Genomic DNA, 130,764 nt, shown 5'->3' with positions numbered 1-130,764 from the left:
TATATATATATGATTGATTGATTGATTGATTCAAGTCAACAACAAAGGAGAAGGGAGGAGCATGCCATCCCAACCCCCAGGCAGTACAGAGTGTGATTATACAACTAAGGATACATGTGGAAGTAGCACCAGGAAACTAAAAAGATACAATGGTAGGGGACAAGTGCTAAAAAAAATAAAGGCCTTGATTTAGTCAAGGGAGCAGACATAAGGGACTGTACATATGGATTACAATCTAGGGGCAAATGCAGGATACTCACTAAGCACAGCTGAAAGAACATTATTGTTAATGAACCAGCCCATCAGCCCAGGCAGGTCCCAGTGGCCCTGTGGGCGATAGGCACTAATAGAAGAACATTGCAGGACATAGTGTTTGAGCGTGTGACCCCCTGGCCTGGCACACAAGCGGCAAGGTACAGGGTCAGCCCCACTGACCTCCCAGTAATATCTGTAGCCCAGCCTCAGCCACATCACCACCAGATCATAGGAGCCTTACCTACACTGCCTGCAGAATTGTATTCATTAAGAATAAATTGTTACACTTTACCCTGATTTTAAAGAAGGCATATCATAATTGAAAACCAAGGGCCAATATTAAATATATGGTTGAAAAATTTTATACAGGTAACTCGATTTACGCAAGTTTTGTTTACGCATTTTTTAAATAACGTGGGGTCCAAAATCCAAACAAATGTTTACTTTACATGTTTTTTTCACTTATTCGCGATATTTTATGGAGTGGCCACCAGATGTCTCACGCAACTGAACTCACACGGCGCCGTGGCCACACAGCTGAGCTCAGTTCTTCCCGCGCACCACTTGAACAACAATACGGTACTCACGCTGCCACGCTACTCAACATTAGGGGTGGGCAGGTACTGGTACTAATGGTACCAACTATAAGGCACGGTACTGGTACCAGACTGCTCGGTACCGATACCAATACTATCCAGTCGCTCATGGTGTCCCTCATTTCTTCCTCACACGAGTGAGGCTGAGACTGAGTGCCTGAGTGGATATCTTGGCGATATGGATCTCTCTCCGCTGAATGAAGTGAATATTTATTTTTCGATAGAAACCTACCTCTTGTTTGATTTACGCGACCTCATCAAGGACACAATACTTGCGTAATCGAGAGTTACCTGTATCAGTCATCTCTTTCCAAAACTGTTGACCAAACTCACTTGTTTACCATTTTCTACATTAGCCTGAAATTCTGTGACACATCCAAAGTTTAAAAAGTAAAGAACAAGAAAATTTAAAATAAATAAATAAATAAATAAAATAAGAAAATTAAAGCATGCATGTTCTTTCTTTCTTTCTTTATTTATTTATTTATTTATTTATCTTTTTTGTATTCTTTACATTCTAAACTATGGATGCATCACAGAATTCTGGCCTTATGTAAGTACTTCCATTATTGCCTAACTATGGATGTCTTACAGTGTTAGAGAAATGAGTTGGTCAAGTTTTGGAAAGGGATGGCTGATATTCTTATATCTACTGTTCCTTATTGCTGCAGACATATATCCTTCATCAAAACCCACTAATTCATAAGCTCATTAGGGAAAATACAGATGTTAGCCTTTGGGAAAGCACATTTAAAGTGAAAACATTTTGGAAAAGAGCATCTCTCCCCCGACAACCCTCCCTACACAGACACACACAAAAAAATAAAAAATAAAATGTCAATCATAGTGTTTCATTTCATCTGTCCACCAACATTCAGATTTATCACTGAAAATAAAAAGTTGATCTTCACGCTGTCATGAACTAACAATTTATGTGCAGGTGCCACATCCACATTCAGGAGTGGACAGATGGAATGAAACCGACTACAGTACATGATGAAGAAAGCATTGCCTGTAGGCCTCTAGCAGATGGTAGCAGTGAAGAAATATAGAAATAAAATTAATATCAAGAAGAGGATCAATTGCATTTCCATGGGAGCAAACAAATCAAGCAGGTGGGAAAAGATGGTGGAAAGATAGGGATATGGTGCTGTGGAGGTGGAGCTGGGAGGAGGAGGGTCTCATACCGTAGGGTTCTCCTTGGGCACTGTACACCATGGTGTCTGCCCTTGTTTCAACTGAGGCAAGTCAATGGAATCTGATGACTCGTGTACAAAACACTCACGTTTCTTAGGCTCGGGTTCCTGCGGGAAGAAACATATCATGAAGTTAGGTTGAGAAGGTAGACATTTTAGGGATAGAGAGCATCAATAAACTGAAGGGAATCAACAGTTATATAAGCATTGCAAGGGTTATGACATAGAGGAATGTGTCCATGGAGGTTAAGAGATTTCTAAGAAATGGTGGTCACCTGCCAATGATATTGTACGGCTCTAAAACATGGACTTGGAATAGGGAACAGCAGTGACGAGTGTGTGAAGTGGAAATGAGTTACCTGAGAGAAGCGTGAGTGATGGAAGACAGTAGGGCAAGACCAACGAAAGTGTGGATAAGGTGGAGTATAGGTGTGTGCACAAGTGGAGTGAAAAGATGCACGTTGAGATGATGTAGTACCACCAAATGCATATTCTCTATTACTTTTTTTTTTTTTTTTTTTTTTATTGCTGCCTATTTCCGGTGGGCATTCAAAACTTTCCAGTGGGGCCTGATGGTGGTATGAGCTTCTTCCCGGTGGGGCCTGATGGTCAGCCCAAGGCTTCTTCCAGGTGGGGCCTGATGGTCGGCCCAGCCCGTTCTGGCGCAGGCGAGTATTTTATAGTGGCGCCATCTTGCATTACTTAAAATAGTCTTATTACAAAATTGAGGGAATATCAAAACAGAGTAAATGGGGTTCAGTGCTCACCTTGTATTTTGGGCCACCTTTCCTTTTAGGACCATGCTTTAGGGCCTCACTAATTTCATCCTCCACCGCAGATGTTTTTGCTTCAGCGTAGTTTCTCAGGCTTGCTCCTTTGAGTAAAGAAGCCAAAGCGTATGAATGTCAGCAAAATTAGTTTTAGTTTTAGTGTCAACCGTAGAGCAGAATATCTTCATAATATTACCAATATTACTACATACTGCTTTGAGTCAATATTGTATAATAACAATGCTGCACACTTACTGAGGATAACTTTGCAGATGGGAAACTCAGTAAATGCTAGCTCCTCCTTCTTTCCCTTCAGGCTGTATGATGACCACACACCACTGGTGCCCAACTTTTTAAAAATCCTGCAAACAGCGTCTCCAAGGCTGTGCCCTCCTGAAGATAACAAAAAGTGGTTGCAATGAATAATAGAAGCACCATAAATACCTTAAAATAAATGTTTCTTCGGCACAAAAATAATCTTATATCCATATATGATATATCCAAAATATCCAAAAACCTTCTCAAGTTCAAAATGATACAGTTTATTCTTACCAAGTTTCTTTTGAAAGTTTGATCAGCCACTTTAGTGCACAGGTCATCCAGCTCCTCCAAGCTGCTTACTGGAGGTGGCACCACACCCTCCTGACCCTGTGGCAGAAGCTACAGACTGGAGGAGGTTTAACATCAGCCGCTGGTTTTGCTCCAGTGTCTTGAGGCGCACCAACACGGTGGTCCTGTACACTTATCATACCTGCAAATGAAAAAATTCTGATCTCATATAAATTCTGTTTTTCTGTATGAGGGATTTCTTCCCTCTTAGCCTTGGCTGAAGCATCTGCCCCTGGAGGCCAGTAACACTACATACTCTGGTAATTTGAGATCAGCAGACTGTCAGTGTCGACTATGCACATACAAAAACACGCATACTATTTAAAAATACTTATTACTTATTTTACTTAACTGTCAGAGCATTTTAAGGTCATCCAATAAAGTCTTCAGCAACCAAATCTATTCTCCGACTAACCAAAAATTCTTTCATTAATAGAAAATGTCAAAACCTTGCTTTCTCTAACTCTTCCCGTGACTTCTGGCATCTAGCCAAAAACATCTCCTCCAACTTCACTTCTTCATCTTTCCCTCCACTCCTCAGTCCTGACGGCAACACTGCCGTCTCATCTATCTCTAAGGCTGAACTCTTCTCAAACTTTTTTCTAAAAACTCCACTCTGGACGATTCTGGGCATAGTCCTCCTACTCATCCCCCCTCTGACTCCTTTATGCCTGTTATAAAGATTCTTCAAAATGATGTTTTCTATGCCCTCTCTGGCCTCAATCCTCAGAAGGCTTATGGACCTGATGGAGTGCCTCCTATTGTCCTTAAAAACTGTGCCTCCGTGCTGTCACCCTGCCTGGTCAAACTCTTTCGCCTCTGCCTGTCAACATCTACCTTTCCTTCTTGCTGGAAGTATGCCTTCACAGCCTGTACTAAGAAGGGTGACCGCTCCAATCCCTCAAACTACCGTCCTATTGCTTTACTTTCTTGTCTATCTAAAGCTTTTGAATCAATCCTTAACCGGAAGATTCAAAAGCACCTTTCCACTTCTGACCTTCTATCTGATCGCCAGTATGGGTTCCGCAAGGGGCGTTCTACTGGTGATCTCCTAGCCTTCTTAACTGACTCTTGGTCATCCTCTCTTAGCCGTTTCGGTGAAACTTTGCTATTGCGCTGGACATATCAAAAGCTTTTGATAGGGTCTGCACAAATCTTTGCTTTCTAAACTACCCTCCCACGGTTTCTATCCTCTCTGTACCTTTATCTCCAGTTTCCTTTCTGACCGTTCTATTTCTGCCGTGGTAGACGGTCACTGTTCTTCCCCTAAATCTATCAACAGTGGTGTCCCACAGGGTTCTGTCCTATCTCCCACTCTTTTTCTGTTGTTCATTGATGATCTTCTTTCCAAAACGAACTGTCCTATCCATTCCTACGCTGATGATTCCACTCTGCATTATTCAACTTCTTTTAATAGAAGACCCACCCTTCAGGAACTTAACGACTCAAGGCTGGAGGCTGCAGAACGCTTAGCCTCAGACCTTACTATTATTTCCGATTGGGGCAAGAAGAACCTGGTGTCCTTCAACGCCTCAAAAACACAGTTTCTCCACCTATCCACTCGACACAATCTTCCAAACAACTATCCCCTATTCTTTGACAACACCCAGCTATCACCTTCCTCAACACTAAACATCCTCGGTCTATCCTTAACTCAAAATCTCAACTGGAAACTTCATATCTCATCTCTTACTAAATCAGCTTCCTCGAGGCTGGGCGTTCTGTACCGCCTCCGCCAGTTCTTCTACCCTGCACAGTTGCAGTCCATAGACAGTGGCGTTGTCCGCACTCGTATGGAGTATGCATCTCATGTGTGGTCGGGCTCCACACACGCATCTCGTCTGGACAGAGGAGGCAAAGGCTTCGTCTCATCAGCTCTCCTCCTCATACTGATAGTCTTCTACCTCTTAAATTCCGCCGCAATGTTGCCTCTCTTTCTATCTTCTATCGATATTTCCACGCTGACTGCTCTTCTGAACTTGCTAACTGCATGCCTCCCTCCCTGGCCCCGCTGCACTCGACTTACTACTCATGCTCATCCTTATACTGTCCAAACCCCTTATGCAAGAGTTAACCAGCATCTTCACTCATTCATCCCTCACGCTGGTAAACTCTGGAACAATCTTCCTTCATCTGTATTTCCTCCTGCCTACGACTTGAACTCTTTCAAGAGGAGGGTATCAGGACACCTCTCCTCCCGAAACTGACCTATCTTTCGGCCACCTCTTTGGATTCTTTTTAGGAGCAGCGAGTAGCGGGCTTTTTTTTTATTAATGTTTACTTTTTTGTGCCCTTGAGCTGTCTCCTTTGCTGTTTAAAAAAAAAAAAAAAAAAAAAAAAAAAACCTCTGGCAAGACCCTCTTGACTAAATACGTGGAATTCCAGTCTCTCATGTTTTCTACTCATTAAAACAAAAATGAGTGGGACTCTTTTCATTTGTTGCTCTCCTTTTACAAGCAAATGTATTGAGTAGAGCTGAATATAAGAAGCCTTTACAAAATGGAAAAGTTCCATCACAATACCAAGTTCTGGCTTCCTTCAGTAAGTCTTTGTCTTGAGCTTGAAAAGATTAAGTGGCAGGCATCATTAACAAAAAAGTCAGCTAACAGGGTCATCTGGTGTGTGTGTGTGTGTGTGTGTGTGTGTGTGTGTATATATGTATGTATATATATATATATATATATATATATATATATATATATATATATATATATATATATATATATATATATATATATATATATATATATATATATATATATATATGGTCTTTGTCAAGTCTGAAATTATTGACGTTCTTTCCACGGTTCGGACTCAACCTAACCTACCCTAACAAGTATCTTTCAACGGGTAAGTGTTATGAGAGTACTGTATATGCATATAATATTTTATATATCACAATGGTGTCATTCGCTGTGGGATGAATGCACTTCTTTATAAACAGCTGTATTTTGGTAAAGTGCATCCCACTTTAAGTAACAGTCTTGTAACCTCCCCTGATATGATTTACATAAACTTAATTTACTGGGCCTGCTCCTAACCAAGATGGTAAATTAGTAATAAAGTGCAATATTGTGTCAAAAAAACTATACAGCTGTAGCCAAGTAAAGCTGTATGGGCAACCCATGGTTAGGGTGAAAAGTACCACAGTAAGATGGGCAACTCCCTGAACATATACCGAAATGTCAACACATGTGGATATCACGCTTTCCCTCCCACGCCTGGGGCCAACAACACCGTGGCCCGCAAGAAACCCACTAACTTTTTAAAAATCAGTAGCAGCGTTTCTATCAGTTTGCGATGCATATATATGGGTTCAAAATGCATAGAATAACGAGATCTAACCCATGGTTATGGTGGGAAGTACCACAAAGAGACGGGCAACTTTACTAATTGCGTAGCCTCCCAGTTGACTATATCTACCATTAAATATGTGACATTTAACTTAATAGCAGACAAACAATACTTACCCTGAAGAGATGGGTTGTGTGGAGGTGGCGGTGGTCATCTACGTTGGTCCGGCGCCGTGTGCGGAGGCGTTCGCCCTCCACCAGTGCAGCCATGTACCTCCCAGCCCTACACACCTCCACCAACTGGAAACTCCAACCCCACACCACCATCCTGAGGGGCAGAGCTCTTTGCCATCCATGAAGGCCTCACAACAGCAACAACACTTCCCTCACACCAGCCTGTCTCCCTCACTTCTCTCCAACTCCTCTCAACTCACAGACCTCACACACACCACACACTATGCTTTGCCATCCATTCCCTCCTGGCACAGCTGACCTCCGGGGGCAGATGGGTCCACCTTCAGTGGGTCCCTTCCCATATAGGCATCATGGGCAACACCGTGGTGGACCAAGCGGCCAACCTGGCACACTCACACCACCAGCCAATACATAGACCACCAGACCACAGTGACCTACTGACCCACCTCCGACAGTCCTCCAACAGACACTGGACCACCAGACTAACGGCTGACCTTAGACAGCTCACCCTCAGACGATATAGACACTCCCCCGCCCAGCACTGGCAGACCTACTCCCCCAGTCATCCCCTCGACTCAGCCATCACCCGCCTGAAGATTGGCCACACCCGCCTCAGCGCTCACCTGCACAGACTGAACATAGTCCAGGACCCACACTGCCCATGGTGCCTCACACAACCTGACACACCAGAACACCTCCTCCTCCACTGCCCAAGATTCCACTCCCTCCGCACCAACCTCAAGGCATCCCTAACCAGACCCCGCATTCACAGGCCAACCCTAGAGGACCTGCTGGGCAGTGACACCCTCAGCCCCAACACGCCCTTCCAAGCCCTCAAGTGCACGCAAACCTTCCTGCTGAAGTCAGGGCAACTCGACAGGATCTAACCTCACCCTGGTGACAGAACGACAAACAAAAAACCTGATACCAACTACCATTGACGGGGCTCTAGAGGCTGTGGGCCCACAGCCAAACTAGCCCCATAAAACACCCAAGAAGAAGAAGAAGAAGAAGAAGGCTGGAGGGACAGGGCGCAATGTGAAGGGGGGTTATGAAAGAGGCGGAGTGGGAGGTGAGAATCAGCTGACTGAGAGCAAACTTGGTAAACAGCAGCTTTGAACCAGATAAAATGAAAAGTACTTAATTTAAGATCAAGGAAAATATCAATCATTTGATTCACATTTACTTTAAACATTTTTAGCTTCCATCCTTTCTGTGGTAGATAACCAGTGGTGATCAGTTGTCACAACAATCATCTCATGAGCTCATAATCATGGCTACATCATCCACCAGACACCCTCTACACCCTCGTAACATACATCCCCCTCATAGACATGCATGCAGCTACCCAGGCCCCTGCCCACTGATGTTGTCACATGCAATTCTGGTTCTTCTTTAACCCGTCCGCTGCGATTGGCACAGATTTGGCTTTCACTGGTAGCCTGGTAACATATACTCCCAGGTCTTTCTCTGCCTCTGTGGTGGATAGTGGAGTGTTTCCCATGTGGTATTGGTGTGCTGGATATTCCCTCCCAAGGTGCAGGACTTTACATTTTTCTTCATTGAATTGTAGCAGCCACTTTTTGTTCCATTCCTGGAGCTTGGTGATGTCTGACTGTAGGAAATCCGCAGTCAGGGGGTTAATTCCATACTTTATTAAACCTTCTGTAGATGTGTTATATGTGAAAAAAAGGCCTCTCCACAAAACTAAAGTTCCTCCTGAGCTTCCAAGCCTTCCTTACAACCTGCCCATCTCCCTCTGCACTGTAGCATGGGGCCGAAGAAACTGATAGGCCCAAAAACCTGAGTCATCCTAAGATGGGGTTGGACACCTCAGATCTAGTCAGTGGTGGGAATTAAATGTGTAGAAATTACACACATGACACTACACTGACCAGCATGAAAATGTGTAAATTTTGCACATTTTGTGTGGGTTAGGATTGCCAACTAGGAAAAATTTGTCAAAGTGAATATTACCGTTCATTATGGGAAGCAGGGTCGTGGAACTTAACCCCTTCACTACGGCCGGGCCAAAACAGCGCCCCACGCCGTATCCGAGATCGCCACGTGCGCCAAATTTCAAATGTCGCTATTGAATAAAACAAGTTTTCAGCCATAAACTCAACATAATCATCATCTATTATATATGAAAACATGTAGAATTAAATTGTGCACATAAAGAAACATAAATTAATTGATAGGTTTGAGATGTAAGCATGAATGTAGAGATAAAATAACTTGTATATTGGCTAAAGCGCGCCAGGACGCAGTATGCGCGTCCTTGGATATGGTACGGAGCACGCATGTGAATGTATGTTCAGCGAGGTGTGCCTGTGTCAGAACTGTATTTCTTAATATTCAATCACAGAGAAGCAAAAGAAGAATCTACTGGTTTCCTAAACAAAGCTTTCATATTTCATGCATTGTGTAGTTCAAATCTTATTATATTGCACCAAGTTACAAATTGTGTAAAGAATTCCACTAAAATCTTGCTTATTACTTTATTTTACAATATAAGATATACATGGTTTCGTGCGCAATTTTGTGAAATATGATTAGTGAATTATGGTCATGTTAGGAATGACTAAATTACCCCAATGGGAGCAGAAGCTAACTGGAATGGATATTTTGAGGGTGAGGCACACATTAGCATAAGTAAACTATCACAGAGTATCTGGGTCCTGCATGGGATGGGTCACTTCTGCTTGGGTTGTGGTGGAGCTATTCCTGCCAACTCACATATACGGTTGCGTTGCTTTCGAGCTTCTTCCAGGTTGTTCATCCACTCTGTCTCTTCCAGAATGTTGGTGACCTCCTCCAGGTGTTCAGGCGGCACAATGTCCTGGTCACAGTAGTCTTGCAGCGCCGTTAGCAGGCTGGTGGCTGTCACTGCTCGTACTTTGGGGAACTGCGGAGGAATTGCATAAAGGTAAGGAACAAGAAAAAAGTGTTTCATACAAGTAATTATGATGCTATGGACATAATGGTAAAAGTGATGGTGGTCTTTACAGTGGACAAGTACAGTAACAAGACATGGCAATGGCAATCAAGTACTACGGTGCTCTGTAGTCATCGGTGCGCCCTTCGGAACAGAGTGAAGGAGTATTGTGTGGCCTGCCAGGTGAGGACTCATTATGATGATGAACTGAGAGAATGTATTCAAAATGGCTGGTTGATCCCTTATGATGAAGTTAAGTATGGACCACTAGCAAAGGGCCTAGTCCAGTGGTTCTTAACCTGGGTTCGACCGAGCCACAGGGGTTCAGTGAGCCAGTCTCAGGGGTTCGGCGGAGGCCCTTCGAAACATGAAACACATTTGCTTTGATTATGAGGGAATGAATCCAGGACCACTCTCTCATACACTCCATCTTTGACAGGTTGGGTGAATCACACGCCGCAGTGCCTCCGCATTACCCAGGATCAGGATGTCAAGTAAAAAAAGGATATGGTCGGAGGACTACATGCAGTACGGGTTCACTTGTTGCACAGAGTAGGACAGAACTCAGCATCCTCAATGCATGCTTTGCTATATGAAGTTGTCAAATTTCAACCTTGTTCAAGTGAAACTGCAGAAACGCTTCAGAAAACTGCATGGCGGTGGAGTTAATATCATCGAAGCTGAAGAAAAACTGACCATTTTTCAAAAGAAGTCACTGTTGTGGAGGCGGCGAACAGGGAAGGACAACTTCTCAAACTTTCCGCTACTGGACGAGCTCGTGAGCAGAAATGCAGATGAGTCTGACTTTGGAGGCACTGTTATGAGTTTACCAAGGAACTGAAGTTAGCAATTGCCACACACTTGGATGAGCTGGGAAAATTATTCGATGGATATTTATTTGACCAAGCACATTATCCAGCTTGGGTGAGACAGCCTATTGCGCTGGTAGGCTTCTTCCCGGTGGATCCCGATGGTTGGCCCAAGGCTTCTCCCCAGTGGGGCCTGATGGTTGGCCCAGTCTGTTCTGGCGCAGGCAAGTGTTTATAGTGGCGCCATCTTGCACTGGCTCATGCTGCCCTCCTGGAGCTCATTTTTAATCCTAGAATCTGGACCTGGGGGGGGACCACAAATTCCCCCAGGGAGGACTCCCCTTCTGGCTGCCAGCCTGAGAAGTGTCTTGAAAACTCCTCGAGCCTTTTCTTCTCAATTTCTGCAACATTCGTGGCCTTCGTTCTAATTTTCATTCTGTGGAACACCATCTCTCCTCCTCTAAACCTCACCTTCTCTTCCTCACTGAAACACAGGTTTCTGAGGTTACTGACAGCAATCTCTACACCACTATAAACATTTGCCTACGTCATGACGGGCTGGGTCCGACTACCATCCAGGCCCCCTCAAGAGAGCCTACCGGTGCTATAGGCATATGAGTAAAAAAAAAAAAAAAAAAAGGCTATACATACTTTCCTCCTCAAGGTTGTACTGTACAAGGCTGGTACTTAACATATTATGAAAGTATTGCCTCTGATGATGATCTTAGAGTAATGAATGTGGCAATAGCAATTGTTTCTTGCTTATAATTAGCTACCGTGTATCCAAGGAAGAGAGCGAGCTGAGTGAGGGTTGTCTTGGTGGTGGAGGAGGACAGGCGCAGCAGCTCACACAACACTGTGATCACCGCAGCAAGTTTGTGGTACTCGCTGCAACGCTGACACTCCTTCTTCATAAGACTTAACAGGCGGGAGATGTAGCTGTCATCTTGCTCCAAGACCTGATGTCACGAGTAAGCATATTAGTAATAATATATGAAGGATGACAGTTTGAATAGTTTGCTACTTGATGAGCTCAGAACAAAGGAAGAACATTATTGGCGTACATTTAAGAAGTTGAACATTTCGGTTTGCTTTGCTTGCTTTCATGCCTTATGGTGTGGCCATATAGGACGCGGGTAACAGATTCCCTCCAAGCTTACCCGCTACCCGTGTCCTGTATGGCCACTCCTATTAGATAACATGTGTTTGTTCTTGCCTCTGACCCGCTAGGCGTCCCGCTACCCTCTACCCTCCCAGCAAACCACGTGCAGTGTGGCCGCACCCTTACTATATTCATCAAGAGATTTATTACAAGCTTGGTGTACTTTGGTCAAGAGCAAAGTATATACTTACACTGTCCAGCACTGCCGAGGAGCTAAGCAAGTTTCCAACTGTCCGGATCAAAGGTAGGGTGACACGGTCTACCTTCTGGTATGTAGCAAACTGTTGGAGGAGTGTTTCCAGGAAGGCTGCTAACAGCTCTCCCTTCTCGGCTCGAGCACTCAGATAGCCATGCAATGCTTCACTGGTATACCGGGACTGTTTGACACAAGATAAAGGAGAAATATCAGAGCTGTGTTCTTAGAAACTCACAATTTGAGCTTTTTACAACAGTTATGTGAAGATAACTATAATTAACCATTCAATCAATGGAGTAATTGAGGGAGAAGCTAATTCTGATTTAACCTGGTAGCAGTGGGGATCATGTTTCTTAATGGTCCCTCCAAGTGAGAAAAATCACCCCTCACACAAACCATTCCATAATATATATCAAAGCATTTGTGATCAGATTATGTATCATCTATTTTGGGGGGTTTATATCATGGCACAAATTTGGCCCATCGCTGCTACACGGTAAAGCCACAAATTTGGCCCATCGCTGCTACACATTAAAGCCACAAATTTGGCCCGTCGCTGCTACACGGTAAAGCCACAAATTTGGTCTGTCATTAAAAAACATCGCCACAAATTTGGCCCGTCGCTGCTACACGGTAAAGCCACAAATTTGGCGCATCGCTGCTACACGATAAAGCCACAAATTTGGCCCGTCGCTGCTACACAATAAAGCCACAAATTTGGCCCATCGCTGCTACACAGTAAAGCCACAAATTTGGCGAGAAAAATGAGAAAAAATCACCCCTCACACAAACCATTTCATGATATATATCAGAGCATTTGTGATCAGTTTATGCATCATCTATTTTGGGGGGTTTATATCATGGCACAAATTTGGCCCGTCGCTGCTACCAGGTTAACATCTCTACTACCCTACTTATCTTTCCTCCCCAAGTGTGAGCCTTTATATATGGACATCAATCCCACTGTCAAAAATACCACAACTTTTTCTCATTCAATTTCTTCATTCTTTAGTTGCTCAAAGCATATCTCATAAGGCTTCACTTTCCTTTAACCCAGTAGCAGCAGGGATCATGTTTCTTAATGGTCCCTCCAAGCGAGAAAAATGAGAAAAAATCACCCCTCACACAAACCATTTCATAACATATATCAAAGCATTTGTGACCAGATTATGCATCATCTATTTTGGGGGGTTTATATCATGGCACAAATTTGGCCCGTCGCTGCCACACGGTAAAGCCACAAATTTGGCCCGTCGCTGCCACACGGTAAAGCCACAAATTTGGCCCATCGTTGCTACCGGTGTGGTGTCATGAGGCATCCCAAGATCATGAGACATCCCATCCTGAATACATACATGAATTTCGACACAGTACCATGTCTTTTGTCGACTGCTTGTCAGGATCTGTCCACCCAAGTTTATTTATATTATTATGAAAGCAAATGATGACGTTTGTGTATATATAACTAGGAGATCAACAATCACTCTTCTTTTTCTTCTTGTGACCTGTTCTGCTTTGCATCACTTTTTAGGACCTCCTTGGTACTTGTTTACACTCAGATGCTTCACTTAGTTACTCTGTGATAGTAAAGATTGGGTTCCGCGATGCGAAATTAAGGATGGGATGTCTTAGGAAACCGGATGACAGATGACACCACACCGGGTTATAAATAAAATATCAAAACTCTCATGCTTCCAATACCAGTGTGTTTGGTTCTTTTCTTCTATACTAATCCTCATAATACCCTACTTTGTGATTTCCAGAGATTTATTTTGTTTAACCCGGTAGCAGCGACGGGCCAAATTTGTGCCATGATATAAACCCCCAAAATAGATGATACATAATCTGATCACAAATGCTTTGATATATATTATGGAATGGCTTGTGTGAGGGGTGATTTTTTTCTCATTTTTCTCGCTTGGAGGGACCATTAAGAAACATGATCCCCGCTGCTACTGGGTCAAAGGAAAGTGAAGCCTTATGAGATATGCTTTGAGCAACTAAAGAATGAAGAAATTGAAGGAGAAAAAGTTGTGCTATTTCTGACAGTGGGATCGATGTCCATATATAAAGGCTCACATTTAGGGAGGAAAGATAAGTAGGGTAGTAGAGATGTTAACCCGGTAGCAGCGACGGGCCAAATTTGTGCCATGATATAAACCCCCCAAAATAGATGATACATAATCTGATCACAAATGCTTTGATATATATTATGGAATGGTTTGTGTGAGGGGTGATTTTTTTCTCATTTTTCTCGCTTGGAGGGACCATTAAGAAACATGATCCCCGCTGCTACCGGGTTAATGCAGAAAAAAAAATTCCTTATTCATTATCATTTATTACTAATTTTCAAGGCAACTAATTCCTTGGACTGACCAAATTTGCAGAGATTCCTCCAGCAGCATATGTAACGCCCAACAGCACTCTTGACCTGTAGGAAGGAAAGTCCACCAGCTGCATGAAGAGGTTGAAGGTGGACTTTTCTGAGGCCCAGTTCATGCCTTCACACATTTCTTTAGGAAAGATTGATTCCACTTCTTGCAGGTTGGGGATGTGGGGCAGCTTTGGGGTGCTGTAATGAAATGTAACTTTTAAGCTAGAAAATATCAATGCAAGTTAATATAAAAATGGTTAACCCCTTGACTGAGAATTTCCTATTTGAAGACCTCACCGAGCAACAGAAATGGAACAAAAAGTGGCTGCTACAATTCAATGATGAAAAATGTAAAGTCATGCATCTTGGGAGGGGATATCCAGCACACCAATACCACAGAGGCAGAGAAAGACATGGGACTATATGTTACCAGGCTACCAGTGAAAGCCAAATTCGTTCCAATCGCAGCAAGATATATAAAAATAGTTAACTCCATCAAACCTGTACATCCTGGATTTCATCATTATCAATTAACCCGTAAACTGCTAATGGGCTGTGGCGAGCTATCCTTGTGGTGTGGCACTATTAAAAAAAGGTCGCGATTACAGTACCGGTAGAGAAAGCACCACTAGGCCCTCACCTCCCTCATGCTCAAGCTTTTCCATGCCTGTTTAGGGATCGGATACACTCACACTTGTAGGACGCTCAGAAGCCATCACCACTCCAACACAATGATTACACGCGTATTTTTCAATGGTTAATTATATAAAGCGTGGACCCCAAAGACCTTTTCATTTTAGAACCCTGATCAACTCTAGAGCACCAGAGTGGTCAGGATCTGAACCTGACCAAGATTTGCTATGTGAAAACAGAAAGCCATGAGGCAGATTGGCAGATCCTATCCCTTTGGTGGCAGCTGTTTTGATACAGATTTATAATATTTATCATATCATATTTATAATCAAGGTGCCTTGCTGGTGTCAGAGGACCTCAAATGGTAGGTATTGGTGGATGGTTACTATAGAAACATTGGTATGTGCTGAAAACTGCAAAAATAGGTTAAAAGGTAGTGTTAGTAAGTGAAGAGGAAGAAGAATGTCGAACACTTGACAATGCAGTGTGCAGTCCTTTGTGTTGATCTTCATGTTTACAGCTACATACAAATACAGAGGCAGCCATCTTTGCTGCACTGCCAGGACTAGAGGAGCATAGTTACAAGCACCAACACAAATTAAGCCAAGGGTCAGCCGTGTTGCAGCTGGACTGTGGTTGTTGTTGGCTACAACCCACCCCCAGAAGCAGATCAGGCAGATCATGATCAGATCACATCAGATCATGAGAATTCAGATCTCACTGGTAAAATGAACACAAGTTTTACAATCGGATCAGTATTCTAAAATAGGGATGTACCGATGTATCGGTGGTATCGGCACATTTTAAGAGTATCGGTATCGGTATCGATATCGGATGATTTTCTGCAGATACTACCGATACTTGAAGGAGTTTTGTACGTCGCATGTCACTAGTTGCAAATAATTTTGTTCAACAGAAATTGGGTTTTTTAAATTGCTGAAAAAATATTAGAAAAGTGTAATTATCCAGTGTCATGATACTACGTAATTTGGAATTTCCCGTGATTTAATTTTCATCACTTTAAACAATAAGATTCATATTACTTTGAATACAAATATATAATACTTGGTATACAGTATAGCCTTTGGTACCGCGGACGCGTACAATACAGGTTTAGTAGCTTCGGCGCGGGATTGGCAGAGCCCCTCCACTCGCCTCATTTGTCTGCCTCAGTCAGACAACGGGGCACGCTGCCAGGGCTGCCTAAATGTACGGCAATTAAGGTAAAGCTAACCCTGCTGAGTCAACTAGACCTCATGAGGCGCCTCTTCCCTCGCCCCTTGTCCAAACTCATGGTGTTAACACTTGGGTTAGCCATGCACTGCTGCCTCGCCGCGCCGTATAGGGTTAATATGCGCTTCCGTGGTGCAGTGGTCAGCAGGTCTGGCTACGGACCTATGGACACCTTTTTTCAGGCCACCACTGCTTACTTTTTTTTCTTTTTTTCTTCCCTTCTATGGTGGAAAAACGAGCAGTGTTTTTTTTTTTCTTAACATTTGGTATTGCCTTTCAGCTGCTGGAATTGTTGTATAAGAAAAATTAATTAAAGCCACAAATTTGGCCCGTCGCTGCTACCGGGTTAAAAGACACAACCATATCAATCTACTCCTTAGAAAACTCTAACTATGATACAAATTAAATATAGTAGCTATGTGATCAGAAGCAGACTGCTATCAAACGTGCCTGTGGAGTAGTGATGCAAAGGCCGTCCCCGCCACTTTCCGTGTCCTGTCGATCCTTTCCACAGCTTGCTGACACACTCGGGCCATCATCTCTCCAACTACTTCCTCAGACAACAGGCTTGGGTCCTCAGCCACTACCATCTTGGTGAGAGTCTGCAAATCAAGGTTCAGTTAAAGTCTGATAATCCAGCGTACGTTGATTTTTAGCTGTGATGAATAGTTTTTGAGATGCAGAGGTTAAAAGAGTGAGCACTAGCATAGTGGTGCTAAAAGTTCGCTGCGAGCGCCAGTCGCACTCACAGCAACACCCCCTGAACGTGCCTGTACACTTGCAGGAGAGGTTTACATAACCGAATCTTATAGATCTTGGCCTCGTCTTTACAATGGTGTTTTTGTTTTGTCGCTGCGATGAATAGTTTTTGAGATACAGCAGTTAAAAGAGACCCCCCCCTCCCCCCGCTGGGCTGCCCGAGAGCGCCTGGGGGGACAGTCTCACTGCGAGCGATTAGCAATGAAAGGGTTAACTTTGCATCATCTGCAAAAAGGCTCATATAACTTTTTATACCCCTCGGCATATCATTTATATATATTATGAACATTATTAGTGCCAGAACTGAGCCTTGAGGAACTCCACTCTCTACTCTCCTCTAATTTGATTTCTCCTCCCTAATCACCGTCCCCTGGCTACCTGGATACTAACACTTCCTCTTCCTGCGGTGTGTCAAAATTCATCAGTGTTCTTGTTTTTAGTTTCACCCACAAGTGAGGCAGCTAGAGGTGATAGTACACACAACAAGCTGCATACAGTTCTGTGATCATAGTGATCTGCCTTTTTGTTTGTAAACAGAGGGAGGACAGCCAGGAATAGAGGGCAACCAGGAACACAACACCAGCCCCTGACAACCCTGCCTTGTTTGGTGAAGCTATAGCCATAATTTATATCAAGAAAGTGGCATTAGCTGAAAACGCTTTGTGCACTTACCATGAAACAAGGCTGACTGCACGCAACCAGAACTGCACAGTGAGTGAATCAACCAACCAACCTTTTTGTTTACCATATTAAAGTTACATCTGCTCAGGGTAAGAGCACTGCAACTCTCAAACCAACAGTCGAACACTTTGAACACAAGGAAGGGCAAAAAGCAACATAAGGCATGAGGCGGTGGCTGAGTGGATAGCGTGACGGCGCCGCGTTCAGGACGACGCGAGTTCAATCCCCGCCCGGTGCCACCAAGCTGGGATTTTTCAGCTGCCACCGAGTGGCTTAAAACTACCCACATGCTGTCCAGAAGACCACCTATCAACCCAGACTCTAGATTCTAGGATTGAAGATGAGCTCCGGCAGGGCAGCATGAGCCAATGCAAGATGGCGCCACTATAAACATTGGCCTGCACCACAACGGGCTGGGCCATACCATCAGGCCCTTCCATAAACAAGCCTACCAGCACCACAGGCGAAGATAAAAAAAAAAAAAAAAAAAAAAAAAAAAAATGATTGTTCAATGACTTATGATCACTGATAAACAGAGATGATACTTCCTGCTCTTCTCTCTGTGTTTGAGATGCCACTGGCAGCTCAAACAGAGATTTTTTTTCTAAATATATCTTGCCAAATTATAGGTGCATCATATAATCCAGTGCATCTTATATGGCGGGAAATACAGCACTTCATCATCATTTCATCGACGCCTGCTCCTAGGAGCTCCCACCAGGGGATGGCCACGGCAGAAGAGCTTCCAACTTTCTCTATCCAGACACTCCCTCCTTGCCTGCTCAAAGTTTCTCAAAGATCTTTCCCCCCTCTCCCTAACGTACTCTTGCACCCTATCCCTCCATTTCACTGGAGGTCGTCCTCACAAACCATCACTTTACTTTTGTTGACATTTACTTTCAGCTTTCTCCTGTTACAGACACTATCAAAAACACTGACCAAATTTTGTGTCACTTTCATTTTCTGCAATGAGCACCGTGTCATCAGCAAACAATATCGAATTCAGTACCCACTTCCTTCCCTCATCGAACAGTCTTACTCCAACTTCTCCAACTTTGCCCTTAATTTCTCTAATGACACCATCCATATAAATATTGAATAACCATGGTGACATGACGCACCCTTGTCTTAAGCCCACTTTTATCTCAAAATGTTCACTTGTTTCTCCAGTAATTTTGACACGTGCAGACACACTTAATCCTTGAAAATCAATAATACATAAAAGAAAATGTCACATTAAAGTCTCATAAGTCCTAGACACACACACACCTGCAGGGCGGTGATGGCAGCCTCCCTCACCCAGGCCCCAATGTCCCCTCGCCGGTCCATGGTGTAGTCATCCAGGCTCCTCAGCAATGTTTGGTAGATGGACCCAAGGTTGGCCTCACAGACTTGTTCACATTCTACACAAGAAACAACATAAAATGAATCTATTACCAAAGTACATCATTGAGGCAAATAATTACCCTTGTATAGTACATTCATTGTCTGTACATCTGCACACACTTTTTTTACAGGAAGGGAGACAGCTTAACCCGGTATCAGCGGGGATCGTGTTTCTTAATGTTCCCTCTAAGCAAGAAAAATGAGAAAAAATCACCCCTCACACAAACCATTTCATAATATATATCAAAGCATTTGTGATCAGATTATGTATCATCTATTTTGGGGGTTAAAATCATGGCACAAATTTGGCCCGTCGCTGCTACATGACAAGGCCACAAATTTGTCCCGTCGCTGCTACACGGTAAAGCCACAAATTTGGCCCATCGCTGCTACACGGTAAAGCCACAAATTTGGCCCGTCGCTGCTACAAGGTAAAGCCACAAATTTGGCCCGTCACTGCTACAAGGTAAAGCCACAAATTTGGCCCGTCGCTGCTACACAGTACAGCCACAAATTTGGCCCATCGCTGCTACACGGTAAAGCCACAAATTTGCCCCGTCGTTGCTACACGGAAAAGCCACAAATTTGGCCCGTCGCTGCTACCAGGTTAAGGCCAATGAGATAAAAAAGCAACAAAAGTCTGCCAGGCACTGCTTCAGTAAAGTGGAAGAGAATAAGAGGCCAAAATAGAGGTCAGTTTCAGGAAAAGAGGTGTCCCAATACTCTTCTCTTGAAAGAGGTCAGGTCGCAGGCAGGAGGAAATACAGACAAAGGAAGGCTGTACCAAAGTTTACCAGCAGAAAGGATAAAAGAGTTCTTGTTGGTATATATGAAAAAAAAGTCAAACTGCTTTCCAGGGCGACTGTGGTGATGCTGATTAACTCTTGCATGCAGGATTTGGACAGTACACCAGGTATTCGATATATGTGAGTTCGAAATATGCGAATTCGCTCATATGCGACTAACCTAAATGAGCCAAGTATTCATTTTATGCGAGAAAAATTTGCTATAATGCGAGTAGCAGCGCTGGTGAGACGGGTTGGTGAGGTATGGTGGCCGACTCGCACTAGAGGGCGGTGGGTGCTAATGTTTCCCGCACTTTCCTCGCCTATAATTAACCTTTTCCTTCCTCTGATCCTAAAGTTAATCCTCAGGTAGCTAATTATCAGCTTTATTGTTGCTTTAGTGCTTTATTATTGTGAAACGGTGCCACAATAAATAGTTAGAGGGTTCGAAAACGGGTCGTGGAACATAACCCCCTATGATTAATGGGATGATAGGTTCAATATATGCAAATTCACATTATGCGAACTTTTTGCAGAACGTAACCCTCGCATATAACGAATACCTAGTGTATTGGCAACTCAGTTCAATAGCTACCGATTCTCAATTGGTGACCATATTCTCCCACTTGGTGATTTACCACCCCCATGTAAACACTACGGCATATTTGGCAACCATAGTCTTGTATTTAACAAATGTATCCTATAGCGCCATTAGGCTCTCTTGAGGGGCCAGGATGGTAGTCGGCCCCAGCCTGTCATGGCGCAGGCAAGTGTTTATAGTGGCGCCATCTTCTCTTGGTTCATGCTGCCCCCCGGAACTCCTTTTTGATTCACCTGGACGGTTTCCTCTAGAGTCCAAGTTGATGGGTGGTCTTCAGGACAGCATGTGGGTAGTTTTAAGCCACTCGGCGGTGACTGAAAAATCCGAGGTGGTAGCGTGGGGGATTCGAGCTCGCGTCGTCCATCATGCGGTGAATGTGGGCCCAGCACGCTACCACTCAGCCACCACCTTTCTAGCGAGCTTATGTAACATAAATTTTACAGAGTCAGGAATTTTTCCCATTGCATAGTGTGAAGTGTGTCATGTACAAACCATGGCGCCCTGCATATTATCAAATGAAATCAGACTTAAATCAGTGTGTCTGTGTGTGTATTTATCTAGTTGTAGTTTTACAGGGCCTGGGCTTAGGCTCGTGTGGTCCCGTCTCCATATCTGTATTTGTCCAGTTTTTCCTTAAATTTGTGCACACTCATTGCCGATACTACATCCTCACTTAGTCTGTTCCAAACCTCTATGCTTCTTTGCGGGAAGTTATATTGTCCATCTTCCTGTTGTTGGTGGTGTTGCTGTTCTCTTCAAGTTGTTTTCCTGGCTTACCCATGCATTGTAGACATGACATTGTATAATAACATTTGTTAGCCCTGATGAACCCTACAACATGGCATTATAAATAAGTCAGCCAAATTTGTGGCTTTACCGTGTACCAGCAACGGGCCAAATTTTTCCCATGATATAAACCCCCCAAAATAGATGAAGCATAAACTGATCACAAATGCACTGATATATATGAAATGGATTGCATGAGTGATGATTTTTTCTCATTTTTCTTGCTTAGAGGGGCCCGTAACCCCTTCAACACAAGGACATGTATACTGCGTCCAACCATATCAGAGGATGCATATACAGCATCCTGGCTCGCTTTAGCCAGCACATGAGTTATTTCATCCTGGATGTCTTATGTTATTATTGTGTAATAACATAAGAGTGTCTTGCACGCATTTATACTTGACAGTAACAATCAATTCCAACTGAAAATAACAAAAATAATGAGAAAGAAATGATACAGGTGTGTGTGTGTGGAGTTCCTCTTCCCTCAAGTTGTCGGGTGGCTGGCTATATAGTGCATTGTCTCACGTACCACCCCCTCGGCTCAAGGACACGGTAGCTCCAGTCTCCCCCTTCCTGCCTCCACCTCACATTCATCCTACTGTCTCTGTTCTCATTCTTTCTTCCTTCCTTCCTTCCTTATACCTACTCCCTGCAATGTTTGTGTGTGTGTGTGTGTGTGTGTGTGTGTGTGTGTGTGTGTGTATGTATTTACCTAGTTGTGAAATACAGGTAACTCTCGATTTACACGAGTATTGTGTCCTTGAAGAGGTCGCGTAAATCAAAAACAATGTAAATCAAACAAGAGGTAGGTTTCTATAGAAAAATAAATATTCACTTCATTCAGTGGAGAGAGAGAGAGAGAGAGAGAATATCCATATCACCGAGATATCCACTCAGGCACTCAGTCTCAGCCTCACTCGTGTGAGGAAGAAATGAGGGACACCATGAGCGGCTGTCTAATATTGGTACTGGTACCGGTACCGTACCGTATAACTGGTACTGTTAGTACCGGTACTGGTACCGGTACCTGCCCGCCCCTATTGTTGAGTAGCGTGGCAGCGTGGGTACTGTATTGTTGTTCAAGTGGCGCGCGGGAAGAACTGAGCTCAGCTGTGTGGCCACGACGCCGTGTGAGTCCAGTTGCGTGAGACATCTGGTGGCCACTCCATAAAATATCGCATATAAGTGAAAAAACGTGTAAATTAAACATTTATTTGGATTTTGGTCCCCGTGTTATTTCAAAAACGCGTAAACCAAACTCACATAAATCGAGAGTTACCTGTACAGCAAAAGAGCCGTACTAGGCTTGTGCTGTTCCGTCTCCACAACACTTATTATCCAGTTTGGCTTTAAATTCTTGAATCGTTTTTGCACACACAGTCTCCTTGTCAAGTCCGTTCCATGTTGTTATGCTTCTGTATGGAAAACTGTATTTCTTGATGTCTCTCCTACAGTCACTCTTCTTCAATTTCTTACCATTGCCTCTTGTCACACTTCTGTCACGTTCCACTAGGTCTTCCCTGTCCAATTTCTCCAATCCCTCTTGTATCCTGTACAATGCTATTAGGTCCCCTCTCTCTCTTCTGCTCTCCAGTGTTGTTAGTCCCAATTTCTCCAGTCTTCCTTCATAAGTATGTTCTCTCAGTTTCCGGTAATTTAGTCGCTGCTCTTTGTATTCTTTCCAACTTTCTAATTTCTTTCTTCAATCTAGGTGACCACACTAATGCTGCATGTGTGTGTGTTTCTAAGAAGATTGTATGTTTCCCCAGTTATCCGGTCTATATGTTTTCCAAAGGATAACTTGTCTGTAGTGAAGGGGTTAAGAAACATGATCTCCGCAGCTACCGGGTTAAAATAGGTGCTTTACATACATGGTGTTGTAGTACTATAAAAAGTTGGTCAACAAAGGGTAAAGCCTCCCCGTTGAAAACTGAAAGTCTATACCCAGGAAGACTTGTAGAATGCTGTCTTTGTGCATCTGCAATCTATAAAGGATTTGTATGGATAGAGCATAACTCAAATAATAAATATAATGGTTTTGGAGTGTTGGTTTACTCTCATGGATTCATAGTACTTGCATGAGGGTTCAGGTACATCATCCTCACAATTATTCGGGTCCACTCTCTAATATTGTATTCAAATTGCTTTCCTAAAACCAGGATGCTTTTCATGGTGCAAAGTAGGAAAGGAAAGTTTTGTTTAGTCGGCGCAACATCTGTGGTCATATGCCGGAGAGAGACAGAAGGGGAAGGAATTATAGGAAAAGGGAACAGATCCCAGGAGACGGGACACAACCCCCGATTAATACCTGGTACCCATTCACTGCTGGGTGGACAGGGGTGTAGGGTATCGGAAAAGCCACCCAAATTTTCCCACTCCGCCCGGGAATCGAACCCGGGCTCTCTCGGTTGTGAGCCAAGTGTGCTAACTTTTCATGGTGCAACTGTTTTGACACCACATATAATACATAACTCATATGTAAAAAATTTATCAGCATGGAGAAAATGCAAACCTTTTCCATCCCTCTTGATGCCCACAGTTTCAACAAGCCTGATGATGGAGGCAATGGCCTGCCGACGAGTCTGGGCCCAAGCATTGGTGTCTGGAGTGATTTCCGTGACTTTCATCAGTGACAGCAACACCACATCAAACTTTCCTTGCACCAGGGGAAGTGTTAGACAGCCTGCAAGTGTGTTAAGGTTATTACTGTGAAAGAAAGGATAAACAAGAACCAAAACATCATCACTGTCACGATCAAACCTTACAGATCAGGAACGAAAAATATCACATAAGTAAAAAGACAGCAACTGATTGAATTGTACTATGCTATTACAGGAAAGTAATAATCCCCTGACCACCCAATACAAGGATAACTGAGAGCATTACACTGCATCTACAGTACCTACCTAAAGCAGCTGAAAAGCCTTGACTTTGTATCTCCTTTTCAGTGTTGAGAGCCTTCGTGTAGCGCTCCACCAGCCTGTCCCGCCAAATAAGACCATCCTGTGAGGTGGGCCTGAAGTAGTTGGCCCAGAGAGGTGCCAGTGCCTGTAGAGCAGTGAGGCGGATGTTCTCCTCAGTGCACACCACACAGCCCTCCAGCAGCTGATGCCATACCTCTGTGGAAGATTTTGGATTTCTACATAAGGTTTAACCCGGTAGCAGCGGGGATCGTGTTTCTTAATGGTCCCTCCAAGCGAGAAAAATGAGAAAAGAATCACCCCTCACACAAACCATTTCATAATATATATCAAAGCATTTGTGATCAGATTATGTATCATCTATTTTGGGGGGTTTATATCATGGCACAAATTTGGCCCGTCACTGCTACACGGTAAAGCCACAAATTTGGCCCGTCGCTGCTACACGGTAAAGTCACAAATTTGGCCCGTCGCTGCTACACGGTAAAGCCACAAATTTGGCCCGTCGCTGTTACATGGTAAAGCCACAAATTTGGCCCGTCACTGCTACATGGTAAAGCCACAAATTTGGCCCATCGCTGCTACACGGTAAAGTCACAAATTTGGCCCATCGCAGCTACACGGTAAAGCCACAAATTTGGCCCGTCGCTGCTACCGGGTTAAGAATCTATGAGGCTACTATAACATGATATGTACTTCCAATGTTGAAACAAAATACCACCTGCACAAACCTTGGGCAAGTTACCTGTAGACATCCCGGACAGGTTATTTATTCTATTATTTTTCACAACGACATACATTCGAAGACCAAACAAAAGTTCTAATAAAGGCACATAATGATGCTGTTTATATAAATAACAAATGAAGCCAAGAAGACAGGGTCAATTTAGTTTGAGGTTAATTTTACAGAACTACATATCGTCACCTTCGTAAACAAACCGCCTAAGTCATTATTTTCTACTTTACAGGAAATCAGAAAAGAAGTCATTATCTTATTTGATTTAAGATTTAGGCAGAAATGAAAAGGTCAATTCCAGACCACTTAAACCCTGAATGGCGAAGGCAACTACAGTCATCCCTCAAATAGTACGGTTTCCAATAGTTTGGTTTCGGTTTTATACGGATTGTCATGGAAGATCTTTTAGGATTTTTGAATTTCCTGCTCATGGGGAAATTTAAAAATCCTAAAAAATCTTCTTAGAAAATCCACATAAAACCAAAACCGAACTATTGGAAACCGTACTATTTGACGGACAACTGCATACAAAAATGGGCGTCACATGATGAAAAATTGATGTACACAAAAACCTGGAAATCACTGAAAAATGAATTAGGCGATTATTTTATGAGGGTGACGATATGCTCACTGCCTCTAAATCATAAAGCAAAACTCATCAAAAGAAGGAGCCAGGCCCTTACCCAGGATTTTATGGTCCTGCAGAGGAAGGGAAGCTAAGGAACACTTCTCAATCAGGACAGCAGCAGCTTGCTTCATGTACTCCCCATCCAGGCCTCGGAGCAGCTTCCTCTCCTCCAGGGTGGGAACGATTTTCACGATGTCATTTAAGACGTTTTGGCCTACAAGGAAATACATTGATGTGACTACAGTGTACTAGAATGAATCTGTAGAATATATATTTGCTTCTATGCTTTTTTACAATAATGGCAGTCATTCTGGTCTCTTATTCTAAGGAGGCGGTGGCTGAATGGATAGCATGACGGCGCCGCGTTCTGGACGACTCGAGTTCAATCCCCACCTGGTGCCACCAAGCTGGGATTTTTCAGTCACTGCCGAGTGGCTTAAAACTACCCACATGCTGTCCAGAAGACCACCTATCAACCCAGACTCTAGAGGAAACCGTCCAAGTGAATCAAGAAGGAGTTCCGGGGGGCAGCATGAGCCAAGAGAAGATGGCACCACTATAAACACTTGCCTGTGCCGAACACCATCCAGGCCCCTCAAGAGAGCTTACCGACGCCACAGGTGTACACGAAAAAAAAAAAAAAAAAAAATGAGGTGGGGCTTACCAGCAGGCCCTATCTAGAAAACTGGTCAACATCATCAACAAAGCCTTCTGCTGCAATAGGTGAAAAAAAAGTAAATGCTACAGCTGTCTATAATCTGGAATGTGGGGCTCACCTATAAGTTCATGGAGGCAGGTACCTTCCTTGGCGGTCACCAGGGACAAGGCGTGTATGATGTATGCCACGGCCAGGATGGAGCCGTGTCGGGCTACAAGCTTGAGGCTCATGGTCAGCTCCAGGAGCGTGGGCAGCACTGTCTTGGCCATGTACTCAGAAGCCAGTGGGGTGAGGTTATGGAGGGCCTGCACACACACATACACATGAGCTACTTAGATCAAGCCAAACAAGTAAATATTGATCCTATTCACAATTATTTATAAGTTAGATTGTGTAAGGCCAAACATACATACATACAATACCCTTAACCCGGTAGCAGCGGGGATCGTGTTTCTTAATGGTCCCTCCAAGCGAGAAAAATGAGAAAAAATCACCCCTCACACAAACCATTTCATAATATATATCAAAGCATTTGTGATCAGATTATGTATCATCTATTTTTGGGGGTTTATATCATGGCACAAATTTTGGTCGGTTTATATCAGTAAAGCCACAAATTTGGCCCTTAGCTGCTACACAGTAAAGCCACAAATTTGGCCCATCGCTGCTACATAGTAAAGCCACAAATTTGGCCCATCACTGCTACATAGTAAAGCCACAAATTTGGCCCGTCGGTGCTACACAGTAAAGCCACAAATTTGGCCCGTCGCTGCTACACAGTAAAGCCACAAATTTGTTATTAGTAAAGCCACAAATTTGGCCCGTCGCTGCTACACAGTAAAGCCACAAATTTGGCCCGTCGCTGCTACACAGTAAAGCCACAAATTTGGCCCGTCGCTGCTACACAGTAAAGCCAATAATTTGGCCCGTCACTGCTACCGGGTTAAGAGTCAGAAAATATATAATAAACCTCCATGCTCAAGGTAGACACCCAGTCCTGTCACTTGCCTGAGAACCTTGTCAAAAGCTTTTTTCAAATCGAGATATACACAATCAGCCCATCCTTCTCTCTCTAGCACCACGTCTATTGCTCTTGAGTAGAAACACTAAGTTAGTGACACACGATTTCCCTTTTCTAAATCCAAACTGTCCTTCATTTATCATGTTTTCCTTTTCTAAATGTTCAACCCAGTGTTTTTTATTATACTTTCACAAATCTTGCACTAGTCAAAGAGACTGGTCTATAATCTAGTGGTTCAGTTTTATCTCCACTTTATAAAATGGTACAATGTTAGCTCTCTTCCACTCTAAGGGCATTCTATTGTGTATTTACCTAGTTGTAGTTTTACAGGGCCTGGGCTTTACGCTCGTGTGGTCCCGTCTGTATCTGCATTTATCCAACTTTTCCTTAAAGCTTTGCACACTTCTCGCCGATACTACATCCTCACTTAATCTGTTCCAAACCTCTATATTTCTGTGTGTGTGTGTGTGTGTGTGTGTAAATAGGAACTCCACTTCCATCCTTCCTTTCTCCCTTGGAAGAGGAAAACCAATCAGCTTGAGAAATATTGCCCAGACGGTGTGGACTGCAAGTATGAAACCCACCCAACCAGCACGGGTCAATATCCCTGGAGTATTGAATTGTAGATAAAAAACAGAACTGAATGCTTTATAATTGTTTAAGACTGCAGATGTAGAAAGTTGGAAAGTTTGGTTTAGTCGGCGCAACATCTGTGGTCATATGCCGGAGAGAGACAGAAGGGGAAGGAATTATAGGAGAAGGAAACAGATCCCAGGAGACGGGACACAACCCCCATTAATACCTGGTACCCATTCACTGCTGGGTGGACTGGGGCGTAGGGTATCGGAAAAGCCGCCCAAATTTCTCCACTCCGCCCGGGAATCAGAGTTTCAATATATAGAGGTGTCATGATACTCTCTCGGTTGTGAGCCGAGTGTGCTAACCACTGCACCATGAAGCCCCCGACTGCAGATGTATATGTACATATTAATCACTTCCTATAAGAGGTATGTATAAGTATGTATTAAACACTGCATAGGGGAGCTCAAAATCTCAACTGAAACTTTTGTCCCATTTCTTGATAAACCAGCGTCCTTGAGGTTAGTCATTCTGTATCATCACAATTTTCTTTCCCTCTCACAGATGCTTTCCGTATACAGGGGGCATCTCATGTGTGGGGGGGTTCCACACGGCCCTTTTGAACAGAGTAGAATCAAAGGCATTTCATCTCATCAATTCCCTTCATCTTACTGACAGTCTGAATCTCACGGCACTGTAAGCCATTTTTTTCTATTTTCTAATGTTGTTTTCTTTATGATTGCTGTTCTAAACTTGTTATCTGCTTGCCTCCACCCTCCTGCACCACAATTTTCTACTTTCACACATAATTATACAAGTCAAATCCCTTATACAAGAGTTAACTATCATCTTCATTCTTTCATCCCTTTCTCTGGTAACCTCTAGAACAGCATTCCTCTATCTGTATTGCCTCCTGCCTATGACTTAACCCGGTAGCAGCGGGGATCCTGTTTCTTAATGGTCCCTCTAAGCGAGAAAAATGAGAAAAAATCATCCCTCACACAAACCACTTCATAATACATATCAAAGCATTTGTGATCAGTTTATGCATAATCTATTTTGGGGGGTTTATATCATGGCACAAATTTGGCCTATCGTTGCTACACGGTAAAGCCACAAATTTGGCCCGTCGCTGCTACACGGTAAAGCCACAAATTTGGCCCGTCGCTGCTACACGGTAAAGCCACAAATTTGGCCCGTCGCTGCTACACGGTAAAGCCACAAATTTGGCCCGTCGCTGCTACACGGTAAAGCCACAAATTTGGCCCATTGCTACTACACAGTAAAGCCACAAATTTGGCCCGTCGCTACTACACGGTAAAGCCACAAATTTGGCCCATCGCTACTACCAGGTTAACTATCATCTTCATTCTTTCATCCCTTTCTCTGGTAAACTCTAGAACAGCATTCCTCTATCTGTATTGCCTCCTGCCTATTACTTAAACACATTTCAGAGGCGAGTATCATGACACCTCTATATATTGAAACTCTAATATACACTCATTGCAGGAGGAGTGCCATGCAAGCTTTTTGTTTTCTTTCATTTTTAACTGTTACCTTTGAAAGTTTGGAAAGTTTCGTTTAGTCGGCGCAACATCTGTGGTCATATGCCGGAGAGAGACAGAAGGGGAAGGAATTATAGGAGAAGGGAACAGATCCCAGGAGGCGGGACACAACCCCCGATTAATACCTGGTACCCATTCACTGCTGGGTGGACAGGGGCATAGGGTATCGGAAAAGCCACCCAAATTTTTCCACCCCGCCCGAGAATCGAACCCAGGCTCTCTCGGTTGTGAGCTGAGTGTGCTAACCACTACACCACGAAGCCCCTTTGTTACCTTTGAGCTGACACCTTCCCTGTAAAAAGAAAAGTGAAAATCAAGCAGTGTTTGGTACCTTGGCTGTCAGCTCCCTGATAGCTGAGTCCCAGTGGATGACCTTCAGTTGCACAAGGTGGTCTATCAGTGCTTGTGTATACTCGGGGTACCTGAAAAAATTGACCTTTCAAAATTAACTCTAAAACATTATGGTTGGTATCATAAGACACTTTCGTTTCTCACATCAGCTATTTCTAAAGGTCAAAGAGGGGGTCAGTCGGGTTCTAATGAGTGTTTCTTGAGGTTCACGGTACAGAGGAAGGGTCAAACTACCACCAGGGTCATAAAACTATTCCTGGAAATTACCACAACTCCTACCAAAGCCTTGTCAAATATGTGTTCTTGGGCGGGGAAATGTCTTGCAATATGACCCCTTCGAAGGCCTCTCTCCCTCCTTCCTTCCCTTCCTCTATTGCTTTTCTTCCTCCTTCTGTTCCTCCTCCTCCTCTTCTTCCAGTCTTTCATGTTTACCTCCCTTCTCTCCCGTGTCCTCCTTCCTCCTTCCTTCCCTTCTTTTTATGACTTTTTATAACTTTTCTTTCCTCCTTTCCTCCTCCTCTTCTTCCAGTCTTTCATGTTTACCTCCCTTCTCTCCCGTGTCCTCCTTCCTCCTTCCTTCCCTTCTTTTTATGACTTTTATGACTTCTTGGGCAGGGAAATGTCTTGCAATATGACCCTATTTGTCTTTAAAAAAATTCACTCTTTAGTTTTACATTATGAGGCATGATAATCATCTATGTTCCAAAACATATGAACATACTCTAGAGCAGTTTTTTACCATAACATGCATGCATAGATACGGGAAGCCAAGCACCCCTTAGGTCAGGCTATGTCAAATTGAAAAGATGTTAACCCGGTAGCAGAGGGGATCATGTTTCTTAATGGTCCCTCTAAGCGAGAAAAATGAGAAAAAATCATCACTCACACAAACTATTTCATAATATATATCAAAGCATTTGTGATCAGTTTATGCATCATCTATTTTGGGGGGTTTATATCATGGCACAAATTTGGCCCGTCGCTGCTACACGGTAAAGCCACAAATTTGGCCCATCGCTGCTACCGGGTTAATACAGAAATTTATTCTTAACCTGGTAGCAGCGACGGGCCAAATTTGTGACTTTACCGTGTAGCAGCGACAGGCCAAATTTGTGACTTTAACGTGTAACAGTGACGGGACAAATTTGTGCCATGATATAAACACCCCTATAAAGATGATACATAAACTGATCACAAATGCTTTGATATATATTATGAAATGGTTTGTGTGAGGGGTGATTTTTTCTCATTTTTCTCGCTTAGAGGGACCATTGAGAAACATGATCCCCGCTGCTACCGGGTTAATAAAGTAATACCAGATGGGAAGCATTGCTGTATGAACATATTGCATAGTACTTGACTGAAGGCCAGTCTAAAAATCCTTAAAATCAATAAAGGACCCCAGGTTAAGAAATGCTGTCCTGGAGGGTTACTCAGCTGGGTATACTCACTTTGCCACTTCTACACTCAATTTGAGGAAGGCATTGGAGCGATTCCCAACAGCAAAGTAGTCAACAGTTGTGAGAATCTCAATGCCATGTGGGAAGGCCCCCTGACGACCGACGTGCTCCTGGAAGGCAGCCGATCCTGCCCGCCTACAGGGAATCTATAGGAAGATGACACACATGTGACTATGTATAAAAGTAGGAAAGAGTAATCAAACATACAACATCCATATTCTTCAATTGACCCCTTCACTCCGACGGCATCATCGTATGGAAAGGGTTAGTCCTCTTCTAAACCTGTTAATCCTCTTCCATTTCCTCTTAATCCTCTTCTAAATCTCTTAAGAGGAAATGGAAGAGGATGAAGAGGAATTTAGAGGAGGATTGAGAGGTTTAGAAGAGGATTAATCCACTTCCATTTCCTCTTGAGCCTTTCCATCTTGGCCGACCATCAGGCCCCACCGGGAAGATGCCTACCGGCGCAATAGGCAACAACGTAAAAAAAAAAAATAAATAAATAAATAAATAAATAAATAAATAAATAAATAAAAAATACTGTGACACCGACGTCTGCGTCACGGATGGAAAGGGTTAATTTATTTATAGATTTTGCTTTTTGTGTCTGTGTGTACATTCGACCCTTGATTTAACAAACTAAATGAAGAGCCAACTACATTCAATCCTTAATATCCCAGACAAATGGGGGACAGCAGTTGCCCGGAAACCAAAAAAGCCCGGAAATTGGGAATCATTCCAGTCCGGGGGTCAAGGCCCATTCCCAGACATTTACAACACTTCTTACTTTCTTTTATTGCTCGTTTTGATTACATTTTGCATTCTCTATATTTCTTTTTCCTTTCCCTTTTTACTTGTTCAGACACATTTCTTTCTTGAGTTTTGTTAAAAAGTTCCCTCTTCTCTTTTGCTATCCTCCTTATCTCTTCTGTCCACCTTGAATTTCCTTTTCTTTTTCCATCTCTCACCACTTTCATCCCTAACACTTTTTTTGTTGTAGTTACCATTATTTCTTTAAATGTTCCAAAAGCTTTTTCAATATTTGTATTATCTTTTACACTTTCACATTTTTCACTTAAGGCCTCTGCCATTTCATGTTATACTCATCTTTTATTTCTTTTTCCTGTAACTTTTCTATCTTCAGTGTTTCCTTTTTTACTTCACCTTTCTTTTCAAACAGCCACTTTTCTTTCATCTTTAACTTTGCCAGCACTGCAAGATGGTCAGATCCATTGAACGTTCCTCTTACTACCTTCGTGTCACAAATTTCTTTTCTAAGCCTTTCATCTACTGCCACATAATCAATCAATCCTTTTTGCTCATCATCATCTCCCCTCCTCCATGTGTATCGGTGGATATTCTTGTGCTGAAAGAAGGTGTTCACTAGGAACATTCCCCTCTCAGCACAGACACCCACCAGGCACTCTCCATTTTCATTCTTCCCAGGTATCCCCCATTTTCGCACCACATCCATCACACGCCACATGCATATTTATTTTGGTAGTTCCACCAGGGCCACCAGATGGCGAGTAGATCTCAGTGAAGGACCCAATAGGCAGTTGACAAAAGACACGGTAGTGTGTCGAAATTCATCAACCCTTTGTTTGTAAACAAAGCCCGCGCATGCGCAGATTGGATGGGATGTCTTAGGATACGTGGATTTCAGATGACACCACACCGGCTCTAAGCTAGTAACAGGCCTCAATTAACTTACAACAAATAGTCACTGATTCAACACAGAGTCATTAGAGCAACACTCCATGATCCTGTGACTGCACTTGGTATCAAAAGAATTGACACGCTTCTCTGTTCATTATACAGGTAACTCTTGATTTATGCGAGTTTGGTTTACGCATTTATTAAATAAAGAGGGGTCCAAAATCCAAATAAATGTTTAATTTACACGTTTTTTTCACTTATACGCGATATTTTATGGAGTGGCCACCAGATGTCTCACGCAACTGGACTCACACGGCGCCGCGGCCACACAGCTGAGCTCAGTTCTTCCTGCGCGCCACTTGAACAACAATACAGCACCCACGCTGCCACGCTACTCAACAACAACAACACCCTCGCTGCTGTGCTACCACGAGGGAAAGGGCAGCCAGAGGAGGAACCACAAGAGGGAGAGGAGTCAGAGTGATACAGTAGGGAATAAGGGTACAAACCAACCTCTTGTTTGATTTACATTGTTTTTGATTTACGCGACCTCTTCAAGGACACAATACTCGCGTAAATCGAGAGTTACCTGTACTTCATTCACTATACTTCCTTACCACTTGCAAAGCTTACTAAGAGAGGCTTAGCAATGTTTATGAGTCTCACTGGTTATGTTGGATGTTGCTTCTTATTGTTACAAAAGAAAAAATGTTGGAGGCATTTAGAGACTTCACATTTTCCTCACGTGCAGAAGTACCTTATATAACAAAAAATATTTACTAATGTGTTTTAGGTGTCAATACTCACCTCCCTGTCAAAGAGAGAAACTATTAGGAGTCCCCTGGCCAGCTGTTTGACATATGGGGCCATCTGTTCAGGGTGGTAGGCTCTTGCAAAGGCCCAGCACAGGTAGCAAGCAGCATCTCTGAGGGGAAGGGAATAAAACTCCATCTAAATATATATGATATTAAATTTTAAAAAATCCTTTTTAGTTTCAATGAGATAAAATGAATTAGTAGTTAAAAATACCTCAAAAACAAGGTTGATATCATCACTAGAGGAAAAGTTGGAAAGTTTGGTTTAGTCGGCGCAACATCTGCAGTCATATGCCGGAGAGAGACAGAAGGGGAAGGAATTATAGGAGAAGGGAGCAGACCCCACGAGACGGGACACAACCCCCGATTAATACCTGGTACCCATTCACTGCTGGGTGGACAGGAGCGTAGGGTACCAGAAAAGCCCCCCAAAATTTTTCAACTCCACCCGGGAATCGAACCCGGGCTCTCTCGGCTGTGAGCCAAGTGTGCTAACCACTGCACCACGAAGCCCCCTAACGTCTTTGGAATCTTGTGGACCAAACTCAGCCGTTCTACTACCAACTGGATTCTACCGATACCTCTACATCATTCTCCCGGACCTCCAGAATCCACAGCTAAGTAAAAGACTAGAGTTGGCCAATTCTATTTGCCTTAGCTTGAGAGAGGAGTACAGGAGCATCCAAGGTAAGCTCACTTCCTTTGACTATAAGTTGGTAGCTAATATTAATTCAAAATGCTGACATATTCCCACAAAAGATTTAATTATGGTTTTCAAACTCAAAAAGAAAAAAGTAGAAAGTTTCGTTTAGTCAGCGCAACATCTGTGGTCATATGCCGGAGAGAGACAGGAAGGGAAGGAATTATAGAAGGGAACAGATCCCAGGAGACGGGACACAACCCCCGATTAATACCTGGTACCCATTCACTGCTGGGTGGACAGGGGCATAGGGTATTGGGAAAGCCACCCAAATTTTTCCACTCCGCCCGGGAATCGAACCCAGGCTCTCTCAAAAAGGACCTGAAGCATGTAGACTGGGAAGATTTGCTGGAAAGAAAGTTGGAAAGACAAGGGAACATGAACATAAATTGAAGAAAACAAGATGCAGAAATAACGTAAAGAAGGTTTGCCTCTCCAACAAAATACAGTCATCCCTCAAATAGTAAGGTTTCCAAGAGTTCGGTTTCGGCTTTATGTGGATTTTCATGGAAGATTTTTTAGGATTTTTAAATTTCCCAACGAGCAGGAAATTTAAAAATCCTAAAAAGATCTTCCAGACAATCCGTATAAAGCCAAAACCAAACTACTGGAAACTGTACTATTTGAGGGATGACTGTAATTGACACTTGGAGAAGTTTGGATGCAGAGATGTTTAGATCTAAGAACATCTATGAATTTTAACCCAGCAGCGTTGGTGGACCCATTTTTGGGCTCCCGCGAGTCGGTCCACTGAAACGGCGGACCCAGTTTGGGGCTCTGCTCAATACCCCTAATTCAGGCTAATTGTAGGCGGTGGTAGCATAGAGCAACCCACCATGCATGCCCTGGGTCATTATGGTGGGTGAGTGATCTTGAGGTGGGCTTATTTGTCATAGGTGGTGCTGTAAGGTTATGGCAGATTGAATTAGCTTTTTTTTTTTTTTTTTTTTACAAGGAAGGGAACTCAAGGCAAAAAAAAAAAAAAAAAAAAAAAAAAAAAGCCGCTACTCGCTCCTAAAAAAAAAGATCCAAAGAAAGAAGATAAGGAGTCAGGGAGGAGGAGAGGAGAGGTCCCCTCTCCCTGAAGTTGAAAAGAGGTGAATGGAGGAGGAGGAGAGAAAGATGAAGGAAGATTGTTCCAGGTTTACCAGCGTGAGGGATGAAGAGGTGCTGGTTAGCTCTTTCTTGCATAAGGGGTTTGGACAGGATGAGTAGATGAGCAGAAGTGAAATGCAGGTGGGAGGGGGGGAGGGGGGGGGGCAGTTGCAGTTAGAGTTCAGAGAAGAATATCGATAGAAGATAGAAATAGATAGAAGATTACACAGAATTTAAAGAGTAGAGAGAAGATCAGGAGGGAGGATGAGGAGGGAGAGATGATGAGCCTTGGCCTCTGACCCCACCTGAAAGAGCTGTGTGGTGAGTGAGCCCCCACACATGAGATGCATGCTCCATACTCCACAGATGACAACCTATATGGTATATGGAACTGCAGCAGGGGAGAAAACTGGAGAAGCTGGGAGAGGGCAGCCTCGAGCCTCGAGGAAGCTGATTTAGTAAGAGATGAGATATGAAGTAAGCTAGCCATACAGTAATCACTTGTCAAATTCTCTGAAGTAGACAACAAGCGACTCTCGGCTAGATGCCACGCGTCACGAGACTGTTTATTTTGTAACAAACACCACCCAAAAATAATGTAGTTTGAGTAAACGCAAATATTTTTAATGGCTTTATGGTTATGAGAGGAGTACTCTGATATACATTTCATGCTCTTTTCTTAGTCTCAAAAATGCAGTGTACTGTTGAAGTTTCTCGGCCACTTCTCAGCTTTCCCACAGCCGAAGCCCACGGGTTAAGCAAAGATAGATAAATGCAGATATGGAGACACAACATCAGTCTGGCTCAAATCCTATATGCTACAACTAGACAAGTACACACACGCACCTGATGTTGGCCCCCATGAAGCACTTCCCCTTCAACTCATCATACACCAGAGCCTTCCCCAGCACAGGCGTAACTGCTGGCAGTCGTTCCGGCAGTAGAAGTCCTCGCCGAGCTGGCCAAGCAGAACACAGTGATTAAGAATCTTCTAAAACAGGCCACACACTTTCAGTTGCATACAATTAAATTTAAACAGCATACTTTTCAAATCATCAGGAGTGTATTTTAGGAAAACAGAATTATTGGATCGGATATTGCATATATTTGTGTTATGTTATTAAGATATTTGATTAAATATGTGTTATGCACCTGATAGATGCCCTGTGCATTATCATACAGATCCAGAAAATTACTTCTGATCTTCTACATCATATATCACAAAGTGGTTTTATATTTTACCCGGTAGCAACGACGGGCCAAATGTGTGGCTTTACCGTGTAGCAGCGACGGGCCAAATTTGTGGCTTTACCATGCACCAGCAACGGGCCAAATTTGTGGCTTTACCGTGTAGCAGCGACGGGCCAAATTTGTGGCTTTACCGTGTAGCAGCGACGGGCCAAATTTGTGGCTTTACCATGTAGCAGCGACGGGCCAAATTTGTGGCTTTACCGTGTAGCAGCGACGGGCCAAATTTGTGACTTTACTGTGTAGCAGCGACTGGCCAAATTTGTGGCTTTACCGTGTAGCAGCAACGGGCCAAATTTGTGCCATGATATAAACCCCCCAAAACAGATGATACGTAATCTGATCACAAATGCTTTGATACGTATTATGAAATGGTTTGTGTGAGGGGTGATTTTTTTCTCATATTTCTCGCTTAGAGGGACCATTAAGAAACATGATCCCCGCTGCTACCGGGTTAAAAACAGTCATTTCATAATTGGATGCATAAAATCAAAACTGAAAATAAATTACTTAGCTGATCACAAGGCATGACTTATACAATACAGATATTCATTATGTTTTTCAATTGAGTTTCCCTATTATATTATATCTTGTTGCTATTTTCAAATATTCAAACAAAACAGTATTCCCCCAGTCATCTCAGCTCACCCAGCTCAGCAAGGGCCAAGCAGCCTCCGTGCCATCCCTTGTCGGATTCTCGGGAAGAAAACAACTCCAATATGGCTCCAACAACCTCATCTCCAAACTCTCTAGGTAGGCGACCTGTCATCCGCCCCACACCCTTGGCAGCTGACCATCTAGGAGAACAGATACATCAAAATGAAGTGCAAACACACACACGCTCAAAACATTTGGTATATTTGGTAAACAGTAAAAAAGGAACACACATGAAAAGCATACCAGCAATATAGGCATAAAAAAATAAATAAATAAATAAAAAATCATTCATCACATTAATTTCTATTACTTCCTCCACTCCATCACTACTTCCTTAACTACCTCCTCAACCATGGAACTTTTTATCCAATTATTTTCTGTGGTGTCAAAGTTGCTCTGTCACAATAAAAGTTACTGATCACATCTAACCCGGCAGCAGCGACGGGCCAAATTTGTGCCATGATATAAACCCCCAAAAATAGACGATACATAATCTGATCACAAATGCTTTGATATATATTATGAAATGGTTTGTGTGAGGGGTGATTTTTTCTCATTTTTCTCGCTTGGAGGGACCATTAAGAAACCTGATCCCCGCTGCACCAGGTTAAGCAAATGCCTGTGAGTGTTGTGTTTTCCTCACCAACTATTTCTGAAGAGAAGTTAAAAAGATGCAGCAGAGGTGACACTGACCACACTCACAGGTACACAATTTTCTTTATTTACAAACTGCCCTGCCCCCCACACGTTGGAAAGTTTGGTTTAGTCAGCGCAACATCTGTGATCAAGAGAAGATGGCGCCACTATAAACACTTGCCTGCGCCATGACGGGCTGGGGCCGAATACCATCCAGGCCCCTCAAGCAAGCCTATTGGCGTAATAGACAGAGACGTATAAAAAATATAAAAAAATGCCGGAGAGAGACAGAAGGGGAAGGAATTATAGGAGAAGGGAACAGATCCCAGGAGACGGGACATAACCCCCGATTAATACCTGGTACCCATTCCCTGCTAGGTGGACAGGGGCGTAGGGTATCGGAAAAGCCACCCAAATTTTTTCACTCTGCCCGGGAATCGAACCCGGGCTCTCTTGGTTGTGAGCCGAGTGTGCTAACCACTGCACCACGAAGCCCCCTCTGAGTCAAGAAGGAGGAACACACTGCTCAGGGAAGATGCAACACCTCACCTCACTACTGTGTCCTGGTCCTTGAGACCCTGCAAGAGGTAGTCAATCACCTCCTCTACATTCTCTCCAACCTCTTCATCCTCTTCTTCTTCCACTTCTTTCTTCTCCACATCCTGGGAAGGCTGCTCCACTCCACTGCCGTGCACGTTGATGGCCAGGCTCCTGCTGCCCCGCTGGTACCGCCATGACACCACCCTTGGCTTCAGGAAGGTCAGTCCTGTTGAGAGGTTTGAACCATCACTCATTAGTCTCTTGTACCTCACTGCACTTTGGTTAAGTACATTTTTTATTTTTTTATTGCAGTTTTTAAGGTCAAGTTTATAAATTAGCTTTTACATGGATACAGTAGGATCCTGCCAAGAAAGACTTGTAAAATAACATTTCTGACAATAACAGCAGGTTAGAATAGATAACACGTGTCTAAAATGATGTTTACATTCTTGTTTATTGGGGGGGGGGGGGTTATGTCGCGGCCTATTGCACTGTTAGGCTTTTTTCACCGTTGGGGCCTGATGGTCGGCCCAGCCGGTTGGGGCGTAGGCGAGTGTTTATAGTGGCGCCATATTGTTTTGGCTCATACTGCCCCCGGGAGCTCATCTTTGAGCCTCTCTTTGGAGAGGTTATCTAGAGTCCGGGTTGATAGGTGGTCTTCAGGGCAGCATGTGGGTAGTCTTAGGCCACTCGGCGGTGACTGAAAAATCCCAGCTGTGTGGCGGCTAGGATTCGAACCCGCGTCCCTCCTGGATCTCCCGGACGCGGCGCCGGCACACTAACCACTCAGCCACTGCCTCCCCGCGTCGTTTACTGTCATCTTGATGACATCATCATCATACATGCCCAAAGCCAGGAATCATGAACGTCCTGCAACATTGTAAGCTCTTCCTACAATGTTGTAAACCTACAACCTAATTCACAAAGTGCTAAAACAGTTTGAAGGCTGTAGCCAAGGTTGAAAATCATGAAGGCTACATGAGCCAAATTTGAATAGGTACTGAACATAAATGCAGCAAAATTTTGCTTTATCAAGCATTGCATTTTACTACCATTAGCGTACTTAAGACTTAAACAACAGGATTGTTTTCATAAAATGTTCTTGAGAAGCAGGGAAAAAAAACTGCTAAAATTGAAAAGTTTTGTTTAGTCGGCGCAACATCTGTGGTCATATGCTGGAGAGAGACAGAAGGGGAAGGAATTATAGGAGAAGGGAACAGACCCCAGGAGACGGGACACAACCCCCAATTAATACCTGGTACCCATTCACTGCTGGGTGGACAGGGGCGTAGGGTATCAGAAAAGCCGCCCAAATTTTCCCACTCAGCCTGGGAATTGAACCCAGGCTCTCTCGGTCGTGACCCGAGTGTGCTAACCACAGCACCACGAAGCCCCTGAATAGAACTGCTAATCTTTTTTTTTATTTTTATTTTTTTATTCATATGGTATGAAGTTTCTTGACTCACTGAACACAGCAGTGAAATCCATATTACGTACGATATGTCATGTAATAGTCACGCTACAGGATATGAAACATGGCTGTGGTGTGAGCTGCCTGCATGAAACACTACTCAGGGCAGAAGGACACACTGCAGTCTACAGGCTGGAGAAGGGTCTGGAGAGGGAGAACCAAAGTGCCTATTTTTTGACATTTTCTCTTTCTTTCAGGCATATTTTTTCTGCTCACTGTTAATCCTCCTTGGACCTGGATGGAGACGGTGGAAGGTTTTGAAAGAATTGTGAGCAGCGATACCAGATGGTCATACTCAGCACACTGCAATTAGTTGTCCCTCAAATAGTAGTTTCCAATAGTTCGGTTTCAGTTTTATACGGATTGTCATTGAAGATCTTTTAATGATTTTTAAATTTCCTGCTCGTCGGGAAATTTAAAAATCCTAAAAAAAAATCTATGAAAATCCACATAAAACCGAAACCGAGCTATTGGAAACCGTACTATTTGAGGGACGACTGAACAGGTAACTCTCGATTTAAGCGAGTTTGGTTTATGCGTTTTTTAAATAACGTGGGGTCCAAAATCCAAATAAATGTTTAATTTACACGTTTTGTCACTTAAACGCTGTGGTGATTTTATAGTTTAAGTTGTCTGTATTTGTTGGGGTTTTAGTGCCTGTTCGTTTTAGTGTTTCATATGTATCGTTCGGGATAGGTGATTCGTATGTAATATGAATCGTATTATATGGTTTCGAAACTAATGTATCTTGTTTCTTCGTCGATGAAGCCAGTGCACTCGGGCTAGCCTAGAGAAAAGGGCATTTGAGGTGGTTTACTTATTCCCTCACGACATACGTGATATCTTATGGAGTATCAGGTATCAGGACACCTCTCTTTCCGAAACTGATCTTCTTTCAGCCACCTCTTTTAATTCTTTTTTGGGAGCAGCGAGTAGCGGGCTTTTTTTATTATTATTTTCTTTTTTTGTGCCCTTGAGCTGTCTCCTTTGTTGTGAAAAAAAAAAAATTTATGGAGTGGCCACCAGATGTCTCACGCAACTGGACTCACACGGCGCCGCGGCCACACAGCTGAGCTCAGTTGATCCTGCGCGCCACTTGAACAACAATACAGTACCCACGCTGCCACGCTACTCAACAACAACAACACCCTCGCTGCTGTGCTACCACAAGGGGAAGGGCAGCCAGAGGAGGAACCACGAGAGGGAGAGGAGTCAGAGTGATACAGTAGGCAATAAAGGTACAAACCTACCTCTTGTTTGATTTACATTGTTTTTGATTTACGCGACCTCTTCAAGGACACAATACTCCCGTAAATCGAGTTACCTGTATATCTTTATAGTCCAAAACTTGTGATGCAAAAGTTGTGAGAGGAATATTTAACCCTAGAATAGTAGCATCGTCCGGGATTCTGAATTAAGGCCTATTTTGCGTTGAAGAGGAGACGCTCCAAGGCCTACAGCGCTCGGGTGCCACGACATCTCAGTTTGTACTCTGTCCCTAGTGTGTGCGGTGTTTTCATTTTGCTCACATTTTTTTTTTTTTTTTCATCTGCTCAAGCCAACAGTCTGGTCTTCTGTACAACGCTATTAAATTAGTGTCTTGTGGAAAGTTTGGTTTAGTCGGCGCAACATCTGTGGTCATATGCCGGAGAGAGACAGGAGGGGAAGGAATTATAGGAGAAGGGAACAGATCCCAGGAGACGGGACACAACCCCCAATTAATACCTGGTACCCATTCACTGCTGGGCGGACAGGGGCGTAGGGTATCAGAAAAGCCGCCCAAATTTTTCCGCTCCGCCCAGGAATCGAACCCGGGCTCTCTCGGTTGTGAGGCGAGTGTGCTAACCACTGCACCACGAAGCCTAGTGCCTTGTGAGTGTGCCTACAAAACATATCCTGTAATGTGTCAAAAAAAAATTTCCAGGCAAAATAGATTCTTTCAGGATTCAGAAAAAAACAAACTGTATTAATACGGCGTCGGTCAAGGGGACGTATGACCTGGACAAAAGTGGTGATCTAAGGGAAGCGATGCTTCTGTAGTAGTTGCCCAGGGACATGACGGAAGAGCAAGCATGTGTGCAAGGGATGTTGAAGGGGTTAATGCTTGAAGTTGATTAAAACAAAATAAATTGAAACTCACCGATGCGCTGGATAACCTTCATTGCTAGTTTCCGGATGGCTGTGTCAGAGGAGGAGGTGATGCCACACGCCAAAAGTCGTGGCAGCACTATTTGTGAGAAGCTAAGCATCTCTTCCCTCTTGCCTTGCTTGAAAATAAGGCCAAGCGCTCGCAGTACACCCAGCTGGTGGAACACATCATACACGCTGTCCTTGGACTCCTTTTCCAGCACCTGCAATTTAGTTGGAAAGTTTGGTTTAGTCGGTGCAACATCTGTGGTCATATGCTGGAGAGAGACAGAAGGGGAAGGAATTAGGAGGGAACAGAACCCAGGAGAAGGGACACAACCCCCAATTAATACCTGGTACCCATTCACTGCTGGGTGGACAGGGGCATAGGGTTTCGGAAAAGCCGCCCAAATTTTCCCACTCCGCCCAGGAATCGAACCCGGGCTCTCTCGGTTGTGAGGCGAGTGTGCTAACCACTGCTCCACGAAGCCCCCTGCAATTTAGTGCCTCTGTCATGGATTAGCAAACCTCTGCGTCAAACCTCACCATTTATGCACATATGGGCGGTCTGGAGGTGTGCAAATGTTGAATGCACAAATGGCAAAATTAATACCCTATGTGGAAAAATACATATGGGCGGTCACGGCCCCCCCCCAAAAAAAAACACCAGCGAAAAAAAAAATAAATAAATAAAAAAATCTGCTGACAGGAAGCACGTTAAACTAATAATTACCTGTACAACAGATTAATGGATTAGTACGATGGTGGTGCAGGGGTGAGGCGGAAAACATTGAATAATTGTAGTCACCACAAGACCAGGAGGTGTATTTGGGAGCAACTCCGGCCGCCCGGAGACCGCTCCGGGTGCTTCAAACACGTGACGCCGCAGCACGAGTTGCCAGCCAGGGCCGCCCGCTGCAGCCCGGTTTGGAGAGGTGGAGCGCCTCCGTGCTGTGATGACGGCATCAGCAAATATGGCGGCCCAAACAAACACATATAAGTGTTTCCATTGCATTTCACCTCTGTGCCACCATAACCACTGCAGCTTCCTTTTCATCCCCTGTTGCAAGGAACTCGTCGCCCAGTACTGTTTGTGATGCATGTTTAAACGTTGTCAGGAAGATCAGCAGATGCCATTTTGCTGCCAGTGAGACGCCGTTACCATGGCAATGACGAGGCTTAACTGAGACCTGCACAAAAGCATTTGATAGAGGGGTCCGGGTGGTCTGGGCGCCCGGGGCGTTTGAGAAAGCGGCTCAGGCCGCCCCGGGCGCCCAGACTACCCAGACCCCTCTATCAAACGCTTTTGTGTGGCTCTCAGTTAAGCCTCGTCATTGCCATGGTAACGGCGTCTCACTGGCAGCAAAATGGCGTCCGCTGATCTTCCTGACGACATTTAAACATGCATCACTAGCTGTTCTGGCCGACGAGTTCCTTGCAACAGGGGATGAAAAGGAAGCTGCAGTGGTTATGGTGGCACAGAGGTGAAATGCAATGGAAGCACTTACATGTGTTTGTTTGGGCCGCCATATTTGCTGATGCCGTCATCACAGCACGGAGGCGCTCCACCTCTCCAAACCGGGTGCAGCGGGCAGTCTGAGTTGGCAACTCGGGCTGCGGCGTCACGCGTTTGAGAGCACCCAGAGCGGTCCGGGCAGCCCGAGTCGCTCTCTCAAACACACCCCAGTCACCACAATCACCTTTGTCACCACCACCACCAACAACAACTTCATAGCCACCAAGGACATGTTTACCAATACTACATAGAAATTTAAATTTACGTGGGAGACAGCACTGGGGGGAGCCGACCCTTAGTCAGTGGTGGGGGGGGCGAGGTGAGCAAATGGCAAGACCACCTGCGCAAATGGTGGGAAGATGGCCGCAAATTAAGGCCGCGAAAATGGCGAGGGCACAAATGGTGAGGTTTTGATATATTTTAGACTATTTGTGCCCATCTGGTCCCTATCTGGAGAGGAAAAGGGGACTGACAGGACAGCAACAATTACCATGGTATTACACAGTGCAGTGTGCCGGGCAAGGTGTTCACTCATCTGCTGCTGAAGTGAATTCGATCTCATCAGCTAAAGCTTCAGAGACCTTAGCAGTCTGGGTTCATGACCAAAAAGTCAACAATTCACCGGATTCTAGGACTTCGTGTCCTTGTGGAACGCTGATGTGAGTTTTGACGGGATGCTCACAACATATGTCTATCTCAAGGAGCCTCTTGACTCAGTGCCATATAAGGCACTTTGGACATTCTGCAGATCTGTGGGATTCTTGCAAGGATTACTGACCTGATGACTGGCCTTTACTCTGGGAGTGAGAGTGCTTTGAGTGTGGAGGAGGCATTTCCAGCTTCTTTCCCATTAATTCGGGAGTGGGGCAGGGCTGCCTCCTTGCTCCATCACTTTTCAACACCTGCACTGACTGGGTACAGTAGAATCTCGTTTATCCAGCATGAATGGGGGGAAGCTTGTGCCCGATAAACTGTTTTGCCATTAAGACAAATATAGGGAAAGTAGAGAGGATTCAGAAAGCAGCAACAAAGCTGGTTCCAAGACTAATAGACTTAACATACAAAGACAGACTGAAGCAGCTGAACCTACTAACACTGGAATAGAGGAGGGAGAAAGAAGATCTGATTGCGGTGTATTGGGTGCTGAGTGCAGTGGAAAAAGTGGACAAATAAAATTTAATAATAAGGGATACAAAAGAATCAAAAGGCCATGAAAGGGAGATGAAAAAGGAAGCCTGTGGAAGGGACATACAGAAGAAGAGCTTTCCATAAAGAGTGGTGGAGGCCTGGAATGGCCTGGAAAGAAGATGTGGTCCACCCAAAGACGATTCATGAGTTTAAGGCCAAGTTGGATTATAGTAGATATAGAGATGGAACAGTATGAGTGTAGCTCCTCTCCTGTATCCCACAACTAGGTGAATACACACACATGGGTAGGCGGTGGCTGAGTGGTTAGCGTGGTGGGCTCACATTCACCATGCCATGGACAACATCGGTTCAAATCCCCACACTACCACCTGGGATTTTTCAGTCACCGCCGAGTGGCCTAAGACTACCCACATGCTGTTTGGAAGACCACCCATCAACCCGCACTCTACTAGAAGAAACCGTCCAGTGAATCAAGAATGAGTTCCGGGGGGCAGCATGAGCCAAGCACAACTGGCGCCACTATAAAAAATTGCCTGCACCACGACGGGCTTGGGCCGACCATCTGGCCCCTGAAGAAAGCCTACTGGCACTATAGGCGGAGATGTAAAAAATAAAATAAAATAAAATAAACATTATTCTCACAACTTTTGCATCTACTACATCCTGTCTCAGCCTCATATCTACAAAAGTTTGGAAAGTTTCGTTTAGTCGGCGCAACATCTGTGGTCATATGCCGGAGAGAGACAGAAGGAAAAGAATTAGAAAGAGAGGAGAGAGACCCTAGGACCCCGGACACAACCCTCTTAATACCTGGTACCCATTCACTGCTGGCGGGGGTGGGGGCGTGGGGTGTGTGTCGGCCAATTTTATTTCCACCCCGGCCAGAAGAAGAAAACCGGGCTCTCTGTTGTGGGCCAATGTGTGCCCTCACTGCACCTCTCATTTTCTCTTCTATTTAATCTATTTCACTCCTCATGTCTCCCCTTGCCCAGGTATACCTGTGAATTAGTTTGTGCTGAAAGAAGGTGTTTGCCAAGAACAGACCCCTCTCAGCACAAACATCCACAAGGTATTGTCCATTCTCGTTCACTCCATCCACACTCCACTTCCCATCCACACTGACAATCTTTTTTTTTTTTTTTTTTACGTGTACGCCTATAGCGCTGGTAGGCTCTTTTGAGGGGCCTGGATGGTAGTCAGCCCCAGCCCGTATTGACGCAACCAAGTGTTTATAGTGGCGCCATCTTCTCTTGGCTCATGCTGCCCCCCGGAACTCGTTCTTGATTCACTTGGACAGTTTCCTCTAGAGTCCGGGTTGATGGGTGGTCTTCAGGACAGCATGTGGGTAGTTTTAAGCCACTCGGCGGCAACTGAAAAATTCCAGGTGGCAGCGTGGGGATTCGAACTCGCGTCGTCCATCACGCAGTGAATGTGGGCCCAGCACGCTACCACTCAACCACCGCCTACCCTGTTTCCAACTTTTGCACTCATATCCCACACCCAGGTTTAGTGTTTGGGAGACCCACATATTGGGTTCGAGTTCAAGGGTCAAAATTGTTCTTCCTGCAACAAAGATAATAAAAGCCAGAGAGTATCCAGACAGGTCAAGAGATGTTTTGATTTTCTTTTCTTTCTTTTCTTTTTTTTCTTTTTTTTTATGTCGTGGCCTATTGCACCAGTAGGCTTCTTCCTGGTGGGGCCTGATGGTCGGCCCAGCCCGTTCTGGTGCAGGCCAGTGTTTATAGTGGCGCCATCTTGCACTGGCTCATGCAGCCCTCCCAGAGCTCATCTTTAATCCTAGAATCTAGAGTCCGGGTTGATAGGTGGTCTTCTGGACAGCATGTGGGTAGTTTTAAGCCACTCGGCAGTGGCTGAAAAATCCCAACTTGGTGGCACCGGGCGGGGATTGAACTCGCGTCGTCCTGAACGCGGCACCATCACACTATCCATTCAGCCACCGCCTCCCCTTGCTATTGACAAGTAGAAAAAGAGGAAAGATCTCCCTAATAGCACAACTGAATCCCAGTATACACTTCAGTTGCTCCCTCACCTCAAAACAGAACTCGATGAACTGAGGAAGGTACTCATCACGCAAGTCTGGCCGGGTGACGAAGCGAGAAGCAAGGTATGCTGCCATCTCCCTGGACTGATGGGCTGACCTCAGGTGAGTCTTGATGACCTCCAGCACTCTGAGGGGCAGGAGGAAAGGCTTTAATTGCTACTGTCACTGCCCTCATTGATAGTATTTTGCCATTCATTTACAGTGTTATTTATACTTCTAAATTACATAACATACATCTTAACCCGGTAGCAGCAGGGATCATGTCTCTTAATGGTCCCTCCAAGCGAGAAAAATGAGAAAAAATCACCCCTCACACAAACCATTTCATAATATATATCAAAGCATTTCTGATAAGATTATGTATCATCTATTTTGGGGGATTTATATCATGGCACAAATTTGGCCCGTCGCTGCTGCCAGGTTAAAACAATGTTGCTGCTGTTCCTGATGAGAAGGAGAAAGGATCTGGCAGAGACAATATATGCAAGCATGACATTATATGTAAAGCTGCCATCTAAGATTTTTATTGAAAAAATATTTATCGGAAAAGAAAAAGTTTGGAAAGTTTGGTTTAGTCGCTGCAACATCTGAGGTCATGTGCCGGAGAGAGACAGAAGGGGAAGGAATTATAGAAGGGAACAGGTCCCAGGAGACGGGACACAACCCCCGATTAATACCTGGTACCCATTCATTGCTGGGTGGACAGGGGCGTAGGGTATCGGAAAAGCCGCCCAAATTTTTCCACTCCGCCGGGGAATCGAACCCAGGCTCTCTCGGTTGTGAGCCGAGTGTGCTAACTATCGGAAAAAAGCACAATAGAAATGGACTATTAAAGAAAAGGTGAAATCATGAATGGAGAATGAAATCATGAATGGAGATCATATGAATTTTATGGAGCTGACGGCCACCATGTTCCAAACTAAAAGGGTATTAAGTCAAGCACCTATTTGAGATGAGTAACTCCTGTTTGGATAGTGATACTCAGAGCCATAGAACGGGAGAATTTGACCAACTTCATACTCACAGAAGACCTCCTGGAAGAGGCTTACACCTATGACTCTAGATTTTCATTAACAACTTGTGGCAGTGTGTGGTGGAATGTTCGTGCCTTGTAATATATTTTTTTCTATTAATATTACGTCTACGCCTATAGCACCGGTAGGCTTGCTTGAGGGGCCTGGTTGGTAGTCGGCCTCACCCCGTATTGGCGCAGGCAGGTGTTTATAGTGGCGCCATCTTCTCTTACATTTCAAATCTTGATTAGCACAGAATTTATCTAGTCTGGCCTCAAACTGAGTCACTGAGGTTGTTGCCACCACCCACTCAGGCAGTTGATTCCAGTTGTTTACAACTCTACTTGGGAAAGCATACTTTCTTACATTTTTTATTTTTTTAGTGTCCTATAGCATATAGCACTGGTCTCTTTTTTTGCCTGGATGGTCGGCCCAGCCCGTTCTGGTGCAGGCGAGTGTTTATAGTGGTGCCATCTTGCATTGGCTCATGCTGCCCTCCCGGAGCTCATCTTTAATCCTAGAATCTAGAGTCCGGGTTGATAGGTGGTCTTCTGGACAGCATGTGTGTAGTTTTAAGCCACTTGGAGGCAGCTGAAAAATCCGAGGTGGAGCCGGGGGATGATTGACTTCACATCAATCCATCACACAATGTACATGGCCACTCACCACCTGCCCACACCCACTACCCACCCAACAATCTTGACTTAAAAAGTTTCAGTGAATTCCCCCTGCTGCTGCTGCTTTCTTCTCTAAGTTTCAATATTCCTTCACTACACACATTATCATATTTCCCAGTGAGTATCTTGTGGGCTTCAATTAGATCTCCCTTGCTCTTCTATATGCCAGTGTCGGCAGTTTCAGCTTCCTCAGTCTCTCTTCGTAGGTAAGTCCTTTAAGTATATGTTTTATAAATTCTACATATGATATGACCTCCCCAATTCCATTTTATATTCTTAATGTCATTATCAAAATATCTTCTGTCTTTGTTGAAGCCCCAATCCATGTTGCTTGCTTCCTGTCTCTTCTTATTATACCCAAGCATTTTTCTCTTCTAGTGACACAATTCTTCAGCTAGCTCATGTGTCCCAGGGGGGTGAACTGCAAGAGATCTCATAGATATATGAGGCACCCATGAACCCGGTAGCAGCGACGGGCCAAATTTGTGGCTTTACCGTGTAGCAGTGACGGGCCAAATTTGTGGCTTTACCGTGTAGCAGTGACGGGCCAAATTTGTGCCATGATATAAACCCCCCAAAATAGATGATGCATAAACTGATCACAAATGCTTTGATATATATTATGAAATGGTTTGTGTGAGGGGTGATTTTTTCTCATTTTTCTCACTTAGAGGGACCATTAAGAAACATGATCCCTGCTGCTACCAGTTTAAGATGGCACAGACCATGGGACCCACTATAGGTATAAGTATAAGCTCTTCAGAATACACTGAAAAGAAGTGTCTCCTGAAACATCTCACTAAGGCAGACAGAGCAAGTCTAATGTTTTTTTTTTTTTTTTTTTTTTTTGTGTGTGTGTGTGTGTGTGTGTGTGTGTCATGGCCTATTGCGCTGGTAGGCTTCTTCCCGGTGGATCCTGATGGTCGGTCCAAGGCTTCTTCCCGGTGGGGCCTGATGGTCGGCGCAGCCCGTTCTGGCGCAGGCCAGTGTTTATAGTGGCGACATCTTGCATTGGCTCATGCTGCCCTCCTGGAGCTCATCTTTAATCCTAGAATCTAGAGTCCGGGTTGATAGGTGGTCTTCTGGACAGCATGTGGGTAGTTTTAAGCCACTCGGAGGCAGCTGAAAAATCCCAGCTTTGTGGCGCCAGGCGGGGATTGAACTCACGTCGTCCTGAACGCGGCGCCATCGTGCTATCCATTCAGCCACCATTCAGTCAAACCTTCCAAACTCATGTCAGACTGTCAGAAAGAAAAACAGTAATGGCTCACCTTTGAACAACTGTAGCCCCGGACTGTGGCTCTTGTCCGGCCAGCTTAGCATCAAAGCCCAACATGTTGAATGGCATGTACACAATGATGGACAGCCACAGCAGCAGCATGTAACTGGCATAGAAGTCTGAGCTTCCCTCTGGAGACTCTAGCATCTGTAGAACTGGTAAGAGGTCCTTCACCTGGAAAGCAAGATGATGTCATATTTCTTGTAATCATCACCACCATCAGACACAAATCTTTGTTTCAAAATTATCCTCCAACAAATTATATCCCTCTCTCTGTACCTTCATTTTCAATTTCCTCTTTAACTCGGGGGCTTCGTGGTGCAGTGGTTAGCACACTCGGCTCACAACCAAAAGAGCCTGGGTTCGATTCCTGGACGGAGTGGAAAAATTTGGGCGGCTTTTCCGATATCCTACATCGCTGTCCACCCAGCAGTGAATGGGTACCAGGTATTAATCGTGGGTTGTGTCCCGTCTCCTGGGATCTGTTCCCTTCTCCTATAATTCCTTCCCCTTCTGTCTCTCTCTGGCATATGACCACAGATGTTGCACCGACTAAACGAAACTTTCCAACTTTCCTCTTTAACTTCCTAACTAACAGGGATCATGTGCCTGGAGGAGTCATTTCACTCACTCACTGCTTCCACTTCTGATGGTTCCCCTGAGCAAGCTCCCAAGCAGCTGCCCTATCCATCCTAAGTCCCTTTCAGAAGAATCGATCAACTTGCCCCAGCCATGAGTTTCACTGACATCCCCTTGGCCTCTTCCACTAAGGATTGTCTTGTACAAAAACAATCCTGTGAGGTAGAGTTGGCATTCATGAACTAAGCTGGTAGCAGGCCTCAATTCAGTTTCAGCATGTAGTTATTGATTCAACAAGAAGTCATTCCAGCGATAACCATGAACCTGCAAAGGCACTTGGTACTAAAAACATTGACACGTCTTTCCAAGTCACTGTTCAGTGTCCATGTCTCACAGCCATACAGTAAGGCAGGAAGCACAAGTGACTTAAAGATTCAAATTTTTTTCTGCCTTCATAAATACTAACAACCCATATAAACTCTTGTTGAGCGGGTCCTTAATCCCTTGAACACGAGGACGCGTATACTGCGGAGAGAGACAGAAGGGGAAGGAATTATAAGAGAAGGGAACAGATCCCAGGAGACGGGACACAACCCCCGATTAATACCTGGTACCCATTCACTGCTGGGTGGACAGGGGCGTAGGGTATTGGAAAAGCCACCCAAAATTTTCCACTCCACCCGGGAATCGAACCCAGGCTCTCTCAGTTGTGAGCCGAGTGTGCTAACCACTGCACCACGAAGCCCCCAATAATAATTTGGTGCAATTTTGACTGACATCAAACTTTTCTGGATTCCTATTGAATCCTATTTAGTAAATTGGCTTCTGGCTTCACTCATGTTCATATTAAGGGCCGCTTTCACAGTCATTTTGTTTGTTTTGATCGTTACCAATGGCGCCGATCGACACTATAGTTTTCCACGTGAAACTGGCCTATGGGGTAGTGGCGGCTGCAGAGGAAGCGAGAGGTGTTGAGAGTGTGTGGTAAGGTGCGGTGCTAGGCTAACCCCGCAGCCGCCACTACCCCATCGGCCAGTTTTACGTGGAAATACTATAGCGTCGATAACAGCCATTGGTAACAATCAAAACAAACAAAACGACTGTGAAAGCAGCCCTATGATGATTGGCTACAAACCTGCATCATGTAGCCTTTCTTCACAATTGATAATATCAGCTCTATGTCCACTTCCTGTTTTATGTCACTATCTCTGAGACATTCTGGATGCTCTGGTTAAGCCTATGCACCCTTTTCATCCCTCTAGCTACACCCTTGCATTACCTAAGGCCCCCTGTCTGTACATTTGTACCTTCCATAACAATTACCTCATGAGAGAGCTTTTTGAAGATAGTCTTGTGGCCGCGCACTTTGGTGATAAGCCAGAGGTAACGAAAGGTCTGCTGGCTTGTGCGGGAGGAGGGTGAGTGGGAGCGGGCCATCTCCACCAGGCTGGAGAGCAGTGTCTCCAGGTGAGGGTCCAATAGATGAGGCTGTTCCTGCAGACAAAACAACACATTATTCACAAGGGGGATTTCAAGCATTGAGAGAGAGAGAGAGAGAGAGAGAGAGAGAGAGAGAGAGAGAGAGAGAGAGAGAGAGAGAGAGAGAGAGAGAGAGAGAGAGAGAGAGAGAGAGAGAGAGAGAGAGAGAGAGAGAGAGAGAGAGAGAGAGAGAGAGAGAGAGAGAGAGAGAGAGAGAGAGAGAGAGAGAGAGAGAGAGAGAGAGAGAGAGAGAGAGAGAGAGAAAATTAATTATAACTTGATCTAAATTGTAAGCAAACAGGAACACTACCTGATAATTGTTAAGAATGAGAGAGAGAGAGAGAGAGAGAGAGAGAGAGAGAGAGAGAGAGAGAGAGAGAGAGAGAGAGAGAGAGAGAGAGAGAGAGAGAGAGAAGAAAATTAATTATAACTTGATCTAACAGGAACACTACCTGATAATTGTTAAGTATCTTCTCCAGATCCTCGTAGGCTTTCTCCGCAGTAAACTCCGTCTCCACTACCTGGGCAATGGCATCCACCATCTGACAGACCTCCTGATGCTCTCTAAACATATCCAGGCTGCAGCTCACTCCTGCATCATCCTCTTCCTGCTGCTCCCCCTCCCTCACTTCAACCTCCATATCCATTGTCATTAGGCTCTCTTTATCTGCTGCTCTGAAAAAAGTAAATATAAGATCAGGGCTGTGGAGTAAGATATAAAAAATTCCAAGACTCAAGGAAATTTTAATACTGTAAATAGGAAATGGCCACAGAGACACAGATTTTTGTCAGCCATTGAATGCCATGGGCTATGCTGCCTAGGGCCACATGAGCTCCACACACATTCATAGCTATTTCCACATTTGTTTTGATCTCTACATTCTTTTAACCTGGTAGCAGCGACGGGCCAAATTTGTGGCTTTACCGTGTAGCAGCGACGGGCCAAATTTGTGGCTTTACCGTGTAGCAGCGACGGGCCAAATTTGTGGCTTTACCGTGTAGCAGCGACGGGCCAAATTTGTGGCTTTACCGTGTAGCAGCGACGGACCAAATTTGTGGCTTTACCATGTAGCAGCGATGGGACAAATTTGTGGCTTTACCATGTAGCAGCAATGGGACAAATTTGTGGCTTTACCGTGTAGCAGCGACGGGCCAAATTTGTGGCTTTACCATGTAGCAGCGATGGGACAAATTTGTGGCTTTACCGTGTAGCAGCGACAGGAAAAATTTGTGGCTTTACCGTGTAGCAGCGATGGGACAAATTTGTGGCTTTACCGTGTAGCAGCGACGGGCCAAATTTGTGGCTTTACCGTGTAGCAGCGACGGGACAAATTTGTGGCTTTACCGTGTAGCAGCGACGGGCCAAATTTGTGGCTTTACCGTGTAGCAGCGACGGGCCAAATTTGTGCCACGATATAAACCCCAAAAAAATAAATGATGCATAAACCGATCACAAATGCGTTGATATATATAATGAAATGGTGTACGTGAGTGATGATTTTTTCTCTCTATTCTCGCTTAGAGGGACCTTTAAGAAACATGATCCCCGCAGGTACCAGGTTATGGATTTCCAGGTTTGAAGGTTAGTAGAAGACACACATTGTATATAACGCTGATTTGCCTGATGGGCGAGCCTCCCATAACACACTGAGCCAGCGGGGCACCTCTTTGGCCGACCGGTTAAGGAGTGGCTCTCCCGTCTCGCTGGTCACGGGTTCGATCCCTGGCGCTGGCAAAACCTATTCCTTGTCTGGATTAATTTATCATGTGTTTCATTACGTGCAGTGTTCGTGCCCAGTGAAACACCAGAATTTCCTCTTTACTACACTTTCATACGATCACTGCATGTAACGAAACACATGAGGAATTAATCCAGACAAGGAATAGGTTTTGCCGGCGCCAGGGTTCGAACCCGCGACCAGCAAGACAGGAGAGCCACTCTTTAACCAGTCAGCCAAAGACGTACCCCCCTGGCTAAGTGAGTTATGGGAGGCTCGCCCATCAGGCAAGTCAGCATTACAATATGACAACAGAAAAGCAGTTAATTAAGTGGGGAATTAAATATTAGCTCGGCCATAAAACAAACCTTTACCTTTAGCTCTGAAATGAGACAGGTGTAAATCAGATAAACACCCTCTCCTCAGTGAAACATCTGCATGTCATAAGTTCTCATCATCCCTGTGGTATGGTGCAGCTTTGTTAGATATAGAATACTACTGGGAGGGGGAGGCGGCTTGCTGACGTACGATTTGAACAGACTATGGTCGGTATTATAACCCTTGCGCTTCTCACATCAACTCTTTCTAAAGGTCAAAGAGGGGGTCAGTCGGGTTCTAATGAGGGTCTCTTTAGGTTCATGGTACAGAAGAAGGGTCAAACTACCACCAGGGTCATAAAACTACTCCTGGAAATGCCCACAACTCCTATGAAAGTCTGGTCAAATTTGTGTTCTTGGGCGGCAAAAAGTTTCAGTTCAGTTCAGTAGAAGGCGTGGGATAAGCCTTGGCATCGGCCCCCACTAGGCTGTTTCGTTAGTTGTGCTGCAATTCCTGTGTTTTTCTGTGTCTTGTTTTCCAGATAGTTTCTCGCTTCTCACATCACCTATTTCTAAAGGTCAAAGAGGGGGTCAGTCGGGTTCTAATGAGGGTTTCTTTAGGTTCATGGTACAGATGGAGGGTCAAACTACCACCAGGGTCATAAAACTACTCCTGGAAATGCCCACAACTCCTATGAAAGTCAGGTCAAATTTGTGTTCTTGGGCGACGAAATGTTTGGTAATACGTTCCTTTGCGTGTTGGTTCTCGCTCTCATCATTGATCTTGATTCTTCAGTGTTGTCTATCCAGCTTTCTTCTTCTATATTACTCTTGTATTTTCTGTATATCCTTTTTTTTTTTTTTACAACAAAGGAGGCAGCTCAAGGGCACAAAAAAAAAACAATAAAAAAAAAGCCCGCTATAGATTTCTGCGCTGCTTCCCTTCTCTACCTTGATGTATCCCATTCTTTGATTTTTGTTATAATACTTTCCTTCTTTACATCTTTTATTTCTCTAAGGTTGGAATTATAAGACACTCGCTTCTCACATCACTTATTTCTGAAGGTCAAAGAGGGGGTCAGTCGGGTTCTAATGAGGGTTTCTTTAGGTTCATGGTACAGAGGAAGGGTCAAACTACCACCAGGGTCATAAAACTACTCCTGGAAATGCCCACAACTCCTACGAAAGTCTGGTCAAATTTGTGTTCTTGGGCGGCAAAAAGTTTCAGTTCAGTTCAGTAGTCGGCGTGGGATAAGCCTTGGCACCGGCTCCCACTAGGTTGTTCTTTAGTTGTGCTGCAATTCCTGTGTTTTTCTGTGTCTTGTTTTCCAGATAGTTTTAATATATTCTTTTCTTTCTTGTATATCTTTTATTCTTTGTTCACCAAAAAGTGGTGATTCTGCTATTATTTTTTCTGTGTTGTGAGAAGTTGATTGTAAGTTAAATTTGTTTCTTCATAACTTGTACATTCTAAAAGATAATGTTGTAATGTTTCCTTGTCACAGTCATCATGTGGACACCGCTCACTCTTTCCTTGGTACGTAGCCATTTCGGTATTATTCCAGTGTTTGCCCATACTCACCCCTCACACCCAAAATTGGCTAGGGGGCCATTGAGACTTTGGGGATTGCGGTGGTAAACATGAAATGCGTCGCAAATGCATATTTTTTGAGTTATGGGGGGTTGAAAAATACCCTAGATGTAGGGAAATTCCTTACAATTACTTAGATGTAGGGAAATTTCATACATTCCGGGTTTTTTTACAACATACGGAAACCATGCAATTTCACTCACTCTCCATACCAAAGGGTAGTTCGAGCGGGGCGAAGCCCGCCGTTACAGAATTAAGGTCATAATGAAGCATCTAAACAGTAAGTAATTTACGTCATAGGAATCTCGCAACCGTCATATACGACTATGTATTCACTTACTGGTATCACGTACAAATGCGTGAAGCAGGTTTGGTATCACGTACGAATGTGTGAAGCAGGTTTGGTATCACGTACGAATGCGTGAAGCAGGTTTGGTATCACGTACGAATGCGTGAAGCAGGTTTGGTATCACGTACGAATGTGTGAAGCAGGTTTGGTATCACGTACGAATGCGTGAAGCAGGTTTGGTATCACGTCAATGTGAAGCAGGTTTGGTATCACGTACGAATGTGTGAAGCAGGTTTGGTATCACGTCTGAATCGTGAAGCAGGTTTGGTATCACGCGTCTGAATCGTGAAGCAGGATTGGTATCACGCGTACAAATCGTGAAGCAGGTTTGGTATCACGTACGAATGCGTGAAGCAGGTTTGGTATCACGCGTCTGAATCGTGAAGCAGGTTTGGTATCACGCGTGAATCGTGAAGCAGGATTGGTATCACGCATGCGAATCGTGAAGCAGGATTGGTATCACGCTGAATGCGTGAAGCAGGATTGGTATCACGTACGAATGTGTGAAGCAGGTTTGGTATCACGTACGAATGCGTGAAGCAGGATTGGTATCACGTACGAATGTGTGAAGCAGGTTTGGTATCACGTACGAATGTGTGAAGCAGGATTGGTATCACGTACGAATGTGTGAAGCAGGTTTGGTATCACGTACGAATGTGTGAAGCAGGTTTGGTATCACGCATTTGTGTGAAGCAGGTTTGGTATCACGTCTGAATGTGTGAAGCAGGTTTGGTTTCACGCGTCGAATGTGAAGCAGGTTTGGTATCACGTACGAATGTGTGAAGCAGGTTTGGTATCACGTACGAATGTGTGAAGCAGGTTTGGTATCACGTACGAATGCGTGAAGCAGGTTTGGTATCACGTACGAATGCGTGAAGCAGGTTTGGTATCACGTAAGAATGCGTGAAGCAGGTTTGGTATCACGTACGAATGCGTGAAGCAGGTTTGGTATCACGTACGAATGCGTGAAGCAGGTTTGGTATCACGTACGAATGCGTGAAGCAGGTTTGGTATCCCGTACGAATGCGTGGAGCAGGTTTGGTATCACGTACGAATGCGTGAAGCAGGTTTGGTATCCCGTACGAATGCGTGGAGCAGGTTTGGTATCACGTACGAATGCGTGAAGCAGGTTTGGTATCCCGTACGAATGCGTGGAGCAGGTTTGGTATCACGTACGAATGCGTGAAGCAGGTTCGAATGCAGGTTACTTGTGTTCAATGTCCCTCAGTTAGCTGTTAGGTCATAAAGTTCAGTTGGAGTAGTTTAAATATGGTACCCCACCCAAATACCCCGACCTCCCGCGGGTCCCCCAAGATCGTTGGGGGAAGGGGATTAATTCGGCTTCTTCTTTACTTTTAAGTACTTCCGCCTTCATGTTATGGTTGAGGGACATGTATTTTGTTTTTTTAGCTATGATATATGGAGGCGTATTATTGTATTCTGGAGGCACAGAGTCAATATCCACAGTCACCTTGTATACTGGGAATACGAACCCGTGAAGCAGATTCAAAATGCGGTCAGTAAGGATTCATGTGTTCGAACAGCTCGGGCAGAAGGTTCGAGAGCCTTCACTTGCTCTATAACCTGCAGTAGTACTGTTTAAGGCGCGGCGTTGGGCAGATCACGGCTTGCCAGTGGTTTTGCTTGTGTCAGTGATAAACAATGAAGATACACTGTGTTTGGTGCCACGGACTCTACTTGGAGGACAGAAACCTTGCGATGAGGTGACAACCTACTAAAGAGAGAGGGCATGAGTTTGGTGGTAATTACAACATTTCTAGCATGTTTGACGGGGTTTTGACAAGCGGACAGGCGTGTTTATGTCACAAGGGTGTATCTTTCCGCGCAGGCTCTTCCCTTTCTTCACCCTGGAGCTCGCAGTCTCATCGCCCATCGACTTGGAAGAAATCGTGAGGCCAGCGTGGATAAAATACACCCTTGTGACATAAACACGCCTGTCCGCTTGTCAAAACTCCGTCGTTCGTGCTAGAAATGTTGTAATTACCACCACACCGTGCCCTAAGATTTACTGGGCGGTATTCTAAGACACTTTCGGTTCTCACATCAGCTATTTCTAAAGGTCAAAGAGAGGATCAATCATGTTCTAATGTGTGTTTCTTTAGGTTCACGGCACAGAAGAAGGGTCAAACTACCACCAGGGTCATAAAACTACTCCTGGAAATGCCCACAACTCCTACGAAAGCCTTGTCAAATATGTGTCCTTGGGCGACAAAATGTTTAGTAATATGTCCCTTAGCGTGTTGGTTCTTGCTCTCATCATTAATCTTGATTCTTCAGTGTTGTCTATCCAGCTTTCTTCTTCTATATTACAAGAACCCTCTTGGGCAAAACTTAAAAATAACCACTCCAAACCAATATTCGTAGTAATTTAGCACATGAAAGAATTATTATTATAATGCATTTTCGTATACATTTTACCTTGGGGAGGGGCCAGGGGGGCAAGCCTCTTTAATTATAGAGTTAGGTGGCTTGGATTTTCTAAGTCCATTGTTATTGTTTCACAAGCGCCTCTATACACAGACTGAGCCTCATACCTGCCTTGCAGTGCACCCTACAAACTAGTTCCTAAGTCAGTAATATCCAAAACGCGCATGGATTATAATGATTTCGGACAAAAAAATGGTCTTTTAAGAGTTTTACGTTATTTTTTTCTCTATATTAAAGCAACTAATGCCGCAGCTATTTGTATTTTCTAATTTTAAAGGAATACATTCGTAAAATGTTACTACGCGAGGGTGTTTTGGTGGCGGCACCTAACGGTGGGTTCCTGAAGTCAGTTGTTTTCAAGCCGCCATAATGGATGGAAGGCCCGACACTCACTCCCTCAAAATATCAGTCTACTTTACCTTTCGGTAAGTGTTAACTGAGTATTTAACCTCTTTATTGGTGTGCATGTAGGTTGACAAAAGGACCAATTACTATCCCAGTACCGGGTCCAACAAAGACACGGGCGTGTCAAGTGTAACATGGTGTGACAAGCACGTGTCAGAAAACAAACAGATATTGTTCAATGCGCGATACTTATAGTGGAGTTTGAGTAAAATGGAGGCCAGGGTCATACGTAGCAGTCGGTAGGTCACTCCCGCGTCAGTTAACAGCAGGAGCGTCAGTTCGATCTGGATGACAGCTGTCACAAATCTGTTTCATTTTGTACCTTAAACTACTCGGTAAAAATTATCTAGCATCAACTTACAAGAAGTGGACGGGTTAACCGTCAGTATTGTACCATATGTAATTATGAAACATGACATTTCCCAAGAGTTGCTCGACTACGATTGGGGTGGTGGGGTGGGGGTTCAACTACGCTGACCATCCAAGTACACGCCCTACACTCGTCAACAGACCCGCTGCGGCAGCAGCTTCGTTATATAGGAATAGATTACAAGAGTATACGTTAGGGAGTTTCCTTTCTTTAGAGACAAGGAATTTTTCCCGATTTTGGGGATTTTTGTAGGGACATTTTGGAAGCCCATTTTTCAGTGATTTGGCCGTCCAAAACCAAAACCACTATTCCCTGCAGGGATTAATCGAGCTAATGACCACCAAAACCACAGCTCCCTACAGGGATTAATCGAGCTAATGACCACCAAAACCACAGCTCCCTACAGGGATTAATCGAGCTAATGACCACCAAAACCACAGCTCCCTACAGGGATTAAACGAGCTAATGACCACCAAAACCACAGCTCCCTACAGGGATTAATCGAGCTAACGCCGCCGCGGCAAAATAGCTCGCATTCATTACCAACCATATGAAGCATCACTAGGTCTTCATATATTTTTTTTCTACAAATGTTTGGTTAGCGACGGTACGCTTGGTTAGCAATGGTGCGCTTGGTTAGCGATGGTATGCTTGGTTAGCGATGGTATGCTTGGTTAGCGATGGTATGCTTGGTTAGCGATGGTATGCTTGGTTAGCGATGGTACGCTTGGTTAGCGATGGTATGCTTGGTTAGCGATGGTATGCTTGGTTAGCGATGGTATGCTTGGTTAGCGATGGTATGCTTGGTTAGCGATGGTACGCTTGGTTAGCGATGGTACGCTTGGCTAGCGATGGTATGCCTGGTTAGCGACTAGCCCACACATGTGAGACCAGGTCCACCACGCGTGGTTATTTTTCTTTTTAGAACACGCAGCCCAACGGCTGCCATGCTTCGGGCCTGTTCAGCCCGAGTCCCGGATGACCTTGAGTCATGGCTCAGGGCTGTTTTGGGGTGGTTAGCGATGGTATGCTTGGTTAGCGATTAGCCCACGCATGTGAGTATACGGTAGGGATTTTCCCTACTTTCGAGACTAAGGAATTTTTTCTGATTTAGGGATTTTTCTAGGGAAATTTTGGAAGGCCATTTTTCAGTGATATGGGCTCCCCCCCCCCAATACCCCAGTTCCCCACAGTTCCCCAGGCTTGTCTTGGGGGATAGGGGGGGCTGGGGTGGTGGAGGGGGTGGAGTGGTGATTCTTAAGATTTACCCAGAAGACGACTCGCACTACCACCAGGGTCATAAAACTACCCCAGGAAATGCCCACAACTCCTACGAAAGCCTTGTCAAATACGTGCTCTTGGGCGGCGATGTCTTGTAACACGACCCTAAATGTCAAGTTCATGTTTTGCATATAGACTTTCAGGTTCTTTATCCATGTAGTCTTTCCTTTCTCATATTCCTGCTTTTATAATACCGACCTATAAGTCACGCACGGACACCTGTCAATCGATGCCTCTGCCCGTGACTCACACACCTGGAATCTCTTTTCCGTATTAGGTCAATTTACAGTGAAGTAAGCACAACATACCTCCTCTACGACGCCTCTGTGAAGGGATGGATGAACAGCCTGGCGTTTCGTTGGGCGTTAGGACTGTCGGGCATCACATGTGAGTCACGGAACAACAGGCGGCACCTTCTTGTTTAGGCTCCAAAAAAGGGTCTTGCGCTTGATCTTGATGTCATAGGTGACTTCGGATTTCTCCCCTGTCACACCTTTGTAACGGCAGCTCCTGTCAAGCATACATACAAGACAGTGGGTCGTATTTTTAAACATTGCTGTGATCTCTGCAGTATTTTACTTTAAGGACTAGTATTTACTCTATCTCTGTATTCATTCCCATCTAGTGCTTGGGCAATGTTCTCCGTCCCAGGGGGAGGTACCGCCCCCTCCCTTGTTGTGCTTTCCTTCCTACCATTGTATCTTTTTTTAGCTTTTAAACATTTCGGCGCCCAAGTACACATATATGACAAGGCTTTCGTGGGAGTTTGGGGCATTTCCAGGGTCAGTTTTATGATCCTCTTTTTCGCACTCCAGCTATCCGCTAACCGCTAACTTTTAATATGGATTTAGCTTCGGTTTAGTATTTTGGCTCTAAAACCCTTAAAAAACAGACCTATATTTGATTTAGCGGGCAGCTCAAAATTTTGTAGCCTATATATATGTATGAAGGTTGCGAATATATGGATTATCATTAGTAGGCTACAGATGAAATATAACAACTAAAATTAATCAAGGTGGATGTATAATGTTCTGGACTGACCTTATTTTTACTATTTTATTTTAAATTTAATGTTAACAAAAGTATATAATTAACGCCCAGAATGCCATTTTTAGTAATGTATTATCACGTGAATTCAAGTACCAGATTTATGCGTGTATAAAATTACTAAAGAAATCACGTGATTTCTTTTTCCAGTTATTCACGTGAATCTGGTAACCAGTAATCCATGTGGAAAAGACGTGGAAATTTAGTGAATACTTGCGTACTCAAGATTTCACCAGAAATCCATGAATAATCCACATCGAATTCACGTGCCGTGCCCATTGGGTAGTGACCTGCCCTGGGTAAAGGTTCTGTATAACTCCGGCGCCTTAATTTTGGTCTATTTTCTTCCAAACTTTCACACAACCCTTTGCATACATATAATACATTAATAAAAAGTGGCGGCCGGACAAGTACCGCCACCTGTTTTAGGGTGGTTAGCGATGGTGGTAGGTGGTGAAAAGGCATATACATACATTTGGCTTGGCGCATGACGTCAAGTTGTCTTTAAAAGCGGGGTCCGTGCCAAGGCCATAGTGTCCTTGGTCCGTACCAAGGACACTCTTTGGTCCGTACCCTGCTGAGCCAGTGTTGTTGTGAGCGCCGCCTAGGGATGGGCAGGCACCGTTAATTTGAGTACCGTTAGTTCCGGTACCGATAATGGGTACCGTTAGTACCGGTAATCTACTGCCTGGGGGTTGGGATATGGCATGCTCCTCCCTTCTTTGTTGTTTATGAAATGCCAGAATTTTTCTCTTTTCTACACTTACACACGTCCTCTGCGTGTAACGAAACACACGAGAAATTAATCCAGACAAGGAATTAAAGGTATGCCGGCGCCGGGATCGATTCCGCGACCAGCGCAACGGGAGAGCCACTTCTTTACCAGTCGGCCAGAGAGGTACCAACTGGTTAAGTGGGTTATGGGAGGCTCGCCCATCAGGCAAGTCAGCACGTACGTCTCCCCATCCCATTTTAGATTAATTTCTGTGTTGAGTTCCCGTTTTCTATGAAATTCGGAGAGCATGGGCCATCACTCTGCCTGTTACCCTCTCGGGGTGACACAACAGAACCACAGGAGAGGATGCCACCGCCTTGCCACCAGTGAAATGCCAGAATTTTTCTCTTTTCTATACTCCAACACGATCTCTGCGTGTAACGAAACACACGAGAAATTAATCCAAACAAGGAAAGGTTTTGCCGGCGCCGGGGATCGAACCCGTGACCAGCGTAACGGGAGACCCACTCCTTTACCAGTCGGCCAAAGAGGTACCCCACTGGCTAAGTGGGTTATGGGAGGCTCGCCCATCAGGCAAGGCAGCATTACATTTACTTGCAACAATAAACTATTGTTACACCACCGGCCCGCACACCACACTCCAAGCACGGGCAGGCGGTGTGCCTCAACCCCAGACCACGACACACGGGTCGCGAGCACCCAGAACAGCAATTAAGACACACCACGCCGTGCAACACTCCCCAGGGCCGCCAACACTCCACGAGCGGACAAGGCAGGGCAAAGAGGCTCACAGAGCGGGTTTTCTACTTTACTGAACAGCTCCAACTCGTACAGAACACTAGTTTTACAAGGCACAATAACTCCCAGTACTCAGAGGGGGCACGGACACAGCACAGCTAGGGCTCATAACAGCGGGCAGGGCACACAGAGGCAGCACGCACGTACCTCGTCTCTCGCAGCTCGTCTCTCTTTCATTATCTCTCCCTGCCCCGCGGCGCGGCCCGGCGGCTCCCGACCCGGCCGCCGCGATGCACCCCACGCCGCTGGCCATCGATCACCAGTCCTCCGCACCCCAAACTAGCACCCCCCACACAAATAACATATACACTTGAAATATACCCCCTGGCGTAACACTATCAATCAATCCATCATTTTTTTCGCGATAAAATAATATAGCATGTATATATAGTTATTTTGGATGTACTTGATCATAGTCTAATAATAACATTATATATCAGCAACCTAAAAAAAAAAAATCGAACATGAAGAATTATCCAATAAATCCAATAAATAAATCCGAGAAATCTGGTACCGGTACCGAGCATACTGGTACAGCTACCGTTCTGTTTAGCTGGTACCGTTAGTACCGGTACTGGTACCGGCACTGATCAGCTGGTCGGGTTCAGAGCGGCAGCATCGGCACGGAGAGAAGGATATTTTGCCTCGCCGCCACACGCCCCTGCACCCTCCAGACACACACACCCGGGCATAAAGTATCAGGCACACGCGTGTTCATTGTTTGTCACTGTCTGCCAGGCCAATATGTTGTCCAGGGCAGCTGGCGGGGGCGGGCAGCGCCTGCTGTTTGCTCGCAGGGGCTGTTCCTATGCCGCCTCGCTCTCCACCGCGGCGGGGCACAGCGTCATCACGATGGACAACATGAATCCGCAGGTCAAGAAAATGGAGTACGCCGTGAGGGGGCCGCTGGTCATACGCGCCACGGAGATAGAAAAAGAATTACAAGCGGTAAGGTGGTTGTGTAACGCACGATTACTTTGGTAAATCTTAAGAATTACCTAATTTCAACATATTTTCTAGACCATTTCCGATGCTCAATAGATTAATCTGAATACACTGAGGTATAAACAATGTAGAATATATGTCCATTGTGCTTCACAGACCACGCCTACTAATCCTACATATTAACCAAATTACCACTCCAGCCCCCCCCCCTACCCCCCAACACAAGCCTGGGGACCTGTGGGGAACTGGGGTTTTGGGGGGGAAGGCAAAATGGTATCTGTTGTGTTGGCTGTTGGGGGGACGGGGGAGCCAGGTGTGCAGGGGAGGGAAGTGAATCAGGTGTAATTGTTAGTGTTGGTGTGTTGTGGTGACAAGTGAGTGTGTATTTTATTTTCTGAATGAGTCTATTGTACCGCAGTGTAAAATCTGTTGAGGGAGGCTGTTCCACTCACATATGGTGCGTGGAAAGTATGAGTGCTTGTATGTGTCAGTGTTAGTGTGATATGTTTGGTATTTATGGATGTGTGTGTTACGAGTACGTTGACTGTTTGCGTTGTGTAAGTATGTATGTGGATCAATGTCAGTGTGAGTGTTTGTGATCTTGTACATATGTGTAAGTCAGTGTGCTTGTCTGCGTATGTGAAGAGGGTCCATGTTTAACTGTTGTTTGATTCGTGTTGTGATTCCAGGCATTCGAGTGTAATTGTTTGTAATGAACTTAACCACCTTGGTGTTGATTTGTTCTAACCTATCAATGTTTCTGTGTGTGTAAGGATCCCACACCATGGAGCAGTATTCCAGTGTTGGTCTCACAAGTGTGTCATAAGCTATGTGTTTAATGTCACTGAGTCAGCCACTTGAGCATGTGACAAGGAAGGTGTGCTCTAGGTATGGTGTGCTTTTTATATAGATACGATCACAATTTTCTGAATTATGAATTTTCTTTTTCGCAACCGTATATATGCGGCGGTGGCACTGTCCACGTAAACTCCAGACTGTACCTATATATGCGACGGTGGCACTGTCCACGCATAAACTCCAGACCGTATATATGTGGTGGTGGCACTGTCCATGCATAAACTCCAGACTGTATATATGTGGTGGTGGCACTGTCCACGCATAAACTCCAGACTGTATATATGTGGTGGTGGCACTGTCCATGCAGAAACTCCAGACTGTATATATGTGGTGGTGGCACTGTCCATGCAGAAACTCCAGACTGTATATATGTGGCGGTGGCACTGTCCACGCGTAAACTCCAGACTGTATATATGTGGCGGTGACACTGTCCACACGTAAGCTCCAGACTGTATATATGTGGCGGTGGCACTGTCCACACGTAAGCTCCAGACTGTATATATGTGGCGGTGACATTGTCCACGCGTAAACTCCAGACTGTATATATGTGGCGGTGGCACTGTCCACGCGTAAACTCCAGACTGTATATATGTGGCAGTGACACTGTCCACGCGTAAACTCCAGACTGTATATATGTGGCGGTGGCACTGTCCACACGTAAGCTCCAGACTGTATATATGTGGCGGTGACATTGTCCACGCGTAAACTCCAGACTGTATATATGTGGTGGTGACATTGTCCACGCGTAAACTCCAGACTGTATATATGTGACGGTGGCACTGTCCACGCGTAAACTCCAGACTGTATATATGTGGCGGTGGCACTGTCCACACGTAAGCTCCAGACTGTATATATGTGGTGGTGGCACTGTCCACACGTAAGCTCCAGACTGTATATATGTGGCGGTGACATTGTCCACGCGTAAACTCCAGACTGTATATATGTGGTGGTGACACTGTCCACGCGTAAACTCCAGACTGTATATATGTGGCGGTGACACTGTCCACGCGTAAACTCCAGACTGTATATATGTGGCAGTGACACTGTCCACGCGTAAACTCCAGACTGTATATATGTGGCGGTGACACTGTCCACGCGTAAACTCCAGACTGTATATATGTGGCGGTGACACTGTCCACGCGTAAACTCCAGACTGTATATATGTGGCAGTGACACTGTCCACGCGTAAACTCCAGACTGTATATATGTGGCGGTGACACTGTCCACGCGTAAACTCCAGACTGTATATATGTGGCGGTGACACTGTCCACGCGTAAACTCCAGACTGTATATATGTGGCGGTGACACTGTCCACATAAACTCCAGACTGTATATATGTGGCGGTGACACTGTCCACTCGTAAACTCCAGACTGTATATATGTGGCGGTGACACTGTCCACATAAACTCCAGACTGTATATATGTGGCGGTGACACTGTCCACGCGTAAACTCCAGACTGTATATATGTGGCGGTGGCACTGTCCACGCGTAAACTCCAGACTGTATATATGTGGCGGTGGCACTGTCCACGCGTAAACTCCAGACCGTATATATGCGCCGGTGGCAATGGATGGGTCAAGGACAGTAGGAGGCACGCCATCAGGTCCATAAGCCTTCTGAGGGTTGAGGCCGGAGAGGGCATAGAAGACATCATTCTAAATCTAAGCTCACAACCGAAAGAGCCCGGGTTCGATTCCCGAGTGAAGTTGAAAAATTTGGGCGGCTTTTCCGAAACCCTACGCCCCTGTCCACCCAACAGTGAATGGGTACCAGGTATTAATCGGGGGTTGTGTCCCGTCTCCTGGAATCTGTTCCCTTCTACAATTCCTTCCCCTTCTGTCTCTCTCCGGATGTTGCGCCGACTAAACGAAACTTTCCAACTTCTAAATCTAAACCCTACAATACCAATATTGAAATACACACGTGACTACCAACCATATACCGGACCTTGAACAAATTTAGGAAACTGAAAAAAATATACAAACAATTACATTTATTATTATATTTTCCTAAAAACTACAATCCCTATGCTATACAATGGTTATAGAGTTGAATAGATACCGTAACCCCCTCCAAATTATACGGGGGCTTCGTGGTTCAGTGGTTAGCACACTCGGCTCACAATCGAGAGAGCCCGGGTTCGATTCCCGGGTGGAGTGGAAAAATTTGGGCGGCTTTTCCGATACCCTACGCCCCTGTCCACCCAGCAGTGAATGGGTACCAGGTATTAATTGGGGGTTGTGTCCTGTCTCCTGGGATCTGTTCCCTTCTCCTATAATTCCTTCCCATTCTGTCTCTATCCGGCATATGACCACAGATGTTGCGCTGACTAAACAAAACTTTCCAACTTTCCAAAAATTATACAGGTTGAAAATCCCTTATCTGTAAATCCTGGGACTGACAGTGTTGCGAATATCGGATTGTTTCGGATTTCGGAATATTTGACAACACAATATCTTTACACCACAGAGTACACAACACACGGTAATCACAATGAGAAACGAGCAAAGGTGTTACTGTGACGACTGCTTAATTTATAAATGCTTATAAATCGTGTTTTTCAACTTGAAACATAACTTTGCGAGTAAGAAAAGCCAATTCCTTTATAAAATGATGAGATATATATATACACCCTTTGCGAGGCATGAGAATTGTGGGCGGTATGATACGTTATCTTGCCTCAAAAAGTATGAAGCATTGTTTAGTCACCATATTGTATTCCTAGTAACAATAATCCATTTCATTTTACAGGGCATAAAGAAGCCATTCAAGACTGTCACCAAGGCCAACATAGGTGATGCTCATGCCATGGGCCAGAAACCTATCACCTTCCTCAGACAGGTGTGTATTTATCCGAGTGTTGACATTTATGGAATTAATTATTTTTTCTACAGTAAAGGAGACTAAGGGCTGCTTTCACAGTCTCTTGTTTTTGTTCTGATCGTTACCAACGGCGGTGATCGACGCTGTAGTTTTCCACGTTAAAACTGGCCTATGGGGTGGTGGCGGCTGCAGATGAAGTGAGAGGTGTTTGAGAGTGTGTGCCAAGGTGCGGGGCTAGACTAACCCCACGCCGCCACTACCCCATCGGCCAGTTTCACATGGAAATACTATAGCAGCGATCACCGCCATTGGTAACGATCAAAACAAACAAAATGACTGTGAAAGCGGCCCTAAGGCTTGGTGAAAAGAAAAATCTACTGCTGACTTACCTAAAAACAACAACAAAAAAAGTCAAAATGAATAATCAAATACACTTCCTTTGGTTATAAAACTCCCCTCCTGAAAGACTTCTGACCTTTGGATGGGAGAAGGTGGCTTCGTGGTGCAGTGGTTAGCACACTCGGCTCACAACCGAGAGAGCCTGGGTTCGATTCCCGGGTGGAGTGGAAAAATTTGGGTGGCTGTTCTGATACCCTACACCAATTTCACATATGCCTAAAGATATGCCACACATTTCAACAGTTTTATTCAGTTTCACATATGCCTAAAGAATATGCCACACATTTCAACAGTTTTATGCAGTTTCACATATGCCTAAAGAATATGCCACACAATTCAACAGTTTAATCAGTTTCACATATGCCTAAAGATATGCCACACATTTCAAAAGTTTTATTCAGTTTCACATATGCCTAAAGAATATGCCACACATTTCAACAGTTTTATTCAGTTTCACATATGCCTAAAGAATATGCCACACATTTCAAAAGTTTTATTCAGTTTCACATATGCCTAAAGAATATGCCACACATTTCAAAAGTTTTATTCAGTTTCACATATGCCTAAAGAATATGCCACATTTCAAAAGTTTTATTCAGTTTCACATATGCCTAAAGAATATGCCACACATTTCAGCAGTTTTATGCAGTTTCACATATGCCTAAAGAATATGCCACATTTCAACAGTTTAATCAGTTTCACATATGCCTAAAGAATATGCCACATTTCAACAGTTTTATTCAGTTTCACATATGCCTAAAGACTATGCCACACATTTCAAAAGTTTTATTCAGTTTCACATATGCCTAAAGAATATGCCACACATTTCAACAGTTTAATCAGTTTCACATATGCCTAAAGAATATGCCACACATTTCAACAGTTTAATCAGTTTCACATATGCCTAAAGAATATGCCACACATTTCAACAGTTTAATCAGTTTCACATATGCCTAAAGAATATGCCACACATTTCAACAGTTTTATTCAGTTTCACATATGCCTAAAGAATATGCCACACATTTCAACAGTTTTATTCAGTTTCACATATGTCTAAAGAATATGCCACACATTTCAAAAGTTTTATTCAGTTTCACATATGCCTAAAGAATATGCCACACATTTCAAAAGTTTTATTCAGTTTCACATATGCCTAAAGAATATGCCACACATTTCAAGTTTTATTCAGTTTCACATATGCCTAAAAAATATGCCACACATTTCAGCAGTTTTATTCAGTTTCACATATGCCTAAAGAATATGCCACACAATTCAACAGTTTTATTCAGTTTCACATATGCCTAAAGAATATGCCACACATTTCAACAGTTTTATTCAGTTTCACATATGCCTAAAGAATATGCCACATTTCAACGGTTTTATTCAGTTTCACATATGCCTAAAGAATATGCCACACATTTCAAAAGTTTTATTCAGTTTCACATATGCCTAAAGAATATGCCACATTTCAACGGTTTTATTCAGTTTCACATATGCCTAAAGAATATGCCACACATTTCAACAGTTTTATTCAGTTTCACATATGCCTAAAGAATATGCCACACATTTCAAAAGTTTTATTCAGTTTCACATATGCCTAAAGAATATGCCACACATTTCAACAGTTTTATTCAGTTTCACATATGCCTAAAGAATATGCCACACATTTCAAAAGTTTTATTCAGTTTCACATATGCCTAAAGAATATGCCACACATTTCAAAAGTTTTACTCAGTTTCACATATGCCTAAAGAATATGCCACACATTTCAAAAGTTTTATTCAGTTTCACATATGCTAAAAAAATATGCCACACATTTCAAAAGTTTAATGCAGTTTCACATATGCCTAAAGAATATGCCACACATTTCAAAAGTTTTATTCAGTTTCACATATGCCTAAAGAATATGCCACACATTTCAACAGTTTTATGCAGTTTCACATATGCCTAAAGGCTATGCCACACATTTCAAAAGTTTTATTCAGTTTCACATATGCTAAAAAAATATGCCACACATTTCAAAAGTTTAATGCAGTTTCACATATGCCTAAAGACTATGCCACACATTTCAAGTTTTATTCAGTTTCACATATGCTAAAAAAATATGCCACACATTACAATAGTTTAATTCACTTCTCCAGGTGCTGTCACTCTGCTCAATGCCCAGCTTATTAGAAGACTCCAGCTTTCCTGAGGATGCCAAGATGCGGGCCCGATGCATCTTAGAGGGGTGTAAAGGGAGTTCTCTTGGCTCCTACAGTGACTCTCCTGGCATTGAGATTATTCGACGGCATACTGCAGACTACATAGAGCAAAGGGACGGCCATCCAGCATCTTGGGAGAATGTTGTGCTCTGCGCCGGGGCATCAGAAGGCATCAGGGTGAGAGAGAAAAATTTGAAATAAGGCACCATTTTTTATTTCCAGACACTTTTGCTTGATCTCTAATGTCGATGCATACTATAAAACACTCGTTCTCATTTTATTTAAAGTTGTTCTTCACCTGCGTTGCCACCGTCCCTCCTCACCCCACGCTCCCGTCATCAGCCGCTCCCTTCATCTCCGCCTCCTTCCTCTTCCTTTGACTATCCATGCTATTGGTGACAAAGACAACTCCTTTAAGTTAAAGTTTTCTAAAGAAGGAATTGCTACATTACATTTGTAAGTCACTGACACAACAAAAACACGTCCTCACACTCACCATCATCACTTTGTTGATGCGTCACTGGTCGTCGTCGTCGTCTGCCGAATCCTCACCCCGCTCTCCCTCCTCCCGACGAGGACCAGTGACGCATCAACAAAGTGATGATAAACTTTAACTTGAAGGAGTTATCTTTGTCACCAATAGCATGGGTAGTCAAAGGAAGAGGAAGGAGGCAAGTGTGGCGGGGTGGCGGAGGTGAAGGGAGCGGCTGGTGACGGGAGCGCGGGGTGAGGAGGGACGGTGCCGACGCAGGTGAAGAACAAGTTTGAATAAAATGAGGACGTGTGTTTTTTGTTGTTATTGTGACCTACTAATGTATTAATAATGTTTCATCAATGACGTCACGCTCGTTGACCTCATCGATGAGACTCGTGTTGAATCGAACATATCGCGTTAGTTAAACGTATCTCCTTAAATATCAATTCGTGTTAAATCAAAAACGTGTTATTTAAACTCGTGTTAATCGAGAGGTGACTGTATATGATCATACAACAAGCCTTGAGGCATTCGATTTTCGCAGTTATAGCATCTTCCATTTAGCGTAACCTGTTTCTGGGTCGTGATCTGTAGAGTCCCTCATAGAGTCCCGACAACCTAAGATTTGGACGCCATTATTGGCCCTGTGTTTTCGCCGCGCTTTTCAAACACTAGCACACGGTCTCGCGGCGAAGACAGGGCCAATAATGGCGTCCAAATCTTAGGCTGTCAGGACTCTATCTATCAAGGGACTCTACAGATCATGACCCAGAAACGGGTTACGCTAAATGGAAAAGGCTATTAGAGTCCAGATCAGGTTCAGATCTTGATCAGTGATGTAGAGTTGATCAGTGTTCTTAATTACCACACAAATTTGCAAATAAGGAAAACCAAGAGCCAAGACTAAAACCAACCAATACAAACACAGCGGCGTTCCCCTGGCGCCCAATGCCACGAGGCCTCAAGGAGTCAAGGTTGTTATTAGTAGTTATATTTCACTCTTGACCGTTTACCGTTGATGAGGTTTCAGGCCCCGTTCCGCTGGCAGTGCATTAGGGCCATCAACAATATAATGATGCTAGCCTCAAAAAATAATCCTCGTTCATAATGGCGTAGTTTCGATTTCCCGGGCGGAGTGGAAAAATTTGGGCGGCTTTTCCGATACCCTACGCCCCTGTCCACCCAGCAGTGAATGGGTACCAGGTATTAATCGGGGGTTGTGTCCCATCTCCTGGGGTCTGTTCCCTTCTCCTATAATTTCCTTCTGTCTCTCTCCGGCATATGACCACAGATGTTGTGCCGACTAAACCAAACTTTCCAACTTTTCCACTTAAACTATCGTACCGGCGGTCGTAAAGTCGATCACTCGTAAGTTGCATAGGTCATAAGTCAATTACCACCTGGATTGCTAAACATGAGGTTATTACCAAACTGATATTGGTTTTCATTGCCACTTATTTGATGTTGGTCAGTTGTTACTATTTCTCATTCACTGATATGTATTAACATGATGTGTTTGTTTTTCAGAGCATTATGAAGCTGATGATAAAGTATGAGAAGGGAGCCAGGCCGGGTGTCATGATCCCCATCCCTCAGTACCCTCTCTACTCTGCCACCATAGCCGAGTATGATCTCCACCAGGTGTGTGTCTGGGACCATCAATATGTTGGAGGTAGTGAGTGTTCTAAGCGCTAATTGGTTCACGGATAGAGAAAGGCAATATCCGTCAGGGTTACTTTATTGACAAAAATCACACAGGTCATTGACACGGACAAGACACATAAAAGAGGTGGTTGAGTGTATATGTGTTTATGAAGATGTAGTGTAGTGTGCATGACATTGAAATGTGAGTGTATGTAGTAAACAATATGTATGAGTTAACAATAGGGGGACGGGGACAGACAGTGGAAGATAAACGAGTAACAATAAATATGCAATTAGGACGCCACAATATAAACAGGGAGAACAGGACAGCGACAGGAAAGCAGACTTAGATGGCACAGGAGACAAGGATAAAAAACATGAGTGTGTGCAGTACTCAATTCTCTTACGAGTCACTGGTAACTATTTCAGCGGGGACTTGCCCGCTACAAATATATATATGTGTCTTTGTGTGTATGTTTGCCTTAATTTTCCTGTCTGTCTGCCTTTTTCCTCTTTTTTCCTTAGTGATTTTTTTATTAGTGATGTCCCTCGGGCCTCAGTTCTAGGCCCAGTGCTCATCAAAATTTACATCATTGACTGTGGCCAGAATCCAGAATGTAACCCCCAGTACCCGGCAGCCCTTGAGTGAGCAGCGGGTGTGAAGAATCTCTTGACTTAGCTCGGGGGCTTCGTGGTGCAGTGGTTAGCACACTCAGCTCACAACCGAGAGAGCCCAGGTTCGATTCCCGGGCGGAGTGGAAAAATTTGGGCGGCTTTTCCGATACCCTACGCCCCTGTCCACCCAGCAGTGAATGGGTACCAGGTATTAATGAGAGGTTGTGTCCCGTCTCCTGGGGTCTGTTCCCTTCTCCTATAATTCCTTCCCCTTCTGTCTCTCTCCAGCATATGACCACACCAACTAAACGCAACTTTCCAACTTTTTCCGGACTTAGTTTAGAATAGGGACGGTGACTGTGGGAACGATGAAAGGAAAAGGCAGGGAGGCGGTGGAGACAGTGGCGGATCTAGAACATAATTTGGGAGGGGCACTAGGCACTCGGCTCGCAACCAAAATTTCCCGTTTTTTTTTTTTTTTTTTTTTACAGCAGAGGATTCAGTTCAAGGTCATGAAAAAAGGTAACAAATGTGAAAAAAAAGCCCGCTAGTCACTGCTCCTAAAAAGAGTTAGAGGAGTGGCCGAAAGATAGGTCAATTTCAGGAGGAGAGGTGTCCTGATACCCTCCTCTTGAAAGAGTTCAAGGTGTAGGCAGGAGGAAATACAGATGAAGGGAGATTGAATAGAGATTTTGGGTTCTATTCCCAGGGAGAGTGAGAGTTAAAATTGGCTTTCTCTCTTTACACCCCAGCCCCTGTACATCTGTAGCTGAGTGGTTTCTGTGACCACCTACCAATCCTTGGGGCACCGGTTCGAGTCCGATTAAGAGAGGGGGATAGCGAGCCCCTCTGAGGAGAGTGGGGGGGCTTCGTGGTGCAGTGGTTAGCACACTCGGCTCACAACTGAGAGAGCCCGGGTTCGATTCTTGGGTGGAGTGGAAAAATTTGGGCGGCTTTTTTGATACCCTACGCCTCTGTCCACCCAGCAGTGAATGGGTACCAGGTATTAATCTGGGGTTGTGTCCTGTCTCCTGGGGTCTGTTCCCTTCTCCTATAATTCCTTCACCCTCCTGTCTCTCCCCGGCATATGACCACAGATGTTGCGCCGACTATACAAAACTTTCCAACTTTCCCCCCACCCTCACCAATATAACCCCCTGCACAACAACCTGGTGAGCGTTCTACTACCAATGCCATCTTGGGTAAACTCAGTCGCTCAATTTCGTAACATTGCACAACGTTGCATGGCTAAAGGGTCAACCAAATGCATGGCTGGGTGAGGCACGTGCATGAAGGCAGAGGGGAAGAGGTTCAGAAATGTTGCTCCATCCACAGCAGGACATTTGAATAATACGTGGTGATATCAGAGTATGGACATAACCTTCTTCTTAAGGCTTTATTAACCCTTTCATTGCTAAACGCTTGCAGCGGGCGTTAGGCATATTTGCTGGTGGCGCTAAACGCTTGCTGCGAGCTCCAGCCACACTGAAATCTGCCGCGTATGAGTGTGTTCCAACACTAATTCTCACAACACAGGATTGCCAATTGAGTGGGTTCTTCACTAAATTTGGTGGAAAATCATATCAGCCCAGCGCAGCAAATCTACGGACGAGAAACGGGTGGATGTTCTTGCCCAATATAGCGGCATTTTTGCATAGCTTCAGCTATCACCTGACTGATTCTTTGACCAAATAGTTGTAAATATTGCACTTGGCAATACTACCTTGCCAGAGTCTGAAAAAGAGATGTCCCCAGTTCCCTCAATATGGCTGATCATCCCGCTCACACCGACATAAGTGTTAATATTCAACACTCCCTGAACGAGCATGTACGTTCGTAAGAGAGGCATACATAACCGACTCCTATAGATCTGGACCTCCTCTTTCCAGTGGTGTTTTTGGTTTTTAGCTGTGATGAATAGTTTTTGAGATACAGAGGTTAAAAGGAAGCCCCCCCCCCCCCCCCCATTGGGCTCCCCGACTGCGCCTGAGGGGATAGTCACGTCCAGACTGTGCGCAAGGAAAGGTTTAATTAACCCGGTAGCAGCGACGGGCCAAATTTGTGGCTTTACCGTGTAGCAGCGATGGGCCAAATTTGTGCCATGATATAAACCCCAAAAAACAGATGATACATAATCTGATCACAAATGCTTTGATATATATTATGAAATGGTTTGTGTGAGGGGTGATTTTTTCTCATTTTTCTCGCTTGGAGGAACCATTAAGAAACATGATCCCCGCTGCTACTGGGTAAAAGAATGATCACAAATTTTACCTTCTCTTAAAAGCAAAGCAGCAGTAGGACCAAATCCAGTGTCTTTCAATCCAAAGACTTATTGGAAACATTTTATTTCTCTTTTGGTGTAGACAAGCCAAAGGTAAAACAATTATTGGAAAAATTTCCACAACATTGACGTCCAAACGCTGATTTATCTTTTAATGAAAATGAACTTCAATCATCCATCAATTATATGACACACTAATATCCTTTTTTCTCTTTAGATTGGCTACTACTTGGATGAGTCCACCAACTGGGGCCTTGACATTGCTGAGCTTGAGCGATCATACACAGAAGCCCAAAAAGTGTGTCAACCAAAGGCTCTGGTGGTGATCAACCCTGGCAACCCTACTGGTGAGAGAGAGAGAGAGAGAGAGAGAGAGAGAGAGAGAGAGAGAGAGATTTGCATAGATGTTCAGACCATAAAGAACCCTTTGGTCCAAGCAAGGTACATTCTTAACCCGGTAGCAGCAACGGGCCAAATTTGTGGCTTTACCGTGTAGCAGCGACGGGCCAAATTTGTGCCATGATATAAACCCCAAAAAATAGATGATGCATAAACTGATCACTAATGTGTTGATATATATTATGAAATGGTTTGTGAGAGGGGTGATTTTTTCTCATTTTTCTTGCTTAGAGGGACCATTAAGAAACATGATCCCCGCTGCTACTGGGTTAAGATTGCTTCCCTTTTCACCTTAATCCACTAGCTAACAGGTGCATTATTGAAATTTTCACCTAACTCCAAAACTGCAGGAGCACCCTGAGTGTAAATAAAAATGTAAAGGAAGAGTACAGAGTTGGGAAGAATATATGATATGGTTAACCCAGTAGCAGCGGGGATCATGTTTCTTAATGGTCCCTCCAAGCGAGAAAAATGAGAAAAAATCACCCCTCACACAAACCATTTCATAATATATATCAAAGCATTTGTGATCAGATTATGTATCATCTATTTTGGGGGGTTTATATCATGGCACAAATTTGGCCCGTCGCTTAATATTATGTGTCTGGAAGTTTTGTGAAAAACTGTCTGGATTTGCTGCCTCGGAACCAGTTGTTTATATCTTTACTTTTCACATTCAGGATACATTTCATGAATTCAGATTTCATGAACATTTATTAGCACTAGTAATTGCACATGAAAGATGAGAGAGCAGTGTAGTATTTTTTGCCTACAAGTTGGTAAGCATACCCTAATTTTGTAATCTTCCTCCTTCATAATGTCAGTGACGTAGTTACTTGGCTCATCAGTGTTGTGTTCCAGGTAATGTGTTGCCCCGGGAGAACATTGAAGCAGTCATCAAGTTTGCCTACGAGAAGAAACTCTTCTTGTTTGCTGATGAGGTGAGAGAGAGAGAGAGAATTTGTATAGATGTATGCAGATTTACTTAACCCCGGTAGCAGCAATGGGCCAAATTTGTGGCTTTACCGTGTAGCAGTAACGGGCCAAATTTTTGCCATGATATAACCCCCTCCCAAAATAGAAGATACATAATGTGATCAAAAATGCTTTGATATATATTATGAAATGGTCTGTGTGAGGGGTGATTTTTTCTTATTTTTCTTGTTTGGAGGGACCATTAAGAAACATGGTCCCCACTGCTACCGGGTTAAGTATTCAGACGACGCAGAGCCTATGGTCCAGACCAGGGGGTCTATTCTTAACCCCTTGGTGAACTATGATGCAAAAAGAGTGAAACTAAAAGTACCTTGAAAGTTAACCCATGATGCCATTGATGTCATTTGCAACAAAAATGATATTTTAGAATAGTTAAATTCACTCCATTGGCAGTTATTCGAGGAATATAAGAATGATACATTAAGGGCCGCTTTCACAGTCATTTTGTTTGTTTTCATCGTTACCAATGGTGGCGATCGCCGCTATAGTATTTCCACGTAAAACTGGCCGATGGGGTAGTGGCGGCTGCGGGGTTAGCCTAGCCCCGCACCTTACCACACACTCAACACCTCTCACTTCCTCTGCAGCCACCACTACCCCATAGGCCAGTTTCACATGGAAAACTATAGCGTCGATCGCCACCATTGGTAACGATCAAAACAAACAAAGTGACTGTGAAAGCGGCCCTAAGAATATATCTCCACCACTATAATACCAGTAATACATATTGGTTGTAACACTGTCTTTAATATTTTGTCAGGTTTACCAAGACAATGTTTATGCTGATGGGTGCAAGTTCCACTCATTCAAGAAGGTTCTTGTGGAGCTTGGTGAACCCTACTGTCACATGGAGCTGGCCTCCTTCATGTCCTGTTCCAAAGGTGGGTGATATATCCATGACTTATGTGGACATGCCATTGGTCTCCTCCACTCAGGGGCAGCTCCTTTGAACCTAGGCTCCCGTGTATCTAACCCCACCTAATATCGCTGTCCATGAATTTATCTAATCGATTTTTGAATGTGACAATTGTATTGGCACTCACCACATGACTGCTAAGCCTATTCCACTCATCCACCACTCTCTTAGTAAACCAATTTTTGCCTATGTCCCTGTTGAATCTGAATTTATCCAGTTTAAACCCATTACTTTGTGTCCTACCCGGTTCTCTTACCAACAAAACCTTATGAATATCCCCCTTATTAAAGCCCAATGAGCAAGACTGACATCCTGGAAGTGTGTCACGTGCCCACATAGCTGGAGTTCATGGACCAAGCTGGTAACAGGCCTCGCTCAATTCAATTTCATAAGGTAGTTGCTGGTTTGACACAAAAACATTCCAGCGATTTCCCATGATTCTGTGAAGCACTTGATACCAAAGGCATCAACATGTCTCTCCAAGTCACTATTCAATGTCAATGTTTCAGTACTGCAGGGAGCACAAGCAAATTAAGGGAAGCGTCCCACATTAATACTTCAAAAAATTCGGAAAAATTTAATGTTATCACACGTCTTCGTACACGCCTCGGCTAGCTTGTGACAAAATATTATGAAGAAATAAGCAAAAATGGCTGAATTCCCCCCCCCCTTCTTCCGCTCGTCACTTACATCTCTATAAAACACTTGCCTGCGCCATGACGGGCTGGGGCCGACTACCATTCAGGCAGGATTAAATAATACTTGAGGTGAAGTGAGAAACTATAGAGAGGACACTAGTTCTGCAAAAAAAAGGGTTTATGAAAAAGGAGAAATGGATACTTTTGCCATGGCCTCAGGTGGGGTATCCAAAGAGAACAGAGCACAAAAGATGCAATGGGGGGCTTCGTGGTTCAGTGGTTAGCACACTCGGCTCACAACCAAGAATGCCTGGGTTCGATTCCCTGGCGGAGTGGAAAAATTTGGGCGGCTTTTCCGATACCCTACGCCCCTGTCCACCCAGCAGTGAATGGGTACCAGGTATTAATCGGGGGTTGTGTCCCGTCTCCTGGGGTCTGTTCCCTTCTCCTATAATTCCTTCCCCTTCTGTCTCTCTCCGGCACATGACCACAGATGTTGCGCCGACTAAACCAAACTTTCCAACTTTTCCACTTATGTCTGACCCATGTCTTTTGTACTCATTCATCACCAGCATTGATTAAAGCAACATATTCATATTTACAGGTTCATAGAAATGAGAGAAAAGCCTGGCAGTATTAAGTGTACCAATCAGAAATGTCCTAATTTCTAAATGGAGTGCTGCAGAATACTTTATATGCTGTGTTATCTTTTGTCTTGTATGCTGCACTAAACAGCACTGAATTTACTTACTTAACCCGGTAGCAGTGGGGATCATGTTTCTTAATGGTCCCTCTAAGCGAGAAAAATGAGAAAAAATCATCACTCACACAAACCATTTCATAATATATATCAAAGCATTTGTGATCAGTTTATGTATCATCTATTTTGAGGGGTTTATATCATGGCACAAATTTGGCCCGTCGCTGCTACACAGTAAAGCCACAAATTTAGCCCGTCATTGCTACCGGGCTAATGGATTGCAGAATGTAAACATGGAATGTGTTGCAAGACCCACATGTTGCAATATACCCTTTATATTGCAGGCTACATGGGAGAATGTGGTCTCCGGGGAGGCTATGCAGAGATCATCAACCTCGACCCACAGGTGAAAGCCATGTACCTCAAGAGTATCTCGGCTAAACTCTGTCCAACTACTTTAGGCCAGGTGGGTGTCTTTTTTATATTTCCAAAAGGGGAGACAGTTGAAGAGATGATAAGGGGGCTTCGTGGTGCAGTGGTTAGCACACTCAGCTCACAACCGAGAGAGCCCGGGTTCGATTCCTGGGCGGAGTGGAAAAATTTGGGCAGCTTTTCCGAGACCCCACGCCCCTGTCCACCCAGCAGTGAATGGGTACCAGGTGTTAATCAGGGATTGTGTCCCGTCTCCTGGGATCTGTTCGCTTATCCTATAATTCCTTCCCCTCCTGTCTCTCTCCGGCATATGACCACAGATGTTGCGCCCACTAAACGAAACTTTCCAACTTTCTTGAGGCATCTCTGCATCATTGTATCATTTGTCAAACACTCATTTAGTTGACTAATAAATTGGAACTGATCATCATTAAGGATAAAAGAGATTTTTATTGTGCTGTGGCTGGGTGGTTCCTGTCCTAATGTGAGAGTCTTTTGATGGAAACACCACAAGCCTGTTGACTTGGGACAGAGGTGATATTTTGAGTTGTCATCAGTAGAACAGTGTGTAGTGTGGCGACTAGGCCTGATAAGGGAGCCTCCCATAACCCACTTGGCGAGTGGGGTACCTCTTTGGCTGGCCGACTCAGTAGGGAGTGGCTCTCTCGTCACACTGGTCGCGGGTTCAATCCCAGGCAGCTGGCGAATACCCTCTCCTTGTCTTGATTAATTTCTCGTGTGTTTCGATACACGCGGAGGACGTGTTGGAAAAGAGAAAAATGAAACTCGGGGCATGACAAGTGTTCAAAGGGTGACAGAATATTCCTTTTTTTTTTTTCCACTTGAAGCTTTGTCGGGAATTAAACTGAAGTCTGGTGACCACCTTGTATACCAGCTTGTTCTCTTCTCCAAGTACTGACCTTCTTATCTGTATTCCTTTCTTCATTTCTACAAACTGTGTTTCCTTTCTAAAGTTTCTGGGGCCATATCAAAGTCTTAGCCATGTGGTTTATACAGTCTGATTTCACAACCCTCAGCGAGCGGCAGTTGCCAATATTTGCCACGAGCTTCAATTAAAAAAATTGTAAAAAAATATTTAAGACAGTGAAAATGTGGAAAGCGCCAGTGGTGTGGGGGATTCAAATATCACGTGGGCCACACCACTTCGCTAAAATATTTAGGAAAGTTTCTTAGAATGGTGATTTTTTAAAACTTCATGAGTGTTGCCAAGTAATTGCCCGAAGTGATGGTACACTCAACTCATTTACTTATGTCCGATCCCCGATTTTGAACCAAATTTTCACTGCCTGAACGTGTCAAAAAAGGCTTTTAAAATAGTGACACGAGGAAAAGTGTCACTTTAAGCCTTGAAAAGTGCACAACTGACATGTATGTTTTTCTTTTTTCCTGTGTTCTCATTCGATCGCTCGTCCATCTATTAACCAAAATGCATATATTGTGTACTTTGCGTACTACCCTGTAAGTTTAAATAAGAGAGAGAGAGAGAGAGAGAGAGAGAGAGAGAGAGAGAGAGAGAGAGAGAGAGAGAGAGAGAGAAATTCAATGGCCAAGTACAAGTGGCATATAAAATAGCTTGTCAGTTGTGCCAATCTCAGTCAGAGTCTTGGTATTTTAATTAGCTCCACCCTGAATCATCCAATCCCCAAGTCTGACACCAACTCCAGTTCCACAACCCTGCCGGGGGCTTCGTGGTGCAGTGGTTAGCACACTCAGCTCACAACCGAGAGAGCCCGGGTTCGATTCCTGGGCGGAGTGGAAAAATTTGGGCAGCTTTTCCAATACCCTACGCCCCTGTCCACCCAGCAGTGAATGGGTACCAGGTATTAATCGGGGGTTGTGTCCCGTCTCCTGGGATCTGTTCCCTTCTCCTATAATTCCTTCCCCTTCTGTCTCTCTCCGGCATATAACCACAGATGTTGCACCGACTAAACCAAACTTTCCTTTCCACAACCCTGCAGGTAACAGTGATATTTACACTCACAGGCCGTAATGGAGTGTGTTGTCAATCCACCGCGTGAGGGTGAAGCATCTTACCAGCAGTTTATATCAGAGAAGACTGCTGTGTTATCATCCCTCGCCCAGCGTGCCAAGATGGTGGTGGAAACATTCAACTCAGTGCCTGGCATGTCTTGCAACACTGTGCAAGGGGCCATGTATGCCTTCCCGCAGGTGAGAGAGAGAGAGAGAGAGAGAGAGAGAGTAGTATTTAACATACGTGACCTTGAAAAACAAACCTCAAAACAAAAAAAGTTGTGTTATAATTATGTTGCCTTTTACATGCTAGAGTTCTTGGGTAGTCAGTGTCCCACTATCTTCAACAAGAGATTTGATTGTTTATAAAGTTCCCCATTTTCTATGTTGCATATATGGTCTCTTTCTCATAAACTTCCCAGGATGCTACTCAACAAAGTTTTTCATTAATCATTTCCTTCCACTACTCATTATTGGCTTCACATTTCAGAAGTAAAGCTCATATACACTTATCATTAAAGACCCATCTTAACCCGGCAGCAGCGGGAATCATGTTTCTTAATGGTCCCTCCAAGCGAGAAAAATGAGAAAAAATCACCCCTCACACAAACCATTTCATAATATATATCAAAGCATTTGTGATCAGATTATGTATCATCTATTTTTGGGGGTTTATATCATGGCACAAATTTGGCCCATCGCTGCTACACGGTGAAGCCACAAATTTGGCCCGTCACTGCTACACGGTGAAGCCACAAATTTGGCCCGTCACTGCTACACGGTGAAGCCACAAATTTGGCCCGTCACTGCTACACGGTGAAGCCACAAATTTGGCCCGTCACTGCTACATGGTGAAGCCACAAATTTGGCCCGTCGCTGCTACATGGTGAAGCCACAAATTTGGCCCGTCGCTGCTACATGGTGAAGCCACAAATTTGGCCCGTCGCTGCTACACGGTGAAGCCACAAATTTGGCCCGTCGCTGCTACCGGGTTAAACTTGCTGTAACATCAAAAATACTGTTCACATTGAAAATTTAACTTCATTGCCCTACTATATGGGTCTGGAAGATTTCCAATCCATCGTTGCCTCAGGTTGAGTAAACAGGTCTATTCTGGTGGTGATAGGCTGTGAACAGGCTAGTCCCCACCGTGAATACCTTCATCGTACAACTATCTATTCCCACACTCCCAGGGGGCTTCGTGGTGCAGTGGTTAGCACACTCGGCTCACAACCAAGAGAGCCCAGGTTCACTTCCCAGGCGGAGTGGAAAAATTTGGGTGGCTTTTCCGATACCCTATGCCCCTGTCTACCCAGCAGTGAATGGGTACCAGGTATTAATTGGGGGTTGTGTTCTGTCTCCTGGGGTCTGTTCCCTTCTCCTATTATTCCTTCCCCTTCTGTCTCTCTCCAGCATATGACCACAGATGTTGCGCCAACTAAACCAAACTTTCCAAACTTTTCCCACACTCCCAATGACAAAAAAATAAGATTACTAAATGTCAGTGATTTGACAGTTTTCCATAATATCTCAATATTGTAGATGTGTAAGAGAAAGAAACCAAAAGGAAATGTGAAGGTTGACTGTTATAATTCATAGTCTCTTTTAGAAAGCTTAGCAATACTAAATAATGTTTACATTTACGTTCATAATTGGTAATAAGATGCAGAAGGTTTTAGAGACCTTTCAAGGGTCAAGGCGGTGGCTGAGTGGTAGTGTGCTGGGCCCAACATTCACCATATGCTGGACGACGGGTTCGAATCCCCACGCTACCACCTGGGATTTTTCTGTCACCGCCGAGTGGCCAGAGACTACCAACATGCTGTCCTGAAGACCACCCATCAACCCGGACTCTAGAGGAAACCGTCCAAGTAAATCAAGAAGGAGTTCCGGGGGGCAGCATGAGCCAAGAGAAGATGGCGCCACTATAAACACTTGCCTGCACCATGACGGCCTGAGGCTGACTACCATCCAGGCCCCTCAAGAAAGCCTACTGGCGCAATAGGCTGACACATAAGAAGAAAAAAATGCATCTTGTACACTGAAGAATAAGATATGGTTTTCCACTTCATTCCTTCTGTGTGTCTGTGTGTCTGTCTGTCTTTCTCTCTTTTCTTCATCACACCTTCCTACATGATGCTCTACTCCTACAGATCCAGCTCCCACCACGGGCCATAGAGGCAGCTAAGGCAGCAGGTCAAGCCCCAGATGTGTTCTATGCCTTCCAGTTGCTTGAGAACACTGGCATATGTATTGTTCCAGGCTCTGGGTTTGGTCAACGCCCTGGAACTTATCATTTTAGGTAAGCACAAACTGTCTCCAGGTATCTACCATATTGTATGTTGAACCCGATCCTCTTTGGGTTTATGATCGTGATAGTGGATCTGAATAGTGTAAGTGAAATTTCAAGTTAACGTGTAGCTCGATGGAGAGCTCTCAAGCAAGGATGGGGAGGCGGTGGCTGAATGGATAGCGTGACGGCGCCGCGTTCAGGACGACACGAGTTCAATCCCCGCCCGGTGCCACCAAGCTGGGATTTTTCAGTCGCCACCGAGTGGCTTAAAACTACCCACATGGTGTCCAGAAGACCACCTATCAACCCGGACTTTAGATTCTAGGATTAAAGATGAGCTCTGAGAGGGCAGCATGAACAAATGCAAAATGGCGCCACTATAAAAAAACACTCGTCTGTGCCAGAACGGGCTGGGCCGACCATCAGGCCCCACCGGGAAAAAGCCTTGGGCCGACCATCAGGATCCACCGGGAAGAAGTCTACTGGCGCAATAGGCCACAACGTAAAAAATAAGAAAAAAAATTTATGGGGCTTATCATCTTCAGAAAATTGTTGTGAATAATTAGTCTAATTATGTTGGTCCTTGTGGTCTAGTGGTCAATGTGCCTGGGTATTACTCTGCAGGTTTGGGTTCGAGTCTCGGCCCAGGTAGTCGAAGTGCAGACCTACCCAATCTCCTGTAAATGACCATGCCTCAGTTGCCCCATCCTGCGAGACTTCCAACGTAATGTGTGGAAAAAGGGGCCACAAATTTTCTGTTGATTTATGAGTCCCCTAATAACAGTGTACCAAGCGTCTTTCTATATGTGGCGCTTGGTACACTATGTTACTAAGTGCCTCATATAATTCCACCACAATAATCATTTAGCCTTTAAGAAACGGCCAACCATGCTGGAACAGTGATTACGGTCATTAGCACAGACTGCCCTACCATACTCAGCATATACTATCATATACTATCAGCAGATTGTGGTTATTAGGCCAGGAGAGAGAGAGAGAGAGAGAGAGAGAGAGAGAGAGAGAGAGAGAGAGAGAGAGAGAGAGAGGTGGTTGGTGGGTACAGACGTCACAGCAATGTCACGTTTCCCTTGTTAGATGGTTCAGATGGCCATGCCAGGATTTGCCATCAGAGTCAAGAGTATACGCCTTAATAAACCACATTTGAGAATGTACTCCACTGCCAAAAATTAGGGCAGGGTGTGAAAAAAGCTGTGACAAAATGCCACAGTTTGTTTACAAGATATTTGCGAAAAACGATTCCTCACAGCCTCTGGAATGCTTAGTAGGTTTAACCCGGTAGCAGCAGGGATCATGTTTCTAAATGGTCCCTCTAAGCGAGAAAAATGAGAAAAAATCACCCCTCACACAAACCATTTCATAACATATATCAAAGCAATTGTGATCAGATTATGTATCATCTATTTTGGGGGCCTCATATCATGGCACAAATTTGGCCCGTCGCTGCTACACGGTAACGCCACAAATTTGGCCCGTCGCTGCTACATGGTAAGGCCACAAATTTGGCCTGTCGCTGCTACATGGTAAGGCCACAAATTTGGCCCGTCGCTGCTACATGGTAAGGCCACAAATTTGGCCCGTCGCTGCTACATGGTAAGGCCACAAATTTGGCCCGTCGCTGCTACATGGTAAGGCCACAAATTTGGCCTGTCGCTGCTACATGGTAAGGCCACAAATTTGGCCTGTCGCTGCTAAACGGTAAGGCCACAAATTTGGCCCGTCGCTGCTACCGGGTTATTTTACTTTTTTTCTTTATTTTTTATAGAGAATGATATTTTCTGTTGTAATTGTTACAGAAGCAATGACTGACATCTAAGAGATAACTGTCTCTCTTTGCAGAACCACAATCCTGCCACAGCCAGAAATGCTCAGCACCATGCTTGAGAAATTCAGGGAATTCCACACCAACTTTGTCAAGCAGTACCAGTGAAGAGGAAAGACACCTTTAATTTTATTGCCTGCTGCTGGTGGGTGATATCACAGAATTTATTTTTTAATTTGCTGTCATGTTTATGCATATAACCAGGGCTGGATTTAGGGCACGACCCAGGACCACATACTTTTAGAGGCCCTGTGCATGTAAGGCCCCCTAGCAAGGGTAATTATGACAACTTGTGTGTTGCCTTCAGCTTCGTTCCCCTGTTTTGTTATTTTACTGTCAAATGGGCTTCTTAGTTGTTGGGGTTAAGCATCACAAAAAGTTAAATTATTAAGGGATTTATTAACATTCACTTTGATATTTCTGTTGGTAATGGTAGCAAGCTTTACTGAAGTTAAGTAACAATTTTATTTACAATTCATCACTCTGTTGGTAATGGTAGCAAGTTATGCTGAAGTTATATAACAATTCTAATTATCACTCATCACTCCTATTCACCTTCGTGGGGGTTCAAGACACCAAGAGGGTGGTCATGAATCCACACAAACAAGGGAATATACAAAAGACACTGAAAATCTCTCTCTTCTATCACTGATAAGTGTTTACTGAGTTGATCATGGGATGAAACATTCGTGTGGGTCTAAGATACCTGAGGGTGATCATAAATCCACACAACAAAGGGAAATTTCACATACTTTAATCACTACACAACAAGGGGGTAACCGCTCAGTCAGTAGGGGACCGGTGTAGGAAGAGGCCAGAGCTCGTCTGAGTTTAACCGTTATAGGTAATAATAACATTGTAACACACTAAATAATCACTGTCCATAGGAGTTAATTTCACAGAAAAGAAAAAATAAATAACAATCATTCGGCACCTTCACAATGAGTCAGAATCACGCGATGCTGACCCACCACTGGTTCGTCTGTCTGTCTGAATGTCTGCCCTGTGCCGCACCATCACATGATTCACAGTTAATACCTTAATTATTTAAGATAGTCGATTGTTCTGTTTTTCCCCGCATTACAGATATATCGCAAATGATTTTATTTTTTGTGGCTTGACTCACGAATGATAAAATTTTAGGTGTTCACAGGTTGGTTGGTGCGTTCCTGCCAAAACAAGATGGCGCCACCCTAATCAGGGTGGCGCCATCACTCGCCTGCGCTAGAACGGGCTGGGCTAACCATCAGGCCCACCAGGGAAGAAGCCTAATGGCGCAATAGGCCACGACGTAAAAAAAAACATCTGCTTGCCTACCCCACACCTGGTGCCACTAATATGGCAATAATTTGTACCACATGTCTACCAAAATTTTATACTGTATTTCCCGCCATATAAGACACACCGGAGTGTAAGATGAACCAATAATTTGGCAAGATATATTTAGAAAAAAACTCCACATTTTCCCTGAACTTAATGTAATTTGGCCGCCTTATTACAATTATGACTATGATACCGTATGTTGCTTTGTGCCCTTCTCTGTGTTCAAAGTGTTCCACTGTTGGGTGAAGAGTTACAGTGCTCTTACCCCGAGCAGCTGTGACTTTGAAATGGTAAACAAAAGGGTTGGTTGGAAAATTCACTCACTGTGCAGTGTGCAGGTGGTAACTTTCGCTGAGCTACTGAGGGAACTAATCACACGGGGATGCTACATTCGATGGGCAATCTTGGTCTTGATCTTGACTTTCAGAGACCGTATACCTACTTTCAAGTAGAAATAGATGTTGATTATAGCATCTTCCATTTAGCGTAACCCGTTTCTGGGTCGTGATCTGTAGAGTCCCTCATAGAGTCCCGACAACCTAAGATTTGGACGCCATTATTGGCCCTGTGTTTTCGCCGCGCTTTTCAAACACTAGCACACGGTCTCGCGGCGAAGACAGGGCCAATAATGGCGTCCAAATCTTAGGCTGTCGGGACTCTATCTATCAAGGGACTCTACAGATCATGACCCAGAAATGGGTTACGCTAAATGGAAAAGGCTATTAATTTCTGTCTATCATATTATGTTTTAATACTGTGAATTTTACAGCGAGAAACAAAAATGCGTTTACACTAGTCATCCACGGATATCCATTCTTTCGAACATGTATCACAGAAAACGTCAGCTGACTGGGCCGCTGCACAGCAGAAATACCTCCAGACTAATCCACCTCACGGTCGACGAGCAGTCATGTCAGGAAACACCGTGCTCCGCCAAAATTGTTCCCGTGTAATAGCCACTTTAACCATCACCGCCAAGGTATCCCACACACTGGTGACTGGCGGTGTTGTGTTGTGTTTTGTGTTCCTGCCACACCATGGCTCCCATGTGTGGTGTGTCTTCTTCTTCTTGTGACCTGTGTGGTTTAATCTTTTCACATGTTCTCCTCTCTTCTGCTTATTCACACTTTCATTTTCTATTGCATCACACTATTCTTTATTTATATCAATTAAAATTTGTTCCTTCAGCATATACCATGCAGGGGTAACTTTTTTGACATTTTCTGAGTGAAAAAAGTGGGCATTATATGCCGCAAAATACAGTATATTTAATTCTGGGGAAATCTGGGAACTATTGTGTCAAATGGAGGTGTTCTGGGTGTTGGTTTCATGCCAATAACAATAACCCTTCGGCCTACCTAAACCTAACCATCGGGGTATAAGACGCAGGCTGATTTTTCGACTTCTTTTTGGAAAAAAAGTGCGTCATATTTGGAGGTAAATACGGTATATACTTGCATTCACTATTGATTAGAGGCTTATGAAAAAATATATAGAGGTACTAATATTATGTTTTCCTCATTTTTCAGAGTCTCCTACCTGTACCAGCTGTCCTCTCACACACACACACACACACACACACACACACATACACACACACACACACACACACACACACACACACACACACACACACACACACACACACACACACACGTGTGCGCCCACTCACACACACCGCTCCAATAGTTCAGTGGACAAAGGCTCTGGCCTGGCAGGCTGAGGTTCGAGCCTCACTCAGACCAAGATTTTTCCGCTGACAAGGAGCAATTATACTGTCCCCCCTTGAGCAAGGGGGATGGGGTGTTTGATGTTTGAAGTTCCTGGCAGTACCTGGACATCAACTGCAATGAGCTTTCTCTAATCAGGAGAGTACTTCTATCTATCTATATCTCCTAAGCCTTGTTCCCTCATGGGAAATTCCCTCCAGGGGGTGGCCACGGCAGAAGTGTCTCCATCTCTCCCTGTTCTGACACTTCCTCTCAGCACATTTAATCCTGCTTCTTCCAACTCTCTCACTCCAATACTCACTCACCCTATTGATCACCTTCACAGGTGGTCTTCCCCTGACACCCCCTCCCTCATACACTCTTCATGAATTCATTCTCCTCCATTCTCATCACGTGTCCAAACCATCTCAATTGAGGATACTTGCTGACGATAATGAGTCCAGTTCATGATCAGGCCATGGTAAATTACTCACACACACACACACACACACACAATGAACTACAAACCTGCTCCCACTAATGCTCCTTTCACAGCGCATCATTCTTCACAATCACACGCAACTAATACTTAGTCTGCACCTGTTACTCTTGGCACAAGTTTATAGTTTTGTTTGTCACCTTATACGAAGATGCTCTCTCGCTGTAAATATTTTGTTTAAATATCTTCTCCCCCCCCTTGTTTTTCTATCTGTAAGAAACAACCCATAACAGCTCAAGCTTGAAAGTATCTCCTCCATAATTTCTACTGCTCCAAGGCTCGTGACCTTTCAAAATTAAATCTCCTGTATGTAGTCGTTGTCAGTTTTCCCAATACTTGTTCTATCTAGCAGCACATATCTTGTCAGGGCTCTTGAAATTTGAATACTTAGCTGTTATTGACCAAAACTAGACCAGATTGTTAAACTCTTGACATTCCAATAGATTATACCAGGCAGCATGTACATGTCTCAGGTCTCAAGGCACTCTATGCTTAATTGAGCTATCATAGTCCATCCAAGTAATAGATCTGAACTGCCATGGTAAGTATTCGTACCTCGGCAGTAAATCTGAGCCTACTTTTAGGGTGCCGTCTGTAAATCTATTGCTTGTGTATGGTCCAGTAGGTTCAGAGGACAGCTTATTTCAATGTCAAGCTTCTACTAAGACTAAGTTTTGGCACCATTCCTAGAAGGGTGACGGGGACTTCGTGGTGCAGTGGTTAGCACACTCGGCTCACAACAGAGAGAGCCCCATATAGGAGCATGTGGTAGCCTTGTTTGCATGCACATAAAGCTACTGAGTGACTCCGTGGACAGCAGTCAACCCATGTTAGGAAGAGATCCAGACAACATACAGTCCATGGAGGCAGGAGAGAAGAAAGCGTTGCAAGTAGGCGGTGGCTGAGTGGTAGCGTGCTGGGCCCACATTCACCGCATGATGGACGACGCGGGTTCGAATCCCCACGCTACCACCTGGGATTTTTCAGTCACCGCCGAGTGGCTTAAAACTACCCACATGCTGTCCTGAAGACCACCCATCAACCCGGACTCTAGAGGAAACTGTCCAAGTGAATCAAGAACGAGTTCCGGGGGGCAGCATGAGCCAAGAGAAGATGGCGCCACTATAAACACCTGCCTGCGCCATGACGGGCTGGGGCCAACTACCATCTAGGCCCCTCAAGAAAGCCTACCAGAGGCAAGAAGAAACTAAAGTTCATCAGAGTATGAGCCAGGAGGACATTAGCAAATCTGGCAACAGTGAGGGAGGTTGTGTCTCCTGATTCCCTTGCCTTTGAGAGAATAATACCCTGCAAAAGGGGGGACCAGGTACAAGCTAAATCTCTAAAATGTCTTGTGAATACCACATGTTATGGTACCCTCGTCCAACCAAGCCTCGAAGCGCGCCATCAATCAACATCACCTCAACAATAACTAATTCATGCACGAATCCTCGAAGCCCCAGCAGCACCAGCTCACTTACTCGAGGACTCGTGACTCTCCGCATCAAAGCTTCACCCACCATCCGGTTGAATGTCACGAAGCCTCACACTCACGGACCGTCTTGCCCGCCGAGATTATAAGTATACCTCCAACTGCTCACCCCAGCAGTCTCAATCTGAGGTAGCTCACTCTCCCGAGGACGCAAGGACTCATCACCAGTCGTGAGCCACCGGGATTCACCAAGGGGTCTGACACACACACTCACATTCACACACACACATCTATCCACATACACATTCTCACGTGTATATATATTTGGTTCCTCATTTGTAACTCTAACTCTAACTAACCATTTCAGTGAACCAAACCACTTACCCTTGTCATTGTAACATTGCCTATTTTGTCTTATATGTTCTCTTCTGATGTCAAGTAATTATTTGTTTTATTAGCTTAAGTATTAATAATAAGTAAAATCACCATTCACTTTCACTTAACCTTACAATTATGTTATGTCACAGTTAGCTCTTTCACCACAGCTCAACCTCTAGACGTAAGTTAACTGTGTTCATAACGCATATATTACTCCACAAAGACTCATGAATGATATAGACATGCATGACTGATGTTGGTTTGCAGAGAAGTGAAAAACTTGCTGTAGCGGAAGGGGAAGTAGTCGTTTGTGTTTTCTTGCCAATATCTCTGTTCCACCTTTTTGTTTGTTTTTTATATTACTGCAGAACCGTTTAACTGATTCTGTTGTTGTTTTTTTGCGTTTGAAAGAAGGATAAATGGGCAGTTTTTTTGCGTTACAAAGATTTTACGATCAGAGTAACACATCTTCATGAATTAGCAATATCCTCTAGACGAGAACATAAATGAAAAAAAGGATACACTAAACTACAAGGGAAATTTGTAAATCTGTTTCACACAATCTTTTGAGATTTGTACAACGTTTATTTGTTATTTTTTCATCAAAATTGCCTCACGCATAACAAAAAAATATCGCATTTTCAATTTAAAAAAACAAAACAAAAAAATACTAGTTTTGCAATTATTTTTTGTGCAATTCTTATGAAACATAGCACTGGATATTTCTTTACTGGTATACATAACATAATTGGAATTCATGACAATCGGTAAATAATTAGCGAATTTCTATTTTTGTCAGACGGTCCACTTTAGACTTACTAAGGGCCGCTTTCACAGTCGTTTTGATCATTACCAATGGTGCCGATCGACGCTATAGATTTCCATGTGAAACTGGCTGATGGGGTAGTGGCGGCTACATAGGAAGCGAGATGTGTTGAAAGTGTGTGACAAGGTGCGGGTCTAGGCTAACCCCGCAGCCACCACTACCCCATCGGCCAGTTTTAAGTGGAAAACTATAGCATCGATCACCGCCATTGGTAACAATCAAAACAAACAAAACGACTGTGAAAGCTGCCATTGGTCATTGGTAGCCCTGTATGCAACAAACTTCATCCTCAAAATGTTAGATCCAAAACTGATAATTGCCTAGTAATTAATGCTTTTAGGTTACTGTGCAATCCAAGTGTTGTGATATTATATGTACTAAATGTATAAAAATTCTAATTTGTTTTGAAAGCAAGTCAGAAATTTCTTCTTTTAAGAGCTGGCTTCGACTGATGATATGAAATACAACATTATTAAACCTTACAACCATGTTCTGAATTATAAGCAAACTATAAACCTTCAAATATTTTTTTTTTTTTTTTTTTTTTTTTCCCACAACTCCATCATCTGTAGGTACCAAAGCCTTCCCTCATCATCCTTTGTTATGGGCACCAAGTTCAAACCCATCTTGATATACATGGAATAGACTAGAAATCATAGGCCAAGAGAAAGCTGTACAGTTCACTACACCAGACTGTGAGTGGGTAATTGTTTGTGTGGATATAATTCTTTATCAAAGACTGAAAATTTATGTACTTTGTGTATTGCTAGAATTCCACTCTGCATGACCTCTTTGTGTCACGAAACACACAAGAAATTTATCCAGACCCAGAAAGGGGGAAACAAATGTTGCTGGCACGGGATTGAACCCATGACCGGCCAGATGGGAAGCCACTTCTCTAACCAGTTGACCAAATAGGTACAGGTAACTCGATTTACGCGAGTTTGGTTTACGCATTTTTTAAATAACGCAGGGTCCAAAATCCAAATAAATGTTTAATTTACACGTTTTTTTCACTTATACGCGATATATTATGGAGTGGCCACCAGATATCTCACGCAACTTGACTCACACGGCGCCGCGGCCACACAGCTGAGCTCAGTTCTTCCCGCGCGCCACTTGAACAATATAGTACCCACGCTGCCACGCTACTCAACAACAACAACACCCTCGCTGCTGTGCTACCATGAGGGGAAGGGCAGCCAGAGGAGGAACCACGAGAGGGAGAGGAGTCAGAGTGATACAGTAGGCAATAAAGGTACAAACCTACCTCTTGTTTGATTTATATAGTTTTTGATTTACGCGACCTCTTCAAGGACACAATACTCATGTAAATCGAGAGTTACCTGTACTTACATTTTCAAGTATTATGGCAACTTCACGATGTCCACATGAGCAGCTTATTAACCAGTATACATGTTTTCTCCTTATAACCATTTCTATCAAAGTTTTGGGAGGAGGAGATTGGTGTCCTGCATAGGTGGTGTGTTTGGTGCTCCTTTACCGTGCGGTCTACCCAGCCATTTACACTTTAGCATACGGTCTACCCAACATTTATTTATTTATTTATTTATTTATTTATTTATTTTTTTTTTTTTTACTAGAAAGGAAGCAACTCAAGGGCATTAAAAAAAGTGCAGAAAAAAGCCCACTGAACCCCATTCTATAAAAAGATGAAAGCTAGTAAAGAGAGGTCAATTTTGGGTGGACAGGTGTCTTGATAGTCTCTTGAAGGAGGTCAAGTCATATAAGTTAATAGTATCATGGCCTGAACTTACTATAGACACTTAAAAAATATTATAATAACCTGAACATACTCCAGACACTTAGAAAAAATGTCCCAAACTTACTCCAGAAACCATAGACCATAATATAGGCAGGATACAGATGAAAGAAGGCTGTTCCAGAGTTTACCAGTGAAGGGGATAAAAGAATGAAGATGCTGGTTAACTCTTGCATAAGGCGTTTGGACAGTATAGGGATGAGCTAGAGTAGAACGTCAAGTGTAACGGTGCCGCAAGAGGGGGAAGGCATTCGGTTAGCAAGTTCAGAAGAGCAGTCAGCATGAAAATATTGATAGAAGATAAAAAGAAATGCAACATTGTGGTGGAATTTAAAGAGGTAGAAAACTGCTTGTAAGAGGAGGAGAGTTGATGATATGAGCCTTTGATTCCACTCTGTCTAGTAGGGCTGTATGTGTGGAGCCCCCCCACACATGAGATGCATACTCCATACGAGGACGGACAAGGCCCCTGTATATGGGCAGCATCTGTGTTAGGGAGAAGAACTGGCAGAGACGATACATAACGCCCGACCTCGAGGAAGCTGATTTAGCGAGAGAAGAGATGTAGTTTCCAGTTAAGATTTTGAGTTAAAAGATAGACCGAGGATGTTCAGTGTACTAGAAGGTAACCGCTGAGTGTTGTCGAAGAATAGGGCTAAAAGTGGGACTCTTATGCCCAGTAGACTTCTCTCCCTCTTGGGTTGTACTGGACTGAGTGAGTGTCTTGTTAGCAGAGGCTCCTCCTCCAGCAGGCCTCTCATGAGTGAATGGTGCCTCCGACTAGCTTAATTAGGATCTGAACCTCAAAGGGCTAGCACTCAGTCATCTGCCCGAGTAGCCACCTCTCTTAGGACGGTAAATCTCTTCTCCCTAATCTTTGCACCGATGTCCTTGTCAGCAATATTGGTGAAGTGCTCCACGAAGATTAACTCTTCCAGGTCCTTTTAGGTAATGGCACCTTCACTCAACAATCATTTATCTACTGTCTCCTCAAGGTAACGCGCGCAAGTCACAGAGGTGTCAGTAACCCTCCTACGGGCCCCTCAGAACATCAACCTGTGAGCTCAAACCCTTAAGATGGCCGTCTTGAACTCTTCATATTCCTCCTGGCCATTTTATCATACACCGACAGTGCCTTGCCCTTCAGCTTACTATCCACCAGTCCCACCCATCTCTCACGAGGGCACTCGTACTCCTGGGCCTTCTTCTCTAACCTGACAAATCACCCTGTCACTTTCTCCTCATCAAAATTCGGAACTCACTTCAAACTCCTAATGAGGCTAGCTTCTGGAGTCTCTTTCATTTGATACCAAGCACGCCTTCCTTGCTTCGATAGTTTTTGCTTGAGCTTGACCAGAAGTTGCGACGAAAATTTGCCGAATTTGACTCATTTCACGCGCCGTGACGAAAAACCTTCCTGATGCCACAAAAAATAGTGTATCTGCATAAAAATTCATATATGAACACTTCAATATGTTGACTATATTGTATTAAAATCATTTTAAGATATCTATATAAAAAGTTACTATTTTTATGTAATCATTTCGATCACTATATAAATCAACCTATATTAAGCGCCCTATCATACATGTTATTTCTTATTTTATTTAGTATTCAACCCTATTTCTTCCCATTTATGAATAATAGATTTAATTTGCTTTCTTTCAATACCAAATATATATATATATATATATATATATATATATATATATATATATATATATATATATATATATATATATATATTTGGTTAGAAAGGTTAGAAGGGGGGTCGAGGGGGGCGAAGCCCCTCCATTAGCTGTTAGGTCGTAATTAAAGTTCGGTTGGGATAGTTTAATTAAATATGCTCCCCCACCCTAAACCCAAGGCAAGTATAGAGAGGTATCGCCACTCTCATAGAACGTGAAGAACCAAATTTTTGAAATGAGCTTTTTTATTAGGACCTCTCGGATGTTTTTTTATGTTATAAACTACTACAATGAAATAAAATTAGATGTGGATTTTTCGTTATACACCCTATAAAGCAATTGTCGGTGAATAAAAAATATAAATAGAAATGTTCACGGCATCTCATCCTGGACGATGATTGGCTGGCGTCTCGATAAGCTCCGCCCCTTCCTCGAGCCTAATTAAGCCCCGCCCCATCCTCGTTGTCTGCCCAAACCGACGGCTTCACACACCTCACTCTCACCGTGTTTCCTGACCCCAACATTCATTTGTACGAAAAACTGAGACCACCATCATCTTCCTGAGAAAATTCTGCATCACACGAGCATAAAGTTGTAACAATAATGTAAAATTACACATACGAAACTCAGAGTTAAGTGAACTATGGAGTAAACATTTTCTTGCACTTATTTCCCTTCAACTCCTTAGTACTCAGCTGTTTTTCGTCGCATCACGTTTATAAACACAGATCCTAAATCTGCATGCTTTTCTGCTTCTGATGGTGTGTGGTACGTCCCGAGGCAAAAATATACATAGGGTCAAAATCGCCTCCAAACATAAGTCGTGCCGTGACGGTGTTCTTTCGCCTCGGCATTTGTTTACTCGATCAAGTCAGACTCGCCGCTCACCTCACGCCGTGGCCTTGGGGATGTACAGCCCCAAACCAGAAATAACATACGGTACAGTACATGCCCAGACAGAACTCATCAGTCGAATTAGATGAACTTAAGAGCTATAAATGCAGACTAACATAAAAAAAAAGAAAAAAAGAATGATTCAAAATTCATGATTTTGTGGCACCCCTTGGCACTGTCCGTGGCGCCCAGTTTGAGAACCTCTGCCCTAGAGGACCTTCCGCTCCCACCCCTTCCGTCCTCAAGGATGGTCCCAGTGGTGGATTTCTGTGTTTTCTCCTGGAAGATTGTTGGGTCCGGTCGACAGTCTGGTAGCCTTCTGTTCTCCGTCCGCTTACAGGACTGGTCACCCTCTCCTAGCTCATTCCCTCGTGGCCACGGACCCGGAGGACGACATCTATGAGTTTTTGGGCGGGGCGGGAGTTGTGGTCTTTCCCCCGCCTGCTCTCCGGCTTCGTTCTCTGTTATCTGTAAGGCGTTAGCTTTGCCTGTGTTGTCTCCGGGTTCCCCCTCCTTCCGATGGGGCCATCGATAAGTCCGCTGCAGCTTGTCACCGCTACGTCCCTTCCTCGTCGGATGGGGCTCTGCGGCGGGAGACCTTTCGCGTTCTACCGCTGACGACTCTCTTCTCAGCTCTCCTCAGCCATTCGTGGCTTCAGGAGCTTCGCCGCCGCCTCCTCTCTCTGCCGGCAGGCGGGAGATACAAAGGGGAGATGGCGATTCGTGGCTCTTTTACCGCGCCTCCTATAGGCAAGCATACTTTTCGTAGCTTCTGGAGCCTCGCTGTACTACCTCCCGTCTTTTCGGCTGGTCGGAGTAACGGATGCAGCGCGGTGATTCGGATTGCTTCCGCCGCTCCTCGGCCGGTCCTGGCTTCCGGGGCTTCGCCTCTTCCTCCCAGCTGTGCCAGTTGGCTGGAGTGTTGGATGCAGTGCCGCGATGCGTGGTTTATTCGCCGCTCCTCGGCCGGTCCTGGCTTCCGGAGCTTCGCCTCTTCCTCCCAGCTGTGCCAGTTGGCTGGAGTGTTGGATGCAGTGCCGCGATGCGTGGTTTATTCGCCGCTCCTCGGCCGTCCCTGGCTTCCGGGGCTTCGCCTCTTCCTCCCAGCTGTGCCAGTTGGCTGGAGTGTTGGATGCAGTGCGGCGATGCGTGGTTTAGTCGCCGCTCCTCGGCCGTCCCTGGCTTCCGGAGCTTCGCTACTTCCTCCTACCACTGACGGTTGGCCGGAGTGAAGGATCCACAACGGCGATGCGTGGCCTTTTCGCCGTGAGGGACAGTGTGGTGTTTCGCGGTTCTTTCGCTGCTCCTCTTCAGCTTTTCTGGCTTCGTGTTCGCCTCCCTTTTCGGTTTAATTGCTGGTCGGAGTGACGGAGGGAGGGCGGTGTTTCAGGGCTCTTTCACTACGCTTCCTCGGCCGTTCGTGGCTTTCAGAGGTTCGCCGCCACCACCTTGGTCGCTAAGTTTCGTAGCCCCTTCGCCGTTCCGCCCCTTCCGCCCTCCCTTCCCTTTCCCCCTGCTCCTTTCACTGGGTAAGAGTGGACGAGTTTTTTATTTTTTTTATTTTAATGACTTACAGAACTTCCCTGGGGCCTCCTTTCTCTGCCTGCTGAGGTGAGGTGAGGTGATGGCCTGCTGAGGTGAGGTGATGGGATGGCCTGCTGAGCTGAGGTGAGGGGATGGCCTGCTGAGGCGAGGTGAGGTGATGGCCTGCTGAGGTGAGGTGATGGGATGGCCTGCTGAGGTGAGGTGAGGGGATGGCCTGCAGAGGTGAGGTGAGAGGATGGCCTGCTGAGGTGAGGTGAGGGGATGGCCTGCTGAGGTGAGGTGAGGTGATGGCCTGCTGATCAGGGACATAGGCAAAAATTGGTTTACCAACAGGGTTGTGGATGAGTGGAATAGGCTTAGCAGTCATGTGGTGAGTGCCAATCCAATTGTCACATTCAAAAATAGATTAGATAAATTCATGGACAGCGGGGTTCTTAGCGTGGAGGGCACAGGAATTCGTGTCCGTTTCTACCTCCCGGCCTTTTTCTACCTTCCTTTCCAGGATGGAGAGTTGGAACACGTTGTCTTTTGGCGCCCAGGGCCTGTTCTCCCCTACACACTTCACTGTTCCTGCCTCCCGGAGCTTCAGTGACTCGCCGTTACCTCTCATCTCTGCATGGTGGTCAGAGTGTGTGGTGGTGTGTGGTGCTTCGCGGTTCTTTCGACGCTCCTCCTCGCCCTTTCTCCCCTCCCCTTCTTTCGCTGGTTGAAGGCGAGAGGTTGGGTTTCGACGCTTCTTGCCTTCCGGCTTCCAGAGTTTCGCCGCTCCGCCTCTTCCTTCCATCTCGGCCTGTTGGTCAGGGTGTGGGGCGGTGTGCGGTGCTTCGCGATCCCCTCCCCCTCCTTCCGTGGTGGGAGAGGACGAGTTGAGTTTTCGGCGTTCCGTTCGTGCCCTGGCAGAGCTTCGCCGCTGCCTCCCATCTCTGCCTGCTGGTCCGAGTGCGGGACGGAATGCTGTGCTTTGCGGCGCCTTTGACACGCTTCTTCGCCCTCCTTGCCTCTCCCCTCTTCCCCGTTCGCGGGTTGAGGGCAGGGTGACGGTGTTCGGAGTTTAGTGTTTGTCGGGACGTCGCCGCCACCTCCCCTTTCCTGTCCGTTGATCGGCTTGAGGGAGTGTGACATCCGCCCCTTCCCCTAGCCCTCTCCCTTCGTTGGTTGAGGAGTGAGTTTCGGCGACTCGCAGCTTCGGAGCTTCGACACCCTAGGGCAGAGGTTCTCCATCTTTTCTTCAGTGCTGGCACCCTGAACTTATATAAACCGTTTTGTGGCACCCTTGTTTCACCTCCTCACATGAATTAACTTCTTTTACACAGTTGTACGTACTTAGCTGATAGGCGTAAACAAGCCTCAATGTATTGATCTTTATTGATTTGTATTGATCTTTAACATATTTAGAATTGCTGGTTTCTTTTAGGCCTTCCCACAACCACGAATGACATTGGCAACTTTGTCAATGCAACCAAATCTGTGGCTGGAATAATCCAAACAACAGAGCTGGGACTACCGATTGACATTTGGGATCGGTACTACCGGCGGTAGATTACTGCTACCGATACCGATCATTCGGTATTTTGAAGAAACTACCGAATACCGCTACCGATCGCATGATTGGCAGTCAATCGGTATCGGTAGATTGAAAAAGCGAGCGCGGGACTTTTTTGTTAAGACTTAAGAGAAGACGACCCCGGCAAAATGAAACGGACAAGTTTCAACACGTTCGAGCGCATCTATGGGAAGCAGTTAGCAGGAAATTCCAGGTATTACTTTGACGTCATCACGCTTAGCCAATCACCGGCCGTTCTGGGCGTTCTCAGCCAATCAGAGGCAGCCACGACCTAGCAGATTCTCGCTCCCGCCAAAAGTTTTGGCGGTAGCCCCACTCTTGTTTGGCCTGCCGACGCGAGTAGCCTACACCTACGCTCTAGCTCCTACGCTCTCGACAACGTGCTCAGCCTCATCGCCTAGTGTTTTAAGTGGCAGTGTTTTTAAGTCCACCCGCCGCGGCAGCAGCACTTAATCGTTTTGTGCTTTTAACTTTTCAAGTGATTTTCCTTTTTTAAACTTTATTTTACATTAAAAAAGTTTTGATCAAGTCAGTGAACTATTTAATCATATTGTTACGAACCAGAGGTTAGGATATGCTGCGTGTTGAGTGAGTGTTTTGTATGTGGCGCGGCGGGGCCCGTGTGTAGGAGTGTGTGAACCCTGTAAGAGGGACGCGGCAGAGTGAGGCTAGTCACGTAAGCCAGTGAAAGTTAATAAATAATGCTGTATTGTCTAGTTTGTTTAAATTTAACTTTTTTTCAGTTTGATGTTTATTTTTTGAGGGAGAAATTCATTTATTAAATAAGTTATGTATTTTTGAACTTAAAAAAGGTATTAAAAGACTCTAATTTACTTATATTCTTAAGTTAACCGAAATAAGAGAGAAATAACTTAAAAAGTGTGTTATGGGCCTTTAAAAGCATTTTTTTTATTATATAATTATAGAGTTTTTTAATCTACCGATACCGAATCTATACCGATCGGTAGATTTCTGAAAAATCTACCGATCTACCGATACCGATTGGACGCGGCTCGCTACCGACTACCGATACCGGTGGTAGATTTTTTCTACAGAATCCCAGCTCTGCCAAACAATAAAGAGCCTGTCTCCGGGAAAGAAGTTACACCCTGCTGCCGGTGTTATTTTAACAGTCTGTTATCCATTTTAAAAGGGAAAATATAAGCTCATTTCAGCTGCCTGAAATAGGCTTTCAGATTGAGTGCCTAGAATGCAGGAAATGCATCCTTTTTCCTAGCATGTGTTAATGACTCCGGCATTCGCGCCATCAGGTCCACCACCCACCCAAAGTTTACCCTGCCTACGGGCCTGTCAATGACCTGTCCGTATCCAGACACCAGAATACTGGCCTGTCAATGACCTGTCCGTATCCAGACACCAGAATACTGGCCTGTCAATGACCTGTCCGTATCCAGTGTGTGTGTGTGTGTGTGTGTGTGTGTAAAGGACAAACAAGGCGGGGTTAGAGTTGCTGGTAGTGGAACGCGCACGGCACGGATAGGCTATTCAGTACCGCATAACGCCCACACACACTCCTTCAAATACTATAGTATTTCCATTTTGTATAAATACCCCGACACTGGACAACGTTGTATTCCAACGGTGTCCAGTGTCGCGATATCTATACAAAATCTTTGTTATTATCCTAAAAACGAAACAATCTCAACACTATGACCTTATTAGATTATCCAATCATTTAATCAAATCCATTTAAAGGTATTGAGTAGCTGACATATGAGAGGAAGCGAGAAGTCTTGAGAGTGTGTGGCAGATATGTACATGGGGCGGGGCTGACCCGCATAGGCCTACACCTCACCGGCCAGTTTCAAATGGAAATACTATAGTACCTTCAGGATAAATTTACTGATAGATAGAAAAGTTTTAAGAAATGTGAGAAATAGAGAGCGGTTTGGTGCAAGATGCTCCGGGTTCGAAGAGAAATTGAACCAGAGCTTTGGCCCGAAGAACCGCCGGTGACCGAGAGAAACTGCCAGGGTTGAGGATGCCGGAGGGGGGGGGGAGGGATGAGGAGAGGGAAGGATGAGGAAGGGGAGGCCGACGCTAGGGGAGTTACGCCGGGGGGGAAGGAGGGGGAGAGAGAAGGATGAGGATGGGAGGCCGACGATAGGGGAGTTACGTCGGAGGGAAAGGATGGGGAGAGGAAGGATGAGGAAGGGAGGCCGACGATAGGGGAGTTACGCCGGGGGAAAGGATGGGAGAGAAGGATGAGGAAGGAGGCCGACGATAGGGGAGTTACGTCGGGGGGAAGGATGGGATGGGGGAAGGATAGGGAGGGGTGGCTCCTCAACAGGAACGAGCTCACTAGGGCATATCGTGGTCACTATTGTAGATTGGGCTCGTCATATGCAGGACCGACTTCTTCGGAGACGACGATAGCAGATTCATAGGCATTTCCTCCATTTTCAACGTTGGATACAGCCAGCTCTTTAACAAGGTCGTCATTTTCTTTCATGAAGATGTCCAGCGCTCTGACAAGATCGTCATTTTCCTCCTTGGAGACGTGCAGCGCTTTTACAAAGTTGTCATTTTCCTCCATGAAGATGTCCAGCTCTTTGACAAGGTCGTTGATTTCATCCATGGATACGTGCAGCGCTTCTACAAGGTCGTCATCATTCTCCTTGGAGATGTCCAGCGCTTCTACAAAGTCGTCATCATTATCCTTTGAGATGTCCAGCGCTTTTACAAAGTCATCATTTTCCTCCATGAAGATGTCCAGCGCTTTTATAAGGTCGTTATTTTCTTCCTTGGAGATGTGCAGTGCTTTTACAAAGTCGTCATTTTCTTCCTTGGAAATGTGCAGCGTTTTGACAAGGTCGTTGATTTCATTCATGGAGATTGTCAGTGCTTTTACAGAGTCGTCATTTTCTTCCGTGAAGATGTCCAATGCTTTTAAAAGGTCGTCATCATCATCCATGGAGATGGTCTGCGCTTTTACAAGGTCGTCATCATTCTCCTTGGAGATGTCCAGCACTCTTACAAGGTCGTCATCATTCTCCTTGGAGATGGTCTGCGCTTTCACAAGGTTTTGCAGTCTGTCAATTTCTTCCCTAGCGCTAGACAGGTCATTGGCGAGATCGTTGTTTTCGTGTCTCGATAAGGACACTTCATTGGCCAGACCGGTGTTTTCTTTGCGGAAAAGGGACAGGTATTTTCGGAGCCTGTGAATTATTTTCCCAGCATTTGACAGGTCATTGGCCAGACCGGTGTTTTCTTTCCGGGATAGGGACAGGCCTTTTCGCAGCCTGTCAACTTCTTTCCAAGCGTTAGACAGGTCAATGGCCAGACCGGTGTTTTCTTTCCGGGATAGGGACTGGCCTTTTCGCAGCCTGTCAACTTCTTTCCAAGCGTTAGACAGGTCATTGGCCAGATCGGTGTTTTCTTTCCGGGATAGGGACTGGCCTTTTCGCAGCCTGTCAATTTCTTTCCAAGCGTTAGACAGGTCATTGGCCAGACCGGTGTTTTCTCTCCGGGATAGGGACAGGCCTTTTTGCAGCCTGTCAATTTCTTCCCTAGCGTTAGACAGGTCATTGGCCAGACCGGTGTTTTCTTTCCGGGATAGGGACTGGCCTTTTTGCAGCCTGTCAATTTCTTCCCTAGCGTTAGACAGGTCACTGACCAGACCGTCGTTTTCTTCCCGGAATGAAGACACGACTTTTCTCAGTCTGTGAATTATCTCCCCAGCGTCAGACAGGTCACTGACCAGACCGTCGTTTTCTTCCCGGAATGAAGACACGACTTTTCTCAGTCTGTGAATTATCTCCCCAGCGTCAGACAGGTCACTGACCAGACCGTCGTTTTCTTCCAGGGATGAGGACATGACTTTTCGCAGTCTGTGAATTATCTCCCCGGCGTCAGACAGGTCACTGAGAAGGACGTTATTTTCGCGTCGAGATACGTGCAGGTCATTGAAGAGGCCGCTGTTTTCTTCCTCCAGCTCTGACCTTTGCTGTTCTGCCTCTCTCCGAGCCGTTTCTTGAGCCAGCACTGCCCTGTGCAGGATGCTGGCTTCATCTGACGCCTGAAGCAGGAGGACGGACAGGAGGCCGTTTTGGCTGGTGAGGTCCTGCATGGCCTGCTGTGTCTGCTTCTGCTCGGCCAGCAGATCGGCAATCATCCACGCCTTGTGGGCCGCGAGGGGTCCCGCGGGGGGTCCTCTTTCCCCAGGTGCGGCGGCGGGCAGCCCTTCGGCGGGCGCGGCGGCGGGCAGCCCTTCGGTGGGCACGGCGGCGGGCTGCCCTTCGGCGGGCGCGGCTGTGGGCCCAGACCCGTTGTACTCCAGGACCACATTGATGGCCACGGCCCACCACACCAGCGCGAGAACAACGTCAAGGCGCATCGTCGGGATGATGATTGAAGGACGTCTGAATGAAAAAAAAAAAGTGCGTAAGTGAGAGACAACGAGGGAAAGCGACAGTGAGCTGAGAGCCGGACAGCAACGACAGCAGGAAAAGAGGGCAGCAGAAGTGTGTCCTCCTCTCCCTCCTCCTTGCAGTGTTACCCAACTCATTAAGGACGGCGAATGCATGACGAGAGAGAGAGAGAGAGAGAGAGAGAGAGAGAGAGAGAGAGAGAGAGAGAGAGAGACCAATCAGTAATTTAAATGGTGGAAAGGAATGCTCCGTCAGATGTAAGAATCTCTCTCTCCTTTGTTTCACCTCCTCACATGAATTAACTTCTTTTACACAGTTGTACGTACTTAGCTGATAGGCGTAAACAAGCCTCAATGTATTGATCTTTATTGATTTGTATTGATCTTTAACATGTTTAGAATTGCTGGTTTCTTTTAGGCCTTCCCACAACCACGAATGACATTGGCAACTTTGTCAATGCAGCCAAATCTGTGGATGGAATAATCCAAACAATAAAGAGCCTGTCTCCGGGAAAGAAGTACACCCTGCTGCCGGTGTTATTTTAACAGTCTGTTATCCATTTTAAAAGGGAAAATATAAGCTCATTTCAGCTGCCTGAAATAGGCTTTCAGATCGAGTGCCTAGAATGCAGGAAATGCATCCTTTTTCCTAGCATGTGTTAATGACTCCGGCATTCGCGCCATCAGGTCCACCACCCACCCAAAGTTTACCCTGCCTACGGGCCTGTCAATGACCTGTCCGTATCCAGACACCAGAATACTGGCCTGTCAATGACCTGTCCGTATCCAAACACCAGAATACTGGCCTGTCAATGACCTGTCCGTATCCAGTGTGTGTGTGTGTGTGTGTGTGTGTGAAGGACAAACAAGGCGGGGTCAGAGTTGCTGGTAGTGGAACGCGCACGGCACGGATAGGCTATTCAGTACCGCATAACGCCCACACACACTCCTTCAAATACTATAGTATTTCCATTTTGTATAAATACCCCGACACTGGACAACGTTGTATTCCAACGGTGTCCAGTGTCGCGGTATCTATACAAAATCTTTGTTATTATCCTAAAAACGAAACAATCTCAACACTATGATTTAATCAAATCCATTTAAAGGTATTGAGTAGCTGACATATGAGAGGAAGCGAGAAGTCTTGAGAGTGTGTGGCAGATATGTGCATGGGGCGGGGCTGACCCGCATAGGCCTACACCCCACCGGCCAGTTTCAAATGGAAATACTATAGTACCTTCAGGATAAATTTACTGATAGATAGAAAAGTTTTAAGAAATGTGAGAAATAGAGAGCGGTTTGGTGCAAGATGCTCCGGGTTCGAAGAGAAATTGAACCAGAGCTTTGGCCCGAAGAACCGCCGGTGACCGAGAGAAACTGCCAGGGTTGAGGATGCCGGAGGGGGAGGGATGAGGAGAGGAAGGATGAGGAAGGGAGGCCGACGATAGGGGAGTTACGCCGGGGGAAGGATGGGAGAGAGAAGGATGAGGATGGGGAGGCCGACGATAGGGGAGTTACGTCGGAGGGAAAGGATGGGGAGAGGGAAGGATGAGGAAGGGGAGGCCGACGATAGGGGAGTTACGCCGGGGGGAAAGGATGGGGAGAGAGAAGGATGAGGAAGGGGAGGCCGACGATAGGGGAGTTACGTCGGGGGGAAGGATGGGATGGGGGAAGGATAGGGAGGGGTGGCTCCTCAACAGGAACGAGCTCACTAGGGCATATCGTGGTCACTATTGTAGATTGGGCTCGTCATATGCAGGACCGACTTCTTCGGAGACGACGATAGCAGATTCATAGGCATTTCCTCCATTTTCAACGTTGGATACAGCCAGCTCTTTAACAAGGTCGTCATTTTCTTTCATGAAGATGTCCAGCGCTCTGACAAGATCGTCATTTTCCTCCTTGGAGACGTGCAGCGCTTTTACAAAGTTGTCATTTTCCTCCATGAAGATGTCCAGCTCTTTGACAAGGTCGTTGATTTCATCCATGGATACGTGCAGCGCTTCTACAAGGTCGTCATCATTCTCCTTGGAGATGTCCAGCGCTTCTACAAAGTCGTCATCATTATCCTTTGAGATGTCCAGCGCTTTTACAAAGTCGTCATTTTCCTCCATGAAGATGTCCAGCGCTTTTATAAGGTCGTTATTTTCTTCCTTGGAGATGTGCAGTGCTTTTACAAAGTCGTCATTTTCTTCCTTGGAAATGTGCAGCGTTTTGACAAGGTCGTTGATTTCATTCATGGAGATTGTCAGTGCTTTTACAGAGTCGTCATTTTCTTCCGTGAAGATGTCCAGCACTTTTACAAGGTCGTCATCATTCTCCTTGGAGATGGTCTGCGCTTTCACAAGGTCGTCATCATTCTCCTTGGAGATGGTCTGCGCTTTCACAAGGTCGTCATCATTCTCCTTGGAGATGGTCTGCGCTTTCACAAGGTTTTGCAGCCTGTCAATTTCTTCCCTAGCGCTAGACAGGTCATTGGCGAGATCGTTGTTTTCGTGTCTCGATAAGGACACTTCATTGGCCAGACCGGTGTTTTCTTTGCGGAAAAGGGACAGGTATTTTCGGAGCCTGTGAATTATTTTCCCAGCATTTGACAGGTCATTGGCCAGACCGGTGTTTTCTTTCCGGGATAGGGACTGGCCTTTTCGCAGCCTGTCAACTTCTTTCCAAGCGTTAGACAGGTCAATGGCCAGACCGGTGTTTTCTTTCCGGGATAGGGACTGGCCTTTTCGCAGCCTGTCAACTTCTTTCCAAGCGTTAGACAGGTCATTGGCCAGATCGGTGTTTTCTTTCCGGGATAGGGACTGGCCTTTTCGCAGCCTGTCAATTTCTTTCCAAGCGTTAGACAGGTCATTGGCCAGACCAGTGTTTTCTCTCCGGGATAGGGACAGGCCTTTTTGCAGCCTGTCAATTTCTTCCCTAGCGTTAGACAGGTCATTGGCCAGACCGGTGTTTTCTCTCCGGGATAGGGACTGGCCTTTTTGCAGCCTGTCAATTTCTTCCCTAGCGTTAGACAGGTCACTGACCAGACCGTCGTTTTCTTCCCGGAATGAAGACACGACTTTTCTCAGTCTGTGAATTATCTCCCCAGCGTCAGACAGGTCACTGACCAGACCGTCGTTTTCTTCCCGGAATGAAGACACGACTTTTCTCAGTCTGTGAATTATCTCCCCAGCGTCAGACAGGTCACTGACCAGACCGTCGTTTTCTTCCAGGGATGAGGACATGACTTTTCGCAGTCTGTGAATTATCTCCCCGGCGTCAGACAGGTCACTGAGAAGGACGTTATTTTCGCGTCGAGATACGTGCAGGTCATTGAAGAGGCCGCTGTTTTCTTCCTCCAGCTCTGACCTTTGCTGTTCTGCCTCTCTCCGAGCCGTTTCTTGAGCCAGCACTGCCCTGTGCAGGATGCTGGCTTCATCTGACGCCTGAAGCAGGAGGACGGACAGGAGGCCGTTTTGGCTGGTGAGGTCCTGCATGGCCTGCTGTGTCTGCTTCTGCTCGGCCAGCAGATCGGCAATCATCCACGCCTTGTGGGCCGCGAGGGGTCCCGCGGGGGGTCCTCTTTCCCAGGTGCGGCGGCGGGCAGCCCTTCGGCGGCGCGGCGGCGGCAGCCCTTCGGTGGGCACGGCGGCGGGCTGCCCTTCGGCGGGCGCGGCTGTGGGCCCAGACCCGTTGTACTCCAGGACCACATTGATGGCCACGGCCCACCACACCAGCGCGAGAACAACGTCAAGGCGCATCGTCGGGATGATGATTGAAGGACGTCTGAATGAAAAAAAAAAAGTGCGGAAGTGAGAGACAACGAGGGAAAGCGACAGTGAGCTGAGAGCCGGACAGCAACGACAGCAGGAAAAGAGGGCAGCAGAAGTGTGTCCTCCTCTCCCTCCTCCTTGCAGTGTTACCCAACTCATTAAGGACGGCGAATGCATGACGAGAGAGAGAGAGAGAGAGAGAGAGAGAGAGAGACCAATCAGTAATTTAAATGGTGGAAAGGAATGCTCCGTCAGATGTAAGAATCTCTCTCTCCTTTGTTTCACCTCCTCACATGAATTAACTTCTTTTACACAGTTGTACGTACTTAGCTGATAGGCGTAAACAAGCCTCAATGTATTGATCTTTATTGATTTGTATTGATCTTTAACATGTTTAGAATTGCTGGTTTCTTTTAGGCCTTCCCACAACCACGAATGACATTGGCAACTTTGTCAATGCAGCCAAATCTGTGGATGGAATAATCCAAACAATAAAGAGCCTGTCTCCGGGAAAGAAGTACACCCTGCTGCCGGTGTTATTTTAACAGTCTGTTATCCATTTTAAAAGGGAAAATATAAGCTCATTTCAGCTGCCTGAAATAGGCTTTCAGATCGAGTGCCTAGAATGCAGGAAATGCATCCTTTTTCCTAGCATGTGTTAATGACTCCGGCATTCGCGCCATCAGGTCCACCACCCACCCAGAGTTTACCCTGCCTACGGGCCTGTCAATGACCTGTCCGTATCCAGACACCAGAATACTGGCCTGCCAATGACCTGTCCGTATCCAAACACCAGAATACTGGCCTGTCAATGACCTGTCCGTATCCAGTGTGTGTGTGTGTGTGTGTGTGTGTGTGTGTGTGAAGGACAAACAAGGCGGGGTCAGAGTTGCTGGTAGTGGAACGCGCACGGCACGGATAGGCTATTCAGTACGGTACCGCATAACGCCCACACACACTCCTTCAAATACTATAGTATTTCCATTTTGTATAAATACCCCGACACTGGACAACGTTGTATTCCAACGGTGTCCAGTGTCGCGGTATCTATACAAAATCTTTGTTATTATCCTAAAAACGAAACAATCTCAGCACTATGACCTTATTAGATTATCCAATCATTTAATCAAATCCATTTAAAGGTATTGAGTAGCTGACATATGAGAGGAAGCGAGAAGTCTTGAGAGTGTGTGGCAGATATGTGCATGGGGCGGGGCTGACCCGCATAGGCCTACACCCCACCGGCCAGTTTCAAATGGAAATACTATAGTACCTTCAGGATAAATTTACTGATAGATAGAAAAGTTTTAAGAAATGTGAGAAATAGAGAGCGGTTTGGTGCAAGATGCTCCGGGTTCGAAGAGAAATTGAACCAGAGCTTTAGCCCGAAGAACCGCCGGTGACCGAGAGAAACTGCCAGGGTTGAGGATGCCGGTGGGGGAGGGGGGGAGGATGAGGATGGGGAGTCCGACGATAGGGGAGTTACGCCGGGGGGGAAGGATGGGGAGAGAGAAGGATGAGGATGGGGAGGCCGACGATAGGGGAGTTACGTCGGAGGGAAAGGATGGGGAGAGGAAGGATGAGGAAGGGAGGCCGACGATAGGGGAGTTACGCCGGGGGAAAGGATGGGAGAGAGAAGGATGAGGAAGGGAGGCCGACGATAGGGGAGTTACGTCGGGGAAGGATGGGAGGGGGGAAGGATAGGGAGGGGTGGCTCCTCAACAGGAACGAGCTCACTAGGGCATATCGTGGTCACTATTGTAGATTGGGCTCGTCATATGCAGGACCGACTTCTTCGGAGACGACGATAGCAGATTCATAGGCATTTCCTCCATTTTCAACGTTGGATACAGCCAGCTCTTTAACAAGGTCGTCATTTTCTTTCATGAAGATGTCCAGCGCTCTGACAAGATCGTCATTTTCCTCCTTGGAGACGTGCAGCGCTTTTACAAAGTTGTCATTTTCCTCCATGAAGATGTCCAGCTCTTTGACAAGGTCGTTGATTTCATCCATGGATACGTGCAGCGCTTCTACAAGGTCGTCATCATTCTCCTTGGAGATGTCCAGCGCTTCTACAAAGTCGTCATCATTATCCTTTGAGATGTCCAGCGCTTTTACAAAGTCGTCATTTTCCTCCATGAAGATGTCCAGCGCTTTTATAAGGTCGTTATTTTCTTCCTTGGAGATGTGCAGTGCTTTTACAAAGTCGTCATTTTCTTCCTTGGAAATGTGCAGCGTTTTGACAAGGTCGTTGATTTCATTCATGGAGATTGTCAGTGCTTTTACAGAGTCGTCATTTTCTTCCGTGAAGATGTCCAGTGCTTTTAAAAGGTCGTCATCATCATCCATGGAGATGGTCTGCGCTTTTACAAGGTCGTCATCATTCTCCTTGGAGATGTCCAGCACTCTTACAAGGTCGTCATCATTCTCCTTGGAGATGGTCTGCGCTTTCACAAGGTTTTGCAGTCTGTCAATTTCTTCCCTAGCGCTAGACAGGTCATTGGCGAGATCGTTGTTTTCGTGTCTCGATAAGGACACTTCATTGGCCAGACCGGTGTTTTCTTTGCGGAAAAGGGACAGGTATTTTCGGAGCCTGTGAATTATTTTCCCAGCATTTGACAGGTCATTGGCCAGACCGGTGTTTTCTTTCCGGGATAGGGACTGGCCTTTTCGCAGCCTGTCAACTTCTTTCCAAGCGTTAGACAGGTCAATGGCCAGACCGGTGTTTTCTTTCCGGGATAGGGACTGGCCTTTTCGCAGCCTGTCAACTTCTTTCCAAGCGTTAGACAGGTCATTGGCCAGACCGGTGTTTTCTTTCCGGGATAGGGACTGGCCTTTTCGCAGCCTGTCAACTTCTTTCCAAGCGTTAGACAGGTCATTGGCCAGACCGGTGTTTTCTTTCCGGGATAGGGACAGGCCTTTTCGCAGCCTGTCAATTTCTTTCCAAGCGTTAGACAGGTCATTGGCCAGACCGGTGTTTTCTCTCCGGGATAGGGACAGGCCTTTTTGCAGCCTGTCAATTTCTTCCCTAGCGTTAGACAGGTCATTGGCCAGACCGGTGTTTTCTTTCCGGAATAGGGACTGGCCTTTTTGCAGCCTGTCAATTTCTTCCCTAGCGTTAGACAGGTCATTGGCCAGACCGGTGTTTTCTCTCCGGGATAGGGACAGGCCTTTTTGCAGCCTGTCAATTTCTTCCCTAGCGTTAGACAGGTCATTGGCCAGACCGGTGTTTTCTTTCCGGGATAGGGACTGGCCTTTTTGCAGCCTGTCAATTTCTTCCCTAGCGTTAGACAGGTCACTGACCAGACCGTCGTTTTCTTCCCGGAATGAAGACACGACTTTTCTCAGTCTGTGAATTATCTCCCCAGCGTCAGACAGGTCACTGACCAGACCGTCGTTTTCTTCCAGGGATGAGGACATGACTTTTCGCAGTCTGTGAATTATCTCCCCGGCGTCAGACAGGTCACTGAGAAGGACGTTATTTTCGCGTCGAGATACGTGCAGGTCATTGAAGAGGCCGCTGTTTTCTTCCTCCAGCTCTGACCTTTGCTGTTCTGCCTCTCTCCGAGCCGTTTCTTGAGCCAGCACTGCCCTGTGCAGGATGCTGGCTTCATCTGACGCCTGAAGCAGGAGGACGGACAGGAGGCCGTTTTGGCTGGTGAGGTCCTGCATGGCCTGCTGTGTCTGCTTCTGCTCGGCCAGCAGATCGGCAATCATCCACGCCTTGTGGGCCGCGAGGGGTCCCGCGGGGGGTCCTCTTTCCCCAGGTGCGGCGGCGGGCAGCCCTTCGGCGGGCGCGGCGGCGGGCAGCCCTTCGGCGGGCACGGCAGCGGGCTGCCCTTCGGCGGGCGCGGCTGTGGGCCCAGACCCGTTGTACTCCAGGACCACATTGATGGCCACGGCCCACCACACCAGCGCGAGAACAACGTCAAGGCGCATCGTCGGGATGATGATTGAAGGACGTCTGAATGAAAAAAAAAAAGTGCGGAAGTGAGAGACAACGAGGGAAAGCGACAGTGAGCTGAGAGCCGGACAGCAACGACAGCAGGAAAAGAGGGCAGCAGAAGTGTGTCCTCCTCTCCCTCCTCCTTGCAGTGTTACCCAACTCATTAAGGACGGCGAATGCATGACGAGAGAGAGAGAGAGAGAGAGAGAGAGAGAGAGAGAGACCAATCAGTAATTTAAATGGTGGAAAGGAATGCTCCGTCAGATGTAAGAATCTCTCTCTCCTTTGTTTCACCTCCTCACATGAATTAACTTCTTTTACACAGTTGTACGTACTTAGCTGATAGGCGTAAACAAGCCTCAATGTATTGATCTTTATTGATTTGTATTGATCTTTAACATGTTTAGAATTGCTGGTTTCTTTTAGGCCTTCCCACAACCACGAATGACATTGGCAACTTTGTCAATGCAGCCAAATCTGTGGATGGAATAATCCAAACAATAAAGAGCCTGTCTCCGGGAAAGAAGTACACCCTGCTGCCGGTGTTATTTTAACAGTCTGTTATCCATTTTAAAAGGGAAAATATAAGCTCATTTCAGCTGCCTGAAATAGGCTTTCAGATCGAGTGCCTAGAATGCAGGAAATGCATCCTTTTTCCTAGCATGTGTTAATGACTCCGGCATTCGCGCCATCAGGAACGAGCTTCCATACAAGGAAGACGTTTTAAGTTAACCTTACAACTACGTAGAAGTAATCACCGTGGATCACTGCTTCCACGCCCCTCAATATCCACCTATTGAAAAGGAACATCACAGCTAAGTTGTAATATGTAGTAGCGTTTGGCCAAAAGTTGTATTATTATAACTAGCTGTGTGGGTGAGCGTTATTATTATTACGACGTGGAGGTGAGTTACGCTTCGGTGATCTGCTTTTCTACCCTTAAGTTTCAGTTGTATAAATTACCTAAAGTATATTGTACGCTACTGAGCGCGTGAAACCGATCCCAGAGAGGCGGTTTTCAATATACCTTTATAAGTCAACATAATATTATTTATAACAATCATTTACATTACTTTATAACATAAATTTAATAGTTTCTAACATAATTTCAATAGCAGTAATAAGTTTATATCACAATTTCAATAGTATTGGGTTATTGCAACTACTTGTTGCCAAGATAATTTCAACAAGTGATTAATTGCCACTTGTTGGATAAATAATTATCCATACGTCTTAATATAACTTTTAGTAAATTGGTTTATAACCTTCAATAAGATGTAAGGAATTAATATAACTTCTTTAAATTAGGTTGTTAGTAGTTGTTTGATGAATGACCTTGAGTTCCATTATTTAGCCTGGAGGGTGATTACTCGTTGGCTAGTAGTACGTTAACCATCAATACCTCTCATCGGGCCTTAGCCTGATTTCATCTGAAAACCGGTTAAGTCCAGGTGAGATTGTAAAATGAAAGTGTTGGTTTACGGGCACAGTTACGTTTGAGAACTTGAAGAAAAGTGCGATTGGCCCCAGTCATTAACCGTAAATGACCAAGAAATAGATGTGCTCTTTACATTTAGGTATTTTCCTGGAAAGAACTACCAATTCCTGGTAGAAAGGCCTCAGGAATTTGAGATATTGGAAGAGTTGAACCCGGATTACATGATTATCATTCTGGGAGGTAATTCAATAGTTGATACTTGGTCCAACGGGGAGGTCAAAGCTCTGGCAAATGAATTTTATGAGAAACTCAATGAGAGCCTACCTGACACTGTTAAAATAGCAGTGCAAATAGAACCTCGCTATTATGAAGAGGACAATCCATTTGGAGCCCCCACAGCAGACGATTTTAACCGGCGGCGCCAAATTATAAATAATTTTGTGAACAAACAACTCAAAAGGCGCGGGCTGGTTGACCATATGGCATTGTTGGGACCGGCATCAATGTACGGCCCAGACTCCTTCAGAGATGGGGTGCACCTGAATGATGAGGCTCTCCAAGAATATCAGGGTAACTTAATTAACACTCTGGTTTGTGCCATGGAAAATTGAGTGTTTTCATTTGAAAGCACCTCAATTCTAGTGATCCCTGGGCATCCTTTTAACTCTGTGGTCTACTGGAATTCAATTATAATAACAAGTATTTTATTTTTTAGTAATACTTTAGAATCATAACTGTTTGGTTTGATTTCTAGTTTTATAGCAATTAAGATTTTAAGTTAAGCAAGCAAGATGACTGACCTTGATCCTAAGCAAATCACCGAGGCAGAGGAAGAAATTAAGTCATTAAGAAAGTTAAGAGCTACACATAAAAGGAAAATTACCCTCAAACTAAAAACATTAAATAAACAACGTGAAGATAATATACTGGATGCTTCTCTTTATAAATCCCAGTTGAAGGGTATTCAAGAAGAGAGAGACAGTATTAAGAAGTATGATGAAAGAATTACCCTAATTATGTGTAAGCTTGATCAGGAGAGTACAGCCCCTGAATCGTTTGAACAGGAACTTGAAGAACAAGTCAATTATGACTCGCAGATAGATGTTCAGTTAAATGAATATAAAGATTTGCTTCTAGGAGAAGGACAGCCTTCAGATAAGTCCTTAGCCGAACTGGCAGTCCTAATGAGATTCAGTGAGACTAAACCACCACCTCTTGAATGTGGAACGTTCACTGGCCAGAAGGACAAGTTTGCTTTTAACACTTTTATAAATCAGTTTAACACAGTCATTGGTAATAAGAAAAGTTTGTCTAACGCCAGTAAGTTAGCGTACTTAGTGGGCTACCTCAGATTATGCCCTGACTGTGGTCAAACATCTGTCAATAACAGATGATAATTATGAGGAAGCCGTGAAATTGCTAAAAAAGGAATTTCTAAATAAGTCTTTTATCATTGATGAGACTATTAAAAACATCATGAATGCCACTCCAAGTTATAGTAATGACCCTGACTTCATTTCAGTTAAAAGGTACCTCAATGAAGTAAGAGCTTATGTTTATGAATTAAAGGCACAAGGATTAGATTTTCTGGAAGACCAGAGTGCAGGTTTAACCATGATTAGCCACGTAGTGTTTCAGAAACTGCCCAATCAGATTAAGAGTGAATTAATTCATTTATTAGGAAAGACCTACCCTAATTTAAATGAGATATTTGACAAAAGTCAAGAAGTATTAGCAGTTTTGAATTGTACCAGCACCAAGTCAGTTAGGCCAAAGACATTTAAAAGTAACCAACAACAAACGTCGGAGAGGCCTAAACAATTGAAAACTACTAATAAACCTCCTCCAACAAACAAGAGTACCCTACAGAACTATAAGAACACCAACAGCAAGGAAGTAACTCCTAACAATCAGGAGAATAAATTAGAATGTAAGCTTTGTTGCTCTCATAGTCATAACATGGGTCATTGTCCTAATTTCAAGTTTTATGATAGTAGGGTGGCGAGGTTGAAGGAACTGTCAATGTGTACTCGTTGTGGTGGTTCAGGGCATGAGACACAGCAGTGCTATGGAAACCAAGGGAAGTTGAAATACCCTTGTAAACTGTGTGGCACAAAAGATCATTTTACTGCACTTTGCCCTCAAAATGTCACGGAGAAAAGAATGTGAAAACAAATATAAGCTTGTGCTTGGCTCAAAGAAACATAGACTCCTGTCAGATGCTTCCCACTAGAACCATCACAATAAAATGTGGATCTAGAACAAGAAAAGTAAGATGTCTGATGGATAGTGGAAGTCAGAGGTCCTATATATCAGAATCCTGCACAAAGTTGATTCGTCCTGACACACGCAACCTCTATAAACTGAGTTGTGATGTGAATACCTATCTTGGAGAGGACACTAAGGAGTTCAAACAAATGTCCACAGGCATTAAGATTGGCCAGAAGTTGGTGTTTATACCATTATTGATTGACAGCACCTTTAAACTAACCTATGAAGTACCAGGGTTAAGTGCTGTAATCAACAGATTTAAACAAAATAATATAAAATTACTTGATGAAACATATTACCACAACACCGACTCTGATATTGTAAATGTGGACATGTTATTGGGCATTGATGTGTTGCAACATATTCATCATTACTCTACTGAGAAATTAGGGGGCACTTGCACATTCATGGAAGGAAAATATGCTCCTATTGGTAATATCTTTAGATTTTTAGAAGAAGAACAAAAAGGAGCTGTAAGAGCATCACTCAAAACTAAAGTAGAGCAAGTGGATAATAAAACCAGAACAATGGTTAATGCTGTGATGGATCCATTAAAGTCTTATTTTAATCCCCTGGAAAATATATTGACCGATTCAGAAGTTGATAATGGCTTGGAAAATCTTTTTAGCCTAGAATCTTTGGGGATAAAAACCGACGACCAAGAACTTGTTTCTATAGACAAAGAACAAGTAGATAAGTTCAAGGAGGGAATAAAATTTAAAGATGGGCACTACCATGTAGAGCTGCCTTGGTACCCAGAAAAGGTAGATGACGTGCCATCAAATTATAATGTTGCCCTCAAGGTATTAGATAGAACAGTCAGTCACCTTAAAAATAAGAACTTATTGGATAAATATGAAGCTGTTTTTGATCAACAGTTGGCTGATGGAATCATTGAAGAAATTAAAGTAGATCCATCTGAATACAAGAACAAAACTTGGATTCCACACAGACCCATCGTTAAGATGGAAGAACAAGTAACCACTAAGATCAGACCTGTGTTTAATTGTTCCTTAAAAACTGAAAAGGAAACGCCTTCTCTAAATGAAGCAGCTTATACAGGTATTGACATGATGAACAACATCCTTAATATGTTGTTCCTATTTAGATCTAATGATTATGTAATGACCAGTGATGTTAAACAAGCCTTTTTGATGATTAAATTAAAGAAAGAAGAAGATCAAAATAGGTTTTGCTTCTTTTGGAAGAGAGGAGATAAGTTAATCACTTATAGATTTAAAAGTATAGTATTTGGATTCACCTCCTCCCCCTTCATACTTCATTATGTGATGCAACATCATGCCAACACCTTTCCTGATGATAAAATAAGTCAAATACTATCAGATAATTTTTATGTGGATAACCTAATAGTAACAGGAAATGACCTTAGTGACTTGCACAATACATACCAAGAAACATATAACAGGATGAAATCCGGAGGATTCACATTAAGATCTTGGAACTCTAACTCACTTGAGTTAAGAGATAAAATGGCTCATGATGAAAAGTTAGTTGAGCACACTTGCAAGGAGGAAAAAGTTCTGGGATATAGATATAACTACCAAGAAGATACGTTAAGTGTCGCCCCTTGCAAGATAAATGCTTCAGCTAACACCAAGCGCCAAGTATTGTCCCAAACCTCCAAATTATTTGATCCCATAAATTTTGCTCTACCAATAACCATCAAAGGGAAAATATTGATGAGGAAGATATGGAAATTAGAAACAGGTTGGGATGAAGTTTTACCTCAAGACTTATGCAATGAAATGAGGAAATTAAGTAAGGACTTAGAACAGGTACCTGATATACCCTTTCAAAGGCAAGCCTTAAATGAAAATAGAAATTATGGCTTGCACATATTCTGTGATAGCTCTGCAGAAGCCTATGGATTTGTAGCCTATGCAGTAGATGAGAATAATGAAAGAACATTCCTGTATGCCAAGTCCAAATTAGTACCTTTATGGAAGAAAAATGAGCACAGTATTCCCACTTTAGAATTACTGGGTGTCATTTTGGCTTTTAAATGCTTGCCATCTCTGTTAGAGTCCTATAAGGGCATGCAAATTCAGTTTCTAAACTTATGTGTAGATGCACAGGTAGTCCTGAGTTGGCTATTAAATAAGGAGACTAAAGTCAAGTCAAAATTCCTCCGCAACAGAGTATTAGATGCAGTCTGTTTAAAGGACGAGCTAGTCAAAAAATTCAATATTCCTATTTCCTACCATTATGTAAACACAGACCATAACCCAGCGGACCTGGTAACCAAAGGCCTATCATATAACCAGTTTGTAAATAAACTGCAATTTTGGCTTGAGGGTCCTCACTGGCTCAGTAATGAATTTAAGCAGTGGCCTGAATATCCATTGCTCAGTGTATCACCTACTCAGCAAACAGTCCTGGGCACATTCTGCAATAATAGCAGTAATCAGCCTCATAAAGTTAATACGGGGATAATAAATTTAAATAAATTCTCCTGTTTAAACCGGCTGATTAAGTGCACCAGTTATCTATATAAGTTTCTGAGTAAGGTGAAGGTCTGTGATCCCGTGGTAGAAGCATGGAATTATTGGATAAGAACAACTCAGGAGGAGCATTATCATGAAGAGATCTCCTTTCTGAGACAAAAAGATAAAGACAGTAAGGCACCTCCTCTGGTTTCACATCTTTATTTATAGACCCTAAAGGGATACTTAGAACCAGAGGTAGGATTAGCAAATGCTTGTACTATAATTATAACGTACACAACCCTATACTCCTTTCTAGGGATAGCAGGTTCACTCTCTTAGTAATATTGGATAGCCATTATAAGAGACAGCACTTAGGAATTGGCACTACCTTAAATTATATAAGGGAACAAGGATATTGGATACCCAAAGGTAGAATGGCAGTCAAAAGTGCTCTGAGTACCTGCATGGTGTGCAAAAGATACAATGCATTAGCCTATAAATACCCTAAATTGACAGATATGCCTAAGCATCATATGAATTTAGTAAAGCCATTCCAACATGTAGGTGTGGACTTTACTGGACATTTTTGGGTTCAGGATAATGACACAGCCAGAGCAATTAAAGTTTATGTACTAGTATTCACCTGTCTCAATATTAGGGCTGTGCATTTTGAGCTGTTAACAGATATGTCCACTAAGAATTTTTTGCTGGCTTTTCAAAGATTTTGTAATACCTACTCTATCCCAGAATATTTATACTCTGACAATGCCAAATCATTTATAAAGGGAGGCTCAGTCCTAGAAAATGCCCTGCAGTCAATGGAGTTTGTGGCTGAACTGGAAAAGTGTAACATCAAACACATAAGAATACCTGTTTACTCTGCCTGGATAGGTTCTGCATGGGAACGACTTATTCGTACCATGAAGAATTGTCTGTATAAAGTGGTAGGCAGATCCAAGCTGACATATCATGAACTCTTGACATCGTTGTCGAATATACAGCTTGCAATGAATTCAAGACCATTAACATACAGGTCCAGTTCAGATGAACTTGAACCAATAAAACCTAATTCCTTCCTCCAATTTCATGGAAATTCTTCTAATATTAAGGGATAATGCAGAGGTATGGGTTGATGACCAGGAAACCCTTGAAAACACATTGGTGGTTCAGGAAGAATTACTTGATAAGTTTAAAAGCTGTGGTATAATGACTATTTACTCAGTTTAAGAGAACACAGCAAAACTTATATCAAAGTAGCTGGGAAAATAGAATAAAAGTAGGTGATGTAGTTATTATTAAAGCCATCAATAAGCCCAGACCTTATTGGATGTTGGGTAAAGTTATAGAACTCATAATGGGTCGTGATAATAAAGTAAGGACAGTAAAGGTAAAGCAGGGAAATGGAGCCCTAGAGTATCATTCTATATGCAACCTTTACCCGCTTGAAGTGTCAGTAACTCATGCGGGTAGGGATACTGCTGCCCCAGTTGATAATAACACTGAAGATGCAGCCTCTAGTGTAGCCCCTCAGCTGGTTTCCTCCCGTCCAAAAAGAAAAGCGACCCAGAGGTTCGAAAGGATGCTTAGGGATAATCTGGATAATCTGTAACTGTACAGTACTTAGTATAAGTTAGTATTACAGGGATAAAAAATAAATTGCTACACCTCTTTCAGAGGTGAGGATAAAAAATAAGAAAATTGTATTTGGGGTTCAGGTATTGTGCCTTATTATTTCATGTTACTTTAAGGATATTTGAGGTACTATCTTCAAATAATTATAAAATGCTACACCTTATATAATGAAGGTGAGGACAACTTGGATCATACTCCCAGAATGATTATTAGTATTGCTCACTTCCATTTGCAATCTGTTCTGGGGAGTGTGTTAGAATTTAAATATTTAACGAGCTTGTTTAACGATTGGGTGTGAATAACCCAGCGACTGCTATCATAATTACTAGTTCGGGATAGCTCATCCGCGCTCAGGCGAGTCCTATTCTGAGACGAAGGAGCGCGAGGCAGGCTCTCCCGGGCAGTCGTTCGCCAACACCCACTCGTGACACAGCTCACACATTCAGTCCTGAACGAGCTTCCATACAAGGAAGACGTTTTAAGTTAACCTTACAACTACGTAGAAGTAATCACCGTGGATCACTGCTTCACGCCCTCAATATCCACCTATTGAAAAGGAACATCACAGCTAAGTTGTAATATGTAGTAGCGTTTGGCCAAAAGTTGTATTATTATAACTAGCTGTGTGGGTGAGCGTTATTATTATTACGACGTGGAGGTGAGTTACGCTTCGGTGATCTGCTTTTCTACCCTTAAGTTTCAGTTGTATAAATTACCTAAAGTATATTGTACGCTACTGAGCGCGTGAAACCGATCCCAGAGAGGCGGTTTTCAATATACCTTTATAAGTCAACATAATATTATTTATAACAATCATTTACATTACTAACGCGTCCTTCGCTCCCCAGGCACCGACTGCACCTTCCCCCCTTTGCCACAGCCCCCCCACATCGGCCGCTACGGAGCCTCTCCGCTCGCCCATCTCATCGACGCCCATCCGGCCCCGGAACGTCAGCGCGTCGTCGGTCCACGGCAGGGGGGAGAGTCCTCGCCAGTCTCGTCCCCTCGCCCGACAGTCCCCACAGAGAAGTGCTGTGCCGTTCTTCTTCATATCCAGAACGACTGCTGAGGGCTGGACCGGACTGTCTGTCACTCCATCACCCTGCCGCCAGCTCGTTGACGGCGCGCTGCAGCCTGCCTGCCCGGCCGGCACGACACGTCGGGGCGGCGGGGTGTCCCAATGGGTTTGCACCATCCGATGTGATGTTGGCCTTCCCCAACCAGCAGCCAGCAGCCACCCCACCCCCGCACGTTCGTCCGCGCACCGAGCCCAGTGTGGCGCACCTTCGTCTGCGCTCCCGTCAGGGTTGCGGCGTCCACCTCTTCACAGGTGCCCAGCTTGGCACCAGCGTTTACTTTCCGAGCCTCGTCGGAGGAGTTAGCCACCAGCACCGTGACTGACCCCTCCCCGCTTCGAGACTCCGTCCGGCTGCCACACACACAGGCAGCAGGCCCCGTGGACCTCACCGTCACCGTGCGCTGGCATGGCATCGCGTCGGCACGGACAACCAACGACCCCTCCCCGGGCCCCGGGCAGGTGCAGGCGCCGCGTCGCGACTTGCACCTTTCACACAGCCACCTTCGGGGAGCAGCAGCCGCGCCGCGCGCCAGCTCCGTGGCCCAGCACGCACGGCTCGTCTCGATCGGCGACGTCCATCGGCCGGCGCCGCTCCACAGCGCTGCCCCCGCCGATACGAGCACTGGGCCTCTCAGACTGCACGCAATCCCGTGACGCCACACCACAGCCTCTGTGGCGCGTCTCGTGTAGCAGCCGGCATGTCAGGCCGCCCCCCCCCAGTCGGCCCTCGGCGCTCCCCACCAAGCGGCCGCCGGGCCCCTCCACTGCCCTCCCGTGAAGCGTCCCTCGCCCTCGCTCCGCATCCTCATCCCAACCCTGGGCAAGCAGCAGCTGGCATCTTGAACTGGCCGCCCTGCCCCCGCCCCGCTGGCGCTCCCCCCTGGCTGTGAGGCCGAGGGGCGCCGAGGGGCAGGGCAGAGGGACGGGAAGGAAGCCGGGGCCGGGCGCCAAGCTGCAAGGCGGGTGAGAGGGCAGGGAGGCAGGGTGAGAGAGGCAACGAGGCAGGGTTACGGTCCGACTCCAGCACCAGCTGGCCCTGCAGCCCTGCAGCTCACTCCTCAGCCTCCTCGCCACCAGGCGGCGTCCGTCGCCAGCACACGACGCTTTTCTGTTCCCCCGCACCACGTTGCTGCTGCGCTGCTGCTGCCATGGGAGAGAGAGGAGACCGTGACGCCCAGCAAGGGCATGGAGGAGGGGGGGGGGGGGTGAGGCAGCAGGGGCAGGGGCTCCCAGCCTCTCCCCAGCTATTGGTAGCCACACACGCCGCCACCTTGCAGGGAGGCCCTGCCCAGGAGCCCAGAGCCCCAGATAGGCCCAGGACCGCCCGCCGCCTTCTTCCAGCAGCGAGCCTTCTTCCCTCCGCCTGCGACGGTGCACCTCTCTCTGCGTCGTCCTCCTCTCCCCTCAGGCCTCAGACCTCTCCTTCCTGGGTCTCCCTCCTCCACTCCCTCGCGCACCTCCTGCCCTCGCTGTGTCACTGCGGTGCTGCACGGTTCCACCTTCAGCGACGAGCTTGCTCGAGAAGATGCACCTGCATGTGGCTGCCAGCTCTGCCCTCTCCTGCCTCCCTCTCTCCTGCCTGCCCGCTGTGCTGCCCTCTGAGCCTGCTCTCGTGCCTGCGCGTCTGCTCTCGTCTGCTCTCCTCTCTGCTGCCTGCTGTTTCTCTGCCTCCAGACTGCCTCCATGGCAGCACCACGATCCATCAGGGCCTTCACCCCCGGCACCACCCTCACCCACTCAGCCTCGGCCTTGCCCTTCGCTCACCCTCCCGGCGACCACTCACCCTCCTCACTCACCGCTTTCTGTTCTCACCTCCTCACTCCCACCCACTCCTTCCCCACACACACACCCCCCCATCCACAGGCAGGCCACGGGCGTAATCCTCACCAGATCCCCACCAGACCTCACGGCGGACCACAGTCACCAGAGCAGCCCACACAGCCACACACAGACAGGAGAGGGAACAGAAGGCAGGCAGCAAAGGATATACGAGGCAGACACTAAGTTCTGGCACACAAAACACTTCACAGAGTTTAATGACAGGTTCTTCAGCACACAGGTTAGTTTTGCAACGCACACACGCACGCTCGCACGCAACGCACAGCGCAGGCACACTCCAGACACGCGTCTTCTCCACTACCTCAACTCAGGAGCTCACTCTTCACCTCCCTCACCTCCTCTCAGCTGCGCCACCCTCCCTCTGCCGACTCAGCAGCCTCCCCTCCTCTCCCTCCTCGAGCCTCTGGCCTCTCTCCACTGTCTGCATCCTGCCTCAAGTTTCATTGCACCATCATTTTCTCACATTGCATCAATTCTTTCATTCACATTCATACAATCATTTACATTACTTTATAACATAAATTTAATAGTTTCTAACATAACTTCAATAGCAGTAATAAGTTTATATCATGAATTAAGTATATATTTCAAAAGAAAAATAAAGAAAAGATGTATAAATGTACAACAGAAACATAATAAATGGCAAACACAAGAAAATACTGAGTTTTGTGGCAGATAGCAGCAGCCTCCAAGGCAGTTTTTACTCCGTCACTCGTCAATACCCGTATCTCCCCGCCTGCGTCACGACTTGCTCTGCTGAAATTACCGCACCATAACCACGTCATCTGCCCCAATGATCTACGGGCCGGAGAACCAGCGCAGAAAAGGAGTAAGTTTAATTGGTCGCCAGATGAAACGGTCTTCTTACATCAAATTCATGAAAAAATACGTATAATCAGAGGGTGTTATGGGAAGAGTATCACCCCTGAGGATAAGAAGAGAGCGTGGACTGAAGTGGCAGAAGCTGTAACAAGGTTGGTAATCACATATTCATGGTTCAATCAGCTTACAAACTAACTTAACCTAATCAATTGGGTATTTTTTGCATAATAACACTGTTTTAACACAACCACTGACCTTCCAAACAGAACATACCTTTTCATTCTGTATCTGAATAGTTTCATTATGACCATTTCTGCCACAACCCCCTCTCCCTCAACAACCTAACATAACTAAACCTAACCGTGCCAAACCTGCCCTGTCCTACCGAACACATCCTAACTTAACATGCCAAGTTTGTTGGGGGGGAAGAGGGGGTTGGTATAGATAGTTATAGCATATTTGCCCTGTTTTCATTCTTGATTTATTTTTATTTGTTTATTATTTTTTTTATTGGGGGGGGGGGGGGGGATGCTAGGCATGCCAGACTATGGACACTTTTACAAGTACTTTATGTCAAGACTATATGGGAATGGGTAGGCTTTGTGAGAATGGTAAAGTAAGATTAAAATAGTATATTTATAGCATTGGCCAAACAGATTATGGTGATATAATGTTAGATTGGAATGTACTCAAGATAATGAAATTAAGGTTAACGCTTTTATTTTTTTTGTTACATATTCACATATCCATGATTCAAGTAACTTGCAAACTAACCTAACCTCGTCAAATGGGTATTTACCTCGTCAAATGGGTATTTTTGTATACAAACACAACCACAGAGTTTCCAAACAGGACATACTTATTCCTACTGCTCCATGTGAATAGCATCATCATGACCATTTCTGCTGCAACCCCCACTCCCTCAACAATCTAACATAACTAAACCAACTCCTGCTAAACATGTCCTACCAAACACGTCCTAACCTAACATGGTAGGTCCCCAAGTTTGTTAGGGTGGAAAGGGGGTTAGTATAAGAGAGTCAAGTCATATTTACCTGTTATTTTATTTATTCCTTATTTAGATTTTTTTTGGGGGGTGGGTGGGTTGGGCATGCCAGGCTCTCAACACTTTTACAAATATTTTATGTTAAGACTATATCGGAATAGGTAGATTTGATGAGAATGGTAAAGTAAGATTAAAATATTATTTTGATAGCATTGGTCAAACAGTTTCTGGTGATATAATGTTAGGTTAGAAGTACTCAAAAGAATGGAATTAAGATTAATGCTTTGAATTTTTTGTATAGCTGTATTGTAATATCCTCCTACTTAGAGAAAAGCATTTTAGAAAAGTAGGTAATGAAAAGTAGTATTTATGGCCATGTTCATAACAACTAAAAAGTTAATGTCTTATGATGCATGTAAATAAAATATTGGTACTGATAGCTTTCCATCACAGCATGTATTAAATGTTATTGGAGAAGTTATGGGAAATAAAAAGCATGCCATAGTGAAACGATTAAGAAACTTGCTTCACATTTATACCCTGACAGTGCCTTCCCTGGGAGTGGACCCCGTGCATGGGATGACTGTGAGAGGCGTTGGTACAACGTACAACAAAAATCAAAGCCTTGCATTGCCAAGTGCAAGAATGAGCAGCGGCAGACTGGTAATTTTTTTTAGTTGTTATGTCTTTAAATGTAAAACATATATTAGTTAGTTTTTTATGTGCTCACAGAATGCAGCTATACTGGCCACAATGCCTTTATTTCAGCTTAAAGTTAATAAGTTCATAGCAGTGAACTGCATATTTGATATAGAATTTTTTTTAATGTTCATCTGTCAATGACTATCAATCTATCTAAATACCTTGGTTGTCTTCCCCCAGTGAAGGGTTTTAGCCAAGACAGGCACACAAGTACTCACACTCACACTCATGTACACCACTCTCTCAGCTGCACAGCCCCTGAGGGAGTAAAAAAGGCCCTCACTGTATGGGGGATTAGCTGCACAGTTCAGGCAGGGAACTTCCACACCAAGGCCTCACAGCATACACTGGTTTACCCCTGCCCCACCACAACAATGACATTTTTATATTCTTTATATTTTTATATTCTTATTAAAACAATTTATTAATTACCCTTAAATTCATATTCTTTGTAGATACACACTTTATCAGTATTGCTAGAGACCATCCCAGCACATTGTTCATTACTTGTGGAAAAGATACCATTAGCTGCTCCGGCAACAGCCACTGCTTCAATATCTGCTGGCCCTATGACACCAGCCACTGTTTCATAATCTGCTGGCCCTATGACACCAGCCACTGCTTCATCATCTGCTGGCCCTATGACACCAGCCACTGTTTCATCATCTGCTGGCCCTATGACACCTGCCACTGCTTCATCATCTGCTGGCCCAATGACACCTGCCACTGCAAGGGATGACAATGAAGCTGCTCCACCAGTCACCACCTACTTCATCGGAGTTAAGAGATGCCTTTCATATGGCAGCAGTATAATTTTTTGATGCTGGGGCTGAATATTACTGCCTCAAGGCTATGATTTTGTCACTTTTTTTTATTATTACTGAGGAGGTTAGGGTGGAAGGGGTGAAAAATAATTTGTGCTGTTTTTCAACAGAAATGATTAGCAAATTCATTCAAAGCACAAAATTTACCGGAAAAAAAATTGTGTGCCATTGTGACTGGGTTCACTTGAGATTGGGCTCCAATACGCCTCCGTGGTCTAGTGGTCAGCATGCCTGGCTTCTACGCGGGCCCGGGTTCGAATCCCGGCCTGGGCAGTCGGCGTGCAGCTCACCCAGCTGATCATCCTCCCTCTCGGGCTGGTCGATAAATGACTACCTGGGGAAACTGTGGTAGCCCGGATGTCACACTGGCCCTGTGTCCCGGGGTAATGGGCTCCCTCTCACCACAGGCTCAAGGCCCAATGTTACGGAGATGAGCACCGAGGCCACGCGCTGCTATAGCGTATGCCCCAACTTTACCTTTACCTTTATTGGCTCGACTGACAGACATGGCTTTGTATGTCGAAGGTCACTGGTTCAATCTCCACAGCCAGCACTCTCTAACTTGGATTTTTCTGAGTTCCCTAGTGCCTTGATTAATTTCTCGGTGTTAAATGAGGAGATTTGCACCGGCACCCAGTCATGGGTGTTACATGATGCGTTGTTACTATCTTGGGCGTCATTTGGCCTTCAAAAGTGGGAGGACATTAGGGCAGACAGTTTTATATATATATATATATATATATATATATATATATATATATATATATATATATATATATATATATATATATATATATATATTTATATATATATATATATATATAACACCTTACTCACTGATCACATAACACTATTTTAGATTGTGGATGCAGGCAGGATATTCATTAGCACCTAATTAGACTCATGCTGCTCCAGTGCTCTCTGATGAACTCACAATCAAAATGTATAGTATACCTATGGTAGCATTGAGTAACTTAGGTCACTTGGTAAAGTGTTCACCTAAGTCATTAAAGCTGACAACAACAAAATAAAAGTGTGTGTGTTTGCAAGTGTTTAGTTTAGCATAGTAAAAAGATGCTGAAAAATTGGATTCCTCTACTTTATTGAATATATGACCATTGCACGTTAATACCATAGCTTTGAGCATTTGTAATCTTAGGTTCACTTGCAAAGTTCACATAAGTCCGAGACCCAACTGGAAACACAAAAAACCTGCATGTTTGCAAGCTGCTGCTTAGATTATTGGCATAATAATAAAAGATGCTGAAAACTAGATTCCACTAATAGAGTAATTATATACTGAATTTGTAATGGAGCCAAGATAAAAGCTATGTTTTCAGTGGTCATACCATGATCTCATGAAAATAAATAGGTTGACATATATAATTAATTACTACGTATTTTGGTATGATGACTATTGCACATTAATACCATAGCTTTGAATCCAATGATGAATATCTTCAAGCAAGACACAAATAGCAACAGATTGGTCACCAATTCACTCAGTAAACACAATACTCCAGAAAAGTAAACACTGAATTCACAATAAAGTTGTTTTTCCACTTGGAACTTTGTAAACAGAAACCAAGTAACCTCGTTTTACTTCACTCATAAGTCATGATGTTCGCGATGTGGTCACCTCGACCTTTCGTTCCTCCTCCCTCACACTGGCATACGTCTCTAACAAGCTTTCTTACCACCATTATCTCAATATGAATAACCGGCAGCATTAATTATAAATCATATTCTAAATGACATTTTAATGCAATTTTAATGTCATCTTTTTCATTTGCATGTGTGTACCTTTCTGCTACAAATAAAAGTTTTTTTCCCATGTTTTGTTTTCCTTAACTCGAATATTTCACATTTTAATCAATAACAAAGGCATCAAACACTAATTGTATGTTCAAGCTGTGTTTATTTTTTTTTTCTGTTGACATAAACTACATCGTTTTCCTTTGGTGCCATTATTTTCACATGGGTACAGTCTATCACTCCCACAACACCGGCAAGTTGGTAGAATTCTGCTTGCTTTACACGGATCTCCACCCTATCAAGGGGAGACTGGATAAGCCTCCCGACTACCTACGGGTCACTGAGGGCGGCCAGAGTTTCCACAATCACCCTGCTTACACTACTCTGGCTTACCCCAAACTCATCACTTGAACACTGCAGCATTTTTCCTGTAGCCAAGTACCTTTAAGTCAAAATCACTTTCAACCCCGGGGTGCGGGAATGCTCCCTTTGAACTGGATCTTGTAGCTCTCTTCTCACCAAATCAGTCACATACTCCATTCCTGCACGGTCTAATATGTATGTCTTGACAAGTTCACCATCGTTATACAGTTCCAAAGCGCCCTATCAAACTCTAAATTGCGGAGGCGGGCTGGACGAGGAAGTCCGGGGGCCATGTTGATATGGGTCTGGGTCTGGGTTTCACTATTAACTTTACTATTAAGTGTTTAGAAGTCCTCGCCAGCACTCTCAAGTTAATACCAAAGTTAAGAGTAGGTATTAGGCTAATAGTTGTTGAGGATACACTTTGAGAGTGAAGTTAATACCAAAGTCGAAAGTTAATACCAAGTTTAGTATTAATAGTTGTCGAGGATACGGGCTGGTACCGGTACCTGGTATCGATAACTGCTATCGGTACTGGTACCGCGAAGCATCATGATCACTTGGGTTCCGGGAAGCTTAATGATCACTCGGCACTGCGCATTGCCGTTTGGATCTTAGTGACGCTCGGTGCTCGCCCGCCTCCATGTGGTATGGGCCCTGTGTGTAGACGCTGAGTCACTGCCCCGCTGACCGTCTCCCCAAGTTCCCACCATTTTGTCCTGCTTTCCGTTTCCATCACAGCTCCCGTTTCCATTATTTTATTTATTTATTGGAGTTACTGGATAATTTTTCATGTCCGATTCTTTTTTTTTTTTAGGTTGCTAATAAATATTGTTATTGTTATTAGACTATGATCGAGTACCCACTACCCATATCACCGAGATATCCACTCACTAAGTGGTGATCTCTCTCTCTCTCTCTCTCTCTCTCTCTCTCTCTCTCTCTCTCTCTCTCTCTCTCTCTCTCTCTCTCTCTCTCTCTCTCTCCTGCTACACCTCCAATATTTAATCATCTTATATAATTCATCATGCAGTTCTTTATAGCCAGAAACTCTCGCCAAGGGATTCAAACTTTTTTCGTTAATGCTTTATTGGATAAATATGATCTCTCTCTCTCTCTCTCTCTCTCTCTCTCTCTCTCTAAAAGTTAACGAGTCATACGAATTTAACAGTGGCAAGTAAAAAGAAAACGAAGTCTTGGGTTAAAAGTTAGTGAGTCCCACGAGTCTTTAGAAAACGCTAATATATATTGTTATTGTTATTAGACTATGATCGAGTACCCACTTCCCATATCACCGAGATATCCACTTACTAAGTGGTGATCTCTCTCTCTCTCTCTGAATGAAGTGAATATTTATTTTTTCGATAAAAAAATAGCATGTATAGTTATTATGGATGTACTCGATCATAGTCTAATAACAATAACAATATTTATTAGCAACCTAAAAAAAAAATCGGACATGAAGAATTATCAATAAATCCAATAAATAAATCCGAGCAACTGGTACCGGTACCGAGCAATCTGGTACCGGTACCGTACCGTTTAGCTGGTACCGTTAGTACCGGTACTGGTACCGGTACCTGCCCACCCCTAGTAGTGGAACGCGCACGGCACGGATAGGCTATTCAGTACCGCATAACGCCCACACACACCTTCAAATACTATAGTATTTCCATTTTGTATAAATACCCCGACACTGGACAACGTTGTATTCCAACGGTGTCCAGTGTCGCGATATCTATACAAAATCTTTGTTATTATCCTAAAAACGAAACAATCTCAACACTATGACCTTATTAGATTATCCAATCATTTAATCAAATCCATTTAAAGGTATTGAGTAGCTGACATATGAGAGGAAGCGAGAAGTCTTGAGAGTGTGTGGCAGATATGTGCATGGGGCGGGGCTGACCCGCATAGGCCTACACCCCACCGGCCAGTTTCAAATGGAAATACTATAGTACCTTCAGGATAAATTTACTGATAGATAGAAAAGTTTTAAGAAATGTGAGAAATAGAGAGCGGTTTGGTGCAAGATGCTCCGGGTTCGAAGAGAAATTGAACCAGAGCTTTGGCCCGAAGAACCGCCGGTGACCGAGAGAAACTGCCAGGGTTGAGGATGCCGGGGGGGGGGAGGATGAGGATGGGGAGTCCGACGATAGGGGAGTTACGCCGGGGGGGAAGGATGGGGAGAGAGAAGGATGAGGATGGGGAGGCCGACGATAGGGGAGTTACGTCGGAGGGAAAGGATGGGGAGAGGGAAGGATGAGGATGGGGAGGCCGACGATAGGGGAGTTACGCCGGGGGGAAAGGATGGGGAGAGAGAAGGATGAGGAAGGGGAGGCCGACGATAGGGGAGTTACGTCGGGGGGAAGGATGGGATGGGGGAAGGATAGGGAGGGGTGGCTCCTCAACAGGAACGAGCTCACTAGGGCATATCGTGGTCACTAGTATAGATTGGGCTCGTCATATGCAGGACCGACTTCTTCGGAGACGACGATAGCAGATTCATAGGCATTTCCTCCATTTTCAACGTTGGATACAGCCAGCTCTTTAACAAGGTCGTCATTTTCTTTCATGAAGATGTCCAGCGCTCTGACAAGATCGTCATTTTCCTCCTTGGAGACGTGCAGCGCTTTTACAAAGTTGTCATTTTCCTCCATGAAGATGTCCAGCTCTTTGACAAGGTCGTTGATTTCATCCATGGATACGTGCAGCGCTTCTACAAGGTCGTCATCATTCTCCTTGGAGTTGTCCAGCGCTTCTACAAAGTCGTCATCATTATCCTTTGAGATGTCCAGCGCTTTTACAAAGTCGTCATTTTCCTCCATGAAGATGTCCAGCGCTTTTATAAGGTCGTTATTTTCTTCCTTGGAGATGTGCAGTGCTTTTACAAAGTCGTCATTTTCTTCCTTGGAAATGTGCAGCGTTTTGACAAGGTCGTTGATTTCATTCATGGAGATTGTCAGTACTTTTACAGAGTCGTCATTTTCTTCCGTGAAGATGTCCAGTGCTTTTAAAAGGTCGTCATCATCATCCATGGAGATGGTCTGCGCTTTTACAAGGTCGTCATCATTCTCCTTGGAGATGTCCAGCACTTTTACAAGGTCGTCATCATTCTCCTTGGAGATGGTCTGCGCTTTCACAAGGTTTTGCAGTCTGTCAATTTCTTCCCTAGCGCTAGACAGGTCATTGGCGAGATCGTTGTTTTCGTGTCTCGATAAGGACACTTCATTGGCCAGACCGGTGTTTTCTTTGCGGAAAAGGGACAGGTATTTTCGGAGCCTGTGAATTATTTTCCCAGCATTTGACAGGTCATTGGCCAGACCGGTGTTTTCTTTCCGGGATAGGGACTGGCCTTTTCGCAGCCTGTCAACTTCTTTCCAAGCGTTAGACAGGTCAATGGCCAGACCGGTGTTTTCTTTCCGGGATAGGGACTGGCCTTTTCGCAGCCTGT

At 44.7% G+C, this 130,764-nt stretch overlaps 2 protein-coding genes and 2 long non-coding RNA genes across 5 annotated transcripts; 2 read left to right on the top strand and 2 right to left on the bottom strand.

Annotated features, from left to right (window-relative positions):
* Positions 1 to 43: 43 nt before the first annotated feature.
* On the bottom strand, positions 44 to 3,826 carry LOC126990227 (uncharacterized). Its single transcript, XR_007744145.1, has 3 exons — positions 3,073 to 3,826; positions 2,815 to 2,921; positions 44 to 2,155 (listed from the first exon to the last, which is right to left on the bottom strand). It is a non-coding gene; the product is annotated as an uncharacterized LOC126990227 (long non-coding RNA).
* A 5,575-nt stretch (positions 3,827 to 9,401) lies between these two features.
* Positions 9,402 to 60,858, bottom strand: LOC126990159 (tubulin-specific chaperone D-like). 2 transcript variants are annotated; one of them, XM_050848717.1, is made up of 22 exons: positions 60,669 to 60,858; positions 52,334 to 52,551; positions 51,726 to 51,896; positions 49,816 to 49,997; positions 46,843 to 46,981; positions 42,141 to 42,351; positions 38,539 to 38,755; positions 37,345 to 37,493; positions 36,295 to 36,406; positions 33,646 to 33,763; positions 31,171 to 31,325; positions 29,700 to 29,790; positions 26,322 to 26,508; positions 25,601 to 25,759; positions 24,167 to 24,379; positions 23,773 to 23,943; positions 18,969 to 19,102; positions 16,710 to 16,861; positions 14,396 to 14,591; positions 12,015 to 12,200; positions 11,438 to 11,620; positions 9,402 to 9,822 (listed from the first exon to the last, which is right to left on the bottom strand). In XM_050848717.1, exons 2-22 carry the CDS (start codon positions 52,532 to 52,534, stop codon positions 9,610 to 9,612), a joined length of 3,540 nt encoding a protein of 1,179 aa, XP_050704674.1. In that variant the 5' UTR covers positions 52,535 to 52,551; positions 60,669 to 60,858; the 3' UTR covers positions 9,402 to 9,609. The 2 variants fall into 2 exon arrangements, with proteins under 2 accessions (XP_050704674.1, XP_050704669.1); XM_050848712.1 differs by having other exon boundaries at positions 52,334 to 52,556; positions 60,669 to 60,857.
* A 2,578-nt stretch (positions 60,859 to 63,436) lies between these two features.
* LOC126990186 (alanine aminotransferase 1-like) lies at positions 63,437 to 90,844 on the top strand. Its single transcript, XM_050848739.1, has 12 exons — positions 63,437 to 63,889; positions 67,497 to 67,586; positions 70,109 to 70,348; positions 72,174 to 72,287; positions 75,407 to 75,536; positions 76,450 to 76,529; positions 77,345 to 77,465; positions 79,183 to 79,304; positions 81,275 to 81,460; positions 83,416 to 83,564; positions 85,413 to 85,540; positions 88,248 to 90,844. Exons 1-11 carry the CDS (start codon positions 63,686 to 63,688, stop codon positions 85,501 to 85,503), a joined length of 1,527 nt encoding a protein of 508 aa, XP_050704696.1. The 5' UTR covers positions 63,437 to 63,685; the 3' UTR covers positions 85,504 to 85,540; positions 88,248 to 90,844.
* Positions 90,845 to 122,333: 31,489 nt separating this feature from the next.
* On the top strand, positions 122,334 to 125,768 carry LOC126990158 (uncharacterized). The gene is made up of 3 exons (XR_007744083.1): positions 122,334 to 122,809; positions 124,211 to 124,326; positions 124,821 to 125,768. It is a non-coding gene; the product is annotated as an uncharacterized LOC126990158 (long non-coding RNA).
* The last annotated feature ends 4,996 nt before the right edge of the window (positions 125,769 to 130,764 follow it).

Source organism: Eriocheir sinensis, chromosome 6, assembly GCF_024679095.1.
Source record: "Eriocheir sinensis breed Jianghai 21 chromosome 6, ASM2467909v1, whole genome shotgun sequence".
Taxonomy (NCBI): domain Eukaryota; kingdom Metazoa; phylum Arthropoda; class Malacostraca; order Decapoda; family Varunidae; genus Eriocheir; species Eriocheir sinensis.
This window is presented reverse-complemented; position numbering and strand designations above follow the sequence as displayed.

Coding starts and splice junctions, on each gene's coding strand:
- LOC126990186 (XM_050848739.1), top strand. CDS start 63,686: ATGTTGTCCAGGGCAGCTGGCGGGGGCGGGCAGCGCCTGCTGTTTGCT. Junction 77,466..79,182: donor CTTCATGTCCTGTTCCAAAG/GTGGGTGATATA, acceptor TTTATATTGCAG/GCTACATGGGAGAATGTGGT. Junction 83,565..85,412: donor CCTGGAACTTATCATTTTAG/GTAAGCACAAAC, acceptor CTCTCTTTGCAG/AACCACAATCCTGCCACAGC.
- LOC126990159 (XM_050848717.1), bottom strand. CDS start 52,534: ATGACAATGGATATGGAGGTTGAAGTGAGGGAGGGGGAGCAGCAGGAA. Junction 38,756..42,140: donor GAAGGTTATCCAGCGCATCG/GTGAGTTTCAAT, acceptor ACCTCTCAACAG/GACTGACCTTCCTGAAGCCA. Junction 14,592..16,709: donor TTTGCATCACTACTCCACAG/GCACGTTTGATA, acceptor ATTTCATTACAG/CACCCCAAAGCTGCCCCACA.